Genomic DNA, 121,896 nt, shown 5'->3' with positions numbered 1-121,896 from the left:
ATTCCATAGTTTGACTGAACTTTTTTCCTGATGTCTGACTCCTGGGAGAGAATAAACTCCCCCTCTATGCTAAGAACATAAAGCATCAGTAATCCAAGCATCCACACCCCACCCTAAGCCACTTCCCACTCCTTGAGTAATCAATTTTTTTTATGGTCCAGAAATACCACCTCATTCCTGTTTACTATTGTTATTACCAGTTACCATTACTATTTTCCCAGAAGTACCACCTCCTGTTACCAATCCAAAGCTTGTGTGCCTGAGGCTTGAAAAGAACATCAGAGCTTGGAGTTAAGGCAAGGTTTACTGATCATGAAGGCACCAACCAAGATTAGAGCCCTGGGAGTTTCTCAAGTCCATCTTACAACAGTACAGAGCTCAGTCTTCTCTTCTGTCAAGGGAAGCAGAAATAGGTGGAGCTGTTTTTGGAAAACCTCAAGCCCCAAGCAGATTTCCTCTGATAATTAGCATGTCTAAGGCAGGAGCTGTTTGCCTGAAGGCTGTGGGAACTAAGCAGGCTTGAGCAAGATGGAGACTGAGACACAGACATTTCACTCTGCTACACTACCAACACAGCTCACAGTTATTATCCACTTTTACATAGGTATGGAGCTCTAAACTGTAACCAAGAAACTTTGTTAGTCTTGGCAAATAAATAAGAAAATAAGGAGAAAAGAATATGCAAAACTTGTAAGAATTTTAAAAGTTTAACAAAGAACGTATATTTTTAAATCATGGTGATCCTCTCAGACAATGCGAGAATCCTTAAGATAAATTTAGAAAAGAGACTAACAGGGACCTCTTACACCGAAGCCATGCCCTTCCATGGAGTCCCTCAATCCTGCGAAGCTATCAGATGAAATACTCACGCACATGCAAAAGAATGAAACTGGACCACTATCTCACACAATACACAAAAATATGCAACATGGATTAAAGACTTGAACATAAGAAATGCTCACAGATTATTTAAACTCACAAAATGAACTTCCCCTCTTCTAAATTTACCTTTTTTTTCTGATTCTGAACTATAGAGTTCAGAAGAGATAAGAAAAATTCAGCCACTGAGACGTGAAAAATATTACAATATCCAACTTAGAGAATGATCAAACAAAAAAAATTTTTGCGGTAAAGAATCTTCTTTTTTACAAGTGTTTTAAAAGGAGAACAGGTGGGTTCTCACACGGGAATGATTTCGTCATAGCCATCAGGATCAAGGGAACAAGTTAGGGAAAAGGAGTCTGCTGAGTCGAGTCACGGCTCCAGGGTTCTGCCGTCTGAATTCACCACACTGGACCCCAGCTGATTCATTTTTATTCCTTAAATTTCCTCAGAAAAGATGTGTCTCTGCCAAGACTAACCTATCCATTCTATAAGTTGTAGCTTATGAAACTAGGGTTTGTTTTGTTATACTTCTTAGGAATGAAATGTCAATGAAAGCGATTCTTTTCCTCTCTACGTTTACCAATCATAACTTCAGCACAGGTTGTACTTAGCAGAAAAGGTTAAAGTCTAGTTTAGAAAATACTGTTAGTTAATAGGATGTGAAAGAAGCTAGTGGGAACCGTAAGGCTGGGTTTTTCCTCCTTTGGGAAGCCCATTAGCCTTTGCATGGAACCCTTAAAAGCTCTGTAAATCAAGAGAATAAATATTTGTCCAGAGTTACGCAGAAGTTGAATTTAAATTGAGCAATTTAACAAAGGTCAGTTTTCTGACTTGCTTTCATTACACCTTGACATGTACAAAAGAATGGATCTTGAATTTTGTCCTTTTAGGGGAAAAAGGTGGAGAAGAGGGTATAGGAGCATCTGAGTATTATAATAGCATTACTTCTGTTAAGAGTACAAAATGTACCTAAACAATTTCACTTAGAAAACTGAACAATTTAAATCATTACATTGTCTATTTGGGTTAGATACGATTAACTGTTAGTGACTCCCTAGCTGGCAAATACTCCACTTGGCATATTTAGCACTTGGTTCAGTAACTAAGGCGCATCCTACATACTGTGTCCAATACTAACAGCAGCTTGCAGTGTAATTGCTGAGCACTTAGAAGTACCTCGATGGTTTCTCCACTGGAGAGCAATTTGCTTTGCAAAGAGAGCCTATAACACACCATGGAAGAGATTCTAGTCCCTTGTACAATCAGGCCATGCATCTACAGCAATGTACAAACAGCCCCATTTGTTTTTAAGGCAGTATACAAACCCACAGGGACTTATATCTCCAATAAGACTAGTGTGGTGTTGGGAAACATCTATTATTGGCTGTCACAGTAAAAGCCCATCTCTGAAGTTAATAAGTCTTTTTAATTAAAAAAGCTGAACCAGAACTGGACTGCTCATTGATCATAGCTAAGCTTACTGGAATTTGTTCTTTTCATTCTGTCTTCTCTTGCACAGAGAGAGATGTGTGAGGAGCAATATACTACTTAGACATTTAGAAAGAGAAGCATGTGTAATAGTGACCTATTACATTCTAATTCTAACTTTAGGTATTGAACTACCATTATGCAAACATGGTATTTCCAATTCCTGGTAATTCCTAGAAAAAGAGATTTTGATTGCAATTTAAAATTATATTTAATTAGTATGCTATTAGAATTCTCCCAATTTCCCCCCTTTGCCCCCCTCCACCCAACACCCCCTACTCCCTCAGGCAATCCCCACACCAGTGTTCATGTCCATGAGTCATGCATATAAGTTCTTTGGCTACTCCATTCCCTAGACTGTACTTTACATTCCCATGGCTATTCTGTAACTACTTATTTGTACTTCTTAATCTCCTCACCTCTTCACCCATTCCCCTACATCCCCCCATATCTGGCAACCATTAAAACACTCTCCATATTCATGGTTCTGTCTCTGTTCTTCTCATTTGCTTAGTTTCTTCTTTAGATTCAATTGTTAATAGGTATGTATTTTTGCCATTTTATTGTTCATAGATTTGATCTTTTCCTTAAATAAGCCCCTTTAACTTTTCATATACTAATGGTGATAAGCTTCTTCAGAGTTTTCTTCTCTGGGAAGCTCTTTATCTGCCCTTTGATTCTAAATGATCTTTGCTGGGTAGAGCAATCTTGACTGTAGGTCCCTGCTTTTCATGACTTTGATATTTCTTGACAATCCCTTTTAGCCTCTAAAGTTTGAGAAATCAGCTGAATCTTATGGGAACTCCCCTGTAGGTAACTGTTTGTCTCTTGCTGCCTTTAAGAATCTCTTTATCTTTTGTCCTTTGCATTTTAATTACGATGTGTCTTGGAGTGGGCCTCTTTGCAGCCATCATGTTTGGGATTCTCTGTGCTTCCTGGACTTCCATGTCTATTTCCTTCACTAAATTAGGGAAGTTTTCTTTCATTTCTTTTTAAAATAGATTTCCAATTTCTTGCTCTTCCTCTTCTCCTTCTGGCAGCCCTATGATGTGAATGTTGGAAACTTAGGTTGTCCCAGAGGCTCCTTACACTATCCTCATTTTTTTGGATTCCTTTTTCTGGTTGGTTGTTTTATTCTTATGTTCCAAATGATTGATTTGATTCTCAGCTTCATCCATTCTACTTGTTTCCCCTTAAGTTGTTCTTTACTTCAATTAGTAAATCCTACATTTCTGACTGGATCTTTATGCCGTTGAGGTCCTCACTAAGTTCTCTGAGCATCCTTATAACCAGTGTTTTGGACTCCGCATCTAACACGTTGCTTATCTCCATTTTGTTGAGTTCTGTTTCTGGAGTTTTGATATGCTTTCATTTGGGCCATGTTTCTTTGTCTCATTTTGCCAGCCTCCCTGTGTTTGTTTCTATGTATTAGGTAGAGCTCCTCTGATTCCCTGTCTTGGTAGTGTGGCCTAACGTAGTAGGTATCCTATAGGGCCAAAGACACAGCCTCTGCTATCACCCACACTGGGTACTTGACGTGTGCTCTCCAAGTGGGCTGAGTACACTCTCCTCTTCTAGTTGAGGTTTGATTGGTGTTGGCAGGTCAATGGGAGAGTTTTTCCCAGGCCAGTCAGCTGCAAGGACTGACTGGCTGTGACCACTGTCCACCAACCTCTGCCCTCTGTGGAGGATCAGCTGTGCAGGGGCAGGGTGGTAGTGCTCCCATGTGGTCTGTAGCTATCCACTGGTTGCTCAAGCTCTGGAATTTCCCAGGTGGTGCAGGCCACCCTCCCTAGGCTGTAAAGCAATCTGAGGTGGCTGCTGCTAGTGCTTGGCCTTGGGCCACTTAGCAAGAGGTATGGGGGATGGAGGATCTTTGAGGCCAACTGTTGCTTGTTTGATAGGAATTAGGAAGTTGCGAAGCTTGAGCCAAGATCAGCCATTCATGTGAAAAAGTCTAACAGCTTGGGTAGGCCCATTAGTTGGGTGCAAAGGAGTCTCAGGTCATCTCCAAGGTGGGGCAAATAGTGTTAGCCAGGTTGATGGAGTCTCAGATAGGGTAGGGCCTACTAGTTCTATGGCTCCCTGAGGGATGGCCCAGAAAAGGGACAATGGCCTCCCCCAAACTTTCTTTCTGGGAGCAAGTTGACCCCAGCTCTTGCCTTGATGCCAGACACCACTTTTTACCTATGCCACTGGTGCCTTTCAAGCTGCTACCCCAGTGCTGGAGCTCAGAGGCAGTGAGTCTCAGTACATCCATGTGGGAGTTCTTTAAAAGGAACTGCCTGGGACTCCAACCAAAGTTTCTCCCACCAACTCAATCCCTGTTAGGTTTTGCCACCAGAAGTTATGGGCTTATTTTCCTGGAACTGGACTCTTGCACTGGAGGATCTGGTGTGCAACTGGAACTCCTCACTCCCAAGATATCCCTCCCAAATTTTTACCCACCACACATGGATATGGGACCAGCCTGCTCCGTCTCTTCCCCTCCTCTCAGTCTGGATGGATGTGTTTTCTTTAATTCCATAGTTGTCAGACTTCCATTCAACTCAATTTCTGATGGTTCTGAGTGATTGTTGTCCTATATTTCAGTTGTCATTTTGATTTGGTTGTGTGAAGAAACGAGCTGTGTTTACTTATGCCATCTTGATTGGAGGCCTTACCAATTTTTCTTTGCCTACAGTGAGTTCACAAACTGTAATTTCCCATGGGGTATGAGTGCTTTGGATATCCCAAAGGGGTGGACAGGTATGCCCAGTTTAACTGCCCTACCCAACCCTACCTTTGCATCTAAGGGCAACACACCATTTTTCTCTATGGCAAGATGGAGAGCCTGAAAGAGAGAGGAGTCTAATCACAAAACACTGCGAAAAATATTTGTAATCAGAATCAGCCTCAAAATTCTACAAGTGAAAATCCCCGTATCATCAAGATCCCAGGGAAAAACAGGCCAAATACATCATTCAAACAGCAGTGTATCCATACTAAAAGCACAGATATTTAGTACCAGGTAACATTAGGTACTGATGGAAACCTTCCAGATTGATTTCAAATTTAATCATTTCATGTTTAGATGCAACATTGAAAGTTCATCTTCAAAATATGAGAATAGGGGAATCTACATAAAATAGGCTAAGGTGACTGGCAGTTTACTAAAAATAATTACCAGAACTAAGACAAATACACCTTACAGAGGTGTCCAACTTCTTGGCGTCTCTGGGCCACAACAGAAGAGTTGTCCTGGGTCACACATTACACTGTGATACGTAACCACGAAAAAAATCTCATGATGTTTTATGTAAATTTAGTTTTGTGCAGGGCTGCATTCATAGCCAACCTGAGCTACATGTTGGACACCCCTGCCTTAAAATCAAGAAACCACTTTTTAAAAACTTAGCGACTTGTGTACCTGGACTGTAAGTCACAAGGCTAACCTATGAAATAAAATATATAATGGTAGTTCTCTAACTTCATGAGACTCAGAACCACTTGGATGCCTGTTAAAATGCAGATTCCTTGACATAACTTCCAAAGATTCTGATTCCATAGGTCTGAAGGCCTGGACATGAATTTTGATAATACAGACCAAGGATTTGGTAATGTGCACTCTGAAGATATTTTAGTTAAGATTTAGCACATAGAGTCATTAGCTTGAGTCATAATTATTCTCACATTAAATAATTTATAACAATGTTTCTCAACTTTTGGGAAAATCAGAGAATTTTTTAAAGAATGATTTGACCTTTCCCCGAAAACATGCATGTATACACACAAGACTTCAAATATGGTTAAGAGGTTCCACACATCTTCTGAAAACCCCAAGTAAAGGAATTCGGGCTACAAAGACACTAACTTGTTACATAGTTAAACACAAATCAGGTGAAGTTCTAGGTTCTTCAATAAACATTTTGGGTTAATTTATATGAGCTATATTTAATAATGGTTATAGTTACATGAATTTCCCATAAGAACTACTTGACATCCATAAAAACCCTTGGAAAACTCAAGTTCAGCAAAAATCATTATCTATCCCAAAAGACTGTTTTCCTTACTTAAAGGAGCTTCAGTCATTAAGACTCAAATTCCTAACATACAGAGATGAGTCCTAGACACATGAAACTCAAAATAGGGATCTTCTTAAATGCAAAAAGGCTTCCTAAAGCCTTGTATCAGAAATGAAAAGCCTTTTTAGTTAGACATTACTTGAACTTTTAACAACTTTAAATACCACATAATACAGCATATATTTTCCGTATTATGAACAGAGCATCGAAAACTAGAACATCTTTAAAAAGTGAGACTAACAAATTTCACTGAATTATCTATTTCAGCAATCTCAATAGGTCAAGTTTACACAGTATTTGCTAACTGGATTTTGTGGACTCTGATCAAGACTTCATGTAGCATTCTCCTCAGGCAAGGACAAAAGCAAAAATAAACAGGATTACATCAAACTAAAAAGCTTTGCAGGGTGAAAGAAATCAGCAAAAGAAAAAGGAAACCCACTAAATGGAAGAAGTATTTGCAAATGACATAGCAGATAAGGAGTTAATATCCAAAATATATGGAGAACTCATACAACTCAACATCAAAAGAAAAGAAGTCCAATTAAAAAATGGACAGAAGATCTGAATAGTCATTTCTCTAAAGGGGACATACACATGGCCAACAGACACATGAAAAGATGCTTGACAATACTAATCATCAGGGGAATGCAAATGAAAACCACAATAAAATATCACCTAAGACTTGTCAGACCCACTATTATCAAAAACAAAATAACAAATGTTGGCAAGGACACGGAGAAAAGGGAACCCTCATGCACTGTTGGCTGGACTGCAAGTTGGTGCAGCTATTTTGAAGAACAGTATAGAGGATCCTCAAAAAATTAAAAATAGGCCTACCATATGACCCAGCAGTTTCACTTCCAGGTATTCATCCAAAGAAAACAGTAACACTAATTCAAAGATATATGCACCCCTACGTTCAGTGCAGCATTATCTGCAGTAGCTTAAGATACGGAAGTAACCTAGGTGTCCACTGATTTACAAATAAAGATGTGCTATGTACATATAAATATATACATACATTTGTATGCATGTATACACACAATGGATTAAGCTATAAAAAACAATGAAATCTTGCCACTTGTGACAACATGGGTGAACCTAGAGAGTATTGTGCTACGTGAAATTAGTCAATGAAGGACAAATATGGTATGATCTCACTTAACATGTGGAATATAAAAAACAAACAGAAACAGACTCACAGATACAGAGAACAAATGGATAGTTGCCAAAGGGGAGGGAGATGGAGGGAAAGGCCACAAAGGTGAAGGGGAATAAGAGGAACAAACTTCCACTTATAAGTCACAGGGATGTAGTGGATAGCACGGAAAATAGTCTATAAGATCATACTAACTTTGTACAGTGACAGTTACTAGACTTATTGAGATCATTTTGTATGGTACATAAATGTTAAATCACTATGTTGTCGTCCTGAAACTAACAAAACACTGTATGTTGTCTATACGTTAAAAAAAATATCTAGCACTGTATCACTTTCATACCAAAAATGTGCTACATATAAATTCAGACTGTTTAGTGAAGATGTTTTAAAGTAGTTTTATAGTAAAACTTGACAAAAGTTCAACTTACTAAATATATTAAGATTTTTTTAAACTCTGAAGTAGATGTCACATTACGTATTGGGAACAAATGTCCAAAAAGCCCCCTGTCCAGGAAGAACAAGAAGGACATCAAGATGTTCCAAGCAATTTCCTGAACAGCAGGAAATGAAAGGCTGGAGATGCTGAGTTTCTGATCAGTTTACTACTTTTTTTCTGAATAAGCTTACTTATTATTAACTGATGAAAGATAACACATATATTAAAAACTAACATCTAATGGTTCTGCTGTCATGATTGTCAGTTAATGCTCAAGTAGGAAAAAAATTTCATTTGGTCCCCTAGCTTTCTGGGGGGAATCTATCTATTAGACCATTTTAGGACTGCGCCACATTTTATATTAGCATCAACTGTAGGAAGTTGCTTTACTGTGTCACATAATTACATCCTCCATGGCAACACTATGCCCAATTTCATGCCTGTGAAATTTTTATTTCAGTTATAAAAGGGGTCATTTTTCTTTCTCCGTGATCATAGTAACTCCCCTGCCAAGTAAGTATCTTTTTTCTCATTTCCACAATTCATTCAATTGTTTCAGCCACATAAAAATATGAAATTGACTGGGTCCACCTTGAATGTTTTTCTCCTAATGAAGAACTAGCAGATTATTTCTAGGTATAATTTAACTGAAAACACTACTTCAACTTCAAATTTATTTTAATGATATGTACAGGAATTAAGAAATTACAATTAAAATGGAATCAGTTATGCTAATTCCACATAACTTAAAATCATGCAACACTGCATGGTAAAAACAATAGTTTTGTTCATATACAAAAGAGCACTATCTTGAGACTTACAATAGTATATTGAAATTTTTGACATAAGCTTTTTGCAGAGTATTTTATAAAAATTTAAAGACCTGATTAATTAGTTAATACATTATTAGGAAAGATAAACATTATTAGTAAAGTGAGGTTACAAGGAATTAATTTCAAAATTACACCATGTAAAGGGTTGAATGTAGTAGTTTCATGAAATAAATGCTTGGTTAAGAAAATAGTTTTGAAAAAGACCTTATATTGAAGCTATGTATTAATTTTGTCAAATCAGGTTATATAAATCAATAGTCAAGTTTATTCAGTTAAAGAAAATATGCCTATCCTTTCTTATACTCATAAATAAGTACTTATATAGTCTTTACATACAAGTGAGGAAAAGTTCAATGTAAAAAATATACTGCCAATCCACTTATGGTTGAAATAGCTCTTTACACATTAAATTGCATTGATGAAAATGTCCAATTTAAATCACATTCAACCAGCATAAATATTTAAGCTGAGTAATTGTTGTAAACAATAGAGAAAAACAGACTTTAATTTTGTTACTGGGTAGCAATCTACTTCTCAGCTTAGATGCCATAGCAAGGCTTAACATTTAATTTAATCAAATCCAAAACCCACTAAACTTAGAGTAAACAAAGTGAATGTTTTCAAAGTGCATAATTTCCAACTCATTCACTTGTAATATTTATCCAATTCCAGTTCATCAGCAAGAAAATAAAATGTACTTGGCTATAAAAATACTAAGGAATGTTATTGAAAAAGAAAGGCTATTTTGGTAGAAGTAACTACAAAAATAATTAGTGTAAATCTTTGTAAAGCTTTAATGCAAGAACATCAGTACACTTTCTTTCCATAAACCTTAAAGCATGATCATTACCAAGATTTTAAATTTCTGCCTTTCAAGTACTGGAAAAAAAGTTGCAACAAAGTGTCTCTTCAAAAACTAAACAACAAAAAGGGTCATGCAGGTGTTAATCTGCTAACACTGGGGGACACTGGTATCTCTGTTGGGTTGTCATCTCTGGCTCCACTGGCAGCAAGTACAGGCAAGGAGTTACTCGGAAATGCAGATGTAGGACAACTGGCCCTGCCAGCATTTTCATCTTCACCAATGTCTGAATCTGGTGTTGTGACTTCACTATCCTGAAGCCCCAGGATCTCACAAACTGCTTGTGGCAATTCCTGAATAGGAAAAATCAAACACAAAACCATCACTGACTACAGAAGAAAATTAATCACAAAGAAACACTTCTAATTAAGACTATACTGATTCTAGAATGTGAACATTTGTTCTAACAGTGTACTTGGTATGTACCCTCTCAAACCTTCCTTCTCCACTCCAGATGAAATCTTAAGCACTTTTTTCATTGTCCTGATCTATTCTGAACTAATCATACTCCACCCCACCCTACTCCTCCCACAAATATATCATTTACTAATATTTATCATTTATTTCATTCTCCTTGTTTTTATAATATCCTACTTACACTATCTTTCCCCCTCAATACACAAAGGTTCCTTAAAAATAAGAAGGTATCACTGACATGTTTTGAATAGAATAGCTACTGAATGTTTACAGAACTGAACGAAAATAAGTATTTGGAACCATGAACAAATAACACAAAAACCATTGCTTAAATTCCACAGCCTCATTGGTTGTTACAGAAACGTTTTCATTACTTTTGCAATTTTGCTTAGCATAATTAATCAACATTTCAATTATGTGTTATACATCTATAATGATAAACAAAATGCTAGCCAATGATTTGTGTCTGGTTTCAACTTGCTAAAACTGCTATTTTATATTACTTTTAAGAAGAAAACCTCTTTCCTGACCTCAAACCACCAAAAACATATAAACAAAAAATCTTGCAATTATTTAATATATTTTTTAAAAGATTTTATTTTTAGAGAGGGGAAGGGAAGGAGAAAGAGGGACAGAAACATCAGTGTGTGGTTACCTCTTGTGCTCCCCCTACTGAAGACCTGGCCCGCCATCCAGGCATGCACCCTGAATGGGAATCGAACCAGAGACCCTTTGGCTTGCAGGCTGACACTCAATCCACTGAGCCACACCAGCCAGGGCAAAATCTTGCAATCATTTAAAATATTGTATACCTTGCATTTTACCATCTGTAGAGAAATTGCTTCTGCCTTGCATAGTATATCTTCCACATCAATTTTCATGGACAATTCATTGATATGCTAAAATGAATCAATAAAATAAAATGATAATCAAAATTAAAAGCACTACTATATTCTACAATATAATTTATTATGTTATATTTCACTGCAGATAAAATCCTTAAAATAAAAACTTACATACTACAAACAGGAAATTCAATGTATCTTTCCTTAGCTCCTCCTAGATCATTACAAGTTTTAAAGCTAAAAAATAACTAATAAGCTTATGGAACATTAAATCCAGCAGCTATCTCAAGTCTACTATCTCAAAGTTATAAGCAAAGTACAATTTTTTTTTTTTTTTTTTTTTTAGAAAACTAAACTACATAGAAAAGCATTTGTTGAATTTTCTTCTTTCCTAATTAAGCAGGCAAAAATAACTGGCTAATATGTATTTATTTGGTGAACTGTCATTCTCAGTCCTAGTGCTATTACTGATACAATTTAAGTTCCTCAAGGGACTCAATAATGCTCCAAGAAAATGTTTTATGTATCAGTACAACCAAACAGAGAAAAGAGCCAAAATATTAAAATCTAAATTAAAGGAATAAATACCTTAAGTATTTCATTAAAGCCATAATGCTTTTCCATTATTTGCTGCTTTTCAGATTCCAGAATAGCACAACAAAGAAGAAGATGGAAATTTTTACATGGTAGTTCAGTCCACATTACCTATAAAACAGAACAATTATTTAGTAAAATACAATGCTGAACTCTGAATGATTTCTATGCAAAGCAGAAGTTGCCTGGGTGGGTAGGTCCACCAGTTTTCCAGTTAGCAGATGAGTTACCTACAAAGTAACTAATGTGAAGCTTATGTGAATCCTATGACTTTCAAACGTGGTTCTTTAGGTAACAACAATAAACAAATCATTGAGTCTAACCAATATGATAAATGGCATTAATTAAGAAGCCACAGCAATGAAGTTACGTTTAAGGTATAGGGTTAGAGGCATTTTCAGTATTTTTCTGAACTTTCAATTATGTTTCTCACTTTTAAACCTCCCTCAGTCTCTTAAAAAAAAAAAAAAAGAAGAAAGCTAAATCCTATAAATAAAAAAAGATTCAGTTACATAATGCATGGAATCAACAATACCTAGAAATAAGTACATTTTAAATATTATATTTATTTATTTATTTATTTTTAGAGACAAGGGAAGAGAGAAAGAGAGGGAGAGAAACATCAATGTGAGACACACCCATTGTTTGCCCCTCGAAGGTGCCCTAACTGGGAACCAAACCCACAACCCAGGCATGTGCCCCAGAAAGGAATCCAACCAGCAACCTTTCGCTTTGCAGAACACCACCCAACCAACTAAGTCACACAGGTCAAGGCCTAAACATCATATTATAAAAGTCAGAGTATCCCTGATTATGACAAAAACTTAATCAACTACCCAAAATTTATACTTAAATGCACACAACATTTGATCAACAGCTGTGCTTCTTCCTAACTCTAAGTAAGGCCTTCAAATTTAAGGCCTCAATTTCCTCCTGGGTTACAGGCCTAATAATAGCTGGCCCCACATAACCATATTATTAAAGCATACCTGAAATGTTTTTACTTCTTTTACCTGAAGTAAATGAAATTGTATAATTTTCAGACTAATCTAATTTTTAAAAGTTTACATGAAATTTAATTAACCTCCAAGGTTTCATTTAAAGTCCCAATGTATTTGGTAAACATAGATTAGGGAATTATTCTAGCTAAGTGGTAATAATATTCTCAATTCATCCTTTAAAAAAAGTTGAGATACTAATTTAACAAAATTGATAAACTTAAAAAAAAAAATCCAGGTCAAAAATACGTTGAGTTTTCCTTGAAACTTGTGTATTCTCATCTGGAAAATGGAGAGTATAAAACTATCTTTCCATTTCAATGATTTTATTGATGATTAAATGAAATGTAGAAAAATTAAGAACATGTGAGTTTTACTTCTAATTTCAAACAGAGGAAGTGATCCCCCACAAAGCAATGATCCTCCAACACATGAGCTTCTCCAATGACAACACAGCTATTGTAAGTATGGGAAACAATTTCCAGCTGTAAAAGCATCAGAGGGCCCTGGGGCTGGTTCTACTGCATGTAAATCTATTTATCCAAAAGGATTATCTCCCCCTTCCTTTCCTTAGGAAAATATCTGTAATCCCTTATTTTTATAAAGAGAAGGTAGCAGTCATTATACCACTATTCTATTTTAATATTAGCATATACTTAAAAAGAAAAGAATGATTTTCTGTTTTTCATCAAGAATGGCCCTGAGTATCAAATGGAATGAAAGGGTATACACCAAAAGCATGATCTTGAATATCTCCTAGAGCTGGGGAGAGGGAAAAGGGACTTGGGTAGTGATTAAAGAAAACGGTAGTAATATCTTTCATTTTTTTCCTTGGGAAAAAAAGATAAAAAACTAGACATACATATGGCAAAATGTTAAATATTTATGGTAGGATGTGTGTTATATTATTATCAGTATTTTGCTCTAACTTAAATTTCTTTTACAAAGCAAAACACAATGGCTCCATCCCAATACCTGAAATTACAATGGCCACCTCAATGGATTGACCTGTCAAACTGTACACAATCTATACCAGAATGTGGCAAGTCTCCCTAGGAAAGAATACAGACACAAATGGTCTAGAGAACAGGTTCTAGGAAACCAACTGGCCCCAGAGCTCTCATAAGAATTATGATTTAGAGAAAAAGGCTCCAAAGACCACATATTCAGTTCGAGATCATTAATTTTTAAGGAGAGCTAAAAAACTATCAGAATTGTGAACATCTTGCTTTAGAAATTTCAGTTAGACTATTATAATCCTTTTATAGTCTACAGAATAGATGTTGCTTTCCATAATCAATATATTTGAATAATTTAAGAACTTACCTCCCATAATCGAAGAATATCTAGAAAACTAAATTCCCTTTTAAATCTGATTAAAAGCCATCTGAAGCAAAAATAAAGGTATCCAGAGTCCTGAGATTCTATACAGAAGAAAAAAAAATACGGCTTAGTCTTATGCTAATTATCTCAGAATACAGTGACCTATTTCAAACTCAAACTTTTCTATGCATCTTAGGCTATTAAAAGTCCTATAAATTTAACTAATTTAAATTGAATTAGTCTTCTAATTCAAGGAAACAATTCAAATTTGTAGGCTAACTTCTTTAAAAGAAAACAACCAAATAACAACAAATAATTCATTTTATAAACAAACTGTTTTAAGACATGATTACACAAAGGTAATTTGGTCCCACACTTTTATTCCTGAGAAGAACCCAGGCAACTGCAGTACAGTACATATGTCTTTAAAAGAGTTACATTTGTCTCTCTGTGTATTACCCTATAGTTTGCTGCGGGTATAGCTCTGATTCACTAACCTTACCTAAGTAATTGCAAAATCCACTGTCCAACAAGCGAAGTAAGGTACTTAGTTGAATTAGCTGGGTCTTCATGCCTTGCATTTGTTCTTCAAAATTTTGATGCTTTATAGAAGGAAATATATATTACCACGTAAGTAATATGTAATAAGTATTTCACAGTACATAATAGCTAAACAATGAGTTTAAAGACAAATGTTGGACTAATACCACACTGATTGTATTTTTTAAAATCACAACAAATTAGAAAGCTAAAACCAACATTAAAAAGGAGGGAAAGAGAATCCTTGATCTTAAACTAAGGTTTATTTGTTCCCTCTACTCATTTGATTTAGATAAAGAAGAGTGAAGCAACAGCAACTGCAGACTGATCGGTATTCTGACAACAAATAAGAGATGTGATGAAAGGAACCCACATTTAGGGAATAACCTTTTTTCAAATCACTTCCATTGTTAAATATTTCTTTAAATTATCACAAGAAATAAAATTAATTTCAGCTTTAACATGTATCTCATTTTAAAGAATTGACTATTTCTTGTATTTGATGATATTGGGGAAATCTCTGTCAAAACCATCTTCATGACAATACTAGATTATATGCATCTTGTACTTTAAAATGTCCCACAAGTGTAAAGGCTACATAATGTATACTGATTAATGCAAAAGACAACACAGAAGCAAATCTGAAAATCTCGCTGTCTCCTACTAAAATAGACATTAAAGAAAATGGAAATGTAAAACAATCTCTCTTCTCAGTAAATTTGTTTTTGTTTTAACATACTAACTTTCCATTTAAAAATGTTATATATGTTCAGGTATAGTAGGTTTACTGTTATTTTTAAATGAATAAATATTTTCTCAGTACTAATTTTTCATATGATAAACATCAATAGATATAACCCACATAAACACATGCTCTTGTGGTCCTCAATAACATTTAAGAGTGTGAAGGGCTCCTGAGATCACAAAGTTTGAGAACTGCTGTGGTTTACATGCTTTCAAAAATCTTCAAAGTTGAGTAGATTCCCAACCAACACTTCAGTAAAAGGAGGGGGCAATAAAATAAATAAAAGGCTTCTTAGATGATTCTGATCTCTTTAAATTGTGCCCTGACCCATCTATAGTGACCTCTTTCCTATCCCTTGTAAAAAGCCTAAGGTACATCCCCTCTCTCACACTTCTCTTTTAGTTTTCAAGATAAAAGCAGTGCTGTAATAGAAGGGCGTATCATATGAGAAACCACCCATTCTTGGTAAAAACAAACAAAAAAAATTTAAAGGCTACTGATTCTCAATAAACCAGTTTCTCTTTAATGACTTAAAAAAAATAGTTTAACAGCCCTGGCTGGTGTGGCTCAGTGGATAGAGCACCAGCCTGTGAACCAAAGGGTCGCTCGTTTGATTCCCAGGCAGGGCACATGACTGGGCTGTGAGCCAGGTCGCCAGTAAGGAGCATTCAAGAGGCAACCATACACTGATGTTTCTCTGCCTCTCTGTCTCCCTTCCTTCCCCCTCCCTGAAAATAAGTAAAATCTTCAAAAAAAAAAAATAAGTTTAACAGACTAACACACGCCTGTGAGATACAATTTCTTCACATGTACCACGTGGAGCTGTAGAGGAAAGTCAGGATTAACTCTCTGATTAAGAGCATCAGTTTTGTTACGACCCAGCCAAAGCCTAGTTGGTTTGAGAGTACCAACACGGTATAGCCACTGCTACCCACTCAGCTATAAAAAGAAGCACTCCCAAAATGTCAGAAGCCAACTTTGGAAAAGTAGCTATTCCTGGAGAAGAAATAAGATCCACATGGATATACAAAGGGCTTCAACTGTATCTACAGATAAATGTGTGCACACATATACATGTAATGTATATATGCATATACATTATATGGGGTGGGGGTGAGGAAAGGAAGGGACTAAACTTTATGGCAAAATGAATGGTGGGTATAAGAGAGTTCACTAGATTGTTTTGCAAACGTTTCCATAATTTTCCATAACAAAGTCTATGCCTAGACCTACATTAGATGTAAGTATCAACAAAAGTAAATCTACACACGTTACGTTCAGTCATCATATTAAGAAATAAAATCTTACATGAAATAAAGCTATAAAACAAAACGGAGTTGAACAGCAGCACTGACTTAGGACACTGAACAATAGCTATAGTGAAAAATAATTGTGGAGATTATTTTGATTTGAACATATTGCCCTTTCGTTCAACTATTATGAAAAAAGGGGTGTTAGTAGACAATGTATTAAGAGATCTTTTTAGAATAAAGACTAGAAAAATCCCCAGACCATCCGCAGTGGAAAAAGGTAAACAGAGGAAATTCACTGTGATAAAGACAGAAGAACTTGAACTTTCATATACAAAAAAATGACAGACCAGAAGTGTATATATGCAATTGGTAGTATAAGTCAATATATTTGAACATGCTGATATCTCCTCAATTTTATGAAAACTATTATTGTAAAAAACTAAACACAGTATGTTCATGTTAATTCTTTTGGAGTACCTACTATAAATAGAGGTCTAAACTAAGCACTGGGGAAATATTCATGTGTTTATTCTACAAAAATCTGTTGAATAAAAACCTCATTATCAAGCATTAGGAAAACTGTGGACGCGTACCAGAGAACTAGTTAAGCAAAGACACAAACCCTTTATCAAGGAACATACTAGCTCTAGTGAAAAGAGGATAGACAACAAAAACACAAGGAAGGCAGACCAGAGTTTTTAACAATTAGTATCAGTTGTACAGACCTTTATAATAAATGCCTCAGGTTTCTAGAGTGCTTGGGAGTAATTGGAACTAAGAAGGTAGGCAAAATCAATCAATTAAAAAGGTAAGGAAGACAAACTATGATATTACTAAATTCCTGCAATTAATAATAATCTTTCCAAATAATCCAAAAACATTAGTTTGTGGTAAAGAACTACATAATGAGTATCAATTTAATAGCAAAAGATATTTTTTAAAAGATTTTATTTATTTATTTTTAGACAGAGGGAAGGGAGGGAGAAAGAGGGAGAGAAACAGCAATGTGCGGTTGCCTCTCACACTCCCCATACTGGGGACCCTGGCCTGCAACCCAAGCATGTGCCCTGAGTGGGAATCGAACCAGCAACCCTTTGGTTTGCAGGCTGGTGCTCAATCCACTGAGCCACCCCAACCAGGGCTAATAGCAAAAGGTATTTTTAAACCATCAAATTTCATCATGCCTGTGGAAAAGGAGTGGGAAAGAGAGGAGGAGTTGGAACCACGAATGAGACCTGAGAAAATGGAGACAAGTGGGAGAAGTTGCAGGGGAAAGAAAAAGTGGCAAGTAACAGGGGAAGAATAGAAGTAATCAAAAAAGAGAAGGGTACCACTTCCAAATTCCACATTTGTGTCCCAGAAACTCTAAGTTAAACCTCATATTACAGGGAAATATTTTAAATGATTACATATTCAAAACGCTTAGCCGCTTGCAAGCAAGCCATTTCGGTATCTGACATCAAGGCCCACCATGAAGTGTATTAATCTTATTCTGAAACATTACAGTGATGTGTGTAGACAAATCTTTGGACTTCATGTTTTATCTACTCTTAGACCCTCTGTTTTTTTTAAAGACAACTTGAGAAGACTGTTCTATTTTATTTCCTTGTCATACTGTCTCTGTACTATTGTCCTAGAACTCTACTGCCAAGATATATCAATGATAATAGATAAAATGTTTGTTGTAGTAATATGTGTATACAGATAGAGTTCAACTCTAATAACCACATGCTTCTGAGAAAAATAACAGAAATTACTAAGACAGCATCACTGTTACAAATAGTTCAAACACATCTGGAGAAAAATCAGTGACAAAATCCAAAATGTTCACAAAAGGTAAGGATATTACTTTGTATGACTAAGCTTTATCTCTGAAACAGATGATACAAAAGTTCAACGACTTCACAAAAACTGAATTCATCTATTTCATCAATATTCTGTAATGACTCATAGCATTTACTGATAATAAAACCTGATTATTCTTGTACTACAGACACTTTCTAGCTACTTTTTGATTTAAAAATAATGCCAACATTTCCAAGCCTCTTGAAAAGGATATTTAAGAAAGAAACAAACAAACAATTTTGTAAAGCTCCATCATAAATGGCTAAATATAAGCATCAATCTTATATAATAAGATTGTACAACTTAAATTTTCAAATTAGTTTGATTAAAGGAAGGAACCTCATTCTTACCATTTGGTCCATGTAGGAGGCAAAGCACCAAAAGGCATCCACCTCATTTTCCATCACAAATAAAAGAGGGGAGAGTAAGTCACTCATTCCTTGCACATATCCTAAGAAAAATAATAATAATAATCATGCCTCTGAAAATCTAAGCTTTATGTATCCTTCTGTGCATATTACCGCCATTTCACTTAAAATTTCATCTTTTCTTTGGTTCAAAAATTAGCAGATATAATGTTCACCAAGAAAACAAAATAAACAAGAAGGAGGAAGTTTAGCAATCAGGTGAGAAAGATGACTTGTTTTGGACTAAGATGTCAAGCAGATATACATCCTCCAATAGGTGTCTTAGCGTAGACATCACTATCAAGGTGGGTAATATTATTATTATTTTTTTATCCTCACCTGAGGACATTTTCTTTGTTTTCAGAGGAAGGGAAGAGAGAAAGAGGGAAACGTTGATGTGAGAGAGAAAACAATGACTGCCTGCCTTTTTATATGCACTGTAACTGGGGCGCAAACTGGGTATGTGCAACCCTTTGGCCCAGGACAACACTCCAAACAACTGACCCACACTGGCCAGGGCTAGAGTGGGTAATATTATTAAAAAATGTGTAAAAGTGTTATGAGAAAGAAAAGAAGTGGAAAGAAAGCTCAAGAGAAACATCGAATATAAGAGTACATATTCAAAGGAGACTGAATAGTCAAAGGAACACAAAATCAAAGGAGAAGGTTTTTTTAAAAGTCACAGCAAAGAAAGTTGCCCAGCCAGAGTAGTAAACAGTGCCAAGATGCCTTGAATAAGCCAAGTAAAGTACTAAAAAGGATCCAATGGCTTTAGCAACCTGATCACTGGTGATCTAAATAAAATGAGTCACAAAATTATGTACCTCTTTTAAACAGTTGAAAAATATGTCTTCTTTCTTTTCTTATTAGTCTATACCCAAACAATGCTAGCAACTCGGCTTAATCCAATCAATATATTGTGCCTAAAACTGCTACTTTAACCACCTTTCTGTCAATGCTGTTGTAATTTCAGTCATGACACTAATTACAGCACTTGCTTAAAAGAAAAACTGGAAAGTTAAGAATCAGGCCCCTTACTTAGAAAAGAACAAAAAATTCTTGTTTGTGTTTTTCACTTGAACACGTCAAGCTTCTTATTTTTTAGCTCCAACTTATAAAACGCTCATTTTCTTAAGTGTTTTACAATTAGATTTTAGATAAAACATAGATCCTTGAAACAACAAAGGACAAGAGCTCATACTAAGCCTTCTTGCATATATCATTCAACTTTGGTAAGTTTTTAGTTACATGGAGATTTTTTTCCAACTGCAGCTTGCAAAGTCTGTGGAAATTAGTCTTTCATGTGCATATACAAAGCTTACATTTTTATCATTCATCAAAATCTATGTGCACTGAAGCCATTTAAAGAGTACATATTTTAAAAGGGAAGAGAATATTTCTGCTAGAAATGATACACAGCTCTGCATCACTCTTCCTATTTTGGAAAAAAAGTTTTTAAAAAATAACCCAGGAAGCATGTAAGCCAAAGAGCCTTGAAAAATCTCCTATTAAATGTATAACAGAGAGGCACTCAGGTCACTTCAGGATCTCCTTACAAATAAACACTTAGCTCCATCTGCTCTGAGCCTCTGCCCTATCATCTACTGCTATGCCTAGTCTTAGCAACCTATGTCTACACTCTACCCTGTTGAAAACTATGGCTCTACTCACTTTAGCACAAAAAAAACACATGGCGGGCATCCGTTTATTAGAGTACCAGACAATGGAGTTACCAAGACATTTTGAGAAAATGTGGCAAAGCAATATAATATCTAAATGTAAACATTCCCACATATTTTTGCAGATGCTTTTAAAAATAATGCACAGTTGTGGTGATTAATTTGTGTCAACTTGAGGGTCACAGGAGGGCCAGGTTATCTCAGTAAACATTGTTTCTGGGAATGTGCGTGAAGGTGTTTCTAGAAGAGATTAGCATTTGAATTGGAGAAAAGATTAAAGCAGATGGCCGTCTCCAACGTGGGTGACAGAGCAAAACCACAGAGAGCGCCTGAGTAGAATAACAAGATGGAGGAAGGCTGAATTTGCTCTCTGACTGGTTGCTGGAGCTGGGATACCGATCTTCTCCTGCCCTCAGTGTTCCTGGTTCTCCTATCTTCAGACTCGAACTGGCTTCTACACCACAGCTCCTCTGCTCTCAGTTCCTCAAACTACACCACCAGCTTTCCTAGGCCTCCAGCTTGCAGACTGACAACCGTGGGACTTCTTTTTCTTTTTTCTCTCTTTTTCTGGTGTGTGTGTGTGTGCCACATGTGTATACATGTAATCTTAACAGTTTTGTTTCTCTGATGGACCCTGACTAATGTAACACTTTTGAAGGAAAATAAGTTGATTGGAAGAAAGACTAAATTATCATCAGAACTTTCTTACATGGCCCTAACACAGTGAAAGCAATGACAAACAAAGATTAAATGAATTAAAGCATGAAAGAAATTTGATCTGAAGTCAACAAAGTGCAGAAGATTACTACTTGACTGGGTATGACTGACTGCATATGGTCTGTAATAGAAATGTTTCAAAGTATGCTATTCAAAAGATTTACAAAGCACCTTTCCTCTGGATAAAAATGTGCTTTATTATAAAGGTATAATTAATAAAAATTTCTAAGAAGCTAATTTAAGCCTTTGAGTATTCAGCTTTCATATGGCATCACTGCCAAATTTCTTCTCTAAGTCTTAGCTAAGCAAATAGTCAAATTAATCTTTGCATTCTAGTTGCTTTTAATCTATTTTATTTCATACATGATGTTCGTTGGGGTATGTCATGAGTTGCGGGGGTGGAATTAATGTACAAATTCCTTTTAATTAAAGAAAGATTAAAGCTGTTTAAATTAGCATTCAGTGACACTCAGAATCTGCACTAGGGCTGACTGATGCACATCTTAATCAGCACTACTACAATTTCTGAAGTAGTTTCCTAAACTTATTTTCACAGCAAATTTGTTTCAGTGGAGAGGTGTGAGAAATGATCTCCTTACCATCCTAGTGTATACTCTCACACTGATAGGAAAAATTTCATCTACATGCAGCTCAGTTTTCCAGGTTTACTGAACCTTAGCCCTTAGAATATCAAATTTTAAAAAATCTTAGCAGCTGCAAATCATTTTTTTACATTGGGCACTCCCTGCCTTCTTATATATATAGTATTTTAAGTGTAATTCCACTTTTTATTCGTTATTCAGAATCATCATTATGAACATACACTGTAAAAGATACCTCCCATAGACACATCCTGGGTGTGCAGTCTTTGAACTAACTAAAAATTGCTCCCCCTTGAGTTGTTCTATCCCTTTTGGTAATTTTTATCTATTACTTTTGATTCTTGTCTCCTTCACTACTAATGAGATTATATTCCATACAAATACACCTGTACTGAGAACTCAAACACCAAAAATGACAGAATCACTTATTAGAGTAAATTTATAGCCCAAAGTTCTTTGCTATGAGTAAAAGGCAAGGAATTTGGTCCACTGCTTTATGGAAACTACCTTGGCTTCTCACAAGGCCAGAGCTTTTAATGGGAACCTTGGCTATGTTTTAGATAACTTAAGTATTTGACTAGAAGAATGTGGAGTTAATACAGGCAAATTAAAACAGCAATTTATCCAGTTAGCTGATCTGGACCTATGCCCTGAAAAAATCTGAGCATTCAGGAACTCCTTCTGAGACTATGAATGAACTCCTATCTCAAAATGACAATCTGAGAGTTCAGGGCAACACCTCTTGCTCCCTAGGACAATGGTTGTTCTAGTCCCTCCAGTGGCAGTAGAAACCAAAATGGCAAGGAGCTGGGGTGTCGAACGTATGCTGGCAAGATTACCAGCCTGAAAGACCTGGGTCTCCACCCCCCAGTCCAATATTTCTGCTTGTGCAACCTTGAATCACCCTCTGAATCAATGTGACCTTATTCATAAAGTATGCATTATTTCTCCACTTCTTCAAAAGGCTGCTATTAGAATCCAAATCCAAATCAAGTATGACAGCACTCTATAACCCGAAAAGCACTCTACCAATATGTTTCCAATGATCCAATCTGATACTCATTATAGGTATGATAGGTCTCGCCAAATTTTAAAGAGAAATCTGTCGTTTTCAACTTCTGTCACCAAAGGGGCTGATGCCTCAAGATCCACAACAGAGTGTATACCTTCCCCTAATTTATATATAATAGGCCAAAAGGAATTTACATAAATACAAACAGTGAAGAAAATGTACCCATAATTCAAAGTTCATTTGGGTTTAATATGCAGAATATCCAATTACCTTCTCCAAAGATGTCTCAAGCTGTAGTAATCTGGAAAATTTCTATTTTCACTATTCTCTACTTGAGAGTCACTCACAAGGCAGGTAACTTAGAAACTTCCCATTGCTTATACTTTTTTAGAGGTTTAGGCTTAGGGAATTTGTTAGTCCTTTAAAGGAACAGCTCAAGTTCTCTTGCCCCTTAAAATATTGGTTCCTTTGGTTTTTCTATCCCTTTGCATCTTCTTCCCATGCAATCTCCAACTCTTATCTCCAGTCCCAGTCTTTCCAAGCCATTCTTGGTAGCAAACAGACTTATCAAGAAGAGAAAATAAAGTTCTATATGCCCTATATAATTATCTGCACTGCCTAACATATCAAATCAGTATTTTCCTTAACAAGGGAGAAAGCTTATCAAACAAAGGTTCCAGAACTTGCTCACTTCACAGGATCCTTAATGTCTCCGTAAATTTTTCCAAGGCACCCCTAGGCTCAAAGAAGACAACTAATATTTCCCTTTATTAAGTAGATAGATCCAAACAACTTAAGTTTTTATGTCCTATGAACTTAGCATCTGTTGGGCACTACAGTGCTTCTCAAACCTTAAATCTAACTGGATACCGCCATTTTTATTTTAGTTTTTTATTTACTTTCAACCAGTACTTGATTATTGGAGTAAGGCCAAAAATAGTGCTTTGCAAAGATATAACTTTATCAGAAGGAATGTGGTGATCTAATGTTAAAATCCTGAACTATTTCGCTAGTAGTTAGAGTTATAATGTCACTATATTTCCCTCAAAATTTAAAATAGCCCATGCTGCCCCTGTGAGTTTTCTATGACAACACAGTGCTCCTTGGTGCGCAATTTGAGAACCACTGCCTTGGAGTTTCTAGTCCCCTATGGAACAACTCCATAAAAAACTAGGCCACAGAGCTATTACATACATATGCCTAACAGGTTAATAAACTGAAATTCTAAAATAAATATATATTAAATCTTTTTAAATTAGAATATTTGAGAAGAACTTACCTAAATCAAAGTCATACATACAGTAAGTCATCAAAATGTCATGAAGCAAAATCAACCCTGGATTATCTTGACCTTCATAAAACTTGTTCGTTCGATCTGTTCTGTTAACATCTTTTTCTGAGGAGGAAAATCATCACATACTTGAAAAACTTTCAAAAAATGGATTTTTACAAAGCTCACATCTTGTAAGTACTGGATTATTTTTCTTGCTATTAATTTTACTCTCTTGCCAATCCTTGATTTAATGAAAATAATTCATCAAATTCCATTTCAGATATGCAAAAAAGTAGCATTTTGTAATACTTTCCAAAAATTAGTCTACCTCCTCCTGGGTATATTTTTAAATATCTTTCAGTTTTTATCTAAACACAGAAATCTTTTCATTGAGTAACTGGCAATACTTCCCATTAATTAAAAGCAACACTAAGCAATAATTCACATTAGTTAGCAATAAAAAAGCCAGTCATGAATGCTTGTGATTAGGCAGTATTATTTGAAAACAGTAATGAAAAAAGCTACTATATAATCAAGTGTAATCAAAGAGATTTGTTTCGTTCATATTTGCTTCATTCATTTTAAGAAGTATTACCAATTTCTTTGTCAGGTTCCATAATCACCTTCAGTACAAATTACTTCCTTATTCTCATATATTCAGTTCATATATTAGTATAAGCAACTCATTTCAACTTTGAAAAAAATGAAAATTCACATTTTGCTGAAAATGATTTGATGACATTAAAAACAGATTTGAAAATATCATAGGAGTACCCCAAGTTATATTGACAATTCAATTTACAAACACTGATACCTATTAAATGTATGTTAGAAAGACTTTACAACAAAAAAAAAAGGGTATTCCTCTAATTAAATCACTCAGTAAATTAAACATTTTTAACTCAAAATGACTAACTTACTCTATAGCCAATTTTGTTTAAAGGTTAAAAATAACTTCCATTCCCCCTTAAACTGAAAAATTGGAAAACATTCTCAATACTTATGACAAGATGGGGGAGGTATTATACAACAGAGTAGACTCTAACGATAGAAGACGACTTAAGCTTAGGTTCTGTAAGAACATATAAAAAATTTATTAAAGCAATATTCTAGCTTTCTCTTAAAATACACATTAGATTTAATAAGAGGTAGTATATATCTATAGAATTGTGAATATATCTTTCAAACTTATAAGGAAAAGCAATGCCAGAAAAATCATGCTATAAATGCAAAACATGATTTAAAAATGTCAAAATGTTTCAGTTTCATATCACAGTTAATGAAGAAATACATAAAAGTTTTTTTTAATTCGAGCACAATTTGCAGTCATAATGTCAATCTAGATTATCTAACTTAACAGTGTCTTAAACATAATAAAAAGTTATTTGGACGCTCATGAACTATCTGTACATTTTTCCTCTTTTATATTTCTGCCAAGCAGAAAACAAAAAGGGAACAGAAACAGTAGTGTATAATGGACATTTTTCTAGAAACTATTTCTAGAAACAAAATAAGTACTTAAGTTAAAAAAAAACCTCTTTAAATTCAACTCTCCATCTAACTTGATGTAGCTAAAAAACTGAAAAACAACAACCATGTCAACTAATTCCACTTTACATTCACCATCAATAACCTTTCTTATTCATTCCCTCTCCATATTCATGTAACTATTTCACAACTTCTCTCTCCTCAAGCCTCCAACACATTATCTTCTCCCACATCTGTTTCTTCTCTGACCTCATCAGTTTCTATACTCAACCCAACTCATTCCAGTCACCTTCATCTCTCTACTGCACTTCAAACATGCAGAGACCCTGGGATAGAAACAAGTCTAACACATGTTTATTTCTGCTTGGAATGCCCTTCACCTAGATATCTGCATAGCTCACCAATCCCCTTTTTTGAGTTTCTACTCAAATATCACCTTTTCAAGAAAAGCCTTCTCGGTACCAAGTGAAAACAACACAACACATGAATCTCCTAACCATCTTCCCTGCCTTTTTTTCAACTTAGCACTTATCGCTAACATACCACATATGAGGGGGGACACCCCCCAAAAAACCATATTTATAAAAAAGTTGTGTATTTTTTCTTACATGTTTAAATTCGATCACCTTTAAAGTACTCCCCATTTGATGCAATTCACCTACTGAGACATTTTTTCCCACTGCTCAAAACAGTTTTTGAACTCGTCAATTTCGATGCCTTTTAGTGCTTCCGCCGTTTTTTGTTTCACCTCTTCACACCAGCAAAACATTTCCCTTTGAGGACTTTTTTCACCGGGGAAACAAGAAAAAGTCACTTGGGGCAAGATCAGGTGAATAGGGAGGGTGGGGCACCAGGGCCATACTGTTTGTGGTCAAAGGTTGCTGAACACTACGCAGTATGGACAGGTGCACTCCTCAATCACCCATCATGAAATGGGTGAACATGTTAAAAGTCTTCAAAAAAATTTCACTGAAGCCAAACACAGCCTCTCACAACAATGCCAACTGGCACACTGACACAGCTGGGTTCCTAGAACACTCACCTAGCAGGGCAATCCGGTACTACAAAGGGTCTGCCCTTCCGAAGATAATGCCAGGGTTTTTGGGTCCTCCTTGTAAACTAATTTATCTTTTTTACTGTCCTTTTTTCCCCATAGGAAGAGAAGCTCCTTGAAGACAAGAATTTTCTGTTTTGTTTCCTGATTAATCCCCAATGCCTAGAAAAGAACTTACTACGTAATAGGCACTAAGTAAATACTGAATGAATGGGAATGCTTAAAATAATCAGTGTGATTTTCAAAGAGATCCCTGGTGATTCTAATGTGCAGCCAAAGTTAGAAACCACAGCTCTAAAGACTGGCATTCCTGGGCCTTGTTATCTGCCTTTTTTCTCTAGGTGATGATGTCTATTCTCGTGGATAATTACACTGATTAATTTCCAAACTTCTATCTCTTATGCAGACTACTCCAGATTATTCAACTAGCCACTTGACATTGCACTTAACATGTCTCACCTTAAGGTATACATACACAACACCTAATTTAACTTTACCATACTCCAGTCTCATCTCAGTAAGTGGTACCACCTAACTGCCCAATATATCAAGTCAAGAAATGTAGTCCCATACTTGATTTCTTTTTTCCCCTTCATACTCCACATTTAATCAAAAGGTGTATTAATTCTATCACCAAAACAGAAGTTAAATACATCTATTTTTCCACATCTCTACTACCACCATCTCTTACTTGGAATCATTTCTATTAACTGGTCGCCCTGTCTGTACTCTTAACTTTGATTTACTCCATTTTCCACACGGTAAAAAAAAATAATTTTAAAATATAAATAAGATGGTCTTACTTAAAATGCTCCAATAGCTTCCCTTCATACTTAAAATCCAACTTCTTGGCACAATCCACATGGCCTATAGCTTACCTGTGTATTTTTTAATAAAGTGGATTTATACCACATAGAAAAATAAAAAGCTTTTAATAATCTTTCCCAAAAAATACTTTTGGGAAAAACATTATAGAAAAAGAATGCTTTAAACCCTAGTTATATGTACTTCTACTGGTAGAAGGCACAGTATAACTGAAAGGTCACTTCATTAAGACTCCGATCTGATTATGAATGAGTCTGGGCTACTGAACTAATTAAATAGATGACTAAAGACAATTACTAACCTTTCCTGCATTTCAATTTTATTATCTACTAAAGAACGAGAAAATTATACTACAGTATGTCTCAATTCAAATTATATTACAGAGATTTAAAACATCTAAATTTTCCTCTAATCTCCTGAAAATAGTGGGAACAGGACTCAAGAAAGATTTAGAGGATCAGAGCCATGATCACTGCTGCTCGGTAAGACGGAAGACCTGGCATGTGGAAAGAAAAGGATTAAAATACTGGATTAGTTGACCCCTAAGATCCCGTACAGTTTAAATATTTCATGTCCAAGCAGGAAAAAGGAGTTCATTATCATTTTCCCTACTGAAACTGAAAATAGCAGAGGGCTTCAGTGGGCAACTTCAGATAATGCTATGCCTCAAGATCTCCCACCTTTTTCATTAGCAAGACAAAGAAAAGTTCATTCTGGTATAATTTATTTTTCGAAAAATAAAGTTCTTTTTCAATCAAAAGTACTATGGCTAAAAAATCTCCGCATTTGTCTGTCTCCAAAAACTACCAAATCAGTCTGTTATGTTGGGCTTTTAGGGATTTTTTTCTTCCATGGGATGCTGGTGATAACCATGGAGTTATGTATAAAAACATCCCTCAATCTTCACTCATGAAGCTATCGATAAGCAAATCCAAATACACTAAAAGAATTAAAAAAATAAATTCCATTACTATCCAAAGCTATTCTAAAATTACCTAGACGTGAGGTAACAAGACAGTTAAGAGCACTGAAACGGGGTCCTGCCCTTATTAACCATGTGACCTTGGACAAGTCATTATGCTCTCAGTGCTTTTGCTTTCTTATCCGTAAAATGGAGATTATGAACTTGAAACTTGTCAGGTAAGACATGTACAACAATAATTACGCATTCCTTCAGTAACTTATACCAGCCTGGACTTTACCATAAGAGCCAGACAACCCAGTACTCACTAGTTAGAAATAAGTCTAATTTTCTTATGTAAAATTCTATCATGCATTTCTTTTTCAAGGACTAGTTATTCAAATGACAGAAATTGACAAAAAGTTACTATCTATCTGAATTTATTTAATTAAAGAATGAAATACATATTTAGAGAAGGTATTCAGGGATATAAGCCAAAGTCTATTAAACACAGTTATCTCTGGCCCTGGCTGGTTTGGGTCAGTTGGCTTGAGCGTCCTATAACCGAAAGGCTGCAGGTTTGATTCCCCATCCGGGCAGGTAAGGGAGGCAACCAAGTGATGTTTCTCTCTCCTCCCTCTCTCTCTAAAAGCAATAACAAAAAGTCCTTGGGTAAGGATTAAAAAAAAGAAAGTTATTGCTGAATGACAGAAACAAACTAATTTTTATTTTCTTTTTGATCATCTGTAGTTCCATTTTAAAATTTTTATTGATTTTAGAGGTAGAGAAGAAAGGAGGGAGAGCAAGAGAAACATTGATTTGTTGTTCCACTCGCTGACGCAATCATTAGCTAATTCTTTTATGTGCCCTGACCAGAGATTAAACCTGCAACCTTGGTATACTGGATGATGCTCAAACCAACGGGGCTACCCAGCCAGGACCTTTATTTTTCTATAATAAACAAACTGTTTTTGAAATAAGGAAGAAAATTTTTCATACAATCAATTCAGCAAGAAAATAAAGTTAAATATTCTTTTTACTAATTTACATTTTAAAATTAAAAATGACATGTATTAATACTTATTTATAAACTGACTGAATTCATAACACCTATTTGAAGAGGAACAAAAAATAGTAAGCACACATTCTAATGTACTCTCAAATTCTGATTTCTCTTTTGAGCCCCAATTCTATGGCACATATATTTACTTCTTAAATCTTATCAAGATTTCAATGTGAAACTCTCTTGTGTACTTCCAAAATTAAGAAAATATTACCAATAAGACTTCTATAATCTCTTAACCTCGAATTTCTCTTCTCTTGTTCCTCGCTGACAGATTTCCACTGTAGTTTCATCCTGAAGTATTCATCCCTATAGAAAACAATTTTACACCAAAAAGAGCTTTACTTTGAACATTTAAAAAATTTAACTGAGCTTTAAGTATTTATAATGCTAGTGAGATTTAAATATGATACTAAATGTTTAAAGTTATGAAAACAAAGGAAAAATAAAACAAACTTATACATGTCATAAGCTTAGTTTAAACTACTAATTTAGGTATGACTGTAAGGAAACATTTACCTTAACCCTCAATATCATACCTAAAAATATTTCAGTCATTAAATATTTTAACCATGAAAGTTTCTAAATAATTAGAAACCAACAACTTTTTTTTAAAAAATATGACAAGGAGTTGACTGCAAACTTGTTAATGTGAAAACATCTTAGAAAGACTGGTGAGTGTTGAAAAGAGAAAGAATTGTCTCGGAATTTGAATACGCACATAATGATTAGGAGTGAGCTTTAAATCAAAGGTTAGACTGATGAATTAAGTAGAAAGTGGCCCTGGCTGGTGTGGCTCAGTGGACTGAGCACTGACTGGCCTGAGAACCAAAGGGTTGCCAGTCCAATTCCAAGCACAGGGCACATGTCTGGGTTGCTGGCCAGGTCCCCGGTAGTGTCACACAAGAAGCAACCACACACTGATGTTTCTATCCCTCTCTTTCTCCCTTCCTTCCTCTCCCTAAAAAAATAAATAAATAAAACTTAAAAAAAAAAAAAAAAAAAAGAACTAAACCTACCTGAGTGCTTAATAATAAAACAAACAAACAAAAAAAGAATCAGAAGTGTACCTGAAAAGTTGCGGTTTTTCTTTTCAAACTTGAGAAACTCTTTAAAAATAGAAACACTCTTCCAAAAAGAATGAAAAACCAGTTTATGTTACAAGAGCACAAGAAAAATTGCTTAAATAACTTAAATTGCAAATATATTTCTTATGAGCCATTTTTATAATCTCAAAAGAATTTAAAAATAAATCAAGAGGAATATTTTAAATTCTTTTATTTATTGATTTTAGAGAGAGGAATGAAGAAAGAGTCAGAGAAACACTGATTTGTTTTTCCACTTATTTATGCATTCATTGGTTGATTCTTTTATGTTCCCTAATGAGGAATTAAACCCTCAACCTTAGCATATCAGGATGATTGATGCTCTAAACAACTGAGCTACCCAGCTAGGGCTGAATGAGATATATTTTTAAATCCCAATCTTGTTAGTTATTTTTCAAGTACGCAAAAAGTTTTCACAAAGGGACCGAAATATTTTTTACCATCTTTCTACGTATTCACCAATATAACTGTAATGAGGTCCTTCTAATAAACGTCCTGAAATAACTATGGTGCTCACATTTTTTAAACTATTTCAAAAGTTCAATATGAAAATGCATATGACTCAATTTTTATGTTGTAGTAAAACAGTTGCTGCAGAGAGGAGATGTGTGGAAGCAGTTGATTGCTCCGGTGAACACAGCGATTCTCTATACTCTTTCCAACATTTCTAACATGATGATACTATTTCCTTGTATTACCACTATTCCAATACTGTTCTGTTGCCCACTAGTTGCCATCTCCACACATTCATCAGTCACAAGATTCATAAAAGGATCAAATACCCTCAATACCCCTGGACAGGTCTGCCACCATTCAATTTCAATGATAACTCCTTGTCCATACTACTTTTTAACTCAGGAGAGTAAACTTTACTCATGGTGTCTACTCAGCGATCTCTAAGATACCTCCAAATGGAACCTGTGGCCTCTCTCACATTCCCACATTGGTGCTCATAATTTCTCATTTAAAAAGGTAAAAATAAAATTATTTTCCCACCCTTTAGTAATTTGTATGGGGGAATTACTTGAATTTCTTAGATCAACACATAAAGACAATTACTTACGTTTTTTGTTTTTGTAATTGAGTTCTTTCCTCCTTGGTACTGTCCCAAGGAAAGTAACCCAGAAGAAATTTCCATGCTTGCTTTCTCAATGCATGACTCAGTCCCTGAAGAAAGCATGTATATTAAACACATTCATAAAAGAATACTTTAAGTTCACAAAAGTTGCATTTAAATTAACAGGAAGACTAACGTAGCTTAAACAATGCAGAGCATATAGTAGGCCGTATAGCAGAGAGACAGACTGTTAAGTCTTTCAAAGCCCATTCATTACTGGGTAAGGTACCTACCGCTAGGGTACATACATGTCTCCTTCACATAACCCATAAAATGTCAAGTAAGGAAAAATATCTTTCCTTAGGCTTAATGGTCTTCCCCCACCTGACACAAGGGACATACAAGCACCTCACTGGATCCTATAGGAATTTTAAGGCATCATTTGTCAAAAAGAATTGAATTCATTCGCTTCCCCCTCCCCTGAAAAAAAAAAAAAAACTTGAATGCCAACAGTTTAAAATACAATCCATTTTAAAGTATTTACCCCTCTAAATATCATCTGCTTCATATTATCTACATTTAAAATTCTTCCTTCAGAATCTATGTTCTTAGTCCATTCTTCCACCGATACTGGCTCTCTCCTTTGGACAACAGGTCGATCTCCCAAATCAATCTAAAATAGGAAGATAAGCAATAAGGAGTACACCTTTAACCAGTGAAATGAAATCAAGGGATATAGAAACTTAAACTAAAATACAATTACTCAGAAATATTCTAACATTTTTAGTATCTTCCCTTATTTTCCAAGTTAGTTCATGAACTAAAATAGTTAACATTACATACATTTTCCCCTCCTACTAAACATACAAATAATGAGGTTATAAACTCAGAGATGGGAAAACATTTGCTATTTTGGGTTTCAATTACTTACGTGCAGAACAGTTAACATGTAAATTCTATAAGGGACCCTTCAAACTAAATGGTATGCTATATTATTAAAAAACAGTATTATTCCATTAATCATATTCTAAAATTAGCTTTTCTTCCAAACTAAAATTTGTAGCTCTCAGAATTGATTCATGATCCATTAGCTCCACTGGATATTTTCTACAGTTTTTTATTCAATTAACAGATGTTGGTAATTTAAAAATGCCATTTGCAAGATAAGCCCTTTAATTAAGTACCACAATTTAGGTATTTATAATGTTCTAACTATGTGCTGTCTAGCACTGTAGCAAATTGAAAAGTGTTGTTGAGCATATATATAAAGATTTGCCATAATTCAGGGCCATAGTCCATCTTATTTTAAAAAGGAAAGATTGCCATGAGAATAAAAGCCTTGGAGTAATAGTGTCCTGACTGACTGCCTCTGGTGTCTACGAAGAAAACACGTAAATTAGGAACAGAACTAGGGATGACATGCTAGGGTCACTATTTATTCACTGCTATGCACTCAATGAAGCGAACAATCTGTTCATCATTATCAAAAGGTAATCAGATCATTCCCGTAAGAGAAACCAGCTTGCAAAGAGGAATGGAGTTCAAACAGGAAATGGCAGGAAGCCTTCTGAAGAAATCATCTACATCTCTAAGGACAAAACTGCTACATCCAATGGGACTGTCACTTTATAATACATCTCATGGCTTCCATGAGGAAGAAGTAAAAACAAAACTTCAGCAGTTTCCTGGCAGTTCTGCTGACGTTCAGAAGGAAGACAATGGCACTGGCTTTTCTTACTCTGAATAATCCAAGTTTATAAAAGGTACGACTTCTCAACTGTTATGATGGTACAACTTTTGGGAAAAGTGACTGAATTGGATAACTGATCAGAGGGGAAAGGTCTCATTGTCTGTGAAGCAAAGAATACTTCCTCCTCAGGATCTGATCTGCATGCTGTGAAAGCACTAGGAACTCCAAAGGATGGAATGGCCTTATGCATGTTCATGCAAAATGCCTTAACAAGATTTACTGAGATTTCCTTTAGAAAGTGGCGTACTGGATCAGGGCTGGGCATTGGCTGGAGGAACAGTTTATTGCAGCATATGATTTCAGACTGATGACTAGACTTAGATCAGATCAGATTTGTTCACAAGAAGATGGGTATAATACCAAGCTGGGGTGATGCTACCTTGCTGGCTGAAATTATCAGTAGTAGACAGCTCTCAAAGTGTTAATGTGTGGCCCTCAAACTGGATTCAAAACAGGTTTCAGCTTTATACTTAAGGATGGTCAAAGAGGTATTGCAGTCTTCAGATAAAATTGAATATCCAGAAGAGGCATAAGAGTGGCTAAAGTAGTTTATCAAAGGGCCACCAAAGTAATCAGACCTTTGAAAAATTCTGCTTCTTCAGTTAAAAAAGCTTTATTTCCAGGAGACATTACAGACTAAAAGTGATCTTGTGGACCTGCAAATTTAGAGCCTATTACTAGGAAAGGAAAATTCTGTAAACAGCTTTTTTTAAATATGATGTACTACAACTCCAGTGATTAATATGTAGAATAATTAAATATGAATGTCAGAATTATTTTGAAGGGTATTACTGGTATTTGGGTTTGTTTTTAATAATTTTCTGAATATCTAAACTCTTTGGCACACTTTTTGGTATCCAGTAGTCCCCCCCTTATCTGTGGGGGACAGGTTCCATGATCCCCAGTGGATGCCTAAAACTGTGGATAGTACTGAACCCTATGTGTGCTGTTTTCCTTTACTTACTTACCAATGATGAAATTTAATTTCTAATTTATGCACATTAAGAATGAGTAACAATAACTAATAAAAACAATTACAACACAGTAAAAAAAGGTACTCAAAGAAGAGAGATCCAACATTAGTGAACAGAAAGTATATGCAGTAATCAAAGATCAAACCAACATTTGTTAATTGTTAGATATGTCAGCAAAGAGTTGTAAGAAAGAATTATGGGAAAGAGGCAGATATAACCAAAGTTGAGTTTCTATTTCTACAGCATTCATAGGTGTTTAAAAACATTCCTCCTGTTAAAATATAAGTTATATTAATATAAATCTCCACTCACTTTTGTGATGACTTCAAATCCTGGTTCTTCTTGTTGATTTATCTTTAAACCTGGAATAGCATCACTAAGAAAATCTGCCATTTCTGAAGGTGGTCGTTGATGTGTAGAGGGATCGTTGCCTCTCAAACTATCAAAAATGTAGTTTGTAACTTTGGAAAATCCTACCATAGTTGCTGTATAGGGATCCTTTTTAATTTTCTATATAGTAGAAAAAAAATTAGCATCATTAATTCAAATAAAAAACAAAAATACCTCATGATGGGAAAAAGGGTGAAGTTTTTTAAAAGGGGGAAAATCAGAACTAAAACAGAGTATTCTAAGATTATCTTAAAATTTTTTTCTGAGAAAAAAATTTTTTAATTTCTAAGCCAATCTTTTCATTTGGTTAAAATAGTGTATTAAATGGCAAATTAATGCTACTGATTGAATCGCAGATAAACAAGTGATTTGCAGGCTTCATTCAATCTGCACATCAGAAACATATGCAGTCCTTACTTGCCATTGGTGAATGGCCCACAACAGCTTTCTTCTGTCTAGCAGTCCTGCCTTCACAAAAAAATATATTTCTTGAAGTGTACAGTACAATACAAGTCTAACAAAAATATTTGGTAGCTAAGTTTAAAAGCTCACAATATTTAAATATTAGCTGATATTTGACTCTAATTATATGATTAGTAAACTGTGCTAGTAAGAATAATTTGTTCTGGGCAGTGCTGTCCTGGAACACAGCAAAAGATTTTTCTGCTGCTAGGCTTTCTTCTAAATCCCAAACTGCCTGGTTATTCGTATTTAGCAAAAACAATTACTTCTTTAATGCTTATCTTTAAAATGATTATTTTGCACAATAAGAAAAACTGTCCTCACTTTTAATTTTAATCAGTGTTTGGCTCTCTTGTCTTTTTTCCTTATCTTATTTATCTCAGAACCAAGAGGAGAGCAACTGGGAAAGGGTAGGCACTCAAACATTTGTTGAATGAGTAAGTTAATAAATGAATGAATAAACCACCATTTTGTTAGTTTACATAGAAATGTGAATGAAAAATAAATTAACTTTATTTCTGTCTGTGTTAAGTACACATTTTTAGCCAAATGCAAGAATATACTCAAATACTTTGAGGGAAATCAGAACCCACTTAAATGGAAAATAAAAATTCAAACCAGATTTTGCCTAAGTTTATCATTAATGAACTCAAAATGGCTTACACAGTAACCTATCACCTAGTCAATGAAAGCTATGATAATAAAAATCTAATGATGTCCAATTTCAGTATTATGATAAAGGAAATCATTTACTTAAGAATAACTAAAAACCAAAAAAGCTTGAGTCTAACGAATAGTAAGAAATGTACTATATTTCTATAAAATTACACAGAATAGTTTTATAGAGTTTACAGAAAGGGAGACATTTGCCTCAATCTGTATAATCTAAGAAAGTTGAAAGGTAATGGGTATATAAAATAATGGAGACAGATTAACTGATGAACAGTACAGGATAGATTTAAAAAACATACTTGTATTAAACCATATGCTGGTTCATCAAGAAGATTTTCAAAAGACTGTGAAAGACTCTTATTCTGACAATTCACAAGAAGTGTTCTTTTATCCTGTGGAGATCTGCAATAAAAAGAAAGGATGTGTTGAAAGATACTAGCAAACTGCATCAATTATTACCTGAATAACTACTAGTGCATAGTTACTTTTCCTTAACAACAACAAAAAACTTAAATGTCCAGTTTAAGAACTTTTTCCCATTTATGCAATATTAACATGTACTTAGTAACTACCTTGAGCTCCAAAACTACATGAAACATGAAATATTAAATTAACAAATATGGAAGGTTTGAAGTATATTTTTATTCTAGGCAAAGGCAAGAGGACTAAACTGTAGTGAACTCAAATTCCTGTTTAGAATTATAAATAGTAGAAAACCTTGCAAATATATCTTCCTTTCCTATTATAAAAACTAGAGTAAGTCAAAATACATTTTAGTATTCATCAGTATATACATATTATGTACACTATAGGAAATGTCCTATTTTGAAATGATTTCCAATTTCATTCCACGGCTTGGTAGTATTGTATACAAGATGTTAAAGATAAAAGATACAATAGATTAATTAACTGTTAAAGATCATTAATTATGCCCACCATAATTATTAAGACACACAAACATATTTACCAAGGTTATAATGTACAGTTCAGTGGTGATATTTTTTAGTTCTTGTTTATTAAACTTTGCACATAAGTTTTCCCCACAATTCTTAACAGGTACAGAACAAATAAAATTCATTCCAATAGGCATCTGTCTAATTTCAAGTAATCAGATGAATTTTCCATTTTTTCTATTCAATAGGTTTGAAGGCTATAGTGAATCCACAAGTTTGTGTTTAAAATAAGAATTAAATGTTATTTTGCTGATATCTATTTCTAGTTTATTATAAAATATTTCAGATAAGAATTTTAATAACAGTTATCTCTTCTCAATTCTCACATAACAGGATGCAACAGCAATAGAAGGGGAATATGAAATCCAAAACAGGATCTTATTCTTACATATTCAGAAACAGCACTTAATCTACAGAAACAACAGGAGCTTAATAAATCCCTTGGCTTTTTCAAAGTAGCTGAGGTTGAATAAATTGAAGGAGGGGAAAAAAATAACTTCAAAATGTTCAATTTTCATTAAACACCATTTTTCTGAACACTTTTTGGGGTGATACTTAATATGAAGACCTAGAGGTTCTCACAGGCATTTTTAATTGATAGATCAACTTTTAAATGCAGCCCCAGAACAAGTAAACTAATATAGAAACATAATTTCCCTAGCACAGTGCTGTTGGCACAATGGTTATTATTTTGTTTTTAACAATAAATTAAGTCAAATTGTTTTTTAAAATCCAAATAAAAATGGGTCATGAAAGTCAAAGCACTGGCTATGCATGGAGAAGGGGAACAAATATAAGACCTTTAACTGTCTGGACTCCCATCATTATTACAGCTACAAACCTAAAACTGTAGCCAGTAAACTGCAGATGGGAAGAAATGACTGCCCAATGAACAAGCAACCAGATACTTTTTAAAAAGGAAGGATTTCATTTTTTTATACCCAATGCTTTGTGATAGGGGGCTAGGAAAAGCTCTAGGAGAGATATAAGATATTTAAGACTTAGTTGCCCCTAAAGAAATCAACAAAACATTTTTTTAAAGCACATCAGTCAAAAGACAAGTAGTGTATTGGTAGGCAATTGCAGAACTCATCAAAAAGGCAGGTAGAATACATTTCTACCTGTCAAGTTGTCACATTGATTTAATCCGGGAAGATTAAATATTTTGGATTTATAAATATTATATTTATGTATTCTGGGACTACTGTGGGCTCTGGAAGTTGATCTCTTATGACAACATTATTCAAGACTTTCAAACTCATTGCAGTAGTAAGACAAAACTTTTAATGGTACTAACATTAGCAATTCTATTAGAGCTTACTAAAGGGCTTAACAAAAACCATAGTCTAATGTCACAACTATTGAGGCATATCTACTAAAAAGTCACAAGTACTTCCCAGGCTTTTGAGGGAGCCTCTCCCAAAGACCTCAGAATAAATTCAGAAATTATAAGAGTTTAAGAATGTGCATGCACTAAGATGTAGAAGTAATCTAACTATTTTATATCACTACTGAGAATGACCACTGAAAGGTTAAATAAAAATTTCATTGCAGAAGTTATCGATCAGGAAGATTAATAAAAGGTACATAACATTTACAACAAAACTATATATACATACACACACACACACACATATATATATATATATATGATTTACTCATACAAGGGCAAAAGTAGGTTCACCGTTGTTCATATGGAAAATACAATTAATAAGTAATAAGACAGAATAAACTCTTATGTACTCACAAGTATAAACCTACTTTTGCCCCACATTGTATATATAAGATACATATCTCTCAAAGGGAATAAATGAGGGTATATAACCTATTCTTGTAAAATGGCTGGTACAACGAATTTGGCTTTTAAGAATATTTTACTGCTTGAGTATTTATATATTGATGTAAAGTATGGCCCAAAATACAATATAATTTTAATGGAACCAATAACCTTCATTCATATCCTAGCAACCAACTTGGTTACAGAAAGGTAACAAAAATGTATTTGTAGCTCATTTTTTTACCCATCGGTATGGTAATGCCTTTAATTTATTAGGGGAAGTGTTAGGAAGACAACATGGCCACAGATGCAAGTCACATTCTTCAATTTACATTAATCAGAGAAAAAAAATAACATGGTCTTATTTTTCCTCTGTTGGTTTTGAACTCAGAAGACAAGGAGGGAGTACCCTGGCACAACTGGCTGGCATCCCAGTGAGGCCGCTTATACAAGGTCTTCCTTGACTGTTCCTTACTTTGGGTCTCTACAACAGTCTCTGACCACAGAGAACATCGCTTTTCTTAGGATAACTACTACAGTGACAGGAAACGACAGCCACATGGCTGACAACAAGTACAGTTAAAAAAAAGTTGGGGGGTACTTGGGGATTTTTATTTCTTCAGACTTTAACTTAATTGGGAATTCCATTTACTTTGATAATAACTAATGAACATAAAGAATAACAAACTTTAATATCTCCCTAAGAACTGATAATGGCTTATACAAATTTGGGACTTCTTTTATACTGGTGACTGCTTGTCTGGATTATCTACATTCTAACATTTGGACTCAATATATAATCTCCAGTGAACTACAAAGCTCATTGTATTGTCATAATTTATGATGGGAAAGAGAATAGGGAGCGCTAATTTTCAGCCTGGGGACAGAGAATCCTTGGAGTTAAAATATTTGATGTACTATTCTTATACATATAAACCGTTCAGGGGGCAAAGAGTAGGCTCACCCCAAGGGACACAGGAGAATACACAATGGAGGAGAACCTGGTATTGGGGGTGAGGCTTCTGAAGGACTTACTTTATACAGCTATCTCTTCACCCCAAAAGAGCCACATCCCTGATTGACTGCATACTTAATGATAAAACCCAATGGGAAAAGACAAGAGAATGGGAAGAGACAAGAGAATAAAGTGAGGGAGGTCAGTCTCCTCTGCTAACTTTTTCTCTTTGACCAAGTCATTAAAGACTGCAATTCTTCAGATCTGCTCATATACTGTCCCATTTTATCCTCCCCTTACTTAATCTCATTCTCTCTCAGGGTTTCAATTACTACTGACACACAAAAAATTACCATATATATAATCTTATTACATATATTATCCTATTATATGCCCTCGTAATACTGTATGTCTCTTATCCAACGAACTTACTACAGTTGAAAATTTACATGTATTTGTACAGGCAATGTTAGTCTCTCCCACAATAGTTACAAACTCCATGAAGGCAGGGTTCACATCTCTTTTGATCATTGCTCTCTTTCCCGAACCTGGCACAGCTCCTCAAAATAAATTAGCTGTTGAATAAAAAGATAGGGGGCAGAAAGAGGAATACCATTCCCATAATTTCATGTTTCTAAATGGAAATATTCACTTCCTCTAGAGAAACTTTCCTCACAGGGACACATCTGAGACCAGGAAAGAGTAAGGTGTATGCCTGGCATAATCCCATCCAGCTCTCACCTTCTCTTTGATCTGCCTGCCAACAGAAAATGTGGTTTCTAGTCTGCTCTCATTCACATCATGAGTGATCTGTCCTCACTAGGGAGACCTGCAGTTGTCCAAAAGTGACAAAAACCGGATGACCTCAAAACGAACGTGGGATGAATTACTATGATGCTGTCTATCTAAGCCTTACCAATAACGATAATATTTTTTATCACCAAGCCTGATTTTTCTATCTACTTCTCAATTATTTACAAATGCAGAAAAGAAAACAAAGTTTCACCTAGAACCCTCATTAAAACATCAACAGCACACATTCAAGCTACACAATATATTATAGCATGATTGCTGTACATCCTTGAACCCATCCAGGGTAGAAAACTCCTACCTCTTGAGCTAAGATCTGTTTCCTTCCATTTTTCTCTCTGGAATCATACAAAACAAATGTACAATTTACTTTTTATAACAACCCTCTCAAAATTATTTGTAGAAGTAACATGTCATTTATTCATTCAACTAAGACTGATTGTGTAAATATGTGTTATGCACTGTGGCTAGGAATTCAGGAGACAATGTAAACAAGATAAAAGCAATCCCTGTCTTTATGGGCTTACATTCTAGAGCAGAACATTAAAAAAACAGACAAAATTATTTTATTCTTAAGGGCCATGATGGAAGCAAACAAGGGACTGAGACAGTGAAAAGCAATGGGCATGGGGACCTACGTATAATGGCAGAGGAGGCATTCAGGAAAACCCCTTGAAGAAGTGCCATTAAACTGAGACCTTGGGGATCAGAAATTGAAAAAAATACTCCACACAAAAGAAACAGCATAAGTAAGGACCCTAAGGCAAGAAAGCATTTAGGGTGTTTTGGGAACTGAAAGAAAACCACGTGGCTAGACTACAGTAGAAAATAGGGTGAGATGAGGTTTAAGAGATGAACAGAACTAAGGGTAAGAAATTTGGGTTTTATCTGACATTACACCAAAACTCCTCTCCTTCAAATTAAATTGCCACATCCTTCTAATGTTTTTTATGATATCATTTTCTTTCATTACACTAGTCATCTGTTCCATGTAGTATAGTCAGTCTAACACATTTAAAATGCATTGGTTAAAACAGTCCAGTTCTCCAAAGTGTGATCTCACCAGTAAAGAGTAGAGGTTCTACCACTTCATCCTCAGTACTATGCTTTAATCAGGAGCCTCAGATTGTTGAGCTCTTTTATGACTGTTACATCACAACACTCATTAGGACTAAACTTGCTATCCAGCTAAAAAACACCCCAAGTCTTTAACACCTGCTATTCAGACAGCCAAACCTTCTGCCTCAATCATGAGAGTGTCCCTCCTGAAATCTATTTTCTATTATCAAGTGGGGACATTATTAATGAAGTTAACAATCATTCCTTCAGTTTCCCAAGCTAAAAATCTCAGCTTCCTTCTTTTCACCTCCGTATATCCAATCAGTCACAAACACCAACCCTAAATACTTGTCTAACAAGCTCCTTCACACTCTGGCCTTTTCCCAGCTCTTTGTCCTCATCTGTGCATTTGGTACCCTCCCTTTCCCCACTATGCAAACCTGTGATATTCAATTACTGTTCTGTGATTATACCACATTTTACATTCTTCCTTCTATCTAAAACATCTCTCCCTCTAAATATTTTCTTCCATTTCATACTACTATTTACTCATTTGTCAGGTCTAAATTTGGATTTCTCTTCCTGAGAAAGTATTCCCTGACTCCTACCCAATCTGCAGCCTGAATGAGGTACCTCTCTTCCTGGGAGATCCTAGAGCACCTTGTACCTCTCCTCCATCTCAGTTCCTGAGTTTTACTGCCATTTATTGGTCTGTATCCTTCACAAGGATGGAAATTCTCAGGTATCTGGAAATGTGCCTGTTTTGTTCACTACTAAATATCAAGCAAGTAACACAGTGCTCAGAACATAAGTGATGCCCAAAATATATTTGATGACAGTGAGAGCAAGAGACTGTGTATATACAAAAGCACACAGGTGAATAGATATAAGATACAAGATTTCCAAAAAATGAGGAAGCCCTGTCTTCCATACTTATAATAATTTTATAAAGGGCTTAAAATTCAAGCCTGACTTAAGTTTATAAAATTTCAAATAAAATTCTGTGTTTAATAGAAACTATGTAACAGAATGTATATTTGATAAATACATAATTCCCAAGTTATGCATCATCATTCATTTAAATATGTTTAAAAATATTAGACCACTCTTTTCTTTAAACAGTAATAAGGTGATAGGTTGCTGTTCCAAATTAGTAATGTGCCAAGATTTTATGCAGTCATTCATCCAAAGCAGTCAATATCTCACAAAAATAAAACACTGCTTGTGCTCTGATATACACACAGGTCACTGATAGCCAATGACAAGTAAAAATACTTTGTCTTGGGACCAACACAACAATTCAATTTCAGTAAGTAGAAAATAATTTGATACTTACTCACACAATACCACATATTTTTCAAGAGAGTCAATCAGTAGTTTACTATCTCCTTGATGAAAGTGCAGAGCAGGGAGAACGACGTCATCCTTTAGACAGAATACCAAATATGACCAGCCCATACCCTCTTTGCTTTGCTTGATTGATTTCAGGTCTGTCAAACTGAACAGGAATGACCATTTGCTTTTCCCATTTCTATGACTTGGAGTATCTTAAAAACAAGAAAGTAGGGCAAAAATTTTTTTTCACCTTTTTAAAAGGTATTGACAGTGCTCTTCATGACTGACTAACAGAAATTTGTTGACCCTAGGGAATGACTATACCATTATCACTATGGCTTCCACCTGTATTAAAAATGGCAACTTATATTTTCTTAAAAGAATAATTTTTGAAGTAATTTGCACACAAATTTAAAAGGTTATCCATATCTAAATATAAGCTTTGCCCAAAATGAACACAGTTTTGAGTGTAAGCTGGCTGTATTCAAATTGCAGCACCACCATCTTACAAAATGAATGATCAGAGCAGATAACTGAACTTTTCTGAGTCTCCATTTCTTGATCTGTAAAATGGAGATAATTATACTTACCTCCCAATGTTATTCTAAGAATTAAGAGAGACAATACTTGTCAACTAACTAGGTACATTGCAAAGTATACAGTAAATAATAAATGTTCATCTTTTTCACTCTCCCCAAATATGAATGATATGATGCTCTTGGACAGTCATTTAAAACAAAAATCAAAAACAAAACCTTTATTTCCCTTACTTCCTTTCACAATTATTTCTACTTAGACTACCTCGAGTGAAGGTAAGTATACCAGCATAAAAAATTATATTGGAGTGAATAAACTTTTTTTTTTAAACCCAAAGAACAGTGAATAATTGAGAGTAAAAACATAACTAAGTTGTGAATGCTTCAAAGAGAATCAGTACACTTAATCTTTCTGCTAAATCAGTCTTTTACTAAATGAAGGCCTCAGTTCAAACCAAACTATAGTTATGTAAAACTAAAGCATCTTCTGAGTTTGTGGGCTGTTTACAGAAGTTTAAAATCCTAGGTTTGTGAACAATATAATTGATAACAAGCAAATTAAAGATTACTTACTTAAATAAAAATTTAAAGACTGGGAAACTGTTATGTTTCTTCTCTTTAATGTACATAATTAATTTCTAATCTATTTATAATTTCTAATCATCTTAACATTTTAATTCTGACATAGCATGTCATATCTCTGAAATTTTAAAAAACCTTTTCCCAAATGTTATTTCCTAAGAAGTATCATACTATTCTTGTTATTTGAGATCTTCATTAATTCTGTCCCATACTATTAGTTCTACAAAGATAAACTACATAGATAATATATACTTCTAGAACTCAACCAAAGGACAGGTCAGTTCGTATTAACCTGCATGTACATTACCTTTGTATATAGTCAGGAACACTATGGCTCCATCACCTCCCACAAAATCTTTTAAATGGACACAAAGAAATCTATAGATTACAGAAATCTCTACCTGCAAGGAATGCAGACACCATCACTATTTCATGGGCACTTGAGCAAGTATCCTTTGAAAGGAGCCCCAGAAAGGCTAAAGTAACACACCAGTTCATATGGTAAACTATATGTACGGCTGGAACTAAATTAAGTGCCATGTTCCCACTTGGCTACTACACATCATGTTTTGCTGGAATTTATATACAGCTTTTAACACTACTACAAGCTAATATCGAAGTGGGAACAATTCCACAATTCCAATGTCTTCATGAATCATTTAAGTGTGAATACATCTGGACTACCTAAAAGGATACGTATTATTATATTGTCTGCAAAGACCAAAAATATTTTCATAACAAAAAAGCAATGAAAAACTATATAAAAACAATTCTTTAAAACTGTTAAATTATGCAAAAAGTGTTTAACCCAAATTAAGGTAAGAAAATCATGTGGAGAATATTAAATAAGAAATGCAGGTTATACAAATTATCAGGAGGGAGTCTGTACATTTTCGAAACAAAAATTTTACATAGATTTTCCCTCATTAATGAAAGAGACACATATTACATATTAAATAAAACAGAAAATGCCTCACACATTTCCTTAAAGTGCTGATAAATGATGAGAGAAACATTTCCAGTCAGTTCTAGATATCCCTTTAATAGAATATAAGCTTCACGAGAACAGGAACTTCATTTTGTTCACAACTGTATCTCCAGGTCCCAGAAGAATGACTACACAGAATAGGTACTTAAAGATGCTTAGAATAAATTAATAATCAGTATCAAGGTAACATGAAAGTAATCTTTGATTTACTCTATCACCAATAGCTAACCAGAAACAGAAATGGTTACAAACAAAAACTAACAGAAACCAAGAATTAGCTCAAAATTTCCTTCTTTCTCCCTACAGAAAGGTAAATGAAACTAGTTCTGATGAACTTACTATGTTACCAACTACATGTGAAAAACATCTCCAACACACTGATGTGGGAAAACTGGAAATAGTAACAGAAGAGTAAAGCAAGAGCCCAAAAAAGTACATGTTTTGAATAGAATTAACATCAATGGATATGACATTTTAGATGTGTTTACAGAATCCTGGCTGTCTGTTGTTCTGGGAATATATATTTTCAAAACATTTGATATGGTACATAAAAATAAAGACTCAACACTAGAAACTCTTAAGAAATACAAAGTTAAATAAGTCGTTGGTAGTTAATTTTTTAAAGGTTTGTCTCAAATTTTCTTTGTGAGTCACTAAAAAGAATTTTTTTTAAAAAGTAAAGGTTATAATAATCAACAAAAAACTTATTTGAAAAGATGCTTTTTAAAAATATAAAAATGTTTCATAATGGCATAATTTTGAATTCAGAAACATCAAGCCTAGAAATGTCTCCTTTAGGAAGGAGTTTTGATGAAATATAATCAGATGAGAGTCTAGGACAGGATGGGATGAGAGGGGACAGTATATTGCATTTCATAGTTCCTTGTTCTGTTAAATATGTATGGATACCAAGCCATACTTATTTGATGTATTTCTTACTGCCTTGCACAATAATAACATTTTTTAAATACTGGAAAAGAAAGAAAAAAATCTGAGGTTTTAATTATAAAATAAAGTTATGCCCTTTATTTTGTAAGACACAATGCATGGCCAAGCCTTGTAAGCAGTATTTACATCTGTGGTTTCTTGCTAAGCTTCAAAGAGGTTATTAACATCATACATTTAACTCACCAGGAAAGATTTTGAAAAATGTACATGTCTAGGCTCCATCTCCAGAGTATAATGTAATCTTTTAGATAAAAGTCAGGCACTGGTGTTTTTTTTTCAAGCCTAATCACGCCAAATAATTTCCATGTGCAGCCAAAATTGAAAACTCTCATTCACATAATTCTTCTATGAAATTTTGAAAACTCCTTTTGCTCATTCCTGTCCCTTTTTTCATTTTCAAAGATTTAACAATATCAGGCAATAACAAACAAAAAATAGCAATTCACGTAACCAATCCTGAAGATCTAGCCTAAAGAAGTTAAAAATCCCTCACATGACAAATATACTAAAATCCTGTGGTTTTATCTTTCCTTAACACTTTGCAAGGTTCTGGGTAAGAACCTTCCCTTTCAGTAGAAAGGGAATTTCAAACGGATGAATGAATGAGACAAACACTGACACATGTATGAAAAGACTGTCAAAATCTTATAAATTACTATTTACTTAATTGCCACGGTTTCTAAAAAATGATACAGTTCCAAATATAACTATTATATATGAGAACTATTCCCCAGGCCACACATAAAAAGCAAATTTACTTAGTAACAATACTATATAAATGTAGCAACACATATTCCAGTAAGTTCTGGCCAGCTTTTTTGAATATGGTAAACCTGGATAAATTCTTATATACAGACTAAAATCATAAAAGAGTTAAAAAATAATTTTAGTTATAAAATACAAAGGAATTAATAGAAAAAAAGACAGTTTAACTCTATACAACTGTTTAGTATTTTTAAAACAGATCAATCACAAATAATCTGGCTGCATCACAGATGAGCTAACTAGATTGTATCTGGGGTAGTATGTGTGTTTTATCAGGCTGTTAGCTTGGCTCTTTGTTGTTGCTGTTATCTACATGCAGATAATTACCACATAGCAAATATAAATTTAAATATATATATAAAGGAGGAGAGTCACTGAACATGTATAAAGGTGAGACTACAATGAGCTCTGAAGATCCCAGTAAACACTGAAATTAGAACAGATGGTTTAGTGGCATACACCATCTCCCCCTGGTGCTTTAGAATAAAATAACATTATTTTTTATTCTATTATATTAAGAAAAAAGTGCATGAGAGAGCTGAAGCAATTTTCTTAAGTGTTTCTATTTTCTGCCATTAATAACTACAAAACAGAAAAAGCTTTTTTAAAGCCTTTTTTATGAAGTCACAACCAACAAAACAACAAAAGGAGAGATGAGAAAAAAATATAACTAAAATATGAGTTATGTATCAACCCAAGCATCCTTTTCTTATGACTGAGGAATTTGAAAGAATTTCTTTGCACTATTGTTTATATTATATTGCAGCAAATCAGTTTAAGATTTCAAAATATTTAATTCATACCTCCACTGGTATGTGGTTTCTTTTTAAATGAAACTGTATTAACCATGTCCCACTCTGCTTCGTAACTGTTCACATGTTCTGGTCCTCGAAGAGCTCTTTCTTTTGGGGCCTGGGTCCATTCTACAACTGAACTTGAGTCCTAAAACAATTATAACATGTAAAATATTTAGGGACCAAAAGTAGAATTTAATTTCCATTACTAACATCTTCTCAACATTTATATAAATTAAGTTTGTACACCGTGGCAGGTATCGCCACTGGGAACAGGAAACACTGCTTCCTATCATTTTCTCCCTTGTCCATATTTACCAAACACATAAGATTCCTTGCAATTAGGGTTGCCAATGAAATATGAGTAGAAGTCAACTGCAGGACTTCTGGAAATGTTTTTGCCTTTCCTAATAAAAGTCTCATCCTTTCCCCCCTTTTTACTGCTTTCATTGCAGCTCTGTTGCCCAAAAATACAGTAGCCATCTTCTAACAATGAGAAAAAATGCAAGAGAACCACAGCAAATAGCTCCAAATCTTCAGACTTTTGGTTGAGGAAAATAGCTAATGGTGGGTACTTAAGCTACCAGAGGATGCATATTTTTCTCAATCAAAATTAGCTAAAAGCTACAAATAACATATCTACACATATAGTTCTACAGAACTTTCCATTTAAAAAGGGAATAAAACCAATAGTCTAAGATGCAACATTAATAATTTGACTAAATCAAAAAGTTTAACTTCTATACAGCAAAGATACCACACGTAAGTAGAAGATAGGGTGAAAATATTTCCAAAAATATGGTAGATGACATAAAAACATCAAGAATACAAAAACAACTCCTACCAATTTATTTAAAAGTCAACAAATATCAAAAGAGAAATATAAGCATATGGTATGAACAAGCAAATCAAAGAAGAAATATGAAGTAACTAACATATAGGAAGATGCCTAATTTCCAAAACAAAGAAAAGCAAGTTAAGATCAATTTCAATTCTTTTGCCCTATTCAATTAAAAAACAAAAATACAAAAGATAGTGTGAGGAATGCTATCCCACACTGTGATGACAATACTTACTCCAAAAAGGCAATTCAGACAAATTTATTAAAATTCAAAACAGGAATGTGTTTTGCCACAATAACTCTCTTTTTATCATCTACCCAAGAGAAATATGCACACATGTATGTAAAGATACAAATACAAGAATTTTCATTACGGAATTGTTTGTAAAAGTGAAAAAAAACTGGAAATATCCTAATATCCACCAATGAAGAAATGAGTCAATAAACTAAGAGGTAATCAATGAAATACTAAGCAGTAGTTTAAAGACTGATATGTTAATATTTATATATGCTCAATACATAACAAAAATGTCACAATGTGTGCAGGATAACACTACATGTTTATATGTAATTAGAAACACAGAGGAGAAAATGAGATAAATGGATAGAGAGGAAAACCGATAAATTCTCAAAATAAACTAAAAACACCGGGACAGATGAAGGACAGCATTCTAATCAAGCAGGACTACTTCAACTTTCTATTATTTGAATTTTTACAACAGGAACATATTCATGTATTGTTAGTATCAATCTTTTAAAAAGGGGAAAAACTGTAGGAATAGGAAGATAATATAAAGGCAAAAGAAAAATTAAGTAATAAGAACAGATACAGACTGAAAACTTGGGTGGACAGGACTGAATGAATGAAAGTATAAAGTGTAGTGTTTCTTCTCCCAGGTCCTTAATAGGGAAGCCCCCAACATATTCGCCCAATTTTTAAAAAGGCAACCCTTACCACCATCACTACCAACACTACCATCACTAGTATAGAAAACTAAGAAGCATCTACAGAACCCCACCTCACACAAAGGCTTGGAACTGGCTTATCAGGTACTTTCAGAAATTAGAATAAAGGTCAAGCTAAAAACATAACTACTAACAAAAGTCCAGAACGCTACAGGTTTATTCATCAGAAAAGGTAACACAGATTATCTCTGGATTAGGGGAAACTAAGCACACTCGGTAAAGGGATAATACACTAAAAACAGAAGAACTGAAATTCCATCTACACACCTAGTTGGTAAGACTCCTAGCTGGTGACTCGTAGCTCTCTTCTTCTACTCCTTTCTCCAAACACTGGAATCCCGGCTTACCCTTTCCAGGCAGGAATCTGCAGATTGTTCTCTGAATAATGACTAGCCTAAGAGAAAGACCTAGACTTCGATACCAAGAATCCCCAAGGAAATAGTCTAGCCAGGTCACCCTAAGTCTCAACTATTACCAATCTAACCCATACCTAGAGAAGAGTATTATCACTTTCCTGGGTGTGCAATTAAACTTGAGTCCTGTAAAGATCACCGAACATTAAAGGCAAACGTCCACACAAAAGACAAAGGGCAAATGAAACAAGGGAAAAGACGAGGGAAAAGAAGTCAATTAGAGAAAGTAGACTATCTAAAGAAATGAAAGCCTCTAAAAAAACTATTCTGAAACTCCTTAGAAATAAGGAAGGATATTACATACATTAAGAACAGAATGCTGTTTTTAAAGGGTGGTCGGGGGACACAACACAATGCCTTAGAAATTAAAACTATAACAAAAATGAAAAAAGCAATAAAAGATTTGAAAGATAAACTTGCAGAAATATCCAAGAAAATAATATACAGATATACACAAAGACCAAGAATTAGAGAAGAAGAAAGTTATTTTAAAAAAAATTCCAGGACCAGCCCTGGCTAGTGCAGGTCAGTGAACTGAGCGCCAGCCTATGAACCAAAGGGTCACCAGTTCAATTTTCTATCAGGGCACACGCCTGGGTCACAGGCCAGGTCCCTGGCTGGGGGCTTGTGATAGATGTTTCTTTCCCTCTCTTTCTCTCTTGCTAAAAATAAATATTTTTTTAAAAAATTACAGGACTAGTTCAGAAGGTCTAAAGAGTTCCATTAAAAAAAGAAAATGAGAGGAGATTAAGATGGCGGAGGAGTGAATGGGAGTCACGCTGACCTCCTCCCAAGACCAAACTGGAATTGCGACTAAATAGTGTAGAAATCACCTGGAAAACAATGAACGATAGTGAGAGAGGAGCCTTGGAGCTGCGGACAGTGGATTCGACTCTCACACATCCCAACGGGTGAGAATTGCGGTGGAGGCTCGAGAGGGTGGGCTGGGTGCGCATGGGCACTGGCACCAGAGGGACATTGAAACGGCCAGTTAGCTTCCCCTGAGAAGAACGGGGTCTGAATCATAAACAGGAACCCCTAAACTACAGCAGCTAAAACCAGGAAAATACAGACAAAACGCAACCCCGAAAAGCTTAGGGGCACTCTCTGCCAGAGACAAGTGGCTGGGGATGCAAAGAGACATTTAAAGGGCCAATGCAAAAACTGCAGTGGCAGCCGCCCTCCTTGATCTCTGGGTAGAGGCGGCAGCAGGGTGGGCTGGTGCCTGGGAAGACTGGTGAGGAAAACTTTGTGAAGAGAATTGACACGGCGGCCGGTGGAGACCCGGTGATAACGCACCTCCCACTCCGCAGCTACCATCTCGCTCAGGCATAAGGGAATCAATTAACCTGCCTTTTGTGCGCTCTGCACACAGCTTGTGCATGTGAGCTGGGGGGCTGAGTGCACACTGGCTGGGAGAGCCTTGAGGAGAGACTGGAGACGGAGGCGTTGGGGAAAGAATGGGAGGAGGAACCGGGGAGTCCTGACTCCCTCCCCGTTCTGTAGTCTCCATTGTGGGCTGGAAAGGTGCGACCCCAAAGAGGCAAAAGTGGGCGCACATGAACCAGACTGCCCACGATTGAAAAGCAGCCCACACAGGGGGTGGATCCATGGCCGAAGGGGTCACGGAACTGCCCGGAGGTCCCTGAGGAGAGACTAGAAACGGAGGCATTGGGGAAAGAACAGGAGGAGGAACCGGGGATCCTGACTCCTCCTTCCCGTAGTCTCCATTGCGCGGGAAGAGGCCACACCCCCAAAGAGCCAAAAGCCAAAAAGCACACAGACACCCCAAAAACACCCAGTGCAGGCGCGCACACTTGCGCCGAGTTACAGGCGAGGGCTGGCGAGCGTGTGTGTGACCATGGGGGCTGGTGAACACTTGCACCAGCCGGCAAGGCCTCCCACAGATTGCCACCGATATGGCCTGCGAGGGAGTGCACAGAGCGGCAAGGGCAGGCGTAAATTGACCCGCCCGGCCCGCGATTGCGAAGCGGCCCATAAAATTAGTAGATCCCCAGCTGAAGGGGTCACAGAGCTGCCCAGAGTCCCTGGAGGAGAGACCGGAGACAGGATTAACGGGAGAGTCCTGGAGCTGACTTCCTCCCATTTCCGCAGTCCCCATTTGGCGAGGGTGAGCAATGCACCCAAAGAGCCAAAAGCTGGGAAAACACACAATAGAAGACCCTAAAATGACCCGTGCCCGGGAGCTCGCCGGTCAGGGGGGCCAGATGAGTACGCGAGGTCGCGAATAAGCCCCCTGGTCTGGGGCAAGCACGCAAGAGCCCAGGCAGGTGGGGGATCCTGCCGAACCAGGGAGCGCGCTCAAGGAGCCAGCGTGAGAGTGCCAAGCAATCCCAAAAAATAGTCCAGCCCTGACCGAAGGGGTCACAGAGCTGCCCCGAGCAGGAGTGAGACACAGACAGTAGACTCCTGGAAGGCTCAAACAAACAACCCAAGGTCATATAGGGTCAACAACTGACATCATCAGAGGCAGGACCAGAAAGGAGAAAACTAAATAAACAAACAAATAAACAAACAAACAGACCCACCTACTACTACAGAAGTTTAATCCACAAAGTCAGGAAATCTAGATGGCGCAATTGAAGCAGAAGCAAAAATAAATAAAAAAAATAAGTAAATAACTTAACAGACTCTCACAAAAATGGGAAGAAAAAGAAGTTCCTCCCAAATGAGTGGAAAAGGGGACTCCCCTCAGAGAGAGCTAAATGAAATAGAGGCAAGGGAACTATCAGATACTGAATTCAAAACAATGGTTCTAAGGAAGCTCAATGAGCTCAGCCAGCTCAAAGATAACTATGAGAAACTGCAGAGAAACTATCAGGATCTTACAGCAAACTATATCAGCCTGGAAAAGGACATAGAAACTATCAAGAAGACACAAAAGGATATGAAGAATACCATTTCTGAATTGAAGAACACAGTAGAAGGAATCCAAAGCAGGCTGGATGAAGCCGAGGATCGAATCAGTGAGACGGAGGATAAGGTAGAAAAAAGCTCCCAGAAAGAACAAGAAATGGAAAAAAGACTCAAAAAGAATGAAGAGGCATTTAGGGAAATGCAGGACAACCTGAAACGCAATAATATCCGCATAATAGGGATACCAGAAGGAGAAGAGGAGGAGCAAGGATTAGAGAACATCCTCGAACAAGTAATGATGGAAAATTTCCCTAATTTGAGGAGAGAAAGGCTCTCATGGATCCAGGAGGCACAGATGAGGGACTCAAAGAGGTCCACTCCAAGACACATCATCATTAAAATGGCAACTATCAAAGACAAAGAGAGAATACTCAAGGCAGCAAGGGAGAAGGAGAAAGTAACATACAAGGGGGCCCCCGATAGGCCTAGGAGCTAACTTCTCAACAGAAACACTACAACCCAGAAGGGAATGGCAACAAACATTCCAAGCCATGAAAAGCAAGGGCCTATAACCAAGGCTGCTCTACCCAGCAAGGCTCTCAATTAAAACAGAAGGGGAAATACGGAGTTTCCCAGACAAGAGAAGGTTAAAAGAATACATCTCTACCAAACCAGCCCTCCAAGATATGCTAAGGGGACTGGTTTAAGAAGATGAAGGAAAAGAATGAGAGAGAGAGGAATACAGGTACAAAGAGAAAAGATGAGTAAGTTTCTATCAGTAATATCTCTCAATGTGAATGGACTAAATGCCCCAATCAAAAGACACAGGGTAGCTGAATGGATAAGAAAACATGACCCATATATATGCTGCTAAAAGAGACCCATCTCAGAGCAAGAGACCTACACAGATTGAAAGTAAAGGGATGGAAAAAAATATTCCAAGCAAATGGGCATGAGAAAAAGGCCGCGGGTGCCATACTTGTATCAAAGTAGATTTCAAAACAAAGGCCATAAAAAGAGACCCAGAGGGACACTTTATAATACTTAAAGGGAGAATCTATCAAGAAGACATAAACATTGTACTTATATGCTCCCAATACAGGAGCCCCCAAGTATATAAGGAAATTGTTGGATGACTTCAAAAAAGATACAGACAGCAACACACTGATAGTAGGGGATTTCAACACCCCACTGTCAAAAATGGACAGATCTTCCAAACAAAACATTAATGAAGATATCGTGCACCTGACACACTGGATCAAATAGACTTAACTGACATATATAGAATCTTACATCCCAAAGAAGAAAAATACACATTCTTTTCAAAGGCTCATGGCAGTTTTTCAAAGATAGACCACATGATAGGACACAAAGCAAACCTCAGCAAATTCAGGAAAACTGAAATAACACCAAACTTTTTCTTGGACAACAAGGGCTTGAAACTGGAAATCAACCTCAAAGAGAAAACTCAAAAACTTGCAAACTCATGGAGACTGAACAGTAGACTATTAAACAATGACAGGGTCAATAATGAGATAAAAGAAGAAATCAAAAAATTTCTGGAAACAAATGAAAATGAACAGACAACAGTCCAAAACCTATAGGACACAGCAAAGGCGGTCCTGAGAGGGAAGTTCCTAGCAATACAGGCTTACCTAAAAAAGATAGAAACATTTCAAATAAAAGACCTAACACTGCAACTTCAAGAACTGGAGAAACAACAACAAATAAATCCCAGAGCAAGTAGAAGGAAGGAAATAGTCAAGATTAGAGCAGAACTGAATGACATTGAGACGAAAGAACAATTCGGAGGATCAACCAATCCAGAAGCTGGTTCTTTGAAAAGATAAATAAAATTGACAAGCCTTTAAGCAGACTCATCAAGACAAAAAGGGAGAGGACCCAAATTAATAATATCCGAAATGAAAGAGGAGAAATAACAACTGATACCACAGAAATACAAAGGATCGTCAGAAACTACGATGAACAATTATATCCCAAGAAATTTGAAAACCTTGATGAAATGGACAAATTTTTAGAAAAGTATAATCTTCCAACACTGAAGGAGGAAGAAACAGAAAGCTTGAACAGACCGATAACAGCTGGGGAAATGGAAGCAGTAATCAAGAAACTCCCGGCACACAAAAAGCCCAGGGCCGGACGGTTTCACAGGAGAATTGTACAAAACATTTAAGGAAGAGCTATCCCCTGTCCTTCTCAGACTATTCCAAAAAATCCAAGAGTAGGGAAGACTCCCAGACTCTTTCTATGAGGCCAACATCACCCTGATCCCAAAACCAGAAAAAGACCCTACAAAGAAAGAAAACTACAGGCCAATTTCGCGGATGAACATAGATGCTAAAATCCTCAACAAAATATTGGCAAACCGCATCCAGCAATACATTCAAAAGATTATCCACCATAATCAAGTGGGATTCATCCCAGGCATGCAGGGATGGTTCAATATATGCAAATCAGTAAATGTGATACATCACATAAATAAAAGACAAGACAAAAACCACATGATCATCTCGATAGATGCAGAAAAACCATTCGATAAGGTACAGCACCCATTTATGATCAAAACACTCAGCAAAATGGGAATAAATGGGGCATTCCTCAATGTAATAAAGGCCATATATGAAAAAACTACAGCCAATATCATACTCAATGGGCAAAAACTGAAAGCTTTCCCACTAAGATCAAGAACACGACAAGGATGTCCGCTTTCACCGCTTCTTTTCAACATCATATTGGAAGTCCTAGCCACAGCAGTCAGACAAGAGAAAGAGATAAAAGGCATCCAAATAGGAAAGGAGGAAGTAAAGCTATCATGGTTTGCAGATGACATGATAGTATACATAGAGAACCCTGTAGACTCTACCAAAAAACTCCTCAACCTAATAAGTGAATTTGGCAAAACAGCAGGATACAAAGTCAATATTCAGAAATCAAAGGCATTTTTGTACACCAGCAATGAAATAGAAGAAGAAATCAGAAAAAAAATACCATTCGATATAGCAAGAAGAAAAATAAAGTACCTAGGAATAAATTTAACCAAAGATGTAAACGACCTGTATGCAGAAAGCTATACAACATTGAAGAAAGAAATTAAGGAAGACACTAATAAATGGAAGCCTATACCGTGCTCATGGATTGGAAGAATTAATATCATCAAAATGTCCATCCTACCCAAAGCAATTTATAGATTCAACGCAATCCCTATTAAGATACCAATGACATTTCACAGAAATAGAACAGACATTTCAAAAATTTATATGGAACCATAAACGACCCTGAATAGCTGCAGCAATTTTGAGAAAGAAAAACAAACTAGGAGGGATCACAATACCGGACATCAAACTCTACTACAAAGCCACTATACTCAAAACAATCTGGTACCGGCACAAGAACAGATCCATAGACCAGTGGAACAGAATAGAAAGCCCAGAAATAAGCCCAGGTCTATACTGGCATCTAATATTTGACAAAGGGGGCAGAAGCATAAAATGGAGCAATAATAGCCTCTTCAACAAATGGTGTTGGGAGAGCTGGACGGCTACATGCAAAAAATTGAAATTGGATCATCAGCTAACACCATACACAAAAATAAACTCAAGATGGATACAAGACTTAAATATAAGTCGCAACACCATCAAAGTCCTAGAGGAGAACATTGGCAGGAAACTCTCAGATATCCCACGCAGCAATTTTTTACTGATATGTCTCCTAAAGCAAGGGACATAAAGGAAAGAATAAACAAGTGGGACCTCATCAAAATAAGAAGCTTCTGCACAGCAAAAGAAAACATCAGCAAAATGAAAAGGGAGCCAACCCTATGGGAAAATATATTCGCTAATGATAAATCAGATAGAGGTTTGAGCTCCAAGATATATAAAGAACTCACTCGACTCCACTCCAAGAAGACAAACGATCCAATCAAAAAATGGGCAAAGGACCTGGGCAGATGCTTTTCCAAGGAGATACAGAGGGCCCAGAGGAATTTGAAAGGATGCTCAGCATCACTAGCCATCAGAGAAATGCAGATCAAAACCACCATGAGGTACCACCTCACACCGGTCAGAATGGCCATCATAAACAGATCCACAAACAACAGGTGCTGGCGAGGCTGTGGAGAAAAGGGAACCCTAGTACACTGCTGGTGGGAATGCAGACTGGTGCAGCCACTGTGGAAAGCAGTGTGGAATTTCCTCAAAAAGCTGAAAATGGAACTGCCTTTTGATCCAGTGATTCCCCTGTTGGGACTATACCCTAAGAACACCAAAACGCCAATACAAAAGAACCTATACACCCCAATGTTCATAGCAGCACAATTTATAATATCCGAGTGCGGAAGCAACCTGAATGCCCATCAGTAGATGATTGGATCAAAAAATTATGGTACATATACACAATGGAATACTACGCAGCAGAAAGAAAAAAAGAAGTACTAAACTTCGCAACAGCATGGATGGAACTGAAGAGCATTATGCTAAGCGAAATAAGCCAGGGGGCGAAAGACAAATACCGTATGATCTCACCTATAAGTGGAACCTAACCAACAATACAAAGATGCAAGGAAAATAAGACCAGCAACACTGAAAAGAAAAGAAATCAACAGAGACAAGAGGGAAGGATGTGGGGGGGGGGGGCAGGGAAAAAGAGAAGGGGAAAGTCAAGGAACATATAGGAAGGACTCATGGACAAAACCAAAGGGGAAGAGCTGAGGGAGGGAATGAGGGTGGGGGTAAGGGAAAGTGGTGGGGGGTAGGCAGAGACAAATGTATTTGAAAAAATAAGTTAAAATAAATTTTAAAAAAAAGAAATGCAACTTAAAAAAATGAAAAATGAAGAAATTGTCACTGAAATAACTAAAAAACAATGCCATATTAAAAGGGCCCATCAAGTACGCAACACAATGGACAAAAAAACCTACAAATGCATATTACCAGGACAAATAAAACATTAGAAATAAAATGCAATCCTAAAAGATTTTAAAAGGAAAGCACATACAAATGGATCAGGAATCAGAGTACGTTCAACTTAACACCAATTAATAAAAATAGACAAACCTGGGATAACTTTCAAAAACAGGTGGGGAAGTTTATCTTCAAGTCATAATTCTATGCCAGCCATGGTATCCATTTCAGAATAAGAATAGGAAACTATAAAAAGGAGACCTCTGGTCCTAATGGAGATAAAGGTACATGGCTTGCTTCCTCACACAACCACAGCAAAAAATTACAACTAAACTACAAAACATGTATCACCCAGAATTATCAGAAAATGGAGTTGTAAGAAAGTCCAAAAACCAAGGAATTAAAGAAGTCACATTCATTAGACAGACAGGAGGAGCAGAGATGAGGAACAGGGGGCCCAACACCCATGGTGGTAGATAAAAATTGGGAGGGATACCTTGGGAGCAAGGGATCCCAGCCCCGCACCGGGTTCCCTAGTCCAGGGATCCAGTGCCAGGAAGATAACTCCCCATAACTCTGGCTAAAAAAACCAGTGGGGGTTCGAGTGGTGGAAGAAACTGCGAAATTGTCTGGCATATCTTCTTAAAGGGTCCACAACAAACTTATGACTTAGCAGACTCACTCGCTCTGGGCTCCAGGACCAGGGCTGCTAGCAACTTGAAGGTCACGAGTGGCATACAGGGAGAAAATAAAGTGTGTGGCATCAAGCCAAGAGGTAGGGGACAGCTCCCTCCCAAACAAAACTCCAGAAGCCAGGCAGTGGTCATAGTCCCCTTTCAGAGCCCTCCCCCACACAGAATCACAGAGTGGCAACACCATATCTGTGACTCCAGTAACCTGGTGTGATCACACAGGTTGCCCTGCCCAGGTGATTACCTAAGGCTCCACAAGCCCCATCCAACTTATGGGTGCACTTTTCAATATTAGGGCACACTACTAAGACAGGGAGTCAACACAACTCTGTCTAATACATAGAAACAACCACAGGAAGGCTGCCAAAATGAGAAGACAAAGAAATATGGACCAAATGAAAACCCCACAAAAAAAACTAAACAAAATGGAGATAAGCAGTCTATCAGGTGCAGAGTTTAAAACACTGGTTTTTAGGATGCTCAAGAACTCATTGGGTACTTCAACAGCATAAAAAAGATCCAGGCAGAAATAAAGGTTACATTAAGTTAAATAAAGAAAAACTTATAGGGAATTAACAATAAAGTGACTGAAGGTGAGAATCAAATCAATGACTTGGAACACAAGGAAGAAGAAAAATTCTTTCAGAACAGCAAGAAAAAAACAATCCAAAACCAAAAGGATAGGCTAAGAAACGTCTGGGAAAACTTCAAACATACCAACATTCGAATTATAGGAGCACTGGAAGGAGAACATAAAGAGCAAGAAATTGAAAACGTATTTGAAAAAATAATGAAAGAAAACTTCCTTAATTTGGTGAAGGAAATAGAATACAAGCCCAGGAAGCACACAGGGTCCCAAGCAAGATGGACACAGAGGGCCACACCAAGGCGCATCATAATTAAAATGCCACAGGTTAAAGATAAAGAATCTTAAAAGCAGCAAGAGAAAAGCAGAGAGTCACCTACAAAGGAGTTCTCATAAGACTGTCAGGTGATTTCTAAAAACATACTTCACAGGCTAGAAGAGACTAGCAAGTAGTATTCAAAGTGATAAAAAGCAAGGACCTACAACCTAGATTACTCTACCCAGCAAAACTATCATTCAGAATGTAAGGGCAGATAAAGTGCTTCCCAGACAGTTTAAGGAGTTCACCATCACCAAGCCATTATATGAAATGCAAAAGGGATTTACTTAAGAAAAAGAAGATCAGGAACTTCCAAACAAGATGGAGGCATAGGTAGATACACTTCTCTTTCTTGTACAACCAAAAGTAGGACAACAATCAATTTAAAAACAAAGAAAAACACCCAGAACTGCCAGAAAATCGAACTGTATCTATGTCTGACAACCAAGGAGTTAAAGAAGAAACATTCATCCAGGCTGGTAGGAGGGGTGGATATGGGCAGTCAGGGTGGAGAGGACACGAAGCAAGGCAGCAGCTGGCAGATCAGGTGTCCTACATTTGCATGTGGATGAACCAGGAGGAACAACTGGGGAGTGAGACTGTGCAACCCAGGGTTCCATTCCAGAACAGCAAGCTTCAAAACCCCTGGCTGCAAAAGCCTGTGGGGATTGCAGCGGCAGGAGAAACAGCCCATCTCACAGGAGAGTCCACTGGAGGGGCCAATAGGGTCCTAGAACGTAAACAAGCCCACCCAACCCCCAGGAATCAGCACCAAAAGGGTACAACTCACTTGTGGGTAAAGGGGAAGTGACTGAAAATGGAGCAAAGAACAAGCAAAGAGCTTTGTTCCCTCGCTGACCCCTCCACCACACACAGAGGCACAATGCTAAGTGGGTTGCTCCTCCCTGGCAAATACCTAAGACTCTGCCCTTTACATCGAAATAATGCATGCACCGAGACAAAGAAATATGGCCCAAATGAAAGAACAGATCAAAACTCCAGAAAAAAGAACTAAATGATGAAGCGATCGCTAACCTATCAGGTGCAGAGTTCAAAACCCTGGTAATCGGGATGCTCACAGAAATGACTGAGTACAGACACAAAATAGAGGAAAAAATGAAGGCTATGCAAAGTGAAATGAAGAAAAATATACAGGGAAGCAACAACGAAGGGAAGGAAACTGGGAGTCAAATCAATGATTTGGAGCATATGGAAGAGATAAATATTCAACTAAAACAGAATGAAGAAACAAGAATTCAGGCCTGGCTGGTGTTGCTGAGCAGACTGCGCATGAGCCTGCAAACCAAAAGGTCACTGGTTGGATTCCCAGTTAGGACACATGCCTGGGTTGCAGACCAGGTCCCTAGCTGGGGGCATGTGAGAGGCAACCGATCACTCAGTCTCTCGCACATCCATGTTTCTCTCCCTCTCTCTCTCCCTTTTTTCCCCTCTCTCTACAAATAAGTAAATAAAATCTTTTAAAAAAAGAAAGAACCAATAATTCAAAAAACTGAGAGACTTACGAACCTCTGGGCCAACTTTAAATGTTCTAACATCCAAATCACAGGGGTGCCAGAAGAAGAAAAGCAAGAAACTGAAAATTTATTTGAAAAAATAATGAAGGAAAACTTCCCCAATTTGCCAAAGGAAAGAGACATGCAAGTCCAGGAAGCTCAGAGAGTCCCAAAGAAGTTGGATCCAACGAAGCACACACCAAGGCACATCATAATTAAATTACCCAAGATTAAAGATAAAGAATCTTAAAAGCAGCTAGAGAAAAGAAGACAGTTACCTACAAAGGAGTTCCCAGAAGACTATCAGCTGCTTTCTCAAAAGAAACCTTACAGGCAAGAAGGGGCCTGGAAAGAAGTATTCAAAGTCATGGAAGGCGAGGACTTATGTCCAAGATGACTCTATCCGACAAAGCTATCATTTAGAATAGAAGGGCAGACAAAGTGCTTCCCAAATAAGGTAAAGCTAAAGGAGTTCATCATCACCAAGCCCTTATTATATGAAATGTTAAAGGGACTCATCTAAGAAAAAGATCAAAACTATGAACAGTAAAATGACAACTCACAGCTATCAACAACTGCACATAAAAAACAAAAACTAAGCAAACAACTATAACAGGAACAGAATCACAGAAATGGAGATCACATGGAGGGTTATCAGCAGGGAGGGGGCGGGGGAGAATGGGAGAAAAGGCACAGGGAATAAGAAGCATAATTGGTAGGTACAAAACAGACAGGGGAAGTTAAGAACCGTATAGGAAACAGAGGAGCGAAAGAACTTACATGTATGACCCATGGACATGAACTAAGGCAGGGGGTGGGGGGGGGATGCTGGTGGGATGGGGGAATGCTGGTGGGAGGGTGGTGCCGGGTAGAGGGGGATAAAGGGGGAAAAAAATGAGACAACTATAATAGCATAATTAATAAAATGTACTTAAGAAAAAGATCAAAACAATGAACACTGCAAAAATTCACAACTATCAACAACTGAACCTAAAAACAAAGTGAGCAAACAAGCTGAAGAGAAACAGGATCATAGATATGGAAATCACCTGGATGGTTAACAGCTGGGAGGGGGAAGGAGGCGAATGGGATAAAAGGTACAGGGAGTAAGAAGTACCAATTGGCAGGTACAGAATAGGCAGGGGGATGTTAAGAACAGGATAGGAAACAGAGTAGCCAAAGGACTTATATGCATGACCCATGGACATGAACTAAGGAGGTAACTGCTGGATGGCATGAGGGGTTCTGGATGGAAGGGTTCAAAAGGGCGAAAACTGGGACAACTGTAATAGCATAATCAATAAAATATATTTTAAAAAAAGAAAAGTCTATAAAAAAAAAATGTATTTGCTTCCATATGTCTTTTTTCTCAGGAAGCACTGGAACTTCACCAAAACAATGTAGTAGTCCAAAATAGGTAGATATCAACATAGGATATAGAAAACAAGGGTTAAAATATGGAAAATAGGAAGAATTCCTAGGATAATGGCTGCAGAGCAAACAAAACAGTAACCAGTTCAGAGTGAAGCTTGTAAGACTCCTGTTGTAAGACTCCAGGAAAAAAGTCTCTATGAAGGTGAAATTAGAAGATCACCTACTTGATTAAATACTTTGAAAAGAAACGTGAACAACTGAGCTAGTTTCAAGATGAAGGTGAAATAGGGATAAGAAAGAGTTAAATAAACCTAGTATAGTGAGAAGTCAACACATAATACAAACGTTGTAACACAAATAATACGCATCCACACAAAAACTTGTCCATGAATGTTCATAGCAGCATTATTCATATTAGCCTAAAAGTAAACACAACCCAAATGTCCATCAAATGATAAATAAAATGTGCTATATCCATAAATGCAATATTATTCAGAAGGAAAAAAAGAAAATACCAATAAATGCAATAATATGGATGGATGAACCTTGAAACATTATGCTAAGTGAAAGAAGCCAGTCACAAAAGACAACATGTTGTATGATTCCATAGAGATGAAATGCCCACAAAAGGCAAAATTTAGAGATAAAGTAGATTAGTGGTTGCGAGGGGCTGGAAGAAGAGTGAATTAGGGAGTGACCAATAAAAGGTAGTTTATTTTGGGGGGTGTTGAAAATGTTCTAAAATTCGATACTGGTGATCTTGCATAAAACTGTAAATATACTAAAACCACTGAATTATACACTTTAAAAAAGTGAGTTTTCTGATATATGAATTATATCCCAATAAAGCTGTTGTGTGTGTGTGTTTTTTTTAATGGCACAATGTTACCAGTAGACAGTCTGTCGCTGGGTACTGCAGAGTCTCACCCACTGGACAAGATGGCAGCATGGGGAGGTTCTTACACTGAGTGCTTGGAAAGCTAGAAATATCAATGGAGAAGGCCCAAGTGTGAAAAGCTAGCAAGATAATTGGACAGGGAAAAGCCCTCCTCTCTCTTCTTCTACCAGAATGGGGGATGGCAGGCACATGCACCATCGAAGTCAAACTGGCACAGGGGGAGGTGCTGGACCAAAGAGGCCTGTAAGTCTAGCCTGGGGAGAGAAAGGACTGGTTAGGAGATGGACTCTGCAATGCACAAGAAAGCTTGGTGAGTTCATCAGTCATTTTGAAAAAGCACCTGGTCCACCCCACACCCAAGCTAATATAATCCCAAGAAACAGAGAGTCCCTGGCTTGTGACTTGTACAGAGCGCTGGTCTATTCTCTCCATGGGCAAAGCGGCCTACAAGAGGGAGTCGCTCTCTTGCTCTCTTGTCCACTTGGTGATACACAACCGGTGCATTCGCACATCTTCTCACTCAGGAGCATGTGACCACACAGCACTAACAGCCACATGGCCCATGGCCAAATGGGTTCCTCACGCAAGAGGGAGCCTGAAATGGACAGCAGCCCGAAACAACCAAAACTAACTGCATGGGGACTACGACACTTAGCAACCACCTGTGGGCTCCAAAAGACTGTACTTTAAATTGGAGCAGAAACTCTGGATACTGGCTGTGTTAGCCTTGCTGAGGTGAAGGGCTTTGAAAATGGAGTTCACCAGCCTCCCAGATTGTGCAGCATCTGAATAACCTCTTTCCTTTCACACAAGCATTTGCCTCACAAGTATAGATTTTGTGGTGACAGGCAGCTGAACATCCATTTTTTTGTTCAGTTACAATAACTTTAATCATATTTTTTTTTCTTAAATACCTTTCCAGCATAGAGAATATTAGAAGAATCTAATGCATCATCCAATGATCTCCAATCCACTATTACTTCAGCATCCTAGAAAAAAAAATTATGAAATATACTTACTATTCAGCAATATCTTAAATTCTTAGTCACCTATTTTTAATTCTCTAACACAAAATGAAATTTTAACTTCTTAAACATTAGCACTTTAAATATGCAATTATCATATATAAACTACTATTGAACAACCAATGTTACATGGATTTTAAAATTCTGCTTACATTTTATCATAAAAAATTTATTACTGCAACTTTTGCATAACAAGTTTTTAAGTATTTCATGATAAAATTTACTGACTTATCTAAAGTATTGTATTTCTAACATCATTTTATATTAAATTTACAACCACTGTTAAATTACATAATTTTATCTCATATCTGAAATTCAAACTTGCTCATAATGCCCCAAAGATAAGGCACTACCATGAACAATTATTAAATAAAATCATTTACTGGAAACATACCTTTTCTAAAACACGTAATATTCCTGAAATCAAGCTGTCTTGGTCATTGGTCTTCGAGGAGTGAATATAGACCCCTTCCTGTTCATATATAATCTAGAAGAGCAATAATAAAATATATCACACCATTTTTATTCAATACTATAACATCAGTTAAAAAATATCGAGATATTTTCCTATAATGCCTGAACCAAGTTTCTCAATATTTCATTTATCAATGTATTACTATAAAAATAGCACTCAAACTTAAGACCACCTCAAACAAAGATAAACTGGAAGTCTGCTTTCTTGTGCATATATGTTTTGGTTTCGTGATTATCACAATTTTAACCTTCTCCATAAACAGAGATACAAGGCTAATTGCTGTGTCTCCATATGCAAATTTCACTTAAATATGTTTTTGACAAACAATAAGCAAAATATTGGATTCAAACTGAAAACAGACCTGAAAATATTAAATAAAAACAAACTACAATTCAAAACCAATGCTTTCTATCTATTCTCATCATAGCACCTTTTAAAAAGATTTTAATTTATTAACTTTTAGGGAAATAGGAAAGGAGAAAGAGAGGGAAAGAAATATTGGTTGTCTCTCATATGCACCATGACTGGGGACTGAATGTTCAACCCAAACATGTGCCCTGACCAGAAATCAAAAAGGTGACCTTTCACTTTGCAGAATGATGCCCAACCAACTGAGCCACACCAGTCTGGGTTATAATAACACTTTTTTTTCTTTTACTGTAAGATCAATCTGGTATGATTTTTGTAGCACAGTGGCATGGAAATTCAGGGAATAATATGAAAATTTTAAACAGCAAATGATGAAGACTTCTAAGAATAACTAGATTAACTAGTTCAAGATCACAAATATGTATTGAGTACTCTATAAGTAAAAGCAAAACCACAAGTATATGAATATGATTAAAACATGGTCCAAAGTTAAACTTTATTTTCTTTAGTAGCGGTTTTTACCTGGTTGTCCACAAAAATTTTTTAAATATGCATTACCTGAGTCAGGGGCACTGACTATTTTTCCTTAGATTGTCAAATTAAAAAAAAAAAAATAGCAACACAATAGGCATCTGGTGTGAATGAATCAAAATGATGTCTATTTTTTGGTCAGATCAGCAAAAAATATATTTTTTGGTCCACCACAGAATTTTAGATATTACTTTATAAATGTCATGAAATGAAAAAGGTTGAAAATTGCTGTTCTGTAGAACAGTGCTATAAACGAATACTATATTCTTGAGATGCATTTGAACCATTAAAGTTTTTTTCAGAGTCACTGAGAGTAGATCCCTAACTAAAGGGGGGCACAGAGTAGTCTAGAGTCACTTGAGGAGAGACTGGAGACGAAGGCCTGGGGGGAGAACTGAGTGAGTAACCAGTGGGATCCCGATGCTGACTCCTACCCCATACAGCAGCAGCCATGTGGCTCAGGCAGACCACTGCCCTGAGTGGCAGCAATGTTGAGAGGACACAATAGCCCCACCCTCAGGAGGGACGCTACACTACCCTGTAGTGCCTAAGCCTGACTGCTGAGTGCAGAGTGACTAGATTAACAACTAAAGCAGACAGCCACAGATAGTATATTCCTGGAAATCTCAAACAGTCTGCCTAAGGTCAAACGGGGTCAACATCTGACATCATCAGAGGCACATCTAGAAAGAAAAAACAGCAGTCTCCTACCACAGAAGTTACCACCAGAAAATCAGGAAATCAAGACAGATCAATTTAAGAAGCAGAAGCAAAAAAGGAGAGTCTCACAAATAATGGGGAGACAAAGAAACACACCCCAACTGAAGGGAAAGGAGAAATCCTGAGACAGAGAACCAAATGAAATAGAGGCAAATAAACTATCAGATATTGAGTTCAAAACAATGGTTCTATGGAAACTCAATGAGCTCCATGAGCTCACAAAGAATTACAAAAAACTACAAGGAAACTACGAGAAACTTACTGCAACCTATGTCAGCATGAAAAAGGACACAGAAACTATCCATAAGAAACAAGTGGAAATGAAGAATACAATTTCTGAATTGAAGAACACAGCAGAAGGAATCAAAAGCAGCCTAGATGAATCTGAGGACCAAATCAGTGAGCTGGAGAACAAGGTAAAAAAAGCTCCCACAAAGAGCAAGAAAATGAAAAACGACTCAAAAAGAATGAAAAGGCTTTTAGGGAAATGCAGGACAGCCTGAAATATAATACTATCCGTATAATAGGGATACCAGAAAGAGAAGAGGAGGAGGAAGGGATAGAGAACCTGTTTGAAAAAGTAATTTTGGAAAACTTCCCTAATTTGAGAAAGTCACACAAGTCCAGGAAGCAAAGAGGGCCACACTCAAGAGGAAACCAATGAGGCCCACTCTAAGACACATCACCATTAAAATGGCAAATATCAAAGACAAAGAAAGAATTTAAAAGACAGCAAAGGAGAAACAGGTAGTGATATACAAGGGAGCCCCGATACAGCTAGCAGCTGACTTCTCAACAGAAACACTATAAGCCAGAAAGGAATGGCAAGAAATGTTCCGGGTAATGAAAAGCAAAGGTCTGCAATCAAGACTATTATACCGAGCAAGGCTCTCAATTAAAATGGAAGATGAAATAAGGAGTTTCCCAGACCAAAGAAGACTAAAGGAATACACCTCCACCAAACTACCACTGCCAGATATGCTAAAGGGATTGCTTTAAAAAGAAGAAAAAGAGTGAGAAAAAGAGCAGCACAGGTACAAAGGAAAAAATTAATAAGTACCTATCAATAATAACTTTAAATGTAAATGGAGTAAATCCTCCAATCAGAAGACACAGGGTAGTATATGCTGCCTACAGGAGACCCACCTCAGAACAAAGGACCTACACAGACAAAAAGTAAAAGGACGGAAAAAAATATTCCAAGCAAATGGACAAGAAAGAAAAGCAGGAGTAGCAATACTTGTATCAGACAAAATAGATTTCAAAACAAAAGCCATAAAAAGACACCCAAAAGGACACTGTAACACTCAAAAGAAGAATCCATCAAGACATAAACATTGTACCTTATATGCACCCAACATAGGAGCACCCAAATATATAAGGAAAATTTTGGAGGACTTCAAGAAAGACATAGACAACAACCCATTGATAGTAGAGAATTTTAACACCCCACTGTCAACAATGGATAGAACTTCCAAACAAAACATCAAAAAGGATATTGTGGAACCGAACAACACATTACCTCAAATGGATTTAACTGATATATATAGAACCTTTCATCCCAAAGATGGAAAATACATATTTTTTTTCAAATGTATATGAAACATTTTCAAAGATAGACCACATGATAGGACACAAAACAAGCCTCAACAAATTCAAGAACACTGAAGTTGTAACAAGCATTTTATCAGACCACAAGGGCTTAAAAATAGAAACCAAACTCAAGGAAAAAACTCAAAAACATTCAAACTCATGGAGACTGAATAGCATGCTATTAAAACAATGAATGGGTCAATTAAGAGATCAGAGAAGAAATCAGAAAGTTTCTGGAAACAATTGAAAACACACAACAGTCCAAAATCTATGGGACACAGCGAATGCAGTCCTGAGAGGGAACTGCAGAGCAATACAGGCATTCCTAAAAACAGAGAGAAACATTTTAACCAAACAACCTAACCCTACATCTTCAAGAACTGGAAAAGAACAACAAAGCCCAGAGCAACTAGAAGAAGAAATTAATCAAGATCAGAGCAGAACTGAGTAACATGAGACTAAAAACACAATTCAAAAGATCAACCAATCCAGGAGCTGGTTCTTTTAAAAAATAAATAAAATCAATAAGCCTTTAGGCAGGCTCATCAAGAAAAACAGGAAGAGGACCCAAATAAATAATATCAGGCTTAAAAAAGGAAAAATAACAACTGATAACACAGAAATAGAAAGGATTGTAAGAAATTAATATGAACAATTCTATGCCAAGAAATTTGAAAACTTGGGTGAAATGGACAAATTTCTAGAAAAATATAACCTTCCAACACTGAATGAAGAAGCAGAAAGCCTGAATAGACTGGTAACAGCTGGTGAAATTGAAGCAATAATTAAAAATCTCCCAGTACAAAAAATCCCTGGGCCAGACAGTTTCACAGAATTTTACAAAATATTTAAGGAAGAGCTAACCACTGTCCTTCTCAGACTATTCCAAAAAATTCAAGAAGAGCAAAAACTCCCAAACTCTTTTTATAAGGCCAGCATCATCCTAATCCCAAAACCAGATAAAGACACAACAAAGAAAGAAAACTACAGGCCAGTACTGCTGATGAACATAGATGCTAAAATCCTCAACAAAATATTGGCAAACAGCATCCAGCAATACATTAAAAAGATCATCCACCATGATCAAGTGGGATTCATCCCAGGGACACAGGGATGGTTCAATATTTGCAAATCAATAAATGTAATATATCACAAAAACAAACAGAAAGACAAAAATCACATGATCATATCAACAGATGAGGAAAAAGCATTTGATAAGGTACAACATCCATTTATGATAAAAACACTCAGCAAAGTGGGAATAAAGAGGGCATACCTCAACATAATAAAGGCCATATATGAAAACCCTACAGACAACATCATACTCAACGGGCAAAAACTGAAAGCTCTGCCACTAAGATCGGGAACAATACAAAGTTGTCCACTTTCACCACTTCTATTCAACATAGTATTGGATGTTCTAGCTACACTGATCAGACAAGAAAAATAAAAGGCATCTAAATTGGAAAGAAGAAAGTAAAACTGTCATTTTTTGCAGATGACATGATAGGGTACATAGAAAACCCCATAGACTCCACCAAAAAACTACTCAATCTAATAAGTGAATTTGGCAAGACAGCAGGATACAAAGTCAATATTCAGAAATTGAAGGCATTTTTACACACCAACAATGAAATAGCAGAAACAGGAATCAGAAAAAAAATTCCCTTTTGCTGTAACAAGAAAAATAAAATACCTAGGAATAAACTTAACCAAGAAGGTAAAAGACCTATACTCGGAAAACTACACAACACTGAAGAAATTAAGGAATACACAAATAAACACAAGCGCATACCATGTTCATGGACGGGGAGAGGTAGCATCATCAAAATATCCATACTACCTAAAGCAATTTATAGATTCAACACAACCCCTTTAAAATACCAATGACGTATTTCACAGATATATAACACTTCAAAAATTTATAAGAAATCGTAAACCACCCCAAATAGCTGCAGCACTTTTGAGAATAAAGAACAAAGTAGGAGAGATTATAATACCTGACACCAAACTATATTACAAGGCCACTGTAATCAAAACAGTCTGGTACTGGCATAAGAACAGACATATAAATCAATGGAACAGAATAGAGAGCCCAGAAATAAACCCATGTCTGCATGGTCAATTAATATTAGACAAAGGGGACAGAAGATTAAAATGGAATAAAAAGAGCCTCTTCAAGAAATGGTGTTGGGAGAGCTGGACAGCTACATGCAAAAAATTTAAATTCTACCACCAACTGACACTGTACATGAAAGTAACCTCAAGATGGACAAAAGACTTAAATAAGAGTCATCACACCATAAAAGCCCTAGAAGAGAACACAGGCAGGAAACTCTGATATTCCACGCAGCCATATTGTCACCTAAATGTCCCCTAGAGCAAGGGACATAAAGGAAAGAATAAACAAATGGGACAATATCAAAGTAAGAAGCTTCTGCACAGCAAAAGAAAACATCAGCAAAATGATAAAGGAACCAACCGTATGGAGAAACAGATTTGCCAATGATACCTCGGACAAGGGTTGGATCTCCAAAATAAATAAAGAACTCACACAACGCTACTCCAGACAGACAACCCAATTAAAAATGGGCAAAGGACCTGAACAGACACTTCTCCAAGGAGGACATACACAGGGCCCAGAGACATATGAAAGGATGCTCAGCATCACTAGCCATCAGAGAGATGCAAATTAAAACCACAATGAGATACCACTTCACACCAGTCAGAATGGCCATCATACACAAATCAACAAACAACAAGCGCTGGCGAGATTGTGAAGAAAAGGTAACCCTAGTCCACTGTTGGTGGGAATGCAGACTGGTGCAACCACTGGGGAAAACAGTTTGGAATGGCCTCAGAAAGCTAAAAATGGAACTCCCTTTAGACCCAGCAATTCCACTGCTGGAATTATATGCTAAGAATCCCAAAACACCAATTCAAAAGAACCTATGCACTTCAATGTTCACAGCAGCACAATTTACAATAGCCAAGTGCTGGAAGCAACCTAAATGCCCATCAAAAAATGAGTGGATCAAAAAAACTATGGTACAGTTACACAATGGAAAATTACACAGCTGGAACAAAGAGCTACTATCCTTCATGACAGCATGGAGGAACTGGAGAGCATTATGCTAAGCGACATAAGCCAGGGGGTGAAAGACAAATAGCATATGATCTCACCTATAAGTGGAACCTAATCAACAAAGCAAACAAAGCAAAGAAAATATAACCAGCAACATTGAAAGAAAAAACAAACTGACAGTAATGAGAGGGAAGGAAACGGGGGGGGGGGGGAATGGGGAAAAGGAGGGAAAGGTCAAATCCAGGAACATGCATAAAGGACCAACGGACAAAGCCAAAGTAGGGAAGGATTGAGGGTGGGAGGTGGGGGTGGGTGGGGCAGGGGAGAGTGGTGGTGGGAAAATGGAGACAAATGTAGTTGAACAATAGAAAAATACACCAAGTGGAATAATGGCAAATTAGACACTGCAGAAGAACAATGAACTTGAAACTACAGCGATAAAACTATTCAAAACATAAAGCGGGAAAGACTGAGAAAAAGTGAACAGAAGGTCAATGAGCTGCAAGAAAACTTCAAGTGATCTAGTATACATATAATTGAAGTACTTGAAGGAGATGATGGTGAAGAAAAACAGAAAGACCTTTAAAAAACAAAAGGCTCAAGTTTTTCCAAATTTGATGAAGACTATAAACCCATAGATATAAAGAGTTCGAGAAATTCCAAAGTGCAAAACTCACAAAGAAAACTTTATAAAGGTACATCCTAACCAAATTGTACAAAATCTGTAATACACAGAAAAATTTTACAATCAGTCTGAGGAAAAAAACATTAAGTATAATAATTATAGCAGATTTCTTCTTAGAAACAAGACTGGGGAAAAAAAGGAAAAAAGAAAAAAAGAAAAAAAAGACTAGAAGACACAGAGCAACTTTAAACCACTTTATTGAGGTATGATTGACATAAAAGTACAAAAACCAATACATATTTAATGTCTATAACTTGGTAATACAGGGATAAGTATATACCTGTGAGCCATCACCATCAAGCCATAAACATAGCTAAAACCTGCAAAAGTTTCCTCCCACTTCCTTGGAGCAACATCTTTAAAGTACAGAGAAAAAAAAAAAATCAATGTTAATTCATAATTTTATACCCAGAGAAAATATCTTTCATAAAAAAAGGAAAAAAGACTTTTTTGACACATAAAACCTAAAAAAAATCATCACCATCTTACCTACACTACAAAACAATGTTAAAGGAAGTCTTTGAGGCAGAATTAAACTAGAAGGAAATCTGGATCAGCACACAGAAATAATGAAAGCCACCCAGCATAACTTTGTATATATATTTTATTTTTTGGTAGCCAATCCCTTTCTTCAAAACATAAATAAATAATGTATGTGTATGTTTATTTTGTGGGATTTGTAACACAAGCAAAATAACAAAAATAGCACAAAAGCCAGGAAAACATGGAAGTATGTTGTTCTAGATTCATATACTTCATGTGATGCAGTATGTGTAACTCTTGAATATAAATGTGGTATGTTAAACATGTATGCTATAACTCCTAAATCAATCACTAAAGTAACAGTTATAGCTAATAAGTCCACAAGAAATAAACATGGACTAATGAAAAGAGAAAGCTACAATGGCTATGTTAGCATCAGACAACAGTACATTTCAGAGCAAAGAAATTTACCAATTTGACCTAAGTGGTACTTATAGAACATTCCACCTGACAACTGCAAAATACACTTCCTTTCAAGTGGACACAAAACATTTACCAAGGCAGATCGTACTTTGAAGCCATAACACAAAATTTAGTATATTTAAAAGAATTCACATATATTCTGTGACCACACTGGTATTAACTTAGAGGATCAGTAATAGAAATACTTTTGGAACATTCCCACATACTTGGAAATTAATAACACTTCTAAATAACACAAGGGTCAAAGAAATCAAAAGGAAAATTACAAAGTATTGGAGCTAAACAAAAATGCAAACATATATCAAAATTAGTGCAGTGCTATGAAAGCAGTGTTTAGTGGTAAGTATATAGCACTGTATGTCTCTATTAGGAAAGAAAAAAGGCCTCAAATTAATATCTGCTTCTCCCTTAAGAAACTAGGAAAATGCTAATTAAACCCAAAGTAAACTGCAAAGAAATGTCAGAGTAGAAATCAGTGAAGTAAAAAAAAGTAAAATAGGGATGAGGAGTCGGGGGTGGGGGGTGTCAATAGAACCAAAAGCTAGTTGTTTGAGAGAATAAAACTGGTAAAACTCTAGCCAGATGTATGAGAAAAAAATCAAGAGATACAAATTACCCCTATTAGGAATTAGAGCATTAACAGCACTACAGACTTACACATATAAAAAATACACTAAGAAAAATTATAAACAATTTAGACTAATAAATTTCACAACTTACACCAAAAAAAAAAAGGTAAGAGACACAGCTACCCAATCTCACTCAAGATGAAAAAGATAACCTGAGTAGCCCATTATCGATTAAGGAAATTCAATCTGTCATTAAAACTTTCCCACAAAGAAAATGCCCAGCAGATAGTTTCACTGATGAGTTCTCTGACAAAAACTGTCAGCAAATTAGGGATAGAAGAAAACTCCCTCAGTCACATAAAAAGCATCTACGAAACACTACAGTTGAATGCTTTCTCCTAAGATCAAGAACATGATAATTATGTTCGCTCTTACCACTTCTATTGAATGCTACACTTGGAAGTTTTAGATACAGCAATTAAGAAAAATAAATAAATAAAAGGCATCTACATTGGAAAGAAAGAAGTAAAAAACTTATTGACAGATGATGCAAGTTTCTATGTAGAAAAATTCAATGAAATCTACTTTAAAACTACCATACTAAGTGACTTTATTTAGCAAGAATCCAAAACTCAGGACCAATATACAAAACGCAATTATATTTTATATATACCAATGAACAATCAAAATAGGATTTTTAAACATAGCATTTACAATGACATAAAAAATGTGGAATACTCAGGTGTAAGACTTCTAAACTGAAAATTATAAAACACCAACAAAAAAAAATGAAACACTACCAAAATTAAATAAGAAATACACCATGTTCATGATTCATAAGAATCAACATTGCTAAAATGTTCTTTTTTTTCCAATACCAATCAAAATCCCAGTGGCCTCTTTTGGAAACAGTAACCAAAGCTTATTCTAAAATTTGTCTGAATAGTCAAATGACCTAGAATAATCCATTCATCCTTGAAAACAGAGTAACAGTGGAGCATTAACATACCTGACTATAACATTCAGTATAAAGTTTATTTTTGACAAGGGTACAAAAGCAATTCTTCAGGAAAAAAGATAGTTTTTTTGACAAATAGTGCTTGAACTGGATATTCGTGTGCAAAAAATGAACTTCAATATCTTACACTGTACTACATATACAATTAAATTGAAATGTGTCAGACTTAAATGTAAAATCTAAAGCTCCAAAACTTTAAGAAAACACAGAAGAAAATACTTCTAGTCTTGAGTTCAGCAAATTTTTTAGAAATGACACCAAAAGCATAAAAATTGATAAAACATCAAAATTGAATACTTCTGACCCTAAAAAGACACTTAAGTAAATGAAAAGGCCAGGCTCAGGTAGGGGAAAATATGTTTACAAATCCCATCACATGTCTAATAAAGGACTTGTATTCAGATCATTTAAAAAAAAACTCTCAAAACTGAGTAACAAGAAAATGAGCAACAGTTTATAATAAAACGGGCATAAGGTTTTAACAGACATTTCATCAAAGATACAGAACGCCATATAACCATATAGATAGATGTTAACATCGTTAGTTATTAGGGAAGTACAAACTGAAACCATACAAAATACTATGCATCTATTTGAATGACTATAATTTAAAAAACTAACACGTCAAATGTTGATGGATATGTAAACTTTGCAACTGGAACTTTCATACATCACCAGTCGGAATGTAAAATGGTATGTCTGGTTCGGAAAATAGTTTGGCAGTTTCTTAAAATGCTGAACATGCAGCTAACATTATGGTCCAGACATTCTAGGTATTTACCCAAGAAAACAAAAAGTATATATTCATATAAAGACTTGTATACCAATGTTCACAGCAGCTATTTGTAATAGCCAAAGAGGGGGGGAGGACAAAAGTTATCATTAGGTGAATAAACAAATCGTAGTATACCTTTGCAATGGGAGATTAACTAGCAATAAAAAATAAGGTAATCATACATGCAACAACATGAATAAATCTCAAAGTAAATATGCTGAACGAAGACCAAAAATAAAGTACACACTATAAAGTCCATTTACGTAAAAGTCTAGAAAATGTAAACTAATCTAGTGATGAAAAGCAGCTCCATGGTTGCTTGCGGACAGAATGAAGGTATTGACAGAGTACAATGAGTGAAGAGAAAACTTTCAGTGGTAGAAATTTCATTATCTTCATTGTGTTCATGGGTTCATAGTGTATACATACATCAAAAGTTATCAAATTACACACTCTATGTGCATTGTCCGTCAATAAAGCTGTATAAAAAAATAAGTTTTAGAAAATCTATTGTTTTAGACTATAAATCCCCATGTAACTGTAAATAATAATAAGTATTTCACCGAAAAAGTAAAAAAGTTGATCCTGCCTCAAAAATATTTTTTTAAATCACCCTCTATTTTTCATTGGTGAATTTTTGTTTATAGGGAGCAAAAATTATCAAGGGCATTCAAAGATTTGCCACTTGGTGGTGCAAAACCATACAAACTTGCTTCAACAAACTTTTTATTATGCACATATGTGCCAGACACCATGGAAAGTAGAAAAATAATACAAATTCCTTTGCCTACATGTACCTGGCAATGTATATTTTTTTCAATTGCAAAATCTTTACACAAGCTTCAATATCCAAGTGCTCCCTTCCCCCCCATCTTCTTGGGAGGAAACAAGGAACAATGTGTAAAGGCACTAAAAAAAATAAGTAAAAGTTCTCCATTTGGAATAAAACTGTCTCACCTCCGCCACTCTCATTTATTCTCAAATATTTGCTAATATGCCCAAGTAAGTAAGTATACTGCCAATATGGCCTGCTGATGGCAAGAGTAATGGCAGACTTTATTCCTTCAACAAAGGAACTATATTAGGAGTAACTTATTAAAAGAGTTCAGGCGATGACAATATGTTTTAGAATAAATTTACTGACCTCTAATTTAGAAAAAGCTGGAATTAAAAGGCAAAAATGAAGCAAAGATAAATTCAGCTTTCTAAATAAAGAGATAAAAAGAAATGTACTTTGGAAAATCCAACTCAAGACAGTGCTGCCACAGAAAAAGCTGAAAAAGGGCTGTACAATATAGTGGCAAGTGATTTTCTTTATTGTTCCTGCACTTAAGAGGAATTTTTGTGTGTTAATATTATAATCTTTATTTTCAAAAACTAAAGATAAATGAAAGCAATTCAACCCAAAAATATGTGTTTTTTTAATCCTCACACGAGGATATATTTGTTGACTTTACAGAGAAGGGAAGGTGGGAGAGGGAGTGAAGGAGAGAGGGGTGGAGACAAAGAAACACTGATGTGAAAGAGAAACATGACTCAGTTGCCTCCCATTCACCTCCAGATCCGGGATCCAACCTACAACCTTTTGTTGTATGTTATGTGACAATACTCCAACAAACTGAGCCACCTGGATAGGGCCAATTCAACGCAAATATTTTAAATTTACTATTAAACTTAGGGATAAGATTCTTGCCCTAAATCTTTGTCTAAACATGGAAATCCAACACCTATCACTAATGATATACATTCTTGAACTTCAAAAATAAATTTTGTAAACTAAAAATTATGAAAATTCAGTTTAACACCATTCAGCATATAGAAAATTTATACTTTTGGTTACAGAAAGTATCCACAGGAAATGCCAGTGGGTGCCCAGAAATTCTAATAACCCCCACACTCAATTCTCTAAGTGCCTACTTGATATCTCCATTTGAATAGCCCACAGGGATCTTAAAGTTTTATCCAAAATCTGCTCTTTCAATATTCCCAACTCTGTCAAATACATCTCCCATCTACACAGTTATCCTAAACACCTTTTTCACCATTCCCATCATATATCCTAAAATCCCCCAAACCGTCACCTCTGACGCTTGACCTCTCATCATTTCCAGTCTGGGCTGCTAACCTAACATTTTGGTCTCTCTTCCCTGAATCCTGTCACCTTCCAATAACCTGTGTAAGGTGTATACTATGTAACCACTGCCAAAGCTGATCTTTATGCCACACCTGAGCTTAAAACCCTTCTGACTCCACCCTTTACCTCTACAGTTACACCACCCCTGACACTCTGCACACAATACATACAAACTTCCTGCTTTGGGTCACTCTGAACTCACCTGTTCCCTCAAAGTCTTGTTCCTTTTTTTTTGGTGTGCATTCGATTCGGTGAACCTAGAACACCCTTTTACACCTTCTCTGTGCAAATAACTTCTAAGTCCTTCAAAAGAGCACAAGCAACAGTCTCTCCAAACTCTTCCAACAACCCCCATTCCACCTAATCTCATTTAGAAGTTTCTTCACTTATACATTCACATTTACTGAGCCCCAAATGGTTCCTGGGAAATAAAAAGTGTTGGCAGAAAAACAGACATACCGAAAAAAAAAAGTGTCTGACTAAACTAGTAATGCCATATAAGCCAGAAAATCAAAAGTCATAGCAGAATGTAATACACAGAATTTTGAATAAGATGTCAATTTCCGTCATTTCTTCAATAAATATATAATGAATGCCTACAATATGCCAGGCATAAAGCAAGCTTCTACGTATAAATAAAGCAAGATTCAGTCATTATCACCAAAGCACTTAACAGAGTAATTGATTAGGAGAGAAAAAGAAAACAACAACACGTAGTCACAACATATAAAAGGAGTATGAATAAGCTGCCACAGCAGGCCCTTACAAATGATATCTAACCTAGACTTAAGGGGCTTGGGCAGGATGAAAAATGCGGAAGGCTTAACCAGAGTGACATATAACCTGAGACCTGAAGAATGGCAATGTTAACCATTTAATAGAGGGTAAATGTCCTATACAGAGAGTAGTTCAGTACATGGCTGCAATGCAGAACAGAAAGTAGAGGTTAGTGCTGAGAGACAAGAGTAGAGATCAAACCATAAAGGGTTTATAAACCATGCACAAGAATTTGGGAGTCTGTATTTATCCTGAAGATAACTAAAAAGCCATCAGTTCTAGCAGAAGAATGCCCCAGTCAGACTTGCCTTTTTCTAACACTCTGGCACAAAACAAGTAATAAACAGCTGCAGTAATCCAAGGAGAGAGGGACTCACTCACTGTTGCTTGAACTAAGGTAGCAGCAGTGGGGATGAGGAAAGCCAGATGGCTTAGAAAGTTATTTTAAAAAGTCAAAATAATAGGACTTCCTGACTGATCACTTGTGGGAGGTGAAGGGGAGGAGTCAAGAACAAAACTGAGTGGATAAAGTTATTCACTTGAAATAAGAAAGGAATACAGAAAAAGTAAGTAATGAGTTTTATTTAGGACCTGTTGATCACTAATGACCGTGGAACTAAAGAAATGTAAAACAAAGGTGGTTTTAAGGTAAACAAACCACAGAAATTCTGAAGGAAGATATAGAAAGAGACACAAACAATGAGGATGTTACAATTCTCAGTGAAGAGCAAGGTGCAGAACTATTATTGCTTCTTAAAAACATTAGTGTGCAAAAAAATGTCAGATAGCAGAGCAGGAATAATTTAGCAGTCTGGGCAGCTACAATGAGGACTAGATGAATGACTTCTCTTATACCAACTACATATACAATTACAGTATTGTACAATAAGAAACAATAAGATTTTATAAGGCTTTCCTTCCACAAAAAAAGTGAAAATGAAAAGGTGTTAAAATTTTTCATCTAGTCTCAGCAGCTATGTCCCTTCAAACCAAAAACTTAACATTGGATTCTTTCTCAACAAGGGATGTTTTTATTAATTCATATGTTGAAATAACTTGTTAAAAGTTGCAAACCGCTGTACTGCACCAAGAACAAAGTCTATGTTTAACCACTCTCATATCCAAAGAACTCAGCATACAGAAGGTACACAAACGTTTGTTAAACTAAAGAATGCCAGAAAAATATATACAATACACTCATGTTGGACCCTGTACCAGAAAGATACTACCATGTTACAAGATCTAGTCTATATAAAAAGTCTCTGGGAAAATCTACAAGATACCAAAAATATCCTTTATTTATCTTTCTTAAGCACAAGGGTTTCCACAAGACCATAAGCATATCTAAAAGTAATTGGAAGAGGCCAAATTTAAGTTTCAAAATAAATTCCTACTAAGAATGCCGCCAAAACAAAGAAAAAATAACAGCTGATTCCCCTTGTTTCAAGTTATTTTCAACAGAACCAAGTTCCAATACAACCACAGTGAAACAAAAAACAAAAACAAAAAACCCTAGAATGAAATGCAAGTGTACTAAAACATAGGAGTTTTTAACTCCAAAACAAGAGTCCTATTATTAGCGAGTCCATCTCTCTCACTCTAGTTCTCCTTCATTTTCTCTACCTTTTTGTTCCTTCCTCTTCACCATCTCTTCACCAAATACCTACTTATGTGCCAGAATCTATGCTAGCTGCAGATGAAACATTGCAGACCCTGCCTTTATGATCATTCATCAGTCTACAGATCTTCAGAATACAAATATTCACTAAAAATACACCAACTTCAAGAACTTGAAACTCATACTGCATTTCTTATTTAGACATGGTAAGGGGTGGTGGTTAGTGAATGTGTTCCTTCTAGAGAACTGGAGTGTGTAAGTTCCAAAGTAAGGGGCTATTTAACGTATTCCTAATCCCTCATACAGTGACTGGAACAAATTAGGTGCTTAATAAGTATTTGTTCAAAAATTAAAAATTGTAACCATCAGGGGCACTGGGTGTAAGAACAAAACCTATTTCAAACTATCTTCTTTCTCCCACCTTCTCTATGGTATGTAAGTTCAACTCATTCCACTAATTCTAACTAATTCTGTTCACCTGTTAGAAAAAAAGGATCACCTTTACAGATGAGTACCTGTTTCTCCCCTCATTATTCACAAAAGGATGTCACTCCTTCCCTGTTTAGTTGACTGTGAAAACATGGCTCTATACATATATAGCATAAAGAACTGCTGAATTCCAAAAATTAGTGTTTATCTTCAAACTCAAACCCACTTTCAAAAGCTCAGCTAAGAAAAACAACATTAAAAAAAAAATTCATACACTCATGCTGACAAAAAAAACCCGAAAAACCCTACCCCTGAATTTAGTCAAATCAGATAACTGAATACATCAAATTAGCAGCCTGTATTCACTGAGCTACGAAACTATCCATTGGGAAAAATCAACAGCATACTAAGGAGAGATACAGGGTTGTTGTTTTTTTGTTTTTTTTTTACCAAGAGTATAAAATATATCATATAATCATATCCATTATATTACATACTATAAAGATCCTACAGAAGACTTCATACTCTGGTCTAACATTCAGTAACTAGTTTTTTGGGGTTTTGCTTTTGGTTTTATTTTACCATAGATCCTATAATTCTTATAATTGATCAGATTCCCCTCTTGACTTTGGCAGCTAGAAAACTTACAGCCAATCTAGAGTGCACTAAAGCACAACATTTACTTAATAGTCGTACTTCAGTTCCATCTACTTTCCTTACCTTTATTTACTTTGCTTTTGCCTCCTTTCTCCAATGTATTTTACTTAACTATATTACTTTTATATTTATGAACTTAATCTTTGTGCAAAATAGCAGCAAAAGCAAACATTAAACTATTTCCAAACCAGTAATAACCTTACTATTGGAAGACAGTTTGAAAGATCTTTCTTAACAAGAGTAGTAACAGCAGATAACCTTTATTGAGCACTTGCCACCAGGCACTGTTCTAAATGCTTCACAGATATTATTTAATCCTCTCTACAATTCCACTATAGAAATATACTTACTATCCCTCATTTTATAAATGAGAAAAATGGGACTTCTGGCCAAGATGGAGGCATAGGTAGACACACATTGCCTCCTTGCATAACCAAAAGACGGAAAACAACAAATTAAGAACACACGTTGCCAGAAAATCAAACTGTATGGAAGTCTGACAACCAAAGAGCTAAAGAAGAAACATTCATCCAGACTCGGAGGAGGAGCAGAGAGGATGTGCTGTACAGTGGCTGGAGGACCAGGTGCGCAAGACGGCAGCTGGTAGTCCCATATTTGCATGCTGATAAACCGGGAGGAACAGCAGGGGAACAAGACAGACAGCACAACGCAGGGTTCTCGTGCGGGAAAAGCAAGCCTCAAAACCTCTGGCTGTAAAAACCTGTCAGGGCTGCAGTGGCGGGAGAAACTCCCAGCATCACAGGAGAGTTTGTTGGAGAGACCTACAGGGTTCTAGAACATACACAAACCCATCCACCCAGGAATCAGCACCAGAAGGGCCCAATTTGCTTCTGGGTGGTGGGGGAAGTGACTGAAAGCCTCCGAGAGCTGAGCAAGTCACATTGTTCCCTCTTTGATCCCTCCTCCACAGACAGAAGCACAACGCAGCAAAGTGGGTTGCCCTGCCCTAGTGAATACCTAAGGCTCCACCCCTTACGACGTAACAGGTGTGCCAAGACAAAGAAATACGGCCCAAATGAAAGAATAGCTCCAAAAATAGAACTAAACAACAAAGAGAAAGCCAACCTATCAGATGCACAGTTCGAAACACTGGTAATCAGAATGCTCACAGAAATAGTCGAGTATGGTTGCAAAATAGAGGAAAAAATGAAGGCTATGCAAAGTGAAATAAAGAAAAATATACAGGGAAGCAATGGTGCAGAGAAGGAAACCAGGACTCAAATCAAAGATTTGGAACAGGAGGAAGAAATAAACATTCCACCTGAACAGAATGAAAAAACAAGAATTCAAAAAAATGCGGAGAGGCTTAGGCACTCCCGGACAATTTTAAAGGTTCCAACATCCGAATCATAGGGGTGCCAGAAGGAGAAGAGGAAGTGCAAGGAATTGAAAACTTATTTTAAAAAATAATGAAGGGGAACTTCCCCAATCTGCCAAAGGAAATAGACTTCCAGGAAGTCCAGGAAGCTCAGAGTCCCAAAGTTGGACCCAAGGAGGAACACATCAAGACACACCATAATTACATTACCCAAAATTAAAGATTAAGAGAGAATCTTAAAAGCAGCAAGAGAAAAGAAGACAGTTAGCTACAAAGGAGTTCCCAGAACACTATCAGCTGATTTCTAAAAAAATAATAAAATAAAAAAAATAAAATACCTTAGAGGCAAGAAGAGGCTGGAAAGAAGTATTCAAAGTCATGGAAGGCCAAGGACTTACGTCCAAGATGACTCTATCGAACAAAGCTATCATTTAGAATGTAAGGGCAGATAAAGTGCTTCCCAGATAAAGCAAAGTTAAAGGAGTTCATCATCTCCAAGCCCTTATTATATGAAATGTTAAAAGGACTTATCTAAGAAAAGATCAAAACTATGAACATAAAATGACAACAAACTCACAACTATCAACAAATGAACCTAAAAAAATAGAACAGAAACAAAAACTAAGCAAACAACTATAACAGGAACAGAATCACAGAAATGGAGATCACATGGAGGGTTATCAGTGGGGAGGGGGATTGGAGAGTGGGGGAAAAGATACAGGGAATGAGCAGCATAAATAGTAGGTACAAAATAGACAAGGGGAGGTTAAAAATAGCATAGGAAATGGAGGAGCTAAAGAACTTATATGTATGACCCATGGACATGAACAAAGGGGGCGATGCTAGAGGGAGGAGGGGTGCAGGGCTGAGGAGAATAAAGAGGAGGGAAAAAAATGGGACAACTGTAATAGCATAATCAATAAAATATACTTTTAAAAAAATGAGAAAAATGGGGTACAATAAACTTAAGAAACTTGCCCAAAGTAACACAGCTATAAAACAATGGAGCAGGGCTTGAACCCAGGCCTTCAGGCTCCATTTCCTTAAACACTGCCCTGTGACTTTCTTCATTCATCAAAACTACAAGACTCCTCATTTCCGATCAACATGGCGGCATAGGTAAACATGGCTCACCTCCTTGCACAACCACAGCAATGCTGCAACCAAAATCTAGCACATTACCACTCAGAACCATCAAAAATCAAGTGGAATAGAAGTCTTACAGCTATGGAGTTAAAGAAACCACATCCACTGAGACAGGCAGGAGGGGCAGAGACACGGAGTGGGCCGGTCCCACATCCACGTGTGCTCAATAAAAATTCAGGAGGGATATCTTGGGAGCAAGGAGTATCAGCCCCACACCAGGTCCCACCAACGCAGGGTTCCACTGCCAGGAATATAAGTCCCCATAACTTCTGGCTGCAAAAATCAGTGGGGATTGAGCAGCGGGAGAAAATTCTGGAATTTGAAGCAGTTCCTCTTAAAGAACCCACACACGGATTTACTCAGACTCACTCCCTCTGAGCTATACCTTAGGAGTAGCACTTTGAAAGGCACCAGTGACATATAGGAAGGAAATGAAATGTATGGCATCAAGCTAGGAGCTGGAGAATAGTTTTCTCCCAGAAAGGCGGGCAGAAGCCACAGTCCCTTTTCTGAGCCCTCTCCACACAGAGCTACAGAGGTGGCAGGCAGGTGCCATATCTGAGATTCCATCAACCTGGCTAACACTTTTTGCCCGGCCCTGTAGATTCCCTGAGACTCTGTCCTACCCAACTTAACAGGCCACCCAAACTGTTACCATGACTTTTCCATATGAATGGCTGGTCTAGGCTCATACTTCACAACTTCCTAAAGTCTCTCAAACAAGCAATAGCTGGCCTAAGAGAGCACCTTCCCCCGCAACCCCCTCAACATTTGCTAAGTGACCCCAGGCATGGCACTAGCAGCAGCCAGCCTAGGTTCACAGCTTGGCTTCACCTGGGAATCTCCAAGCCCAGCACAAGTAGCAGCCATCTCAGATTGCTTTATAATAGCTCAGGTACGGTGGCCCCAGGCAGAACACAGGTGGCAGCTGACCTTGGCCTGCACCACCCAGAAAACCCCTCAGACTGGACAGCTACAGACCATGTCGGAGTACCATCACCCTGCCCCTGTACAGCCGATCTTCCACAGAGGGCAAAAGGTGGTGGTCAGTGGTCACAGCCAGACCTTGCAGCTGACTGGCCTGGGGAAATCCCTTCAACTGACCTGTCAACAGCAATCACGGCTCAGCTACAAGAGGAGTGTTTACTCAGCCCACATGAAGAGTACACCTCAAATACACAACCTGAATGATAGGGGAGGCTGTGCCACTGGACCCTACAGGACACCTACTATGTTAAGTCACACTACCAAGACAGGGAGCCATAGCAGCTCTACCTAATACAGTGAAACAAATACAGGGAGGCTGCCAAAATGAGGAAACAAAGATATATGGCCCTAGTGCAGGACAGAGCAAAACTCCAGAAAAAGAACTTAACAAAATGGAGATAAGCAATCTATGAGAAAATACAACAGGGTAGCTGATGGTGATTAGAACTGTGTAAGGTCCCAGGGACCTACTTTGAAGGTAACTGAGGTGTCACCGTCCTATGTACAATGTTTCCTGTATTTTCTTCAATAAGAGTCTCTATTTTTCATATTATATGGCTGGATACCTTCTGGACAAACCTTGTATACGTATTTTCCTCAGTCCACTTTCCCAAAGAAAGACTGGGAAGTAGAGAGGCGTAAGATAAAAACAGAAAAGTAACATGGGATTTTATGCCTTGTATACTATTTTAATGGTGACGATAACAAAAGAACGATATTGTGTGTTTTAAAGCAAGAGATATCAGATTTGTGCATTAGAAAAATAACTCCAGTGGTGGTGGTGTGAGAAAAGAGACTGCGCACAAGGAAAAAAAACCTGCCAAGACCTCAAAACTACGTGCAAACTAAAGGCCTGAGTGACGTAAGAAAGCATTAGGAATGATGAGGATGCATCAAATTTAAGAAGCATCATTAAGAAAAAACTGATAGGACTTGGTTATTGATCGAATGTTGTTATAGAAATGGACATTTCCAAGTTTTGTTTTACATGCACGCAGATGAATGATGATGCCATTAAACTAGACCTGGACTTACTGAGAGAAGAGTAAGTGGATTTTGTGGGTCATGATAGTATTGTCTGGGTGAGGGGCAGCTTTTGGCATGAAAATATAGTTTATATGGAGTAATGGAAAAATGTGTGACTTTGCAACGAGTGAGAATAATGAGGTGATACAGTCGAGTTATGAAATAAAAGACTAATTTTAAGAAGTCAAATTATAAAAGATAAGTGACTAGAAAGAAAGGGTGAAAAAAGTCTTCCATTTTACAGCTGTTTCATCATCTCAAGAGTCCTTTCAAAACCAATCCATACCTCAAAGAGGGAAATGTAGTTCAAAAGGAATGATCCCTTCTTGGAAAATTTTAGATCAGATCAGTGCAGATGGAAAATCAAACAGGATAACCTTCACATAAAGGGTGGGAAAAAAATAGGTTTACAGTTGTGAGTACACAAACGACAGAGTTTACCCTTGTATTATTTATTACTGTATTATTTTCCATATGAACTGTAAACCTACTTTTGCCCCATCCTGTATGTGGCGAGTCAAGTAAAAGATCAGGATCTGCCTTGAAGACAGAAACTGACAAGACAACCAGAGAGCATAAATAATCAAAAATCAATGACCAACCTATCATTAAAATAGCCAGTATGCAGAAGTATGTAATTTGTTAATGCTGTTATTATTTCATGTAATCCTAACAACTCCAATACAAGAAATAATGATTGAGATCACCTCCATTCTGGAAATAAACAATATGAAGGACAGAGAAGTCAGGCTTGCTCAATAGAAACCACAACTGTGTATGTTATTTCCGCAGCGTAGTCTAATAATCCATTCACTAAACTTCAAATGCTGCCAAATAATTCAAAATGCAATGAGGAGGGCAGCACAGGGAAAATGAATGAAACTCAAGGAACAGAGGAAGCAATCTGCGACAGTAAATAGTCCTTAGTATGCGATGAGTCATCACAAGACCCAGCTGTTTATGAAATACTCCAGCAATGGGAAATGCTGCCAGGGGCATGATAGTCCTAAAAAACAAAGCTAATTTTAGGAAGTCAGGTGTACTATCAGAATGAGAATGGGCAATACACAATTCCCCTCCGCACCCAATCTTAGCTCCTAACGAACAGGGCGGGGATCACTAACGCCTCCTTCAGAAGGCACCAAAGATACTTCCAGGGTAACATCATACAGATGTCTAGGAAATAAGTATCTTAACTAACGCCTCCCTAGACGCGCGTGGCATAGTGTACATCTTCAAGCTCCTAGAGTCTAAATATGCCCTTGTGCTCACAACCACAAAGCAACTGAGCAATCTGGCAAAATGAATCCAACACACTTTTCTTCTACGGGCACTGCTGCACAGCAACTCTTTGGAGATCCCCTCGAAGAGCCTTCACCAGAGTGAAGTAGAGGAAAGCATGGGCAAATGAGATAAAAGGCCTCGAAGAAAGCAAGCCGCTGAAATCAGAAAAGCAAACATGAAAAACTAAAATAGTGAGCTAGGAAAAAAAAAGGAACTGGGCAATCACCTGTCCCTTAGGAAAAGTAATACAAATAAAAGCCCCTCGCCTCGGGGCAGAGCAGACCACAACAGTGCCGAGGCTTCGCTGGCCTTGGGGCTGGAGAGAGCAGTCTAATGCCCGGTCTGTGCCGGCATTCTCCAGAAAACAGCTGACGCCCCCAAGTCCTCTTCTCCTCTACCCGCCACAAGCTGTTCCTTATATAGAAAGGCTCTCGCGTCCCTACTCGCCGGCCTCCAAGCAGCAAAGGTATCCCCCGTGCCAGAAAAAGGGAAGGTGTTCCCCGTGGCCGTTACTTACCTTCCCGCTTACAAAACCCGCCGCCGCCATGTTTCCTCCGCGGGCCAGTGATGACGTAGCAGCGCCTCACATGTCTCTCGTACTCACAACAACATCCGGCAAAACTAGAGTGACATCCGGGCGGGAAAGGGGCGGAGAGTAGCGGGAACAACAACTCGTAATGAAAGGGCGGGGCGGGAGGAGCCGCCTGACGCATGCGTGCTGAGTAGGGCTCAGAGGCCGATACGGTGGCACCTGTGTTGCATAGTGCGCATGTGCCAATGTACTTTTTCCTAAGAGGGAAGCTAAATTGAAGTGGTTGTCCTTGGGGTTTGCCGGGGACTGAGTGAGACTCAGCCGTTCACCTGCTGCTTCGGCTTGATAAAAACCATTCTGGGAGCCAGCAAACGTAGCCCTGGCCTTGTAGTCTTAGACAAGTCACCTCCTCCTTCAGCTTCAGCGTCAGTTTCTCATCTGTAAAATTGAGATAGTAGAGCTGTGGTCAAGATTAAAGGAATCCCACCCGAATGATCTGAGACGCACACCCGGAGATTTTCCCCTCTGTATGTGAAGTTTCTGAACTTGAGTCTGGTCACTGCCACTCATGCATAATGTTCAGCAAGGTATTTTGATAAGAACTAAAGTAGTACACCACGCTCTCACTGCTCTAGAGTCCAACGTACGTGCCTCTTTGTAACTGTGTGACTTGAATCAAGTTTCGGAATTCCCCCAAGCTTCAGGGTGTAAAATGAGAATTACCCAAGGAGTGGTTGTAGGGATCTTATGGGACAATGCATATGTGGTAAGATGGTTTGTCAAGACAGTAAGATACTAATTTGTTTTGTTCTCAGTGCTATAAAAGAATGCTAGAGAATGATTGGATACTACCCCTGATAGCTGGGGCACAAGATCTGGGTGTAATTGCTCCAGGGTGTAATAAAAGGCCCTTTTGTACCAGAAGACCTGTGTATTCTGGTACTTCCTCTTCACACAGTGGAGAGAGGTTAGAGGCTTTTGAGGTTGGTTGAGTAAGTAGCAACCAACAGAAATAACAGAAAGGTAGGGTTGCAGGTTCTGTGACTCTTGGCACATAATGGGTGAGGGAGGTGGCAAGACTTTAGATGAGAATGGATGTGTAGCACCATTATGGAAGCTGCACACTAGGCATCAGGGATTCTATTCATGGCCAAGACCGCAAGCCCAAGCTTGGCATTGAATCAGCAAAGCAGCTCATCTGTAACGGATAGCGAAATGAGCATATAAATAGTAGCCAACACTGAGTGAAAACTTGAGAGCCTTTCCTGAATGTACTGGACTGAGTAAGACCCCTGGAAACTTCATAAAACCCTGAGTGTGGTTTGTAGATTCCTAATAGTGAACCCAGATTAAATTTTCCACCAGCTCAGAGTAATGGGGTGTGGTTAGAAAAATTTTTAACATGGTATTTCTTACACCTGTGTTTTGGAAAATAGTTGAGTTCCAGGAATAGAATACCCAAAATGGTGCCTATATTTTATATAATAAATTTGGGAATTAAAGCATTGTCATTGAAAATTTGACACACTAGATTCATCTGCTACTTCTCTGTATTCTTAACCCTCATCCTCCAACTACTCTTTAAATGCTGGTGCTACCCATAGGCTATCTTTGGATTTCTTTTACTTTTTTCCCCATACCCTATCCTTGTGCCATTATCTTCATGTTCTGGTATCACCACCACCTACGCGCTGATGACTCCCAAATATCTGGAGCCTAAGTCTCTTTCTTTCCTAAAGTCTAGAACCTACATTGACTGCCTGCTGGACTTTTCTTTTTAATGACCCTATCACACCTCAAAAAGTCCTGAGTTTTTGCTGCACAATGTATAGTCTGCAGACCAGCAGCACCAGCATCACTTGGAAACCTGTTAGCGATGCAGGATCTCAGGTCCCACCCTGAATCAAAATGTGCGTCTTAACAAGATCCCCAGGTGACTTGTGTGTACATTAAACTTTAAGAAACATGGTCTGAAATGAAACATATTTTGCTTTTGTTTTCTGAAAATTACTACCATTTTCTGAATGAGATATGGACTCAGAACAAATTTCTCCAGGAAAGTGTTGCTATCATGTTTCCCCTTTCTGATGTTTCTTCTGGAGAAGTCTTGGGAAACACTCCTGCAATGTCTCTCTTTCCTATCCCCACTGCCACCCCCACAGTTCAGGTCTCTCATTACCTCTGGTTTGGATGACTCACGAGGGCATCTTAATTATCCCCTTGCTTTCTGCTTCATCTCCCTCCTAACCCATTTCGTCTCCCTATCAGGTTAATTCTTCTAAATCATAAATGTAATCATATGAATTCCATGCTTAAAATCCCTTAATAGCTCTCCCAGCATAGCATACACGGTCCTTCAAAAATGGCTCCTGCCCACCATTTTACTTTATCTCCCAACTTTGCCCACTCAGACCCAATTCCCCAACCATAGCCAAATACTGGAATGTTCCCTGGATGTGCCATGCCGTGTCCCTAGATTGCTCTGAGTGCAACAGATTGGGTTGGCTTGGCCTGTGCAATCATCCCTGAGCCAGTCACTATGGCCCAAAGCATATAATGTCCTGATCATCCAGATTTGAATCATATGCCCACAGCTCCAGCCAAAATACATGGAATGAGAGGAAGGGTAATTCCCAAAGAAAAATGTAGGAACCTTTCAAGAAAAAAGACGAGTGGTTGCTAGGTAAGCCAAAGCAGACATCAATTACAGAGGGTCCATTTCTACATTCTGATGATGTAAGACTGTAAAATACTTGGCAATTTACTGAATTGCCTTTCTTTCCCTACTAGGCTACAAACTATTGGAAGTTGGGAAATGTTCTTTTCACTTCTGTGACCACCATACCTGACACAAATGCTTAACCTATAGTAGACACCTAACTAAGGGTTTGTTTAACAAATAATTTAAACCAATTCACCATTTAGAAATGACACAGTTATACATTGCCTTCAAAAAGAAAGAGACCATTTTCCTTCTTCAATGATATCCTCTGTCTATAAGCAAAAGGGAGAAACAAGGTTGAGATTTCAACCTAGTTTCTTTCATGCTTTAGTTTTTTACTATATTGGAAGGAAAATAATCATAGTACATTTACATATAACAAATGAACAGACTTTTAAAAGCAGCATGCATTTAAATTTAATGGAAATAAAGTTATTGAGTTCCCTATAACTTAAAACAAAATAATTACTTTTTCATGGGAGTGAGTAATTTTATAGTTCTTAAGGTCACTCCCATGAACTATATAGTCATTTACTAATTATAACATCACTCAAAAAGTCATTTGACAAAAAAGAATCTTAATAAGTACCTTACAGAAACTTTAGACCTAGACAGGACTTAAGAGATAGTTTCCCCAGTTTTTTTAGTTGAAAAAATTGAATTTCTTAGAGGTTAATGATTTACCAAAGTCACAAGCTGATCTTATGACTAAATAGAGACTTCATTGCAGATATGTGTCTTAGTCAGCAGTGCTACACTCTCAGATGAAAGTGAACACTCCTGTTTCTAAACTACAGAATACCATTACTTGTTCAATCTGATGCTCTCTCACCTCAGTTGTTCACTTATTTATTTATTTAAAGCTAGGGAGTGAAACAAGGAAGAGTTCAGGATAGAAGAAGCAGCAGAACTTAGGCAGGGCTGCTTTAACTCACTGAAAGTCAGAGAAAATGAGGCCTTGGAGACAGAGTCGGGGGTAGCCCAGGATGAGCTGTCACTGCCCATTGCTCCCCTGGCTGCAAGTCTTTTTTTCTTTTTTTTAAGTTTTATTTATTTATTTATTTTTAGAGAGAGGGAATGGGAGGGAGGAAGAGAAACATCAATGTGTGGTTGCTCTCATACACTCCCTACTGAGGACCTGGCCTGCAACCCAGGCATGTGCCCTGACTGGGATAGAACCCACAGCCTTTTACTTCGCAGTCTGGCACTCAGTCCACTGAGCTGCATCACCCAGGGCTGGCTGCAAGTCTTGTGGGGATCTTTAAAGTTTAGGAGATGCACGCCTGCGGGGGAATAAGAGGAGAAAGAAAAAGGTTTGGATGTGCTTCCTGAGGGGGAACGTACCTCACTTCAGTTTCTGACTGACCTATTTTTTTTCCATCATCTGATAAGATTTCCCCCACATTGGCCACTACTCATTGATCTCTGTCTTTCCTGAGCTCTTACAACTGTCAGACTAAAACCTTATTTTAGTGCTTAACTGTACAAGGTGGTACTATGCAGAGAGTATAGACTTTGCTGACGACCAAGGGATCACAAGATTTCCCTCTAAATACATTGACCAGCTGATGAAATCAGACCTACAGTTACTGACAGTTGAGGATCAGCACTGAAATGATCCAACCACATTTTTCTATAATGAAGAACAAAAACCAATTAGCTCCACCTATATACCTAAGGCTTCTAGTCAGCTTTTGTTTCTGGACCCTTAACTATAAACAGATAATTGTGTATCACTCCATATGTGAAGAAATCCTTTAAACTGAAAGGCAGAGACCCACATGGAAAAAACCAACAAAAAGCAATTAAAGACAAGAAAACAGAGAACAGAAAACAAACATTTTAATTATAATAAATACCCTTAGAGAAATGAGAGAAGATTTTACCTTCATGAAACAAAAATAAAAGGCCATGTAAAAGAATGTTCAGAAAAGCAAAATGAGGTGTTAGAAGTTAAAAAAATAACATAAATGCTTAAAAACTCATAAGTGGGTTGGAAGATATGCTGAAGAAATGTCCCAGAAATTAGAACAAAAAGACAAAACTCTGGAAGTAAGAGGCAAAAGTTAAGAAAATTTGTGGATTAGACCAGGGTATCCAACATCCAAAAGAGAGAGCAGAGAATATAGAGGGGGAAAAAGTATCAAACAAAATTTTTTAAAAAATTTCCCAGAAATTGGGAAGTTCTGGTCAAGATGACCACGTAGGTAAATATAATACATAGAACCTCTCACAACCACATCAAAATTACAACTAAGTTACAGAACAACCATCCTTTAGAATGCCTGAAATCTAGCTGAACAGAAGCCCTATAACTAAGGATATAAAGAGGAAGCCACATTGAGGCTGGTAGGAGGGGCAGGGTCATGGCAAGGCTGATCCCACACCCATGTGTAGTGGATATCACAGCTGAAAGGTCCCACCTGAGGAGAGAGGAGTCCCAGCCCCACACTAAGCTCCCTACCCCAGGATTCCAGTGCCAGGAAGAGGTGTCCCCATAACTTCTGTCTGTAAAAAACAGTGGGAATTGTGGCTGAGTGATACAGAGGGCTCCTCATACCCACACATTCCCCTTAAAGGGCCCATGCATGGACATAATCTGACTCACACACTCTGAGCTCCAGTGCTGGGATAGCAGCTCAAAAGACACCAGAGACATACATGGAGGAAATGAATTGTCTGGCTTCAGGATGAGGGCTGGTGGGGCAGCTTTCTCCAGACAGAAGTGCTGGCAGTAGCCATTGTTCCACAGAGCCAGTAGGTGGGCACTGTATCTAAGTCTCCATCAGCCTGGCTAACACTGTTTGCCCTGCCAATGGTGATTCCAAGAACCTGCCGCACCCAGTCTGCAGGCCCACCTAAGCCATTTCCAGTGGCTTTTCCATACAAATTAGCCTCTCTTTGCTAATTCTTCAGACTTTCCTAAAATCTCTCAAACAAGAAGCTTTTGCCTTGTGTGTACCCTGTACCTCTCGCTAAGTGGCCCCAAACCTGGCACAAGCAGCAGCCAGCCTCAGTTTACAGTTTGGCCTCTGCTAGGGACATCCAAGCCTAACACAAGTAACAGCCATCTGCAGATCACTCTGTAGCTCATGCTGGGTGGCCCCCAGCAGAGCACAGGCAGTGGATCACCTTTCATCTCCTAGAAGGCCCAGAGCCATCAAACCCAGTGATCAACTTCAGACCATGATGGTTTAAAACTCAATCACCTCCACAAGAGACGCACTCAAGGGGTGGACTTGGCAGGCACCAAAACTCCACTGAAGCAAGTCCTGCTCCATGGAGTTGATCCCTGCACAGTAACTCCTCTGCTATAGTCCCAACCCGTTATCAAAGCTGATTGGCCTGGGAATCAAGCCCTCCAAGTGATGTGCCAATAGCGATCAAGGCTCAACTACAACAGGAAAATGCACACGGCTCACATGGAGCACACCTGGAGCACCCAGCTTGGGTGACTGGAAAGGCTGCACCACCGGGCCCTGCACAACACCTACTATGTAGGCCACTGTTTCAAGACAGATATAGCAGCTCCACAATACATAGAAACAAACACAGGGAGGCACCCAAATTGAGGAGACAAAGAAACTGGTCTGAAATGAAAAAACAGAACAAATCTCCAGAAAAAGAACTAAATGAAATGGAGGCAATCAGATTTATAGTTCAAAACAATGGTTATAAAGATGCTCAATGAACTTAGTGAGAACGTCAACAGCATAAAAAGGATATGGAAACCATAAAAAAAGAACCAGTAATAAATAAAGTATACACTAATGGAAATAAATAAATTACAGGGAATCAACAGTAGAGTAGATAAAGCAAAGAATCAAATCAGAGATTTGGAATATATGGAAGCAGAGAACACCCAATATGAACAGCAAAAGAGGAAAGAATCCAAAAATACGTGGATAGTGCAAGAAGCCTCTGTGATAACTTCAAGCATACCAACATTCCCATCTTGGGGGTGTCAGAAGGAGAAGAAAGAGAGGAAGGAATTGAAAACTTATTTGAAAAAACAATGATGGAATATTTCCCTAACCTGGTAAAGGAAATAAACATGCAAGTCCAGAAAGTATAGAGAGTACCATTCAAGAAGAACCCAAAGAGGCCCACGCCGAGATACATCATAATTAAAATGCCAAAGGCTAAAGACAAAGAGAGGATCTTAAAAGCAGCAAGAGAAAAGGAATTAGTTACCTACAGGAGAGCTCCTACATTTCTGTCAGCTGATTTCTCAACAGAAATATTGCAGGCCAGAAGGAATTGGCATAAAATACTCAAAGTGATGAAAAACAAGATTACTCTACCCAGCAAAGCTATTATTTAGAATTAAAGATAAAGAGCTTCCCAGACAGGAAAAAGCTAAAGGAGTGCATCACCACCAAACCAGTATTGCAAGAAATGTTAAAGGGTCTTCTTTAAGAAGAAGAAGAAAAAAGATTAAAAATATGAATAAGAGGGCAATAAATATAATCTATCACCAATTACTTTAAATGCAAATAGATTAAATGCTCCAATCAAAAGACATGTGGTGACTGAATGGAAAACAAATAAGACCCTTACATATACTGTCTACAAGAAATTCACTTCGATGAAAAGACACACACAGACTGAAAAATAAAGGGATGGGAAAAGATATTTCATTAAAATGGAAACAAAACAAAATAAAAAGCCTGGGATTGTAATGCCAGACAAAATAGGCTTTAAAACAAAGACAAAACAAGAGACAAAGAAGGACCCAGCAACTCCACTTCTGGATATCAATCCTAAAAATAGCCAAAACAACATTGAAAAGACATACAAATCCATGTGTTCATTGAAGCATTATTTACAATAGCCAAGGTATGGAAGCAAACCAGAGAAGTGTCTGTCAAGAGATGAATGGATAAAGAAATATGGTATATATACAAAGGAATATAACTCAGCCATACAAAAGAAGGAAATCTTGCTGTCTGCAACAATGTGATGGACATACAGGGTATTGTGCTGAATGAAATAAATCAGTCAGAGAAAAACAAATGCCACTTGTATGTGACCTCTAAAAAAAAAAATACACAAGTAGAACAGTAACAGACACAGACACAAAGAACATTTTGATGATTGCCAGATGGCAGAGTGTTGGTAAACGCCCTGTCTGGTTTCAGGGACTGTAGCCTCGCTGACAGGCAGGAGGACCCCAAGGCTGGAAATAATCAGGGAGGCCTTGGAGAAACAGGCCTCTAAGGAGACATAACCTGTCCCCCTGGCAGGGGCACAGCCCCTGTCTCCTTCACATCACCCTGCTTGGCCCTGTGGTGGTAGGTTGTGGATGACAGGTAAGTTCTCTCATGAGGAGGGACAACCTAAGCCAGACACCGGCTGATATGGGCAGCAGGACAAGAACTTGAGGGGACACAGAGAAAGGGCAAAAAAGCCTGCATCCCTCGGCTCGTCTTGGACACGGCCGGACTCTTCATTCTACCTGAAAGAAGTCTCCTTATCTCTTGATGGCTCTGTCCCGCCCGCCTGGTTCAGGCTTGAAACAACACTAACGGCAGATACAGCCCTCGCCTGGATCAGGCAGTTCCCTGGGACAATCAGGCCTAGAAGTAAGTTCCTCTAAGCATGCTTGTTCTTGATAATAACCAGCTTATACTGGGAAGGAGATTTACATTATTCATAGACCCTGACCTGAGGCAGATCTCTTGTGTTTCTCCAATTGTTATCCATGATCTCTGTCTGTTTTCTGTAAATATAGCCTTTGACATTGATTGATGAGCTTTGCTGTATACCCCTGTGCATATGGTTCTCAAAAAAAGCCTTTGGATATGGGGGGTTTGGGGCCGTCTCCACTAGAGGGGAGTACCATGTCCCCTCTCCTGGCAAAAAGAGAAGTGTTTGCGACGACTTGTGTTTCTTCCCCCCATCTGTGACACCCCTGGGATGAGCTCTGCGGGATTCAGAGTCCTGCTCCCTCCTCAGCTGGCTCCAGACAGTAACCCTCAGATCCAGGAGCACCCGCGCCCTGTGCTCCCTGCAACGCATTGTCCCCACAACAGGAGAGGGGTTGAGGAGATGAGACGAAAAGGTGAGGGGACGTAGGAGTGCAAATTGGCAGTTACAGAATAGTCATGGGGATGTAAAAGTACAGGATAGGGAATATAGTGAATAATATATAATAACTGTATATGCTGTCAGTTGGCATAAAATACTCACTAGATATATCAAGATGATCACTTATAAATTACATAAATGTCTAATCACAGGGTTGTACATCTGAAACTAATAGAACATTGCATGCCAACTGTACTTTTAAAATAAAAAATAAATTTTAAACAATTTTTTAGCATATTTTATTGATTATACTTTTACAGTTGTCCCAATTTTTTTCCATTTGTCTCCATCTGCCCAGTACCTCCCTTCCCTCCATCAATCCCCCCACATTGGTTCATGTTTATGGGTCTTGTGTGTAAGTACTTTCACTTCTCCCTTTCCTATAGTATTCTTTTTTTTCCCTGTCCTATACTATTCTTAACATCCCCCTGTATACTTTGTTCCTACCAATTATGCTTCTTGATCCCTGTACCATTCTACCCTTTCTTCTCCTTCCCCCTCCCAGCTGATAACCCTCCAAATGATCCCCATACCAATGATTCTGTTCTGGTTCTCATTGTTTGTGGATTTCATTTTTGTTTTTATTTTTTAGATTTAGTTGTTGATAGTTGTGAATTTGTTGTCATTTTAAGATTCATAATTTTGATCTCCTTCTTTTTCTTAAAAAAGTCCCTTTAACAATTCATGTAATAGTGGCTTGGTAATGATGAATTCCTTTATCTTCCCTTCCATTCTAAATAGTAGCTTTACTGGGTAGAGTAATCTTGGTTGTAGGTCCTTACATTTCATTGCTCTTAGTACTTCTTACCTGCAAAGTTTCTGTTGAGAAATCAACTGACAGTCTTATGGGAACTCCTTTGTAGGTAACTAACTTCTCCTCTCTTGCTGCTTATAAGATTCTTTCTTTATCTTTAACTTTTGGCATTTTAGTTATGGTGTGTCTTGGTGTGGATCTCTTTGGGTCCAACTTGATTGGGACTGTCTGTGCTTCCTGGACTTGCATTTCTATTTCCTTTGCCAACTTAGGGAAGCTTTCTTTCATTATTTTTTCAAACAGATTTCCAATTTCTTGCTCTTTCTCTTCTTCTGACAACCATATGATATGAATGTTGGACCTCTTGAAGTTGTCCCAGAGGCTGCTTATTCTATCCTCGTTTTTTTTGGATTCTTTTTTCTTGTTGTTTTGATTGTTTGTTTTTTGCTTCCTTATGTTCCAAAACACTGATTTGATTCTCAGCTTCATCCACTCTACTGTTGTTTCCCTGTAAATTTTTCTTTATTTCAATTAGTGAACCTTCATTTCTGACTGGATCTTTTTTATGCTGCTGAGGTCCTCACTAAGTTCCTTGAGCATTCCTATAAACATTATTTTGAACTCTGCATCTGATAGATTGCTTATCTCCGTTTCATTTATCTCTTTTCCTAGAAATTTGATCTGTTCTTTCATTTGGGCCATGTTTCTTTGTCTCCTCATTTTGGCATCCTCCCTGCTTTTGTTTCTTTGTATTAGGCAGAGCTGCTTTGATTCTGTGTCTTGTTAGCGTGCCCTAATGTAGTAGGTGTCCTGTAGGGTCCAGTGGCACAGCTTCCCCTAACACTCAAGCTGGGTATTTGAGGTGTGCCCTCCTTGTGGTATGAGTACACCCTCCTCTTGTAGTTGAGCCTTGATTGCTTTTAGAAGATAATGGGAGGGATTTACCCAAGCCAGTCAGCTGCAAGGACTGGCTATGACTACTTACTGCCAACCTCTGCCCTCCATGGAGGATCAGCTGTGCAGGGGCAGGGTGGTGGTGCTCTGAAGTGGTCTGTAGCTGCCCTCTGAGTGCATTTGCCCTGGGGTTTCCCTGGATGCTGCAGGCTATGGTCAACCTACACCTGTGTTTTGCCCAGGGCCTCCCTTCCTGAGCTTATAAAGCAGTCTGAGATGGCTGCTACAGGTGCTGGGCTTGGAGTTTCCAGGTGAAGCCAAGCTGTGAAACTAGTTTGGCTGCTGCTCATGCCAGGCTTTGAGCTCACTGAGGTCAGCTGTTGCATGTTTGATAAGATTTAGGAAGTTGTGATACATGAGCCAAGATCAGGCAATCATATGGAAAAGTAGCTTGTGTGGGACCATAAGTTAGGTGGGGTGGAGACTCTGGGGATTTCCAAGGCAGGTCAAACAGTGTAGCCAGTTTGATGTAGGTTCAGATATGGCACCAGCCTTCTGCCTCCGTGGCTCTTTTTGGGGAGGGCTCAGAAAAGGGACAATGGCCTCTGCTCGCCCTGATGCCAGACACTTCAGCCTCTCCCAGTATGCCACTGGTGCCCTTCGAGCTGCCATACTGGTACTGTATTTCAAAGGGAATGAGTCTGAGTAAGTGAGTCCATGTGTGGGTTCTTAAGGAGGAACTGCTAGGGGCTCCAGGAATTTCTTTTGTCAACTCAGTCCCCACTGGTTTTCACAGCCAGAAGTTGTGAGGACTTATCTTCCTGGCACTGGAACCCTGCACTGGGGGGCCTGGTGTGGGGCTGGGCCTGCTCACTCCTGAGATATCCCTCTCGAACTTTTATCCACCACATGTGGATGAGAGACTAGTCCATTCCACATCTCTGCCTCTCCTACCCGTCTCAATGGATGTGGTTTCTTTAATTCCATAGTTGTCAGACTTCCATTTGACTCGATTTCTGATGGTCATCTGAGTGATGGTTGTTCTATATTTTAGTTGCAATTTTGATGTGGTTTTGTGAAGAGGTAAGCCATGTCTGCCTATGCCGCCATCTTGGCCAGAAGCCTAAACAATTTTTTAAAAAGAAAAAATTTCTCAGAAATGTCAGACATGAGTTTTTAAATTCAATGAGCCCAGCACAGTGGATGAAAAATATCAACAACAGAGGATGATGTAATTATGAAATTCCAGTAGAACGGGAATCAAAAGAAGATAGTAAAAACTTTCACAAAGAGAAAAAAGAAAATATATTACATGAAAATGATGAAAATAAAAAGTTCTTTGAACTTGCCAGTAGAAACGCTGGAAGCGGTAACTCAAGGAAGTAAAGCCTTTAAAAAACTACTTTTAACTTAGGATGAAATACCCAACCAAATAGTCAAGTGTGAGAATTAAACAATGCATTTTCAGACATGCAAGTTTTAAAAAATGTATCTCTTATGCACCCTTTCTCAGGAAGCAACTGGCGCCTGTGTGGCACCAAAACAAGACACTTAATTATGAGAGAGCAACATACAGAGTTCACAAAATGAGAACAGACAAGGGGTATAATGTAGAAGAGAATGTTGAGGACATTCTTTTTTAAAAATTTTTTTAAAAGATTTATTTTTAGAAAGAGGAAGGGAGGGAGAATGAGAGGGAGAGAAACATCAATGTGTAGTTGCATCTCATGTGCCCCCTGCTGGCCTGGAACCCAGGCATGTGCCCTACACTGGGGATCAAATTGATTTGATCAAACTGACGACCCTTTGGTTTGCAAGCCATTGCTCAATCCACTGAGCCATACCAGACAGGGCACGTTGGGGACATTCTTAATGGGAATGTGAAAGGATGCAGCCACTGTGGAAAACAGTATAGCAGTTACTTCTTTAAAAAAATGAATGATCACATCCAGCAATTTCACTTCCAGATATGTATTCAAAGTAATTCAAAGCAGAATAGATATTTGCACACCAATATTTCTAGAGGCATTATTCACAATAGGCAAAAGTCAAAACCTCAAAATCTATCAAAAGGTGGTATTATTTATTCAGCCTTAAAAAGAAATACAATTCTATACATACTACAACATGGATGAATCTTGAAAAGATTTGGTAAGTGAAATAAGCAGACACAAAATGGCAAATATTATATGATTCTTCTTATATGAGGTACCTAGAACAACTGCATTCTAAGAGACAGAGAGGGGAGACAGGGGAGAATAATAGTCAATATTTAATGGGTGCAGAGTTTCAGTTTGGGATGAAAAATTCTGGAGATGAAGAGTGAAGAAAATTGCACAAAAATGTGAATGTACTTAATGTTACTGATGTGTACACTTAAATGGCTAAAATGGTAAATTTTATGTTACATTTTTATTAAAATTTTTAAAATAATTAGAAAAACAGGATAAAATATTTATAATCTAGGATTAAGCAGAGCTTTTGGGTTGGACATCAAAATCATGATCCCTAAAGAAAGTTGATAAATTTCACTTTAACAAAGTTAAAAACGTTTATTCTCCAAAAGTCTCCATGAAAAGGATGGGGTGGGGGGGAAACAAACTACAAACTAGTGTAAAACATTTGCAAAGGGCTAATGCCTAGAATATGCAAAGAGGTCTCAAAACTCAACATTAAAGAAACAAAAAATCCAATTACAATGAGTAAAAAGCACTGCATTGATTTTCTATTGCTGCTATAACAAATTACCACAAACTTAGTTGCTAAAAAAAATTTTTATTTCTTACCATCGTATGTCAAAAACAGGTCTCAGTGGCCTAGTTAAGTATCAAGCTGACTGCAGGGCTGTATTTCTTTCCGGGAGCTTTCAGAGGAGAGTCTGTATCCTTGCTTTTCCAGAGAGCACCTGCATTCATCGGCTCATGGCCCCATCTCCATCTTCGAAGCTCACAATATTCCATCTCTCTGCAACCTCTGCATCTTTGATCTTTCTTTCTTAGTCACGTCCTGAAATGTTCTCCACTTATGGACTCATGGAATTAGTTTGGGCCCACCTGGATAATTCACAACAGTCTCTCCATCTCAAGGTCCACTCCCTTAATCACTTTAGCAGACTACCTTTGCTGTGTCAGGTAACATGTTCTCAGGTTCTGGGTTTTGATATTATACTGTCGTTATATCATTATATAAGATATTACCACTGGGGAAGACTGGATGAAGATGTATGGGTCATCCCTGTACACTTTGGGGTGCAAATTTCCAAAGATTTATGTGTATTGGATGTTTTTGAGTTCAGTTACATATTTTCACATAACAATCAGTTAGGATGTCTTCAGCTACAAGTAGCAGACAATCCAAAATTAAATAGGTGGGTTTTGTCTCACTTAACAAAAATTCAGGAGATAGGGCAGTTTTGTGGTTGATTAATTCACCACCTCAATATAGTTATCGAACACTCAGCTTCTTAAAATATTTCTGCTGTTTCAGCATAGTACTGGCATAAAAACAGACACATAGATCAATGAAACAGAAGAGAGAGCCCAGAAATAAACCCACACCTTCATACTCAATTAATATTTGACAGAGGAAGCAAACACATACAATGGGCTAAAGATCGTTTGTTCAATAAATGGTGCTGGGAACATTGGACAGATACATGCAGAAAAATGAAGCTAGACCACCTTCTTACAACCACACACAAGGATAAATACAAAATGGATCAAAGACTTAAATGTTAGACCTGAAACCATAAAAATCTTAGAAGAAAACATAGGCAGCAAAATCACAGACATTGCTCATAGAAATTTTTATTGGATATATCTCCCCAGGCAAGGGAAACAAAAGAAAAATAAACAAATGGGACTACATCAAACTAAAAAGTTTTTGCACAGGAAAGAAAATCATCAACAAAATATAAGGACAACCCACAAATTGGAGAACATATTTGCTGATACATCTGATGAGGGGTTAATATCTACATTTTATAAAGTACTTACAAAACTCAACACCAAAAAAACAAACAACCCAATTTAAAAAAGGTCAAAGGACCTGAATAGACACTTCTCCAAAGAGGACACACAGGTAGCCAATAGGCATATAAAAGGATGTTCAACGTCACTAATCATCAGAGAAATGCAAAATAAAACCACAATGAAATACCATTTCACACCTGTCAGAATGGTTATCATCAATAAATCAACAAACAAAAAGTGCTGGTGCGGAAGGGGAGAAAGGGGAACTCTTTTGCACCTTTGGTGGGAATGCAGATTGGCATAGCCACTGTGGAAAGCGTTATGGAGATATCTCAAAAAATTAAAAATGGATCTGCCTTTTGACCTAGCGATCCCACTTCTATGAATATATCCAAAGGAACCCAAAACACTAATTTTAAAGAACATAAGCAGTGGCTTAGTTGGTTAAAGCACCCTTCTAGTAAAGAACATAAGCACCCCTATGTTCATTACACCATTATTTACAATCACCAATATATGGAAGCAGCCCAAGTGTCCATCAATAGATGAGTGGATAAAACAACTCTGGGACATTTACACAATGGGGTACTATTCAACCTTAAAAAAGAAGAAAAGTTTACCCTTTGTAACAGCATGGATGGACCGGGAGAACATTATGCTAAGTGAAATAAGCCAGTCAGAGAAAGACAAATACCATATGATTTCACTCATATGTGGAATCTAATGAACAAACTGAACTAACAAGCAACATAGAGACAGACTCATAGATAGACAGTAGGATAACAGCTAAGGGTGGGGGGAAGTTAGGGGGTGGGGATATTGAGCAAATAGGAGAAAGGACTCATGGACATGAATGACAGTGTGGTGATTTGAGGGGGGAGGTAGGTATAAGGGGACTAAAAGGTAATGTAAAACAAAATTAATAGAAAAAATTGAAAATAAATTATTTCTGCTGTTTCATTTCCAGAATGTTGGCTTTTGTCCTAAAATTGTCCACATGCTCTTAAAATGACTGCAGCAACTCCATCCTCTTACAAAAACATGCAAAGGCTGTAAGAGAAAACATTTCTTACACAGGTTCTTTTGTTTTCAATTACAGTCAGCTTTCAGTATTATTTTATATTAGTTTCAGGTTACAGCATAGACGTTTCTATAATTTACAAAGTGATCCCAGTGATAAGCCTAGAACCTGCCTATCGTCATACATACCATATTTTGCCATGCATAATGTGCACCCACGTTTTTGGCCCAAACTTTCAGGAAAAAAAATCTTTGATTTTTATTTTTTAATTCGATTATTTATTCATTTATATTTAGATACTTGTTTTTTGTATTATAAAGGAATTTTAACATTTAGTTTTGGAACATACGGATATCGTTATTGCTTTCTAGAATTATACTTTTAACTCATAAGCATAAATAAAAGAATTAAAAACATTTTGATAGATATGGAATTAGTACTTCCTATGTATAATATGCATCCTTATTGTTCCCTCAAAAATTTGGGCCTAATGTGCACATTAAACATGGCAAAATATGGTAATAAAAATAAAAAATTAAAATTAAAATTAAAAAAAGACAGTATTTTAAAAATGTGAAATAAAAACAAAACACAAGCAAAGGTGGGAGGCTTCTGAAATATATTAGTAAGAACAAAGTGTTAGTAATATAAATATGTATTACTAATGTATATGTATACATAAAAATATACAAATATTATATAATAAAAAAATTTTAAACCTTATTAGGGTGACTTTAGTTAATAATATATCGGTTTCAAGTGCACAATTCTAAAATATGTTAAAAATCACAGATAACTGCTTACGTTCAGATTTCTAAAGAGATGATTGCCTTAGACCTAACACTGAGAGATGCTCTTGCATATTACTTATTTTTTAATTATATTTTATTGATTATGCTATTAGAATTCTCCCAGTTTTTCCCCCTTTGTCTCTCTCCATCCAGCACCCCTCACTCCCTCAGGCAATCCCCACACCATTGTTTATGTCCATGGGTCATGCGTATAATGTCTTTGGCTACTCCATTTCCTATGCTGTACTTTACATCCACATGGCTATTTTGTAACTACCTATTTGTACTTCTTAATCCCTTCACCTCTTCACACAGTCCCCTACACTTCCCTCCCATCTGGCAACTATCAAAATGCCCTCTGTATCCATGATTTTGTCTCTGTTCTTCTTATTTGCTTAGTTTGTTTTTTAGATTCAGTTGTTGACAGGTACATATTTACTGCCATGTTATTGTTCATAGTTTTGATCTTTTTCTTAAATAAGTCCCTTTAACATTTCATAAATATGGTTTGGTGATGATGAACTCCTTTAGTTTTTTTCCTCTGGGAGGCTCTTTATCTAGCCTTTGGTTCTAAATGATAACTTCGCTGGGAGAGCAATCTTGGTTGTAGGTACCTGCTTTTCATGACTTTGAATATTTCTTGCCAGTCCCTTCTAGCCTTCAAAGTTTCTCTTCAGAAATTATCTGACAGTATTAGGGAACTCCCCGGTAGGTAACTAACTTCTTTTCTCTTGCAGCTTTTAAGATTCTCTCTTTGTCTTTAACCTTTGGCATTTTAATTGTGATGTGTCTTGGTGTGGGCTTCTTTGCATCTATCTTGTTTGGGACTCTGTGCTTTCTGGACTACACAGGGAGGCTGCCAAAATGAAGAGACATAGAAATATGGCCCAAATGAAAGAATAGATCAAAACTCCAGAAAAAGAACTAAACAAAATGGAGATAAGCAATCAATCAGACGCAAAGTTCAAAACACTGGTTATAAGGATGCTCTAGGAACTTAGTGATGACCTCAACAGCATTTAAAAAAATCCAGTCAGGAACAAAGGATACACTAATTTAAATAAAGACCAATTTACAGGGAAACAACAGTAAAGTGAATGAAGCTGAGAATCAAATTAATGATTTGGAACATATGGAAGCAAAAACAACCAATCAGAACAAGAAGAAAAAAGCATAAAAAAAAAATGAGGATAGCATAAGCAGCCTCTGGGACAACTTCAAGCGGTCCTACATTCGCATGATAGGAGTTCCAGAAGAGGAGACAGAACAAGAAATTGGAAATCTATTTGAAAAAATAATGAAAGAAAACTTCCTTAATTTGGTGAAGGAAATAGACATGCAAGTCCAGGAAGCATGGAAGGTCCCAATCAAATTGGATGCAAGGAGGCCCACTCCAAGACACATCATAATTAAAATGCTAAAGCTCTTGCATATTACTTTAGATCACAGATTCTGGAACCAGATGCTTGAGTTTAAAAGCAAGCTTCACCTCTTCTGATCTGCATGGATTTAGCTTGTTCTATTGGTCTGGATCCCAGATTGGAAGGAGGTATTCTAAAGATACATTGACTGCAATCAGCTGTGGAGAAAGTAGTCACCTGTTAGGTTTAGATTTCTTGAATCTGCCAAGAACCTGACACAATGATAAACAGCCACCATTTCTAGTAAAGGTTGGGAAGCTCACTCATTCACTCTTAATTGCTTTGTTGTAGTGAGCCATAAAAATGGCAGGAAATCTATCCACAGCAATACCCGATCATGGAGAGATGGCCACTTATCTTGATGACATTAAGGTTATTTCATCCATTTTTTATGTTAGCTAATTGGCCACTACCACTTTTAGGATACAGCTTTTTGAGTAACTGAGGGCCTGTAGGAACTTCTTGGAAATCACTTATAAGGAGAATTTATTTTCTTCCTCACTATTGTTGCAGATCTATAGGCAGGGGAGGCATTAGGATTCTTTCTTTTTACCTTCAGATTTTTTATTTTCACCCTATCTTTTCTCTTCCCAAAGAGACGAAATACCAATGTATTTAATCAGATATCAAATCACTGATTGGGCCATATTGGCTGATGGGTGTGAAGGGTCACTGCCACTAAAATATCCCCAAATGCTCATTCTCTCTCCTTCTCTGTCTTCTCCCTCTCTCTCTGTCTCCCTTTCTTGACTCCGTGACTGTCTTTTTCTGTCTCTATTCCTCTCTTCTCCCTACCTCGCAAGGCCTAGGACTACATTGGTAAGACAAAAGACATGAGATTGGATTTTGGAGAGCAAAATAGAGGAATGTAGCATTTACCTAAAAACAGTGCTCCATATGTTCAAGTCTTGCCTAATAGAAATTTTGTGATCAGAGATCCAGCTACAAATAAAGTGTTATATTGCTTACCAAAATAAAAAAAAGAAATTTTAAAAATAATTTAAAAATATTTATATAGGTGCGGAATTAGTACTACCCGTGTATAATGTGCATCCTTATTTTTCCCTCAAAAATTTGGGCAAAATAGTATCCATTATACATGGGAAAATATGGTAGTAACTACAATATTATTGACTGCATTCCCTATGCTGTACTTTACATCCCCATGATTATTTTTAACTTCCAATTTGTACTTCTTAGTCCCTTCACCTTTTTCACCCATCCCCCTAAACCCTCCCTCACCTGGCAACTTTCAGTTTTGTCTCTCTATGAGTCTGTTTCTGTTTTGTTCTGTTTATTTATTTTGTTTAGACTCCACACACAAGAGAAATCATATGGTATTTGTCTTTCTCTGTGACTTATTTCACTTAGCATAAACCCCTGTAGGTCCAATCATGCTGTTGCAAATAGTAAGATTTTATTCTTTTTATGGCTGAGTAATATTCTGATGTAATATGTATCTGTCTGGAAAATGTCCAGCCATTAATGTAACAAGAATGGTGTGCACGACATTGATGTAACCTGGCAGCCGAGGAAAGTGGACTGGAATGCACATGCGTGAACAATGATGCCTTCACTGCACCAATCAGTGGGCATTATAGACACTGTTGAGTGAGCACGTGTACTATGTGGCCATCGTATTGAAAATTACAATATCATATGTATAGCCAGGATTGAAAAGATTTCTTTAACCTTTAATGCAATTGAAAAGTAACAGCTCTATAGTTATCCATTATATTTAAGGCCACTGTCATCTGTCCATAAATATCTGCAGCAACTTCCTTGTTCTACCTGCCTAAAATACTGTTGCTTCTAATCCTTTCTCCACAATGAAGCACAGTGATTTTTTTTTTCTGCTCTCAGTCACAATATCATTATCCTCCTAAAACAATTCACTATTTCAGCAACATTGACAGTATGAAATTCAGGCTCCTCTCTTGCCTAACCCATCAGCCTATTTTCCACGATTCTCTGCAATCTGTTTATGGTTCTCTGAACTCCATGCTATTTCTTCCTTTGCTTATTAGTTTCCTTCAGCCTGGCATCCCCTTGCTTCCAATTCCCAAACCCAGGAAATGGTTTCTCTTCCTTTCACAATCAGCCAGGACATCAAACCTTTATCCTGGAAAGCTTCTCCACAATTCTTCATCCTAGTAGTAATAGACAAAAAAGTTTCTACTAATAGAATTGCAGGAGTGAACTGGAAAAGTAATGAAGAGCTATTGAAAAACAAACAAAAACTTCAAACCCGAGGCATGGTTACATGTAGGGAGTTTTTGAATGCCAAGTGTTTGTATCTCAGTGACAGCCTTTACATAGAATTTTTTTCCTGTTGCTATGATGCTTTGGAAAGGAAAGACCTGTTAGGCAAATTATAAACAATAACTTCCCAAACTACTGATTATTCATGAAATGTTTTCATTTATCTCTGAATCATAACAGAGCTAACTATTGAGAAGTGGAGTTATTGTTAACCCTGAGGAGGTATTCTCATTTTCTTCCATCAAGGCACATATTACCTAGTATCAAATGTTTCCTTCTCAGCGTCATTTCTTATGCACTCACATTTTTTCTCTCCTTTAATATGTCATGAAGCTTTATGTTAAATGCTTTCTTTTACTCTTTATAAAATGGAGCAAGAAAATGGGAAATTTATAAGCTGTTTGTTGAGAAAAAGGAGTAGCAACATTTCTCTTTTGTACTCTGATGGAGCTAATGGAAAACAAGACTGGCAAATACAAATACTTGTATAAATTAAAACCTCAAAAATAACAGTTGCAACAATCTATCCATTCCATCTAAAGTTTGAGGGTGTATGTTTCTCTACAACAGTTATTTAAGTATTATATGTGAACATTACCTACACAACAGCGTGTATATGCATAATTAGTATACTTTCCCTTATGTTATGCCCCCAAACTTGAGTATATATTAAACAATAGGAAAAGACAACAGCATACATGGAACCTGTTACTGGAATTTAAGAATGCTTGGGAGCCAACCATTTAAGTGGAACTATTTGATTTCCGTACCTGTTAAAGGGAGCAAAGTATAAAAGGGGAAAAATAAAAAGCCGTAAGGATCTGCAGTATAGACTTTACATCAAACACCAAACTCCTAGGACTATAATAGGAATTCTACTCTCTACTTTTGGCAGTTTGTATTGTCTGAAATTTTAACACTCAGTGTTTTGGCTCCCCGCCCCCCGACCATTGTTAGAAATTCCTTACCCAAAGCAATCTATAGATTCCACAATTCCTATCAAGATACCAATTGTGTTTTTCACAGAACTAGAACAAATTCCAAAAAGTTATATGGAACCAAAGAGCCACAGGAAGCATGAGAAAGAAGAACAAGATGGGAGGAATCATGCTATCTGATATCAAACTATACTATAAGGCCATGGTAATCAAAACAGCATGGTACTGGCATAAAAAGAGACACATAGCTTGATGGAACAGAATAGAGGGCCCAGAAATAAACCCATGACTTTACATACAAGTAGCATTTGACAAAAGAGGCAAAAACATACAATGGGGTAAAAGCAGTCTACTCAATAAATGGTGTTGGGAAAAATTGGACAGATACATGCAAAAAAATAAAACTAGACCACTTTTTATGCCATGCACAAGAATAAACTCAAAATAGATTAAAGACTTAAATGTTAGACTTGAAACCATAAGAAACACAAGCAATAAAATGTCAGACACTTTTCATAGCAATACTTTTTTCTAATTATATTGCCTCAGGCAAGGGAAACAAAAGAAAAAATAAACAAATGGGACTACATCAAACTAAAAAAGTTTTTGCACAACAAGGGACACCATAGACAAAATGAAAAGGAAATCCACTAAATGGGAGAACATATTCACCAATGATACATCTAATAAGGGGTTAATATCCAAAATTTATAAAGAACTTATAAAATAACACCAAAAAGAAAAAAAAAGACAAATGAGCAAAGGACCTGAATAGACACTTATCCAAAGGGGACATGAATGCCCAATAGACATATGAAGATATGCTCAACATCACTGATCATCAGAGAAATGCAAATTAAATCCACAGTGAGATACCACCTCATACTGTCAGAATGGCTATCATCAATAAATCAACAAACAACAAGTCCTGGCGAGGATGTGGAGAAAAGGGAACTGCCATGAACCGTTGGTGGGAATGAAATTGGTATAGCCACTATGGAAAGCAGGATGGAGTTATTTGAAAAAATTAAAAATGGCCCTGGCTGGTGTGGCTCAGTGGATTGATCACTGGCCTGCAAACCAAAAGGTCACTGGTTTGATTCCCATTCAGGGCACAAGCCGGGGTTCCAGCCAGGTCCACAGTTGGGAGCATGCAGGAGGCAAAATGTATCCCTTGCACATTGATGTTTCTCTCCTTCTCATTCTCCCACCCATCTCTTCTCTCTAAAATAAATAACGTAAATAAATAAAATCTTATTTTAAAAAATGGGACTGCCTTAAGACCCAGCAATTCCACTTCTAGGAATATATCCAAAGAAATCCAAAACACTAGAGAGAATATATGCACCCCTAGGTTCATTGCAGCATTATTTACAATAGCCAAGATTTGGAAGCTGCCTAAGTGTCCATCAATAGATGAGTGGGTAAAAAAGCTGTGGTACATTTACACAATGGAATACTTACTACTTGATCTTAAAAAAGAAAGAAATCTTGCCCTTTGCGACAGCATCAATGGACCTAGACAGTATTATGCTCAGTGAAATAAGCCAATCAGAGGAAGACAAGTACCATATGATTCTATTCATATGTGGGATCTAATGAATAAAATAAACTAACAAACAAAAGAAAAACAAACTCATAGGTACAGAACAAGCTATCAGGGGAGGGTTGTAATGGGGCAAGGTGAAAAAGGTGTAAGGAATAAGCGAACAAAACAAAACAAAACAAAAACACCTCATAGACACCGACAATAGTATTGCCCTTACCAGAGCGTAAGGGGGGTTGGGGGAGGTCAAAATGGGTAAAGAGGGAATAAATGTTGATAGAAGGAGTCTTCACTTGGGGCGGTGAGCGAACAATACAATATATAGATGATATATTATAGAACTGTACACCTGATCCCTATATACTTTTATATAGGGGTTCAATGCTGCCCTGATAAATTCAGTAGAAAAGAAAAAAGGAAATGTTGAAAGAGTTAAGGATGGCCTAAATTTTTTTAAAAAACATTCTTTTATTATACTGAAATCGTATTCCCTTTTGAAAGTAGAGGGGTGGTAAGGAGTGTTGTATCTGGAAGCAATCCTGTATAAATCTTTACCAGCTGTAGGACTCTAGGCAAATGATTTAATATTCTGAAATTTGTTCCCTCAGCTTGTCAGTAGTTTAATCTTCAAATGTGATGGTATATAAGCACCTGAACTTGTCTTCGTATGAGTCAGAAGGCTGGTAGCTTAACTGGGATGGAACCACCACCACGTGCCGAAGTAGAAATCCGGATGAATTATTGGAGTCTGAACATAGACACCTCTAGACAGTGAAGCTCCTGGGGGCTATAGCCATGGGCGTGGGGCAGTGCTCCCACGTTCCTGCTGAATTCTCCCCTGGGAACCCCTCCAGATTCCTGTAAGGTCAGAGAAAGACTCCCCTGTCCACGACACTGGCTCTGTATTACTTTCAGAATCAACAAATAAGCAGAATATTTTAAAGACTTTATGACTGATGATTCTGTTTGTAACTTATTTTATGGGGAGAATTGAAGAATTAAATCCCCCAAATCCTCACTGCTTTTCTTCTATTCAAATAAATGTGAATAGTTTACTTGAAGAGTGGGATAGCAGAGTAAGAATTTCTAAGTAATTGACTACTTCTCTCCCTTTAAAATGTATATAAGCTCTAATCCTGTATTTTTTTTAGTGCCTGCTATGTGCCAGGAACTACAGGAATCAAAAAACCCTGAGAGAAGCCCTGAAGAGGAATATCTAAGAACAGTCTCAAAAGAGATGCTATCACCTAATTGTTGTGTAACCTTTCACAAATCAACCAATCTCTAAGTTGCAGGGACTGAGTTGGAGGACTTCTCTGTCCCTGTGGTAGATTGCAAAAATAGCCCCCCTTATCCATCCATTCCTATATGTGTGCCTCTTTGCAAGGTGACTTTACAGCTCCTTGAATCAAGCAGTGGGGTATATTTCCTTACTCTTGAATCTAAGCTGTGCTTGTGACTAGCTTTGGCAAAGGACAAAGGACAACAGAAATTTATTTTTTTTATATTTAAGGTTTCATAAAAAGAGAGAATTTATCCTTTTGAACTATCCCCAAAAAAGGGAATTTGTCTTTTTGAACTCTGCAAAACATTGCCAAACCTATCACTAAAACAAAGCTATAACTAGATGTTACTTCAGCAAGAAAGAACACGACCTGACAGAACCTTAGCAGTGTGTGTGGTGTGTGTGTGTGTGTGTGTGTGTGTGAACGGTGGTGGGGAGTCAGAATGAAATATTTATAAGGTTTTGGATTCTGAGTTCACGTTGGTTAAAATGGGTCTTTCAAGGCAAGGAGCTGACTGGGATAAAGCAAATTTGTGATATAAGTAGAATTTGGTGAGCCTGGAGAAGAAAGAATCTTGAAATGACTTGCTGTCACTTGTCACAAGTATAAATTATTATAGATACCTGCAAGCTAATTGCAGAAGTGAGCAGTCAACCGTCTCAAATAAAATGATCTGTGGAGATTTTGTAAAGAAGTAAAACTATTTATTGTTCACAGTGCTATCCCTTCCAGGCAAAATTTCCTTAGACAGCAAAGTTGACATAGATGTCTACAGTCTTATCTAAGTCATATTATCACAGATATTCTCAGTTCTTAATTATTTCAACTTTATGGACATAAAATTATTGATAATATTTTCTTATTTTTTATATTTCTAATATAACTATAGTTATGTTTTCTTTCCTATTTATTATATTGCTTATGTGAGCTTTCCTTGAAAATTTTCCAAAAGCTTTTTAAAGATTTTGATAGAACCAATTTCTGACCTTATTTTTTCTCTTTATTGTATCTTCGTTTTCTCTTTCATAAAATTCTTCTCTTTTATTTTCTCTTTCCTTCTATTTTCTTTGGGGTTTATTTTGTTGTTCTCTTTCTAAGTTCTTAAATTAAACATATATCTTATTACTATTCATCCTTTCTTCTTTTCTAATACAAACCTTAAATTTATAAATTCTCAAAAGGACCACTTCTACTGCATCCAACAAGTTTTGATATGTAGTATTTTTACTTATCATTCAACTTTAAGTATTTTTTTAGTTTATAATGATTTCTCCTTTGAACTATAAATTACTTTCATGTATTTTTAAAAATTTTCACTGTTGTATTTTTATTTTTACTTTATTTCAGCATTATTGGAGGTATAATTGATATATAGCTTTATATAAGTTTAAGATGTACAATGTGTAGATTTGATACACAAACACTGCAAAATGATTAGCACCATAGCATTAGTTAACACCTCCGTAACCTGACACGATTACCATTTCTTTTTTGTGGTAAGATTAAGACCTACTCTCTTAGCAACTTTCAGTTATATAACACTGTGTTGTTAATGACAATCATTAGATCCCCAGAACTTATTCATCTTATAATTGGAAGTGTGTACCCTTTGACCAACACTCTTTTTTACTCCCAACCTCCAACCTTTGGCAACCACCATTATAGTCTTTAAGAGTTTGGCTATTTTAGATTCCATATATAAGTCTTATCATACACTATTTGTCTGTCTTTGCCTGCTTACTTCCCTTATCATAATGCCCTCAATATAGATAGAGAAGATAGATGATAGATAGATAGATAGATAGATAGATAGATAGATAGATATCACATTTTCTTTATCCATTAACCCATGGATGAGCATTTAGGTTGTTTCCATACTTTAGCTATTGTGAATAATGCTGTAATAAACATGGGAGTGCAGATACCTTTTCAAGATGCCGATTTAATTTTTTGGATATGTGCTCAGAAGTGGGATTGCTAGATCATATGGGCATTCTATTTTTAATTTTTGAGTGTTATTTTCATAGTAGTTGCACCAATTTGCAGTCCCACCAACAGTGCAACAGTTTTCTCTTTTCTCAATATCTTCACCAACACTTGCCATCTCTTGTCATTTTGATGGTAGCCATTATAACATATGTGAGGTGATATCTCATTGCGCTTTTGACTTTCATTTCCCTGAAAATTAGTGATGTTGAATATTTTTTTATCAATGGTGTTGTATATTTTTTCATGTACTTTTTGGCCTTCTAGAAGTCTTCTTTGGAAGAATGTCTATTAAGTTCCTCAGTCCATTTAAAAAATACATATACATACCTCTTTAAAGATTTTATTTATCTATTTTTAGAGAGAGGGAAAGGGAGGAAGGAAGAGAGGGACAGAAACGTCGATCAGTTGCCTCTCACATACCCCGAACTGAACCAGTGACCTTTTGGTTCACAGGCCGGAGCTCAATCTTCTGAGCTACACCAGCCAGGACAATTTTGTAAATAAGTTTTGAGTATTAACTCCTTATCAGATACAGTACATCCTCACTTAACATTGATAGGTTCTTGGCAAAACTGTGGCAAAACATCTTATGACAAAACCAATTTTAACATAAGCTAATTGATATAAACAAGAATTACGTTTTTATGGTATCTCATTAATGTTATAATAAAATGGCATTGTACAAACTGACATTCTTTGAGGACCACCTGTCTATGATTTGCAAATATTTTCTTCCATTCTAAATGTAGGAAATTTTAATGATTGTTTCTTGTGCTGTACAGAAGCTTTTTAATTTGATATATTCCCACTTGTTTATTTTTGCTTTTGTTGCCTGTGCTTTTTGCCATATCCAAAAAATCCTTGATAAGAACAATATCAGGGAGATTTTGCCCTATGTTTTCTTCTAGGAGTTTTACAGATTAAGGTCTTACATTTAAGTCTTTAGTCCATTTTGAGTTAACTTCTGTAAGATGGGTTTACTTTAATTCTTTTGCATATGATTATCCAATTTCCCCAGCATCATTTATTAAGTAGACTATCCTTTCCTCATTGAGTATTCTTGGCTTTCTTGTCAAATATTAGTTGACTATATACATGTGGGCTTATTTCTGGGCTCTCAATTCTAGAAACACGCTATCTACCAGGATTAAATCATAAAGAAATAGAAAGTCTGAAAGACATATAATATGAAGATTGAATCAAAAACCTCCCATCAAAGAAAAACCCAGGACCATATGGCTTCACTGGTGAATTCTATCTATATTTAAAGAATAATTAATGCCAATCCATCTTAAACAATTCCAAAAAAGAGAAGAGGGAGACCATCATTATCCTGATACCAAAATCAGATAAACATACAAGAAAACTATAAGCATATATCCCTGATGAATATAGATGCAAAAATCTTGAACATGGTACTTTCCAACAGAACCCAACAGCACACTAAAAGGAACACATACCATGATCAAGTGGGATTTATCTCTTGGATGTAAGGATGGTTTAACATATAAAAATCAATGTGATGATGCCACAATAACAGAATAGAGGATAAAAATCACACAACTGTTTTAATAGATGCAGAAAAAACATTTAACAAATTTAATACCCTTTTGTAATAAAAAAAAATCCCTTAACAAACTAGAAATAGAAAGAAATTATCTCAACATAATAAAGACCATATGTGAAAAGTTCCACAGCTAACATCATACTCAATGGTAAAAAATAATAAAATAAAATAAATGAAACATTAAAAATGGAACTCTCACTAGATCCCGAAGTCCCACTCTGGGTATTTATCCAAACAATTTCAATCAGGGCCTTGAATAGACATTAGCATTCCTGTGTTCATTGCAGCACTATTCACAATAGCCAAGACATGGAAACAGCCTAAATGCTCATTGATAGTTAAACAGGTAAAGGAAATGTAGCAAATATAGCATAAAGGCTGAAAAGACTATTCAGCCTTTAAAAAGAAGCAAATCTGAAATATGTGACAATGTGGGTGAACCTTGAGAATATTATGCTAAGTGAAATAAGCCAGTCACAGAAAAACAAATACTGCATGATTCTACTTATATAAGGTATCTAAGTAGTCAAACCCATAGACTCAAAGAGGGAAACTGTGGTTGCTAGGGGTTGGGGAGAGGGTAAATTGGGAATCACTAATAAAGAGACATAAAGTTTCAGTTAAGATGAATAAACTAGAGATTTGCCTGTACAGCACTGTACTTATAATCAACAACAGTGTATACCTAAAAACTTGTCCAGAGGGTAGATCTCATATTGAGTGTTTTTACATGAGATTTAATTTTAAAAAAAGTAAAATACAGACTGCGCATACTCGGAAATTCAGAAATCCCACTTTTAAATGTACTCCCTAGTGAATCTTCCACATGTACGAAGTGTCATGTACAAAAATATTCGTTACGACATTATTTGTAATAGTAAAAACTTATAAATACCCTGAATGATCACCAGGGAGAGAATGCCCAATAAGCTGTGGAATACTACATGGCAAACTGAATGACCAAAGCAAAGCAATCTATATTAGTATGGCTAGATTTCAAAAGTAATGTTAACTTAAAAAAATATTTTCATAATATTTTGTTTAAAAATGGGTTCTAAAATCCCATAGCTCTCTCTGACCAGTGTAGCTCAGTTGGTTGAGCGTCCTCCCACACAGCCAAAGGTCATTGGTTTGACCCCCAGCAGGGCGCATGCCTGGATTGCAGGCTAGTATTGGGCAAGTGTGAGAGATGTTTCTCACATGGATGTTTTCCTCCCTCCCTTTCCCTCTCTCTAAGAATAAATAAATAAAATCTTTAAAATTTTTTTAAAAATTCCATGACTCATTTATTTTTATGCACTGCTAGAAAACTGAAGTCTTTTGGTGTCTTTTTCATCCTTAAATGAATCTTCTTTACTGTCTTACTATCTCTTTTTCATTTGTTAAGAAATAACTTTCTTGCTGTTATAATAGGAAGAACAATACTTGTTTCCTGGCTTGTTACAACATTGTATTTCCATTCACAAATTCGTCATGGTATATTAAAACACAAATGAGGTAGCTATAATCAATGGCAGTGGGACTCTAAAATACAATTACAGTGCTTCACAATTTGACTGGAAATGACAGATTGTAATTTGGATTACAGTATATTACAATTAATGCTAAATTGCCAACAGCGAATACATTTAACCCCCCTTCACACTTGTAATCAGTCAAGCATGAGATAAAGCATATCAGGGAACACAAATCATTACAAAATAAAAAGTACAGGCGCTTGTGGAAGAAATCGTGCAATATCTATTTCTGTTAATGTTAACTTTTATTTTAATGCTTTTGTGTTGGAATTTAAAAAGCAATTCTTATAATGAACCATTTCATTAAATTTACTCACAAGAACCAGTTAATTTGAAGGGGAAAAAACTTTAACTATGTCTTATGAAAGTAGCTTACTCTTTACAAATAACTATTAAAACATGCCCTTCTTTACATGGAGAGTTTTTCTGTTATTGAAATATATTTTCATAAAGAGAATAATAACAAAAAATAGGTACCTATGACCAAAATTGTGTAACCTTTTTGTTTTGTAACCTGTGTGCTTACCTGCTAATAAGTCAAACGTGGTTAAGTTGTTAGCCTGCCACAGGTAGTGCCAGTAACATATATTTATCCTGAGTCTATGTTGAATCACAGAATATTGGAAATTTCCCTTAGGAATAACAATAATACCCCATGAAACTCATATATTCTCTTTCAAAGATACTAGATTTCACTTTAAGAATTTGAAATTGCATTCCAAAAACAAATTTTTCTCCTTATTGGATTTGTGCCTGTTATAAAGGTTATCATCCTACATGCAATTATCCAGAATTGCTCAATATGCAAGCTTGAAACAAGGATTAAGTTAACCTCTTTGTAGTGGAAAATGAACAACAGGGTACCATTAATAAGGAGAATTAATCTACACTAGTACTACAATCTCCTAATAGAATTCATGCTCCTCTTTCTAATATACTCTCTGAAAGTAATTTAAGGGTTGAAAGAACTGGTTGATAATTAACCTTTAGAAAGCTTCAAGGAAGAGGATTTTTTAAAATTGCTATTAGTGTCCCATAAAGTAACAATTAAGCATTTGGTCTGCTCTCTTGTCCCCTCAAGTGCCTGGATCCAATTACTAGTCACGGCTACAAACAACAACAAAAACAGTAACAGGGACTTTCTATAGCCCAGTGTTGCTACAGAGGACCATAAGCAACTATTGGAGACATTTTTCCTCTCTCAACAGACAAATTTTTTCTAAGCCCCATTTCTTAAGGATTATCTCTTCCAGTGATTCAGAATCATCTGAAAAATTTTAAAAATATATTTATCGTCAGTTCTTGCCCTGACCAGTATTTCTGAGAGTCGGGTCCAGGCATCGGTACAGAAACTCCCCAAGTGATTCAAGTGTGAGCTCAGGGTTGAGAACTTTGTCCTTTGTTCTTTCTCTGTACTTCTTTCCTTCCTGTCTTTGGTTTAAACTTATTTTAGCTACAGAACTATTTTCAAAAAAATCCTAATAAATAATACAAATTAAAGTGTGATGGTTAATTTTATGTGTCAACATGAGTAGCCACAAGGTGCCCAGATAAAACATCATTTCTGGGCGTGTGTGTGTGTGTGTGCGTGTGTGTGTGTGTGCGTGTTTCTGAATGAGATTAGTGATTGAATTAATGGACTCAGTGAATTGCCCTTCCCAGTGTTTGGGCCGCACCCAATCTGTTAATGGCCTGAATAGAACAAAAGGGGAGAAAGGTCAAATTTATCCCCTTTTTCCTGTCTCTCTGCTTGAAGTTGGACTTTTCATCTCATCTTCTTTTGCTCTGAGATTGCAAATTACATGCTCAGCTCCCCTGGTTTTCAGGCCTTCAGACTTGGGTTGGATCACACCACTGGTTTTCCTGATTCTCCAGCTTGCAGAAAGCTGATTGTGGGTTTTCCTAGCCTCCATAGTTCCATGAGCCAATTCCTCATAAAAAGTCTCCAGACAAACAGATGATAGATAGATGATAGATGATAGATGATAGATAGATAGATAGATAGATAGATAGATAGATAGATAATCTTTTATTGGTTCTATTTCTTTGGAGACTGCTGACTAATACAGTATCTCTACGCAACTTAAATCTCCATTGTTTGAAAAATTCTAGTATCAGTTCATTGGAGCTCTGTGGTTTCAGGGTAGAATTTAGAAACCACTTTCTTACCGTGCTGGTGTGGCTCAGTGGACTGAGTGTTGGCCTGCAAACCGAAAAGTCACTGGTTTCATTCCTGGTCAGGGCTCTTGCCTGGTTTGCGTCCAGGTCCCCAGTTGGGAGCAACCAACCTATGTTTCTCCCCCTCTCTATTTCCTTCCCTTCCTCTCTCTCTAAAAGTAAGTAAAATCTTTTTAAATAAAACACTTTCTCCCAGAAGCATTTACCAAAAATACTGCTACCTGACTCCCCAGGTGCTCATCATAAAGGGCTGCTGACCAGGCCCTTTTCTAGAGAAAAGGCTCAGAAAGAGGAGACAGAAACTAAAGGTCAAAGTGGAATGAAGGACATAGGAGAAAACACTTATTTTTTTAATTTAAAAAACTCAATATGTAAAATAGACAGAATGGAGATAATGAACCTCATGTTCCCGTCAACTGGCTCCCGCAATGAACAACATTCTGCCATTCCTGTGTCATCTCTGTCCCCGACTCTTCTCTACGCAGCTCCTCGGGTCAAATTTGCATTCACTGGAATGAGTGCAGCTCCTAGTGCACTTTGGACAAATAAAGTGCTCTTGCAATCCACAACTTACCACAAAATAGGACATTTCCCTCCTCCCCTCTCAGGTAATCCCTACACTCCTTGGTGGTAACCATTGTTCTGACCTTTTTCGCCATCAAATTTCTTCCCTTGTTCTGGATCTTCCAGTAAGTGGGATCATACAGGGTGTACCTTTTGGCGTCTGGGTTCTTCATGTTGTTCCAATAACTGTGACTTGTCTTTTTTATTGCTGGATAGTATTCTAAAATGAACACTTTTTTTTTATTTTATATATTTATTTTTAAAGGTTTTTTTATTTACTTTTTAGAAAGAGGGGAAAGGAAGAAGAAATAGGGAGAGAAATATCAATGTGTGAGAGATACGTCAATCGATTGCCTCTCGTGGACCTGGCCCACAACCCAGGCATGTGCCTTGACTGGGAATCGAACTTGCGACCCTTCAGTTCATAGGCCAGAGCTCAACCACACCAACCAGAGCTGAACACATATTTCTAAAAATATCTACTTAGTCTCCTTTTGGACAGGCCTCGCTCGTGGCCTCTGATGGGGTGACAATAAGGACACAGAAGGCAGATCCTCTACTGACCCCAGGAAGTGCAGTCCACCTGTAAGGAAAAGGCATTAAAGAAGGTGACTCATGACACTGAAGAGGAGAGAATGAACGCTGCTGGTTACCTAACCAGGAACCATGCCTCCTTTTCTTGCTCATGGAACCTCACTTTGGGCAATGGTGGGCTCAGTCATGGGGGATGAATCATGATTGGTCTAAGAACCACTCTCCTCCTGGCCATTGTTTCATCCAAGGTCGTGGACGTGGCCTGATGCTGACTGTGCGATGGAGAAAGTTTGTTCTCTTTAAAAAACAGGCGGAGGAAGAGAAAACCTTTGACCCCTCTCCCTTCGTGGTTTGGATGTTGTAATGAGAAACCAATGCTGTGTCAACAAAGAAAAGCACATCTGTCCCACTGAGAACAGCAGAAAAGAGTCTGGTCCTTGGTGACATCATCGTGTTGCCAAACCAACCCCCATGCTGCCCACCTCCTGACTTCTTGTTATGTAAACAATACTAATCTCTCTGGTTTAAGAACCATTTAGCAAATACTCTATCACCTGCAGCCAATGGCACATATGAGCCAGGCACATAGAATAGTTCAAAGGTACGTCAGGAAACGTCCCTCTAGTTATGCAAAGGCAGCTCTGGGACACACCATGCTGTGTCTCACCTACAAGGAGGAAACCCAAAGGACAACTAGAGCCAGGGGCGTGAGTACAAGAGGGCGAAGAGGACCTGAAGGGACCAGAGAAAACAAGAGCTGGGTATGGGCAGAGGGAAGACTTCTAAGGTTTGGAATGATTTAAAAATATCCACACTGGTCCAAAAATACGGAGCTTTGTGGTCTTGGCCAGAGCTGGGGTGCCTTGTCACCGTGTCACAGCCACTCACGGGGTGCCAGAAGAAGTCCTTTTCAGATGAATTAATGACAATTTGAAGTGTCAACTCTGCTTCCTGGCAAGTACCAGAATAAGCATCACACCATGTTATGAAATATTTTAAGACTGTCCTATTTGTGAAGATATTTACAGTCAAAATTTAAAATATGTATTTGCTTAAAACTAGGTTTCTTATTCTGCTTGGCAGTTTCATTTTGCAAATTATTGTAGATACAGCCCCGGAGTCTGTGCGCACATGGGAGAGTCTCCCGGGGCTGCAGCCTCCCTTCGTGCCCGTATCTCTCCAGAGCAGAGTGTTATGACCCCTGGATACGATGGACTGCAGGTGCGCTGAGAGGGTGCTCTAGCCAGGCCCGAGGCGGCCAGGCGGGTCTTGGGGCGGCCGCTGCCCCTGGGCCCATTGTTTTGCAGTAAGTAGCATCGATCATGTACCCTCAAATGCTACACAGAGAGTGTTATTTTCTTTGTGTGACAAGGCATAAGAATGTTTGGTAAACTGTGCTTTGAAGGCTGTAAATGCTAAAAATGCTCCATCATCCACCTGCCTTTGCCGCTAGGGGCAGTCGCGTGACCCCGTTCTGGCTGATAAGCCATAAGCCAGCATCACTCAGTGCTGGCTCTTTGCCTTTCCTCCCTTTTCCTGAGGTGTCGATGTAGGATGGGGGATGGGCAAACTGTGGCCTATGGGCCAGATGCCACCTGCTGCCTGGTTTTGTAAATGAAGTTTTATTGGAGCATATGCTCAACTGTTAACACATGTGTGTGTCTGCTTTTGTGCGAAGATGTAAGCCTGGAGCAACTGGGACAAGGACCTATGGCCCGCATGCCATTCTCTGGCCCCTTTAGGAAAAGTTTGCTGACCCCTGACGTAGAAGAGGCAGAAGACATCTTACGACATTGAGAACAAAGCTATGCACGCAGGACAACAGTGCAAGGTGAGTTGTTCATAAAACCACCATACCCATCTTGGACTTCCCACCTCAAGACTACCTGGTACGTCACAAGGTTTTTCATGTTTAGGTCACTGTAATCAGGTTGTCTTCAATCTGCTCTCCTCCAGAAAAATCACTCTATTGGTAAGGGTTATTAGTGGCAAATAATGTGTTTAAACAGGAAAGGTGTGTGTTCAAGATGTTGGGTGACTTAACGGTTTCTGGCAGGGCTGGACTCTAAGCTCTGGCACTACACAACTGGGAGCCATGGCCTGTGACCTCCCAGCCGCTGTTCTGACAACAGCACCACCTCCACTTCTTCCTAATGATCTTCACAACCAGGTACCAGAACCTCCCCACTGTCATCTCCCAAAGAAATAGATGCCTCTGCCAGCGTGGGACGCCACCTCACTTTGGGTATTTGTCAGCACAGGCTGTCATACAAAATACCAACTCAGACTAGGGCCTTACTCAATGGAAATGTATTTCTCCCATTTCTGATGCCGGGCATCTAAGATCAAGGTATCAGCAGGGTTGGTGTCTCCTGAGGCCTCTCCCATTGACTTGCAGGTGACTGCCTTCTTTCTGTGTCCTTGCATGACCTTTCCTCGGTGCTCAGACATTTCTGGTGTCTCTTCCTCTCCTTATAAGGACTGGTGTCCTTATATCGAATTAAGATCCCATCTTATGACCTTATTTAATCTTAATTACCTCCCTAAAGTCCCTGTTTTCCAACAAGTCACATTAGGGATTAGGGATTCAAACTATGGATTTTGGTGGACGTAGCACCTTGCTCAGCTCACTATCAAGTGTAAGCACTCACGGGAACTCATCTGCCCAGTAAAGATGAGGATGTGTGCCTGGATCCTAGCTTCAAAGAATTCCAGGAATGCAGATTTTCTTGCTTCTACTTTGGAAAAGCAATACTACGTACAGAATTGTCACCATGTGAGGAAGGTGGTCAAAATATTAAGCAGCCACAAATGACAAATATTTCCTCCAGCAGACAGGTAGGTCAATGCCAACCACAGCCCTGAGCAGCAGTCTAAACCTTTTCACAGTTTCTATTGGCTGCTTTATTAACAAACCTGGCTCTAGATCCCACCCTCTTCTGGAGGCTTTTGGCCTCCTGGACCCGTGGGAGCTCTACCCCAGGGGAAGCCACTTACACAGACAACAATGTGACTGACCACAGTGGTGCTACTGGGCAGTCCTGTGGCCAATTTTGCCTGTTTCTGGGCCCAGAGCCCAGGAGACCTGTGGCTTTATATGATAATATCCTTCTGTTTATATCCGCTCTGGTTTGAGGACACGTTTACCTAGAATTTGAGATGGTTATGCATTTCAACTGTTTTTAAAAGATGTTTTGTCCTCACCTGAATATTTCTTGTATAATGTGTGAAATAGGGCTCTATATTTGTTTTATTTCAAGTAATAGTGGTCCATGCACCTTATTTGTTGAATAAGCCTTATTTTCCCCATTAATTTGAAACATTAATTTAATTATATATTACATTGTTAAACAGATATATATGTTTGTTTCTAGAATGCTCATTATATTTCATTGATCTACTTGATAATTTCTGTGCTGGTGCCATGTTGTTTTAATTGCTGAGAATTTATAGTGGTTTTAAATTTTTTAATATTTTATAATTGA

General features: G+C 37.2%; 1 protein-coding gene and 2 pseudogenes across 2 annotated transcripts; 1 reads left to right on the top strand and 2 right to left on the bottom strand.

Annotated features, from left to right (window-relative positions):
• Window positions 1-8,698: 8,698 nt before the first annotated feature.
• Window positions 8,699-86,447, bottom strand: TBC1D15 (TBC1 domain family member 15). Of its 2 annotated transcripts, XM_054580118.1 has the most exons (18): window positions 86,352-86,447; window positions 64,046-64,138; window positions 63,541-63,615; window positions 47,237-47,375; window positions 42,616-42,826; window positions 36,025-36,127; window positions 35,009-35,059; window positions 34,514-34,711; window positions 32,022-32,150; window positions 31,484-31,587; window positions 29,529-29,623; window positions 23,990-24,106; window positions 18,644-18,744; window positions 14,413-14,512; window positions 13,914-14,011; window positions 11,584-11,700; window positions 10,963-11,049; window positions 8,699-10,026 (listed from the first exon to the last, which is right to left on the bottom strand). In XM_054580118.1, the coding sequence occupies exons 1-18, from the start codon at window positions 86,379-86,381 to the stop codon at window positions 9,805-9,807; spliced, it is 2,070 nt and encodes a 689-aa protein (XP_054436093.1). In that variant the 5' UTR covers window positions 86,382-86,447; the 3' UTR covers window positions 8,699-9,804. The 2 variants fall into 2 exon arrangements, with proteins under 2 accessions (XP_054436093.1, XP_054436094.1); XM_054580119.1 differs by lacking the exon at window positions 35,009-35,059 and having other exon boundaries at window positions 86,352-86,446.
• LOC129075895 (small nuclear ribonucleoprotein G-like) lies at window positions 30,917-31,475 on the bottom strand (annotated as a pseudogene).
• LOC129075894 (ethylmalonyl-CoA decarboxylase-like) lies at window positions 33,004-33,799 on the top strand (annotated as a pseudogene).
• Window positions 86,448-121,896: the final 35,449 nt, after the last annotated feature.

Source organism: Pteronotus mesoamericanus, unplaced genomic scaffold (genome assembly GCF_021234165.1).
Source record: "Pteronotus mesoamericanus isolate MK-2021 breed Mesoamerican mustached bat unplaced genomic scaffold, CSHL_Meso_final contig_56, whole genome shotgun sequence".
In the NCBI taxonomy this organism is placed as follows: Eukaryota; Metazoa; Chordata; class Mammalia; order Chiroptera; family Mormoopidae; genus Pteronotus; species Pteronotus mesoamericanus.
This window is presented reverse-complemented; position numbering and strand designations above follow the sequence as displayed.

Bases quoted from the DNA above. Each gene is read 5' to 3' on its own strand.
- TBC1D15 (XM_054580118.1), bottom strand. From the start codon at position 86,381: ATGGCGGCGGCGGGTTTTGTAAGCGGGAAG. The intron at 64,139-86,351 runs GTAAGTAACGGC...TTGCTCTTCTAG, and splicing joins CGGGTTTTGTAAGCGGGAAG to ATTATATATGAACAGGAAGG. The intron at 14,012-14,412 runs GTAAGGTTAGTG...TCTTCTGTATAG, and splicing joins TGGATTTTGCAATTACTTAG to AATCTCAGGACTCTGGATAC.